This window comes from Vipera ursinii (assembly GCF_947247035.1).
Source record: "Vipera ursinii genome assembly, chromosome: 1".
NCBI lineage: Eukaryota > Metazoa > Chordata > Lepidosauria > Squamata > Viperidae > Vipera > Vipera ursinii.
In genome coordinates, this window is record NC_139512.1 from 55,574,557 (window position 1) to 55,718,735 (window position 144,179).

A 144,179-nucleotide genomic window follows, 5' to 3' on the forward strand; every position below is an offset into this window, starting at 1 on the left:
CTCCTTTTAGTCTTAGAAAGGACAGTCAAGGACAATAGAGATTCACTTGTGATTAATTTTAGTCCAGAGCATGAAATTGGAATAGTAAAATTTATTTGTGCATAATTGGATATGCAACTGAAAATAATGAGAAATCAGTACCGTACTTTGATTGACAACAGTGAATGCATAATATCAGTTTTATCATTTAAAAAAAACAAACAAGATTGTATGCCATAATTTAAAAATAAATAACACTCTTTTTTAACATTACATTTTGTTCTTTGGGCTGTTGAAGGGGATGGATTAAGAAAACAGATATGAAGGGTTAGTTCATAAAATTATTTAAACTATTTTATTTCATCATTTCAATTAACAATACTATATGTGAATTAAATTCTTTTTTTTTGAAAATAACTGGGTTTGAGACTATGGACAATATGAAATGTCTTTGTTACTAGATCACATTTATACGTCATCATCATCGTTAGCCATTAGGTCATGTCCGACTCTCGGTCACTCTATGGATCAGCCCTCTCCATGCCCCTCTGTCTCACACGTCTCCTTCAGATCTGCCAAAGTCATCTCAATGTCATCTTTTATAGTTTCCAGCCAATGGGTACTAGATGGCCCCATCTCCTTTTTCTGCTGATCGGTCCCAGCAGAGTGCATTTGTATGTACAAGTTATCAGTGTTAATTAACTGATAAATAGGAATACATACCCGATTCCCCGAAAATAAGACCTACCCTGAAAATAAGCCCTAGCTTGATTTTTGAGGGTGGGCCTAATATAACCCTTACCCCCAAAAATAAGCCCTAGTTTTGGGTTGAGGTGCGCACCTAAAATTCATGCTAGGATGGGGGTGGGAGAGTGGAGCTACCCCACATGCCCTGCACACTCTTACCATTGCAGCCCGGCCTTCTATGCCCCAACATCTGACTTGCCGGCCCACTTCTTCTGCGGCCACCTGCTGCTGCTTGCATGCACACATCACCCCGGCCTCCATTTTGCCATCAGAGGCCTTCAGGAAATGCCTCTGCAGCTGAGAATGAAGCTCCGGATTGACGTGTGCATCACCCCTGGGCTCCATTTTGCCATCAGAGGCCTTCAGGAAAGGCCTCTGCAGCCAAGAACCAAATTCTGGATTGACACACACGGCACCCCATGTATTGTTGTTTTCATATGGATATTAATATCGATTTTATTTCCCTATCTGATAAAATATTCAAATTATTCTGGTACAGAATAATTTATATATGAACTCTTCTTTCAGATCAAAGAAACTGTATTGTGCTGTCAAGTAGCAGACAAATTTGCAGGAGTTAAGAATAGAAAGGAATTCAAGATGGGCTGGACTTAGATCTCTTGTGGGCACGTAGGGACTCATGACTGATGATGAGTTTGATCCCTCCCTTGGGCTCAGCCTGGTCATCTCCTACATGTACCTCTGTAAACAATTCTGTTATGCTGCAGCAAGATAAGCTCCAAGGTGACTAACACTTGAAACTCTGAATAATACAGTGTGTATGTGTGTGTGTGTCTATCTATCTGTCTGTCTGTCTGTCTGTCTGTCTGTCTGTCTGTCTGTCTGTCTGTCTGTCTATCTATCTATCTATCTATCTATCTATCTATCTATCTATCTATCTATCTTCTCTTCTACCTGTTTAGTTTGTATTTCATATATAGCCTTTCTCTTCTACTTTAAAATAGTTTGTGGATTGTTCCATTCAATATTAATATTTGGCTAAAATAAATTTTGAGGTCTATAGTAGTTATAGTCACCCCTGTCCTAGAATATATCTCTGGTTATTGTATGATTTTTGCTGTGCTTTTTCAGTCCTCAAAACCATATAAAACCACTTTGACTTAATTTTTCATAGTTTGTAACATTAGTAAGAAATATTTTAGCACTAATGGTTGATCAATCAAACGAATGAACGAATGAATGCATGAATGTCATGTATAAGTGTACTGGATGTACAGATTAAAATAATGTTTCCATAAAACAAATTATTTCCACAGTGGAAACTGAAAAAGAAACATCGGAGCCAAAAATGACTACGCAGACTTCTACTTTTTATTTGGTCTATTCCACAGGACTAACGTAATGTGTGAGTCAAGTATATATGCATTTTACAACCTGCATCATCCAGTCTGAAAGAGTCTGAGATTGCAGAAATTCCTTCTCTTGAGAGCTCAGCATCCTGTGGTAAACACAATTAGGCAACTCCTTGAGACTGAATAATCTTCCAAAAATAACATGTGAAATGGGTTATTGAAAACAATGTATGTACAGCCTCCTTTGATACTAAGCTTAAAGCAAACTATCATCCTGGTAAGAATTTAAATTTATTTAAACTTTTTCACAATATTGATGGAGCAGATCAGATTTCCAGAAATTGCAAACATTTTGTGCGAACTGCTCCTAAGAAAATGAAATGATAGTGCTATATTATTAAACGGATATATGATAAAAGCACTGTGCCTATCCCTTTAACTTCTGGAATGATGTTCTGAGAAGAAAGATAAAAGCTTCCTTTTGAAATACAACGCTTTACCTTACTCAGAAATCAGTTTGCCTGTGAGTGAACATTTACGTTTGTGTTTATCATAGTGATCAAAATCTGAAGTGCTGGCTTGCACGTATGATGCTGTCAACCACTGAGACAAAGATTTCATTTTGCCTGATAGCATCTCAAACACATATTTTTTTATTAGTAGTGCATACACAATGGAGTATTTTGAAGAAACAGTATGTGTATCTGAACATTGATCTGAAAAACAGAGTGTGGAGAATACTTTCTTGCATTTATTGTAAACAGCAACTTAAGCATAAGAGTTGCCGTATTAGTGACACTGAGAAGGAATCAGGTCTATTACCAGTTAATGGACACTTCTCAATCCATATCCTCAAATGGCCTCCTCCATGGGTTTCAAATAGATGTTTAAAAAAAGAAAGCTGCAACTGTTAGGTTCAGACAGACGAATGACTCAGTGAGGTTTAACAATAAGAACGTTTATTAATACACATATGTCAACTGTCAACTGTCAGATAAACTCCGGCTTATATACTCCGGCCGTTTGAACTGTATCCAATCCGCAGCCCGGAATTTCCCGCCGTTAAAACATTAACCAATAAATGCACCCAAACTTCCCACTTCACAGAAACCTTTTGCAATTAAGCTACTGACACAACACCCCTTCCCCCCCAGATGATGTTATTTGTTGACGTAATCTCTCAAGTATTTTGGGGGCTTATGGACCCTTGATGGGTATCTATTGGACTTGCAACTTACATCATTGTTAACAGACTGGCTGATTGTTATGGGCCTAGAATTTTGGGTCACTGACTCTGATGATTCTCTAATAACTGATTGTTGTTGCTGTTGTTGTTGTTGTTGATGTTGTACAGGCACTGCTGGCCTATCCATAGAAAACAACTCCCAATCAATTTGACTATGCTGTGGGGTTGCTACAGCTAACCTGGGTTGAGTTTCCCCTTCTCCCCCACTAGCTGTCGAGTCATATTGGTTATGCCATGATGCAGAATCACCCCTGTGTTCGATTTGACCCCCATTGACTGACACACTTTCGGGAACCCTTTTCCTTAGTTGATCTATATGTCTTTTGCTTACTCTATTCCCTTCCCCCTCAATGGTGTATGACAACGGCCCCATTATGTCAGTGACTACCCCTGGAACCCATTTGTCCCCCGGTCCATAGTTTCTGGCCCAAACTAAGTCTCCAATGTTGAGGGACCGGTTTGGGATGTCAGGTTCAGCATTTGAAGGTAGTCTATCAGGGTGTAACCTGTCCAATTTAGTGGTTAGCCGTCTACCCCACCTCATTTCCGCAGAGCTTTTCCCCGTAGCCGTGCAAGGGGTTGTGTGTTGAATCAGCAAGAAGTCTGCAAGTCTTTGGTGCCAATCGCCGCGGATGATTCGCTTCAGGGCGTCTTTAGTGGTTCTCACGTTGCGTTCAGCCAAGCCATTGGTGGACGGGTGGAAGGGTGCCGATGTTGCGTGTCTAATCGAGTTGGCCTTGAGGAAATCCTGAAATTCAGCAGAGGTGAATTGGGGCCCATTATCAGATACAATCACATCAGGTAACCCGTGAGTGGCAAAGAGGCCCCTCAAAACCTGAATTGTTCTGGCAGATGACATAGAGGTAACAGGCACAACCTCCAACCACCGGGAGAAACTGTCCACCACCACTAGGAAGGTTAGGCCTTGAAATGGCCCCACATAATCAATGTGAATCCGAGACCACGGATTCCTGGCCAATTCCCACTTATGAGTGTGTGCATGTGGCTGTTCAGGCCTAGAGCGCTGACACTGATAACACCCAGAAGCACACTCTTCTATTGCCTTGTCCAACCCAGGCCACCACAAATGACTTCTGGCTAATGCCTTCATGCGGACAATCCCTGGGTGACCCTCATGTAATTCTGTTATTACAGTATTCCTGTGAAGTTCAGGAATGACAACCCGGTTACCCCACAAGATACAACCCAAGTGAGATGATAATTCATCTTTCCTTCTAAAATATGGAGTGAAGTTAGGGTCCGGGTTTTTACTTGGCCAACCCCCTTGTACCCAGGTCATAATCCTATTGAGAATACGGTCTTTTTTAGTAGCCTCAACTATTTCTCTAGCTGTTAAGGGGCATTCAGGTATCTCGTGTAGTGACAGAATTTGTCCTACCGGCGCAGGGTCACTCTCAGTGTTAGTTAAAGGTAGTCTGCTAAGGGCATCCGCATGACCCATTTCCTTACCAGGTCTATGTTGCAAAGAAAATGAATATGCTGAGAGGAAAATTGACCACCTCAGCATCCTGGGAGACATTATTTGGGGTGTCTGTTTATCAGTGGTAAACAGTCCCAGTAACGGTTTGTGGTCAGTGAATATGGTAAAGTTCCTACCGTAAAGGTAATCATGGAACTTTTTTACTCCTGCCACAATAGCTAATGCTTCTCTATCAATTTGTGCATAATTCCGTTCAGCTTTGGTAAGCGTCCTGGAATAGTATGCAATTGGCTTTTGATTGCCCTGACTATCCATGTGGCTGATGACAGCCCCTACACCGTAAGATGAAGCATCACAAGCTAAATAGATCGGTTTGTTCTCTATAAAATGTGTAACCGTGGATTGGCTAGAAAGAATATCTTTTAAAGTTTGAAAGCTGATTCTATGTTTTTCTTGCCACTGCCATGGGGTTTTCCTGTCTAACAGTCTGTGTAATGGTTCAGCGATGGCAGCTTTATGTGGCAAGAATGTGTGACAGAAATTGACTAATCCTAAAAAGGCTTGTAATTCAGCCTTGTTTTTAGGTTCAGGGGCTAATTTAATTGCTTTAATTTTTTCAGCTGTAGGGTGTATTCCCATTTCATCTATTCTAAACCCTAAGAATTCAGTGGATTTAACTCCAATACAGCATTTTTCCTTTTTTAATTTGAGTCCAGCCTCTCTAAATTTCCCCAGTACCTGTTCCAGACGCTCAGCTAAAATTTCTTCAGTTCTTCCAGCTATCAGGACATCATCAAAGTAAGGGCATACACCAGGTATGCCCTTTAAGGTCCTCTCCATCACCTCCTGGAAGATGCCTGGAGCTGCTGCAATGCCAAATTGCAATCTGTGGACTCGGAACGCCCCCTTGTGGGTAACAATAGTTTGAGCTTCAGCAGCTTCCCTGGAAACAGTAAGTTGCAAATACGCCTGCGCCAAGTCGAGCTTGGCAAAGATGGCGCCGTCCTGGATCGTCGTGAGGACCTGTTTCACCGTCGGGACCGGGTAAGCATGCTTTTTCATTCCTAAGTTCAGGGTGGCCTTGTAATCAGCACAAATCCTCACATCCCCATTAGGTTTTAGGGGTGTGACGATTGGTGTCTCCCACAAGCCACCCTCGACCGGTTCTAAAACGCCTTGGCCTACAAGCTTATCGAGCTCGGCCTCGATTTTTTGCTTTAGTGCAAAAGGCACCTGTCGGGCCTTAAGCCTAATGGGTTTTACTGCCGGGTCTAAATTGAAATTAATTGGGGGCCCTTTGTATTTACCTAAAGACCCATCAAATACGTCTGCGAATTCATCGCAGACAGATTTGAGGGTCTTATTATTAATAGTATTTATTCCCCCGACCCAAATTCCCAGGGCTGGAAACCAATTAAGACCAATTAAACTGGTTCTATGGCCTTCGGTGACTAATAAGTCTAAGAAGCCATTAAACCCCTTATAATTAACTTTAAGGGTGACCTTCCCTTTAATATTTATTGGGGTTTTTTGAAAATCCGCTAATTGAATTTTAGTTGAACTAAGTGGAATTTTACGGCCACTTTTTTGTTCAATGTGATTAAGGGTCTCACTGGAAATTATTGAAACTGAAGCCCCCGAATCGACTTCCATTTTGCAAGGAATTCCTTGCAAATGGACTACAATTTTTAATTTAGGCCTCAAAATATGGTTTATTTTAGATTTCCCTATGTGGTTGATTCGCGCCTCCTCCCCGCAGTTGGGGTAACGTGCCACAGGTCTGGGGCTCTCATTGCCACTATAGTAAGGGGTTACCTTACCTTCGGCCCAAACGTCAATTTCGTGAAGACGATTGTCTCGGGGACGACCACGGCAAATGGCCTGAATGTGGCCAGTCTTTCCGCACATTCTGCATTTAGCAGAGCGGAATCTGCATGTTGCTCTGGGGTGGTTGCCCCCGCAGCTTCCACATCTGGGGTCATTGTCGCGCGGTCTGTTCGGGTTGTCTCTTGGTTGTCGTTGCGGAGCTGTTGTTTGAAATCGGCGTCCCGGTTCTGGTCCTTCATTGCGAAAGGGTCTTGCCGCCATTTTTCCAAACTTTCGGGTGACTTCGGCTATGTCGGCTTCCCATTGTTGATCCACCTCCCCACTGTCCACATGACTTTCTAGATTTATTTCGGCTGAAGCAGCCATGCTATTGCGGGGGGGGGGGTCGCGACTACTCGTAGATTCATAGGTTAACAGTTCGTCGAGGACTTCTTGTAGATCGCCGGTGGGCTTAGCGATAATACGATTTTGTAACTGTTCATCTCGCAAGCCCAACACCACTCTATCTCGAATCCTGATTTCAAGATTATCATATTTACAACGCAAAGCTGCTTCTCTGACCGCAGCAACGAATTTCGTGATTGACTCGCCCGGTCTCTGATTGCGTTTTTCGAAAATACGCCTCCAATAGAGTTCTGATCTTTTCGGCGTAAAGTGTACTTTTAATTTGGCCAGTAAGTCAGCATATGAGACGCTAGATACCGGCATAGGTTGACAGAGTCCAACGGCAACCCGGTACATGGGTGTGCCACTGATGGTCAATAAGGCAGCAGCCTTCTTCCGGTCATCGGTTATGCTGTTAACGAGCAAGAACCCTTCGACCTATCCAACATATTCTTCCCAATCCTTTGGGTAGTTTGGATCGAACTCTTTCAAAGAGCCAAGTTGCGCCATTCGGAGGTTTGTTAAATTCCGCCGTGGCCACCAACGGTTGACTGTGTATTTTTAAATTTACCGCCTTACGCTCAGCTGATTGTCGCCGATCCTTCACTAGTCCGCCGTCATCCCACCTTCGTCGCCACTTGTTAGGTTCAGACAGACGAATGACTCTGTGAGGTTTAACAATAAGAACGTCTATTAATACACATATGTCAACTGTCAACTGTCAGATAAACTCCGGCTTATATACTCCGGCCGTTTGAACTGTATCCAATCCGCAGCCCGGAATTTCCCGCCGTTAAAACATTAACCAATAAATGCACCCAAACTTCCCGCTTCACAGAAACCTTTTGCAATTAAGCTACTGACACAACAGCAACCTTACCCTACCAAAAAGCCATTGGTGTCTACTACTCTACCCTTCCTGGCCAAATAGGCATCTCAGTGTTGTAAATAACAATGACTCAAGCAAATTCCCTTGGAGATTTCAGTTCTAAATGACCTGGAAAAACAAGAAATTATAATCTCACTTCTTACATGCACCAAAGGGAAATTATTATCTCATGGTAATGACACTCAATGCTACCCTTCTTCGTATGCTTCCAGAATATAACACTTTTTAATGATCCCCTGATGATGTGCACATCTCATAACCTCACTGCTTACTTACCAGTTTCAGGGTGATTAACAAGACAAAGTTTGACAAGTTTTTATTAGCTGTTCAGAATAGAGGGTGAGAAAATAGGCTGAACATAGAACTGTATACATATAGCACTAAAAAATCTTCAGAAGATTTATTCACAAAGTTGTTTTCAGAACATCTCTAGATATCTTCAGTCTCCATTATACCCTGGCAGTGAAAAGCAATCACAAAAAAAACAACCCTAAACTAAAAGCCTACCCATTAGATATCTCCGGGCCAATCTATAAATATAATATTAATATGGCTAACAAAGCCCCAATATTTTGAAAAATAAAATATAGTCATAGGAGGTTAGGGTTTTCAGCTGAAAAATCATTTTCTTCTTCTATAAACACCTATCAGAAATAAAGCAGCTTTGGAGAATGAAGTGTTGAGTCGGAAAAGATTAGATAAGAGAAAGATTAAGCAGCCTTCATCCTCCTCATTTGTAAACAAATTTGGTTTTCTACGGTTGCTTTTCATTTTTTAAAGAGTTAGAAACTTTGCTGTATTCATCTCTTTAAAGTATCTAGTTTAAGTTTTTACTGTATTGGCTGATGAGATAAAACTCCATAAAAACTGTTGTCAGAAATAAGAGCAGGAAAGAAGATCAAATACTGTCATTTATGCAGGGCTTTTTTTGTCATAGGACGCCCAGAATGGAGTTCCGGCACCTTTTTTGGATGGAACCTTGTAGGGTAGGCAAGGCGGGTTGTATGACATGTGTGAGTTCTGGCACCTTTTTCTTTTACAAAAAAAGCACTGCATTTATGCATGTCTGTTCCTGAATGTATGGATATCAGTGTATTGTCATAGGAAGCTCAGAATATTTCCTCAGGATTTATGTAAATATAATGATATAAAGGATTGGAATAGTATTTACAATTCCTGTTGGAAAATACATAAATACAGTTTAAAATCTAAAATGTAACATAGGTACACAACTTGGGAACTAAAAAGTGTCTGTACCCTTTGTTATTTACAATCAAGCTGAACTATGTTTTGGCTATAAAATGCATTACAACAGTTGTTGGACCATCATCATGTCATGTTTTAAAACCAATTAGTGAAATGATAAAATGCTATTTTCAAAAGAAAATATAATACTAAATAGTTGGATCTGTTTATTTATTTGTAAATAATAAATAAGTTAGGCAAAAAGTTTTGTATATTTTAATACCAGTGATGGAAAATGGGATAAAATTTCAAAAAGACAAATAGGTGGGAGGTATTCTGGATGTAGGATTCTGAAAGAATTTTTATTAATTTATCAAAGCTGCAAAGCTGCCTGACTCCACAAGAACTGTGGGCAGCTTAAAATATTAAAACAGATTGTAACAATTTAAAAATGAGCTTCTAGAATGAGCACAACAAAACCTAGCCATGTTATCTCACCTGGGGAAAAGTCAAAAAATATATACATGTCTGAATGGGCATATGTATCTGTGTCCGTGTGTGCACATTCACACATACACTATATATATACACAGTATATATATATACACACAGTATATATATATACACAGTATATATGTTTTCGTAGATTTTCACGGGTACAGGTACACACACACACACACACAGTCATACACATATATGAACAGATGCACACATGTATAAATACACAGATACATTTCTACATATATGTATTTATAACAACCAATGCTCTTTTGGGTCACCATTTCAATGACAATTTCTTATCTAAACAGAATGACTACAGCCAGACAAAAAGCAGTGGACTCAAGAACAATTTTTTGTTTCCTGATGGCTTCCCCATTGCATTTCCTTGAGGCAATCTGGCAGGGAGCATCACAAATCTTCCTTCCTTCCTTCTTTCCTTCTTTCCTTCCTTCCTTCCTTCCTTCCTTCCTTCCTTCCTTCCTTCCTTCCTTCCTTCCTCCCTCCCTCCCTCCCTCCCTCCCTCCCTCCCTCCCATCGATCCATCGATCCATCCATCCTCCACACCACTCCACTCCATTTGAGTTCACTTTCTAGCAGGCAGGTAAGTGTCTGCTATTGTGTAGGTATCACACAACAATGAAAATGAAGGTAATGTGACCACAGCAGCAGCCCAACAACATGGCAGCAGCCAATAGTATTGAAGCAGCCACAGCTTTTCCAAATTTTATGGACTCAGGAATTATGGGTCCTTGATTTTGGACACATTCTGTAAGTCAGTCTATTGGAGGTATCTTGGTTCAAAAGCCCATAGCTTCATAATTCTGCCTTGCCCAAGTGGTAGAACATTAGCCTATTCTATCAGGCCACTAAGAACATAGTTGTTATGTATTCACATGTTTAATAACGTTAAACATTCTTAATGTATATAAACCAACAGGGCTGAGGTAAAGCCGCGGCAGCTTTTGACAGCTGTCAAAAGCTGCCGGACAGAACTACGCAGGCGCCAACCGACTGACAGCTCTCGGCTGTCAAAATCACCCAGCAACAGCGCGCGCGCTACCGATGACAGCTCCGAGCTGTCAAAACCAGCCGACTCCAATTGGCGGAAGCGAACGGCGCGGGAAACCGGCACAGCCCTGATTGGCCAAACGTTTGACAGCTGCTAGTATAAATAAGAGCAATGTTCTTCTGTTGTTTGCCTGGTTCCTAATAAAGTTGAGTTGTTCAACTTCGCTGTCCTGCCTGCTCATTAAAGCAATAGTGATATTTTTTCTTAATAATATCTGAACCTTAGGAGTTTCAGTGATTAAATAAGAACCCACAGGATTCAACAAATGTTGTAATTCTCTCCTGCTTTCATCTCACATTTTAAGGATCAATTGAGCTTAACACAAAAAGGTATTATGAGGCAATTCAGTAACACTTGAACTATTCAGGAGGATCTTTTGTTGAATGACCTCTGATTATTTTGGAGACAAAAGGGATACCCCAATTTTTTTTTTCTAATTTTGCATTTAATTCCTGGATATAACCTATTCCAGACACATGCTTTTTTATTGGACTTCCTAGAAGAAACACAACTTAAAATATTTGCATTGTTGATGTGGGTAAGTTTTCTGTATAAAGTTTGTTTGCTAATAACCAGCAATTATGCAATGAGCTGTGATAATGAAGTGGTTCTTACTCACTAAACAGAATTGTCTGAATTATTAGATTCTGTGGCAGATTTTCAGAAAGCCATTATTTTAGTCTTTCTTTGTAATTCATTTGGATGACTCAGTTCCACATGGCTTCCATCACAGATTTATTGTGGGTGGCTGATACCAGTTTTTAAACAACGCACTGATACTACTCATTAGGAGATAAATGACTAAATATTGATTATTTTAACTTTATCTATGATTAGAGGTATACAATTGTTGGATAATAATAACCTATGTTAATTTTTACATTAATCAAATCCCTGGCATTTGAAAAAAAGATTTTTATAAATTACCAGCAGAATAAAGACTATTGTATTTGGAAACAAGCATTTAATTCTCTGGAGTAAGTATTTTGTACTATATAGATACAAAATAGTTGGGACTGCAATTTAATATCTGGTATAGACCAGGCTTTCCCCACCTGGTGCCCTTTAAATGTTTTGGATTAAATTCTGGTAATCCTCAAACAACATGGCTATTGACTGTGCTAGCTAGAAAATCATGGGAGTTGACAAACAAAATATCTAGAGGACCCCAGGTTGCGAAAGATGGATATATGTAGTTAATAACATTGACCCTTTTGCACTGTGGTTCATCTAATCATCAGGTCCCTAATGTTTTCAGAAATAAGAATGAAAACATATATTTAAAACAGTTCTTAAACATCTATTTAAATTTGCCAAATTGATATTAATTCATCATTTAAAAATTACAATTTTGAAATTTGAAAAATCAAGAAATCATTCATTCCTGTTCAGCTACATAGGTGTATGTTTGTAATATTACATACTCAAAATGTATTTTGGGCTATTTTCCCAGTACAAATTTTGATACTTTTCTAATGGCCAGACTTTTTGGATAAATACCTTCACTTTAGAAAAGAGGAGGAAAAAAATGATGACATTGTGATGGCATTTCACTCTACAGGAAAATTTCAATTGAATAATAAATATCCCAAGTCTAAAAGTGAATACTTGTACATTTGCTTTGTGCTAATATTACTTTCATAAATCCCAAAGCAAAAGTTAACTTTCTTTTATTTAAGTAAGTTTTAATGTGAATCTACAAAATGTAGTTTGTTCAGGGTAATTAACTGTTGGGTGCTACTCAAAAAAAAATGTTTAAAACTGAATGTTGTGTTTTAACTTTGAAGGCATTAAAATTACAGATTGATTTCTTAACATATAACTGGCCTCAAAGCATGAGAAACACTCTCTTCTATGCGAAAAATAAACAAGTCTAGAAAATAAATAATTATTTTTGATTTGGAATCTTATTTTAATTATGCATGTTTTTTTTTTAAAAATATACCCACCTCACAATTCCATTTTAAGAATTCAATATTTCTTCTTTACAACATAGTAAACCTCTGCACTGGCCATTTTCCGTGTAGATAACATCACAAAAGTACACCTTTATTTGCCTTTTAATTAAACTGTGTTATCAGACATCTCAATGCTGCCTTTTATATTCTGGGAGTGAAAAGGGCTGGGACAATTTAACATAGATATCATCAGCTAATTACAGAACTTTTTTTTTTTGCTTTACTTATTGAACTCCTGTAACCAAACATATTTTGGGCCATGCGGGTTTGTTTTCAATTTCTCTGACATATTTCTAATATTCTATTTCTATAAGGGGATAAAAAATGTGAATTAAACAATTAAAAATACTTTTAATTATCATGTAGGAGAGAAACTTTGAGCCATTTGAGCACTTCCTTCCCAGCTGTGAAACATAAAAGTTCAACAAAATAAATGCAGAAGCATTAATTAAATTTTGTACCAATCAGACAAAATAGTCAACCTCAGGTCTAATGCCAGAGATTCAGATAGTTGCTTCAACAAATGTACAGGGGATACATGTTTTTTGACATGATATTTTGGAATCATGGGTTTGGAAATAATAGATAGGCAGATTCGTACTTAAAGAGGAAGAAGGAAGGAAGGAAACATAGTTCAATGTTTGAACATATGGTTTGTTTTCTGAAGTTTCAAGATTCAATCTCCTGCATCTCCATGGAATATTGGAAAAATATTTCCCTCCCTAAAATCTTGCTGCAAATCACCATCAGCAATATTGAATTTGATGAGCAAATGCTCTGGTCCAGTAAAGGAACCTTTGGATATTCGTATGCAGTAGCAGAGGCCTTTGATACAAATGCTACCCACACCTTTCTCAGGCACATGATTTATTCAAATCAAAGGCGATGTAGAAGTTTAGGTAAAGGTAAAGGTTCCCCCGCACATGCATGCTAGTCGTTTCCGACTCTAGGGGCCGGTGCTCATCTCCGTTTCAAAGCCGAAGAGCCAGCGCTTGTCCGAGGACGTCTCCGTGGTCATGTGGCCGGCATGACTAGACACCAAAGGCGCACGGAACGCTGTTACCTTCCCACCGTAGTGGTCCCTATTTTTCTACTTGCATTTTTACGTGCTTTCGAACTGCTAGGTGGGCAGAAGCTGGGACGAGTAACAGGCACTCACTCTGTTACGCGGCACTCGGGATTCGACCCGCCAAACTGCCGACCTTCTGATCGACAAGCTCAGCGTCCTAACCCACTGAGCCACCGCGTCCCTTGTAGAAGTTTAGAAGCAGCTAAAAAGACAAGACAAGTTGTTAAGGAAAAACTGCCAAAGGTCTAACCTCCCTCTTGTTGCCCCCTCCTACTAATTAATACCTGGAGTGCAATCTAATTGTGAAAGTAATCAATATGCTTCCACCAGCTCCCCGCTCCCAAAGGTTTGTTTAATTAAACAATAAATAAAGAGCAGAAATGCAGAGGAACAACACATTATTCTTTATTTACCAAAATGCTGTGGGGCAAAGAGAAGCATTATAGGCATCTTTAGTAAGACACATGATGAGCAGCTGCAACCTCCCAGCATTTGATTTGCATATAGGTACATCTGCCCCAAATCAAAAACAACGAATAAAGATAAGCTGGGGTGGTCAAGAGCACACTCTGAAACTAGATTACCTAAAACTAGATAAATCCCAGTCTCTAGAGAAGATGGTTGGTAGGTAACAACCTTTATCATTTTTCTTCTACAAAATGGTGTTTGGGGACTGGCCATGCCTATCAAGGTAGCTTTTTGGGATTAGGCAAATTTATTTTTAATTTGTTGGATTTATATCCTCTAGGAGCTCAAAGTATACATAGTGCTCCCTCCTCCTATTTTTTCCATATAATGCAACCCTGGAAGGTACAGTAGGTTGACTAGAGACTGTGACTGTCCCCAAATCATAAAGGGATTGTGTATGGCTGAGGGCAAACTAGAAGTTGAGTCTCCTTGTTCCTGGTCCAACATCTAGCAATTTATGACAGGTATGTTGTTGTTAACACTCTCAAAATTCCCAGTGTGTTCAGCAGCCCCAAACATACACCTAGTCCACTCTTCAATGTCATGTCAAAACTTAAAACAAAAAAAGAGCTTTGGTAGATAAGATCAATATTCACTTAATTCAACCTTCAGTTCTCCACCATGTCCAATCAATATAGGCCTCTGAAATAAACAGGATGGTTTCCTTACGGCCAATTGTGCTCAAAATATTTATTAAGTTATTTTTTAAAATCGCATAATATTCCCTATTTTAAAATTTCCAAGTGATTTACAATACAAATTCAACTGTTAAAGAATAGTTATTTTTACGCCATAAAATAACAAAATATTATAAAGAATTTAAAAAACCCAAAAAACAACACAGCCCATTAATTTTAAAAGCCTGGGAGAATAAAAATATCTTTGTCCAGTCCCAAAAAGATAGCAAGGAAAGTGGCATCTGAGAAGGGCACTCCAAAATCCAAAGATACTGAGATATCTTGCAAGAGTTAGTAGACATATCTGCTGAGACTTCTGACTTTACATCTTTTAGATTAGTGTAATAATGAAATCTTCCTGCAGTATAGGCTATCTCAGGATTAATATGCTTTTCAGAAATTGTCTTTTCCTCTGTGGGAACTGTAATTTACCATGTAATTATCCCTGTTTACATGACAGAACTTTTTTGCATGTCCTACTAAGCATTTGCTAACTGTTGTTTTCACTCACCCCTCCATGATAACAGTGAATATGTCAGAGTTTTGGTATAATTAGGGCTTTGTTTTAAGCCTCTGTACAGCAGAGGGCTTTTGCTTCAAGTAACATTCAGTTTAGGTTTTTTCCATTGTTTGGTAAAAGTTCACTTCTGAGAAAATGTCCAAGAATGTATTAGTCAATGCTGACCTTGAGATTCAAGACTTAGTATCTATCTTTGCCTAACTTTACACTTGCACGCAACTCAACCTTATCAGATTCTGCAATTATTTGAAACCAATTTACTCTTTCTTTCTATATACATAGCTGCAATGCAGTCCAAATACTGCTAACAGACAATCCTGGTCCTCTGAAATGTTCTTCGGTAGTTCAGATATATGTCCAGGTAAAAGATAACCACTAAGACATAAAAAAAAAGAGTGGGAAATGTCCACTGCAAATATAACGTAGCCATTCTCTGAGAGCACCCATAATATACTCCCCAAATTCTCCTAGAAATGTGAGCCACTACATTTCAGTGTCGAAAATCTGTGATTAAATGCAAATCAGCCAATATATGTTTGAAATTTGAAAACTGACATTTCCGTAATGGTTGCTTCAAATCAAGTTTAGAATCTAGTGTGATTAAAAGTACAGCCGAACAATAAAGCAGGAAAACATCAAATACTGCACTGCAGTTGCTTCATTTTGGCCAATTGAGATGGCTATAATAGAAATGATAAACTGTTTAGAAGATATTAAATTTGCCAAGTTTCCAGCAGATAGTTTCAAAGATTTCCCAGCAATACATTTTTTACATATTTCCCATTTCCTTTTTACGGAAGCTCAGAGAGCAGAGTTGAGAAACTGTTTAATAAAGAGCCTACAGACAACTTATGTTAGATTGATTTTTTAAAAGAGAAGTACCTGCTTAAAAATTAAGAGACTACTTGCTTTTCTAGGACAGCATAAGTAAAGTTTGTAGGTACAGAAGCCAACTTTGCTTATTGGATATGGTCACCTTATCTTAAAAAAAGTTCTAAAAACCTTTTTAAAACTTTGAGAAGTACTATATATGTGTCATCATGTTCATATATGTAATGCACTATGATATACAGAAATACAGGTAGTCCTTGACTTACAACAGTTCATTTAGTGACCATCCAAAGTTATGGCACTGAAAAAAGTGATTTATGGCCATTTTTCACACTTACTACTGTTGCAGCATCCCTGTGGTCAGATGATCAAAATTTGGATGCTTGGCAACTGGTTCATATTTATGACAATTACATTGTCCCAGGTGATCAGCTTTTGTGATCTTCTGATAAGCAAAGTCAATGGGAAAGCCAGATTTACTTAACAACAATGTTAACAACTTAACAATTGTAATGATTCACTTAACAACCATGGCAAGAAGAGTCATAAAATGGAGCAAAACTCATTTAACAAATGTTTCACTTAACAACATAAATTTTGGGCTTAATTGTGGTCGTAGGTCGAGGACTACCTGTAGTATACGTTACCCCCCCAAAAAAGCCCAACAGCAAATCATCTCAAACCTATTCATACTCAGTTACCTATTTATTCAGTTCAAGACAAAAGACAAAAGAAAACAGAGGAATTGTTTTCAAGGGAAATCGGGGAAAATGGAAACAGAGACTGAAAGCCTTGAAGAACTAAAGATAAACTGGAAACTGGGATTTGAAGTCAGACAAAGAAAGGATGAAAGGAGGATAAGGATAAAAGGGTATGGATTTGGGAAAAGGGAGTAGATTCATAAAGAAACAGCAAGCCAGATTTAAAAAAAACAAATAGAATATGTCTGCTTCTCTCTTTCCTTCCGAGCAAATCTTTCTAGTCACATTTTAGCAGAATAAGACACAAACAGTAGAGCACAATTCCCTAAATGCTATGAGAGGCAATTTGCAAAGTTGATAAATACTCATTAATTTTGCCAGTCTTAGACAGCCCATTGTATCACACAGTGCCACTTCTCCCCCGCCGCCCCCCCATCTCCTTTGGACATATACAGAATGAGATTTGTCACAGTGTTTGAGACCCTCCGAAGGTTCATAACTTCACAGACTCCATTGAAACTCTGAATCACTTCCACATCTCTCTGAGGGGATTCAAAGGAATCTGATTCTATTGGACATCTTAGATTGATTGGAAGATTTGATTTAAAGAGGTGAGTCATCTAATCTCCTTTGAATTGAATAATCTCTTCAGAGCGCTACACAACCCTACTTGGCATTAAGAGAAGTAGTGCTGGGGGAATCCACGTTTAAAAAAGACACAAACGGTTGATACTGAGGTCACTTTTTGATCAGCAGTAAGTGGCTTTCATTTTAATCCCGGATCAATAGTCAAATGTTTCTTCCATTTACAGATTTTTATCATTAGAATCTGTTAGAGCGCCCTTTCCTAAAGGACTCAGGGCGGTTTACAGGGTAATTAAAACAAGAAATACAAAAGTTAAAAACGATTAAAAAATTACAACAGTCCCTGAAAAAGTAAAAAAAAACCCACTTAAAATTAAAATTAAAATTCTCAGCCTGGGCCAGAGAGCTCGAAGAGCCAGGTCTTCAGGTCCCGGCGGAATGAACGGAGGTCGGGGGCAGTCCTCAGCTCCACGGGCAGCTGGTTCCAGAGGGCAGGCGCACCCACTGAGAAGGCCCTCCCCCTGGGTGTTACCCGCCGGCAATATTTTACTGGCGGCACCCTGAGAAGACCCTCCCTGTGGGAGCGCACTGGACAAAGGGAACTTGATCTGCCCTTGAGAAACAAATTATTGTTGAAAATATAAATTTAAACTGTTATTCGAATTGGGTCATGGAGGGATAAAGTCAGAATAGATATTAGATACCTTTTATACAGAAAAGGAGAGCCAATTTGGTTTAAAGGTTAAGGCAGCAGATTAGAAATTGGGAGACAGCGAGTTCTAGTACCACCTTAGGCTCCAAGCAAGTTTGAGTGACCTTGGACCACACACTCACTCTCCTTAGACAATGGCAATGGCAAACCATATCTGAAAAACTTTGCCAAGAAAATTGCAGTGACTTGTCCAGGCATTCTCCTAGAATGGAACATGGTTAAACCACAAAAATATTCCAAACAAAGCTGAAAATAATTTCAGATGGCATTATTATGTAAGTACTGCCATTAATAATAATACTAGTCTTTGTATTACAGTTTAAAGCTACAGTATCATGCATAAGTTGTGAAGATTCTCAAACATAAACATTAAAATAATCTAGTCCTCCAAAGAAAAACACTCATAAATTAAAATGGGGGGGGGGTTTGCTTCTTTTACCTGAAAAACAAGACATAGTGAATTCTCTCCCATATTAAAGTATCATACAGTTTGAATTAAAATGTCCCTTTCTTTCTTTTTTCTTTGTAGTCTAGTCTCTTCTTGTTTTGCTATTTGCTTCATGTTATCAGTTAAGAAGTGCAGGATTTTTTTTAAAAAAAAAGCACTGAGTAATGTAAAGAGAAAAGGGAAATTTAAGCGTCAGTAGATGCCTGTGTGAATATATGCACGTATGCATTTCCAATCACTTGGCTTTAGTGTTCATTTAATGATTCTTGTAATTATTTTAAATTGTACTACTAACAATTTCTTTGAAAGTATAGCACTAAAATACACTCTTTCAAGTCTTGAAAGTATTAGTTGCAATTGTTGAAATGACTAACAAATAACTAGTGTAGATACTATTTATACAGATGTCTTGGTGTTTAAAATGATTTTTTACACTTGGCCAGATTCCAGGAAAAAAAATAAGCATGATTAAATCCAATGAAGATGATTCCTACATGGTTAAGTGCTTTTTACTACCATATTGCAAAATAGTAGGTATGATTATCTCTGACAGCAAAAACAACAAAGCCTTGTGACACTTAAAAACAGAACAATTTTAATGTAGTAAATATTTTAATGGGACAGATTCTATAATGCAACTCATAGTATGGACTTTTTAATATCTACATAAAATTGTTTGCATCATCCCATGTTTCTTTCATGTTTAAGCTTCATGAATTTCAGTTAGAGAATATAGTACATGATTAAACCTGTTCTATTGGGGGGGGGAAACTAAATTCCCTTTAGGCTTTGCTCCCTCTAACACAGTGTTTTTCAACCACTGTTCCGCGGCACACTAGATGTTGCCTGGTGTGTCGTGGGAAAAATTGAAAAGTAATTATAAAATACTTTCTTTGTGTTTATTTGATTCCTATTCAAGAGAATTACTTTATATATAGTCAATATAGGCACAGAGTTCAATTTTTTAACATTTTCTAATGGTGGAGTGCCTCGTGATTTTTTTCATGAAACAAGTGTGCCTTTGCCCAAAAAAGGTTGAAAAACACTGACCTATAGTATGCTGGGAATTCTGGGAGTTGAAGTCTAGACATCTTAAAGCTGCTAACAACAGTACTATAGGCTATGTCAGTGGTCTTCAACTTGGCCCTGTTATGACTTGTGGATTTCAACTCCCAGAATTCCTCAACCAGGCACACTGGCTGAGGAATTCTGGGAGTTGAAGTCCACAAGTCATAACAGGGCCAAGTTTGAAGACCTCTGAGCTATGTATTCTGATATATTCTAAACCTACATGGATACAATTTGCAAGTTTCACATATGTCTGTGTTACCATGATACTAAATAAGACTTTTTTTGGTTTTTGTTTTGCTGATGCGAAATTTCACAGAATGTTTGGTCCCTTTAAATTTCTTTAAAAAGAAAGTTCTTGATAGGATATAAGGTTGGGCTTACTATTGCAATGAACCAAACATATCTTTAAATGTTTTCATGCTAATGGCTTATTGAAGCACCCATGTGCTTTATGTATCTCTGATTTGCACATGATCCATAAGACACAAGCTCCATACAATAATGATGATACGGGCTATCATCTTGCTTTTTCCCCATTGCCCTAAAAAAAGTATTTTATTTTCAGTGTCATCATATTCCCACAGAGTGGTATTTTCATGTATCTTGCATTAATTTTGAGTGATGTTTCCTGGATGAAGCACATGAAGGAGTTTTTCCCCATGTCCTATTCTGTCTCAGATTACTACTAGACATACCTCTGTCAACTTGCTTGTTTCCTTTATTTGTACATCCAGTGCATAATCTGTTTAAATACTTGCCCTTATTCTCACTATCCACAGAGCTGATCTACCATGCTGGTACAGCAACACCATTATTCTCTCCGTCATAACCTATCCTTTTTGAAGATCTGCTATTAAATATTGAACCAGGTTCAAAAAATTATGCAGTCCTGTCATCCAGGATCTTAGGATTTCAGAGTCCTGTGTTGTGTTTAAAGCAGATGAATTATGAGGATGAATGAGGAAGGAAACCACTGTTTTTCTTTCCGCCCAAAAGGGAGTGCTTTTATTTCCATGTTTTTTCAAAGACTTTATTTGCATATAACTCTTCTGTTGTATATTCTCACTTTGTTCTGATGCTGATGCTGATAATAATAACAACAACTCGATAGGTAGACAGAAATGTCAAATCCAGTCTGAACATCTGGCTGACTGTGATGATGATGATTAATAATGATGATGATGATGTTAGAAGGGTTCTTGGAGGTCATCTAGTCCAACCCCTGCTCAGGCAGGAAACAAATGGCTGTCCAGTCTCTTCTTAAAAACTTCCAGTGTTGGAGCATTCACAGCTTCTGGAGGCAGATTGTTCCACTGATTAATTGTTCTGTCAGGGAATTTCTTCTTAGTTCTAGGTTGCTTCTCTCTTTGGCATTTCCATCCATTGTTTCTTGTCTTGCCTTCAGGTGCTTTGGAGAATAGCTTGACTCCCTCTTCTTTGTGGCAACCCCTGAGATACTGGAACACTGCTATCATGTCATCCCTTGTCCTTCTTTTCATTAAACTAGACATACCCAATTCCAGCAACCATTCCTTATATGTTTTAGCCTCCTAATCATCTTTGTTGCTCTTCTCTGTACTCTTTCTAGAGTCTCAACATCTTCTTTACATTGTGGTGACCAAACCTGGATGCAGTATTCCATGTGTGGCCTTACCAAGGCATTGTAAAGTGGTATTAATACTTCACATGATCTTGATTCTATCCCTCTGTTAATGCAGCCTAGCACTGACTTGGCTTTTTTGGCAGCTGCAGCAGACTGCTGGCTCATATTTAAATGATTGTCCACTAGGACCCCTCTCACAGTTACTACTATTGAGAAGGGCGGTATATAAATAAAATTAATATTATTATTATACTATACCTGTGCATTTGGTTTTTCTTGCCTAAATGTAGAACCTTACTTTTTTCACCACTGAATTTCATTTTGTTAGATAGCGCTCAGTGTTCAAGTCTGTCCAGATCCTTCTGTAACTTAAGCCTATCTTCTGGAGTGTTGGCTATTCCTGCCAGCTTGGTGTTGTCTGCAAATTTGATGAGTTCCCCATCTATCCCCTCGTCCAAATCATTGATGAAGATGTTGAAGAGCACTGGGCCTAGAACAGAGCCCTGGGGCACCCCACTACATACTTCCCTCCGTGTAGATGCAGTTCCATTGAGGACCACACATAGAGTACGGCCGGTCAGCCAGCTACGAATCCATCTGGTGGTGAAGCTGTCTAACCCACATTTTTCTATCTTATCAAGTAGTAGGTTGTGATCTACTTTATCAAATGCCTTACTGAAGTCCAAGTAAATTATATCCACAGCATTCATCTGTTCCACTAATTTTGTCACTTGATCAAAGAATGCAATAAGATTTGTCTGGCATGATCTGTTTTTGACAAATCCATGTTGGCTTTTGGTAATGACTTTGTTTGCCTCTAGGTGTTCACTGATTTGTCGCTTTGTTATCTTTTCCAGAATCTTCCCAGGTATTGAGGTCAGGCTGATATGTCTGTAGTTTCCTGGATCATTTTTCCCCCTTATTTGAAGATGGGAACTACATCAGCTATTTTCCAGTCTTCTGGTAATTCCCCAGTGCTCCAGGATCTTTGAAAGTAGTTCACTGGTTCTGAGATCACATCTGCCAGTTCCTTCAGAACCTTGGAGTTTAAATAGCATGGAAGCAATCAGCAAGCAGAGCGATTGTCCAGGTTTGAATCAATCAAGATCTAAGTGTCACTGAGACTCATCAATTGGTTTGAAAGAAACCCAGTGAAAGATGGTTTCATTCAGAATGTTAAAGATAGTACAGATCAATTATCCATAAAGCTTACCTTTTACCCACAGCTTTTGGTACTTAAGTAACATTTGGAAACATTCATGCAGAAAGCACCCTTGACCTTCTACAAGGATCAAGATTTAACCCTTTTATTCTCTGAGTCACGCTTACTAAAGCAGGGGTAGGCAACCTCGGCTCTGGCAGTTGAAGTCCATGAGTCATAAAAGAGCCGAGGTTGCCTACCCCTGTACTAAAGCAATCAACCCAAGTTCTTTTTTTAAAAAAAGAGAGAAATGAACTCCTTAGTTATTGTGATTGGAGAATAACATAGGTTAAATTTTTGTGCATCCTTGAAAATTAGGCAATACAGTCATATTTTTAGATGTTTTGTTTGTGCCTTATTGCTTCCTTCTAGTACTATTTTTCAGTCTTACAACCAGGGCAAGCTTTTGAATTATTAGCTTTTTCTTACTTTTTTCCTCACAGAAGGCAAGCTATATTTTTAGTCTTTAGTTCAGACACAACCAGAATCTACTGGTGGACAATACTGTGAAATAAAATAGCAGCTGAAGGAAGCAGTAGCCTTGTTTAACATTCATGACTTTTACCCTGTCAGTGCTCTTTCAATTCCAAAGTTCAGTTGCAGTTTGAATGACAGTGGCCTTTCTACTGGAACCATAGATCCTTTAACCCATGTGAATTCATGAACTGTCTTGGGTGGAAGTTTACATTAACCCCCATGGCACACCAGTGACTTTTCCTCAGTGTCAATTTGTTCTGGCTATTCCCTGAAGACCCTGCATGTATGCACCGTTTACTCATCATCAAAAAGGACAGGATGCATTTGTGCAAAAGCTTCCGATCAACTGCTGACTTGGATTAGAAGGACCACAATTCATAATTGTCTTCATTATACATTCAGGTAGCTGCATATTGAACATTTACATATTTTGTCAGGGCAGTTATCATTACAAGATGGAATCCATGGAAATGTTTCAGACAAGTTGCTAAAAAGATGTCATCCATTATCTCTTTTTCCATTTATGGTGGTCTGCTAAATCTTTCATTAAAACTACTGATAAGTTAATAATTTCCACTATATCTAAAACAACCTATTATTTTAGTAGGTCAAAGGCAAGTTGTACTACATATACAGGTCTGGTTTACATCTGAAGAGAACCATTAGGAGACTATCATCTGCTATCTTAAACACTGGCTTCAAATTATTTAATGATATGCCAGTCTAGCTTTTGAGGTTCTGCAAAGAATGATATACTGCAAGTATAATAAGCAAAAAACAATCCTTCTCTCTTTATCCCATATGCTAATACAGACAGTTTACAAACTGTGTTCCATGGAGTCCTATGGTTCTGCCAGAGTTTGATGGAGTCCAGTGAGAAATTAAAGGCAAAAACATTCACTTAAATACATCTAATTTTCTACTACTAAAACTTTGCCTCTTGAACAAAGATTCTAAGAGAAATAGATCAATGATAGAAATAGATGATAGATAAACAGACAGATGGACATATAGACACAGACACAGACAAACAGACAGACAGACAGACATAGAGATATGACAGAACATTCTATTACATGAAAAAGTTTGATAACCTCTGGTATAGACTAATTTACTGAACCTTTTAATTGACTTTTATACACATCGACATTTTTGTAGCAATTTATCAGAAAAGCTTTGTACCAGTTTCTATTAAGGTTGAATTAAAAGATCTGTGGAGAAACCCAGCTATTGGGGAAGAAGAGGACAGAATCAAAACAAGTACATATTTTTTACAGTGCCCTATCAGCTAACCTATATTTTCTTTTTATTAAACCATTTTCCTTTTTTACTTCCCTTCATACTGATTCCAAAGGAAAAAAATGAGTTGCACCAAATCCAAGTCTGGCAAAGAAGTCTACTTATTCTAAAAGCAAGAAGTCTGAGAGCTACAGTCACTTATGGATACCCAACAAAAACCTCCATAGAGCTACCAAGGTTTGAGGCCAGGACTCTCTCCAAGGTCAAAAATTCCAAGGAAACTTTCTGAAGAGATAGGCAATTTCTTTCCTTCGCATAACTCATTTTCCTTCCCTCTCTCTCACTTACACCCACTACATTTTACAATGGAAAACTGAAATTCAGAAGTAATTTGCAATGAGTCAACTCATAGAAATGTTGCTGGCAGTGTGACACATCCGCATAGTATGAAATGTACTTTGCTACCCCAGCTTTTTGAAAAGGGCAGGACCTGCTTGTTTTTCCTGGAAGAAAATGATAACCTATAAGGTGTGGTAACAAGTTCTCATTAAATGAGCATATTTTTCATTATAACCTCAGGAGAACAACAGCATTATAAATTACAACAGGTGAGACCTGTATATCTGTATGTGACTCATGATACTATTTTGCAAGGAACTGGGGCCTGTCCTCCCCAGACTTGGTGAAAAGTAGTTTGGAGTGACTTGTCAAAAGAACATACAGATAGGAAAATTGGAACATCATCAATATATGCAGAAGTAATGTTGGATTTAATCAAATGAAGCTTGTTTCAGAAGAAGGTAGACACCCATAGAATAAACGAAGAAAAAAGCATCCAAGGGCCTGCACACACCAATATAATTTTATGATCCTTGAGCTTTATTAGAAAGGATGAAGTCAACAAAGTGACTCTTTTCATTTTTTTTAACTAGTGAATGGGGGGAGGGGTGTGTTAAGGAATACATATGGATTCTGTAAGCTTCTGTAAGCCATTTCACCCTTTAAAGCAGTTCCTGCCCTCATTCACTTTTGGAGTACAGGATGTGGTATGCCCAGGAAGTTCTAGTATAGCTTTCACACTTTGTGGAGCCATGACTCCTAAAATAATTAATAAATTTAAGCAATTTCTTCCATTTTCATACAATTATCAAATTCAGATAGGACTTCTGGACAAGTTGGCTGTTGGGTTGTTCAAGCAAAGCAGTAATTGGGCAGCAATTCACCTAGCATGGGCGAGCCAGACTTACACATTTAAATCAATATGAGAAACTGTTCTTGAGGAGGGGACTTTTCAACTGTCTTTGTACTTTGTATTGCAGCAGACCAATCTTTCTTCAAGTCAACTTGGGCAAGGTTGAGGTGCCAATGCTTAGTCTCACTTTACATCTCTTTCACTGGTGATTCTTCCTGGAGTAGGAGCATGCTGGCCTCTTGTCTTATAATACAGTATGGTAGTGTTATGGTAATGGTAATACAGTGTTCAGGTTGAGCCTACAAGCTCAATGTCAGGACCATGAATGATGCCATCCAGGAGGATAGCCAGGGAGAGCCAGTCTTGGAAGAGGGGAAAGATGAGACTAGACAAAAAAATCTTGATCATGAATTGTCTTGAACAATGCTTAGGAGAGTTGGAACTGTTGCAGGAGCTGTTCTTGCCAAGGACCAAAGGCTGCTGAAGGAGAAACCCAACACCTGGGTCTTAGGCAAAGTATGACCTTGTGCCAGCAAGCTGGCAAAAGCTGCTATATTGTATAGCCCCCTCAAACCTGGTTATGATCCATAATTAAGAATACTTGTCAAACAAGAAGGGTTAACAGCATGAATGGTGGTTTTGACACATAGCCAGGGTAGCAGAACTAGAAACAAATTATGGGGCTTAGCATACAGGAGATCATATCAAATCAATTCTCATAGTGAATGCTGACAAATCATACTTCTTTTGCAGTAAACATTCAGCTTCCCTTGCATTCCTCTTTTACATATATCATGAAATCCCCCAACAATGGCATATAGAACAATGTAATGGACTTAAATTCTTTCTGCCTATTAGAGTGGTGCACCCTTTAAAAATGATTTGGCAAAAGTGCCTTGGACATCTTGTGAGCACATCTCTCTCTTTCTACTATTCATATAAGCAATTTTTTAGGATGATCCTAGAAAAAAAATGCCATTGCTTTAAAAGTTGCATTAGATACACTCCTGTAATGATTCGATTAATCCACTGCAGTAGTGCATTAGATTAGGTACAAATTAGTAAAACACATTTTTTCCTAATTTCCATTCTAAGAAAGAAGTAAAATTGACCTAATTGTCCAAAATGAGAGGCATTTATAGTGGTAGCAAATTATCACAAAAGCTTAAAATATACTTCAAGAGAAGTTTTCAAAGGATGTTAATGTTTATTCAATGCTATCAGCTTGCTCTCCTGAGTATGAGCAAATCAAACTTTACTAAATTGTGGGAAAATAAGGAAGTGACAAGATGAAGGATTCATCATGTAACATTGGAAACCAATATTATTTTGCTTCCCCTGTGGTTTTTGCACTTATCTAGAAATGATGATCATTTTCCTGGTTTATAAGGATTAAAAAGCAAGAGAGAAAGAGCAAAAGGGTAGACAAGACTGAAATAATGAGAGAGGTGTCATGCTATTCCCATCACAAGCTCCACTTTTTTTCGTAAGTTGATGTGACATGATACAAGGACAAAAGGGAAGGGTTTGCATTGCGAATGTGAGTTGTTACTCTTGGCATTTTGCCCATTTGCCCTATCCTCAGAAGCAGTTAAGGACACATTTAAAAGCAAGCGAAAAGTAGCTCTTCCTAAGAATTGTTCTCATCTGCTAATTAGTATACAGTACGTGCAATGGGAAGGCCACTGAAAATGGGACTTTTACGATAAGCACTCCCCAAAATGGGGGGGGGGGGAATATTCAACCTATGACATGTTATTATACTGTAAATGCCTTCTGGTTCAAAATATTATCAAAGTGCATTTTAGGATAGAGGTAAGAACATTTCAGGCTTGAAGAATCTACGTTTTATTGATAATCCAAGATCCACATCTGGCAAAAAAAAAAAAACATGCACTTTTAAATTACATTAATTTTCAGCCTAGAAATTGGGACTGAGATTTTTTCCATAAGAAAAAAATGCCCACAGTTACTGCAAGAGAAACTTTCAGAAATTCTGGTATAATCTCAAATTACTGAAATTTACTAATAGACGCAGTTCTACCTCCTGCAGATTACAGCCAGGCTTTATTATTTCCAGTGATGTTACCGTTAGGTTTCATTATATTTTTTATTACAAAAATTTTATACTGTATAGTTTTGCACCAATTCCAAGAGTTTGGATAACATACAATAATATAAAACAATGTATAAGAAGTATTGCCTCAATTAACATAATTAAATATCATTAAAAGCATACCTTACAGTAAAAGTACATGATGGCTCTTTAATCTCTTCTGAAAAGGAAGGTTTTTTTTTTTTATTGAAAAGTTTTACAATACAATTTTCCATTAAAAACCCCCATCCCCCTCCACCCTCCCCTCCCTACCTCCCCCCTCCCTCTTCCCTCCCCCCTTACCTCCCCCCTTCCCCCCTCCCTCTTCCCTCCCCTACCTCCCCCCCACCCCCCTCCCCCCCCGGACTTCCCAGAGCTAAATACAAGGTATATATATATAAAAGCAACCATAAGCAACCATATACTAACAACCATAAATTCTAAAATCCATCACTCTCTAACTTATATAAGAACAAACAAAACTTAACATTATTAAATATATATATAAAAAAGAAAATAGGAAAAGAAAAGAAAAAACACGAAAGAAGACTTATTCGAATGCTAGATAAAACTTCTTAACCCTATACTTATTCTGGATAAACTCAATCCACTTTCTCCATTCCATAATATAACGTTCTTGCGAGTGATCTTTCAAATAAGCCGATATCTTCGCCATCTCTGCCAGGTCGGAAACCTTTAAAGTCCATTCTTCTATGGTCGGCAGCTCCTCTTTCTTCCAATATTGTCCTATCAAAAGTCTTGCTGCCGTAACTAAATTCAGCATCAACTTAGAGTCCACCACTGTAGCATCAACAATTATTCCCAACAAAAAAAATTGCGGACAAAACTTTATCCTCCTTTTAAAAATCTTCTGTATATTCCACCAGATTTTAATCCAAAAGGCCTTAACCTTTTTACATGTCCACCATATGTGAAAATATGTTGCATCTTCAACCCCGCACCTCCAACACTTAGGCTGATAATTCGGGTACATACTTGCAAGCTTTTTAGGATCTAAATGCCATCTATAAAACATCTTATAAAAATTCTCTCTTAAATTTTGAGCTTGAGTAAATTTCACATTCCTCACCCAAATCTTCTCCCACATGTCCATTGTAATAACTTCCTGGATATTTTGGGCCCATTTTATCATACAGTCCTTAACAAGCTCTGTTTCTGAATCAATCTCTATCAATGCAAGATATATCCGTTTAATGTGTGCAGGTCCCTGATTTCTAATTTGCTTTATCAAATTTTCATCAATCGTTGCAAATCCAATTTTCTGGTCTTCTTTCCACCTGGCCCGTAACTGAGTATATTGAAACCATGTTTGGACAACCTTCTCTTCTCGCAAGAGGCTATATGATTTCAAGCACCAAACATTCCTTTCCAGACTTAAAATTTCCTTGTAGGTAGTCTCATCGTGTTTGAAACCAGCATGTATATTTTCTATTGCGTGTTTTGGAATTGCCCACAATGGTATCTTACAACTTAGCTTATGTCTATACTTCTTCCAAACTCTCAGCAATGCCTGTCTTAAAATATGCGTCCTAAACACAGTACCTACCTTCTTATCATACAACAAATATGCATGCCAGCCAAACAACAAATCATGGCCCTCAAGATTTAATAACCTCGATTGCGTCAAATTGATCCAATCACTTATTCCTACTAATGCAGCAGCTTCATAATATAATTTAAAATTAGGCAATTTAAGGCCACCTCTCTCACGAATATCCTGCATAATCTTAAGTTTAACTCGTGGCTTTTTCCCTGCCCACACAAATTTATTGATACCACGCTGCCATTCCTCCAAATTAGAATCTTTCTTAAGAATCGGTATCATTTGAAATAAAAATAAAAATTTGGGCAGGACATTCATTTTCACTGCTGCAATCCGTCCCAACAAAGTCAATTGCAATTTTTGCCAACTCTCCAATTCTTTTTGAATTTTCCCCCACAATTTTTCATAATTATTTTTATATAGCTTTGTATTCGAGGGCGACAAAATTACCCCCAAATATTTAACCCTTTTAACAATCTCAAATCCAGTTAATCCTTCCAAGAAGGCCTTCTGTGAAACTGTCATGTTTTTAGCCAAAATTTTAGTTTTCTGTATATTTACTTTAAATCCAGAAACCTTCCCATATTGTGTTATTATCTCTATCAGGTCCACAACAGAATTCTCTGGCTGGGTCACTGTAACAACCAGATCATCTGCAAATGCTCTCAATCTATAGTCCTGATCTCCAACTTGTATCCCCTTAATTTTTTCCGAATTCCGAATCTTGTTCAATAATATCTCTAAAGTTAATACAAATAACAAGGGCGATAACGGACATCCTTGCCTTGTACCCTTCTCAATATTACATACTGCCGTCAGACTATTGTTAACTATGATTCGGGCAGTTTGCTTTTGATATAATGCCCTAATCGGCTGTAAGAAATTTTCCCCAAAATCCATTTTATCTAACATTCTCAACAGAAATTGCCAATTCAATTGATCAAAAGCCTTTTCAGCATCTAAAAAGATTAGCGCTGCAGAGATCTGGTTGTGCCTTTCCAAAAACTCTAACACATCAACTATATGTCTAACATTATTTTTCATTTGCCTACCACTAATAAACCCCGTTTGATCCCCATGAATCACCTGTTGCAGAACCCTCATCAGTCTGTTAGCCAAAACCTTAGCAAATATCTTATAATCTGTATTTAAAAGCGAAATCGGTCTGTAATTTTTAACTTGAGTAGCATCCTGATCTTCCTTCGGAATCAATGAGATAAAAGCTGTTCTCCAAGACGGTGGCACCTTTCCCCCCCTCTGGATTGTCTGGAACAGTTCCTTTAACGGTTTTATCATCTCAAATTGTAAATTTTTATAAAAGGCCGCAGACAAGCCATCCGTACCGGGCGCCTTATCAACCTTCAAATCCTTAATTGCTGTAAGGATTTCTTCTTCTGTGATCAGTTGGTTAATCCCCTCTCTTTGTGCTTGCGTAAGGACCGGAATATTAGCATTCTCCAAATATTTATCAATGTCTTTTACCTCAATTTCCTCTTTGGTATATAATTTCGAATAAAAATCCACAAAAGCATCCTTAATAAGATTCTGTTGAAACACAACCCTTCCTTTATATTCAATCTTGTCTATATTAGAGGCCCTTTGTTTCTTCCTCAGTCTATAGGCTAACCATCTGCCTGGTTTATTAGCGTTGCAGAAAGTATTATGCCTAGCAAACCGCAGATTGGTTGCCACTTGGTCTGCCATTAATTTATCAAATTGTCCTCTTAACAGCCTAATAGCCTCTTTAATCTTCACGTCCCCTGGATTCAAAATCAAAGCCCTTTCTTTTTCCTTTATTTCATTCTCCAGTTCTTTCCTTCTAGTTTCCACTACACGTCTACGTCTATTATTCATATATATCAACACACCTCTCATATAGGCCTTACTAGCATCCCAAACCATATCCATAGAGGTACCCTTATTCATATTAATCTCAAAAAAATCCTTCATCCGCTGTTTACATTCTTCCACATTTCTCTGATCTCTAAACAAATTCTCATTTACGCGCCACGAGCGCCTGTCTCTTTTCTCCTTATCAATCTCCAACCAAACTGGACTGTGGTCTGAAATAGTTCTTGCACATATCTTCACTTTTTTAGTTCTCAAAAAGAAATCATTAGTCAACAAAATAAAATCAATCCTTGAGAAAGATTGGTGTCTGTCAGAGTAAAAAGTATAATCCTTCTCCTGCAGGTGCCTCTCACGCCAGATATCTCGCAATTCCAGATCATCCTTCAATTCAAAAAAAGTTTTAGGCAGTCTGGCGTGGCTTGGAATACGCTTAAAAGCTCCAGCTTTATCCAAGTGTACATCCAGAACACCATTCCAATCTCCCATAAAAATAAAAGATTTATAATCCAACTGGGTAAGCTTTGTATGAAGTAAGCTAAAAAAATCAGCTTGTTGTTGGTTAGGTGCATATAGTCCAACTAGAAGCATCTTTTTACCTTCTAACAGCAGCTCAATCATAACATATCTTCCATGCTTATCTGCTTCAATTAAATCTGCTGTTAAGGCACTTTTAACATAAACAACTACTCCATTTTTCTTATTCTCTGCAGAGGCAACAAAATGCGTACCCAGTCTCGAGTTCAGTAAATACTTTTGATCCAAAACTCTAATATGCGTTTCTTGCAAACATATAACGTCTATCTTAAATTGCTTTAAATATTGAAAAACTTTCTTCCTCTTCTGCGGTGAATTCAATCCATTAACATTCCAAGTTAAAAATTTAGTTGCCATGCATATCCTCCAGAAGCTCTTGGACCACAGCTTTGATGGGACTAACTTCTTTAGGCCGTGCTCCTCCCACAGCTTGACTGTATGTACGTTGCGAAGAAACTGAAGACTTTTGCTGATCTTGTTCTATTATTTTCTTTGCTCGTTTTAAAGCAGCACGCGTCACTCTTTGCTCTCTAGGATCATCCAAAGAAGTTGTAACTTGATCTCCTCCCGCACCACTTTCCTCTGTTTCCTCCTCTTGTTGTTCTTCTTCTCCAGATCCTTTTCCAGCTTCCAGGAGCGTTAATGGGGTTGCTTTTAGGACATTATTGTAGAAATCACGCGCTTGCTTCACAGTAATCAACCGGTACCTTTTACCTTCATGCATCACCATCAGCCCCTGAGGAATCTCCCATCTGAACCTTATATCTCTTTGCTTGAGCTCATGCACGAGGAATGTATAATCCTTCCTTCCCCTTAAAATCCTTGGAGGAATTTCTTTTAAAACCAAAACTTCTTGTTCAGCAATCACCACTTTAACATCATAGGCAGCTTGTATAATTTGATCTCTGATCTCTCTTTTTGCAAAATAAACCACCACATCTCTAGGCAACTTCCTCTGTCTGGCAATCCATGAATTCACCCGAAACACTTTATCCATAGCTGCTCTTATTTCAGATGCTGGCAGGTTTAATACTTCTTCAAAAGCCTCAGAGATCAGCTGCTTCAAATCTTCTTTAGTATCCTCTTTTAAACCTCTGATTCTGACAGCAAACTGCATCTGGTAAAATTGGGCTAAGCTTAAGTCCTTCTCCAGTTTGTCTCTTACATTTTCATTCTCTCTTACTTTAACTTCTAATATAGCATTCCTTTGAGCCAAATCATCCATCTTTTCATCTAATTCTTCCACACATTCCGCCACTTTATGCACTGAAGACAAAATGTCTACCTTCATCACGCTGAGCTTCTGTTCCATCCTCTCTTCCATTCTCTCCTCCAGTTTCTCCAATTTCTCCTCCATCTGCGCAAATTTATCAGCCATTGATTGATTAATTGAGTCCAAAAGTTTATCCACAGCATCTCGAAACTCCTTCGCTGTCAGCGCTTCAGAAGGGTGCAACGCCTGTAAAGATGATTGTTGCACTGGCGAGGATCCACCACTCCGAAGAGTTTTAGGGGGAGGTTTCGCCGCCATCTTTTAATCCTCAAATATGACGCACTTTCACTTAGAGTTTAAAAAGTTCAAGTAGTTAGAGAGTATAATAAAATAAGCCTCTTCACCTTTATCTCTTGTACCGCTCTGCCTGCTCCTTTAAATCATAGTCCTTTCTTCAGGCAGGGATGGTTCGCAGACGCCTGGCTCTGCTCCAAAAAGTTCAGAGCAGACACGCCGGCCAGCTGGGAGCAACCCAGGCTTCGGGGGAGTTCAATCCTTCAGCCGCCCAAGCTCCAAGCTCAGGCGGCCTCGGAGAACTCTACCCCTACCTGGGGCCTCACCCCCTCCTCTTCTCCCGAGGAGGGGGCTTCAATTTCGCCCGAACAGCTGTTCGGCGCTGTTACGGGCGAAAAAACAAACAGCTGAGCCGCGGGCAGCCCGGGAAGGCTGTCTTCGGCGCCGCGACGCCACCGGAAGTCCTGAAAAGGAAGGTTTTTAACAAGTATTTGAATAGCAGAAGCATCTCTGGGGCACCTTATTCCATAATATGGGGGCAGCCACTGAGAAGATCTGTCTTCTGCCCAGGTGCTTCTAAACCTCATATCAGGTAGGACATTCCGCAGGGCCTCTGCAGAGATCCCCACAGGACTGGGTGATCCCTTAGGTAGCCTAATTCTGCTCTGTACAGGGCACACAGAAAATTATGTTGAACACTGCATTTTATTTTGAGCATGATCAAATAACTGTAGAACCAGGCAGTTAAAAAATAGAATCAGAAAACCAAGAAAGTTGACAAGTTCTCAGAGAACCATTAATATGTTATGAGAAAATATCTACTGTATAGAAAAGCTCTGATTTAGCTTTTACCATTAGGTTGGTAATGCTCACTCCTATAGAAAGGCAACTTCCGGGCAGATTATTGGCTCGTGTAATTTAAGGATAGGCAACCTGTTTATGGTTGGTCCTGTTCTCTGGAACAGTCTCCAGTACAATATACAACAAATCTTTAACATTGCTCACATTTAGAAAAACCAGTAAGACCTGGCTTTTCCTCTAGGCATTTGGGGCCAGTTGAGTGGAGTTCCCTTTAGGTTGCTTTCATTATGGTGCTAATTGCCATTTTATATTCTGTATTGTATATTCATATTTATATATTGCATGTTTTAATGTTATGTGGTCCTTTTTCAGTTTCTGGCTTATTTTTTGTGGTTGTACATCATCCAGAATCATATTGTTGCATTTTGTGGCTGAATGAATCCAAAAATAAAATCCAATCCAATCCAATCCAGTCCATCCATCCATCCATCCATCCATCCATCCATCCATCAATGGCACTCCAGATGTCCTAAGTACAGATGTCAACATTCCTCACCTTTCGACTGTCGACCAAAGCTGCTATGAGTACCGGTAATAGTTTCTGAGATCTAGCTTAATTCTTTTGCTATTCAGCTTGTTCACAATCACTGGCACTTACTCTTTATAGATCTGGTCCAGAGATGTCTTTTACATCTAAAGTGTATGTTCTACCACTGAGTTAGGAACAGTGGCGTAGCGTGGGTTGTCAGCACCCGGGGCAAGGCAAGTGACGTCACGGCACCACCGAAAAGACACGTCCCGTAACGGCATAGACTTTCCAAGAAGAGTTGCGCGCATGCGGGATGCTTCCGGGTCCCTCTTGAGGGTGGCTGGGCGGGGCTCCGACCTGCAAGAGCCGCTGCATTCAAGCTCGCACGTGAGCCCCACTAAATAAAGCCACGCATGTGCACGAAGCTAGGCCGGCCGGCCGGCGGGTCCGTCTTTGCTCAGCCAAGCCTGCCGGGGTGCCTGCGGGGCGCTTGCGGTTGGCTTGCGGTTGGCCTGAGCCTGGGCGGAGAGTTGGGCGCTTCTATTTATTTTATTCAGTTTATGTGGCCGCCCATCTCACCTGCCGGACTCATTTCGCTTTGCAAGAAAGAGCAGCTCGAGAGCGGAGCCAAGCCGACTCTGTGCAGCCCTTGGGGCTCCCTGAGCAGCTCAGTGCAAGCGCGCCCCCCCAGATGTTGCGCCCAGTGCGGCCGGCCCCCCCTGCACCCCCCACGCTACGCCACTGGTTAGGAATGCTCCAAATTTCATATTTCTGAACTGTTTGCATGATAGTTGCATTCACAAACCACCGTGATTAAAATAATCAAAAGAAATGATGACTAGGAATTTCACAAATCTGGGAGATGGAGGTAAAGGCAAGCATCCCAGATCACAGTTTTGCTCTTTGCCTTCAAACTGCTCAAATTGCCCATGGGGTTTAGACCAGCTGTTCTCAAGATTGTGATTTTTTTTTAAAAAAATCAACAATTTTTAAAAGTTGGCCTACTATGCAATGCTAATGTTCACAGTAGTAGAAATTTTTATGCACCATAACTCAGCTGGAAGTCTATTGCTTTGCTGTTATTATAAACTTTCTGTAAAACATAAACTTTGTAGGTTAGAAGTGAATTGTATTAAGAAGCTTTCAATATTTTTGTGTGATTTTTATGCAGGAGTTCCTTCGAATTTGATAATTATTTCAAGGATTTCTGCCAGGATAAAATGGTTGAGAAAGGCTTGTCTAAACCAGGGCTTTTCAACCTTTTCACAGATTGCACCACTTTTAGGACAGGACAATATTTGAGTACCACCAGTGCTTAGCAAGGTGTCAAAAACTTGATGACTAAAAAAAATGCGTGGGTGGGATTTTGGGTTTTACTGATTAAATTCATTTGTTGTTATAGAAATGGCTAGTTTATAATATTATGGAAAAGTAAAAAGTTGAGGTTCAATGTTAATGCTTCTTTCTACTGCAGCAGAGGAAGTCTGTTCTTTTTCCCTTCTTCTTGAAAAGCCCTGTCATAGAGCAGGGGCCACTGCATAAAAAGCCCATCTTCTAGTCCTCTCTATTAGGCTAATAGGATCTGCAACATGCCCATTCTGCTAGATCAGGTTGGACAGGTAGAGGCTTTTGGAAAAAGCAATCCCTCAGATACCCTAGTTCCAAGCCATGTAGGACTTTAAAGGCAACCATCAGTACCTTGAATTGCACCTAGAAACACACCAGTAACCAAGGCAGTTCATGTAAAACTGGTGCTACAAGTGCCATGTATCTGGCACCATTCACTACCCATGAAGCTGCATTTGCACCGGTTGAAGTTTCTATATGATCTTGAGGGTCAGCCCCATATGGAGGGTGTTATAATAGTCTAAACAACAGGTTGTCTATGCACTCTTTAAAAAAAAGTGTTAATACGTCACATAATTCATCACTGCAACATAAATAAAATATGCCTCTTCATGCAGGTAGAAATGGATTCTGAGCATACAATTTCTGTACGTTTGGCATCTGACATTTTGTACTACGTACTTTTTCTAAAAACTGCAGTTCTAAACCCAAATTACTGGGTTATTTTTGGTTTTTTGTTTTTGTTTTCCCCCCCAGTACATGCCATTCTTCATAATCACTCCAGATACAAATGAATAAGTGTAGGGTTGGGATATGTGGATTCAGTTTGATCCACTCAATGCCTATTGATTTAGAAATACGCCTGAGATTCAGATTTGCTATTTCTATAAAAATATAAACAAAACTACTGTATAACCCACGCTTTTATCTCAGAGAAGACAAATTAGGGCTTGGGCATTCAGTCAACTAATTAGTTAGATGAATTAATATATGTTATCAAATATTACCCTGACTCCAATCCATTGGGTAGCAATTTTAATTTCAATTATTCATAATACATCCTTATGAAACCTTAAAAGAAGTCTCATGCCTTTAAGTTTGGAATATGCAACTAAGGGTGATTCATATTTCCTAAAAGCCTGGGAAGATCACTGGGTGACAATCGTTCCTCAGTCCAGCCCATCTCACAGGTTTTTTGGGAGAGGATTGGAGAAATGTTATGAACTCTGTCAATAGATCTTAGGGCAATAATAATAATAATAAACCTTTATTGTCAAAGTACAACATGTGTACATTGAGATTAGCTGAGCCTCCCCCTGTGTTCTCTCCCCCCAACACACAGTGACAACAAACCCTCCATCCCACCACACTATGTGAACCAGCTACACCACACACCGGCCTCCCAAGTCAACTCTGCATAAGATTACATCCCATTCAAAAGCCTAACAGCCCCCGGATAAAAGCTATTCTTCAGCCTGTTGGTACGGCTGGCTATATTCCTATATCTCCTACCGGATGGTAGGAGAGTAAAGAGATACCATCCAGGGTGTGAGTCATCCCTGAGAATCTTCCTCACTCTTCCAAGGCAACGAGCCCTGGCGATGTCATCCAGTGGTGTCAGGGAACAGCCCACAATGTCTTGTGCTGTGCTCACTACCCTCTGTAATACTTTCCTATCCGCGGCTGTCAGACCGGCATACCAAACCACAATACCATATGAGAGGACGCTCTCTATGGTAGACCGGTAAAAGAGGGTCATTAGCTGTTGTTCTACCCTGTTCTTCCGCAAGATCCTAAGAAAGTGAAGCCTCTGTTGGGCAATGTCAATCAGAAATAATAATAAATGTAGATCATTTCAGTATAAATTTTGTGCCTTGCTGTTAACCCCAAATAATGGCTAAGGCCATCTGGCATAGTTTAGATCAGGGCTTTTCAACTGGTGGTACACATACCACTTGTGGTACTTTGCCACATGGCAGGTGGTATGCGATTGCTAGCCAAGTGTAGCAGGGAATGAGCCTAAGCCAGCCAAGCCTGAGGGAGAGGAAGCTGCAGGACTGTCTGGGCTTGGCAGAAGCCCCAGGAGCTGGCAGGGCTCCAGCTGATTGGCACTTCCAGAAGCAGTTCAGAGCTGGAGGTGAACTGAAGAAAAAGTGGGGGGGGGGTAAGAGAGGAGAGGGTATAAAAGAACGTAGTTTGGGTGGGGGAAGGGGAAAAAAGACAACAGGAAAGTTTTAACCCCCTTAAACAAATATAGTTAGTTTTACCCCCTTTAATTGAGTCTTTCTGTGGCTTTTAGAAAGTTTTCTTTGAATGTAAACTGGCTTAATTTAAAGCTAAAGCTTTTTACAATTGCCGGAGACTTTCAGTCTTTAATTGCAACATTGTGACATGTGACACCCCTGAAGCAGCTTAAAGAGAAAAAATAAAGGAGTTTGTGTTCCTTTATTTTCTTGCTCTGCACTTGAATCCAGGGAAGGGATTGGTGTGTGTGTGTGTGTGTTCTTACTACACTGTGGAAGAGCTCAGAAGGGCCAACCAGCTAGATCAGGCGTCTACAAACTTAGCAACTTTAAGACCTGTGGACTTCAACTCCCAGAATTCCTCAACCAGCCATAAGGGCTGAGGAATTCTGGGAGTTGAAGTCCACAAGTCTTAAAAGTACCAAGTTTGAAGACTCCTGAACTAGCTGGTAGTGGTACATATTAATAAACATGGATAAATTCATCATACATTTGTCCGTGCAAAGGGAAAGTGATTCAGCAAAGAAACAGCCACCAAAGAAATTAAAACTGGTACTTTTTTCCTTTTTTTCAACAGTTTGTAATATTTTATTAGATTATAGAATAAAATACAAAAATACAAAAGCAAATAGTAGGACACAGTGGGGAGGAAAAAGGGGGAAAAAGTGATGGGGAGAAGGGGAAAAGAACAGACTTCCTCTGTTGCAGTAGAAGGAAGCATTAACATTGAACCTCAACTTTTTACTTTTCCATAATATTATAAACTAGCCATTTCTATAACAACAAATGAATCTAATCTGTAAAACCCAAAATCCCACACCCACCATTTTTTTTAGTCATCAAGTTTTTGACACCTTGCTAAGCACTGGTGGTATTCAAATATTGTCCTGTCCTAAAAGTGGTACAATCTGTGAAAAGGTTGAAAAGCCCTGATCTATGGAACATCCTCTCTTTGGAGATCAGAATGGCCCCAACCCTGTTAGACTTTCATAAGGCCCTAATAACCTGGCTATGTTTCTGTGACTGGGATGCTGAATGTGAATGTGGCCCAGTTTCCTGGCTGTATTGCTAATTGGCCAACTATCTTGCTCCTATGCATAGTTAATCTGGATGTTTTTACTGTTTTTGTTATTTGTATTGCTTTAAAATGTTTTTAGTATTTTGACTGTAATATATTTTTGAATTGTAAACCACTCAGAGACATTGACTAAGATGGGCAGCTGTAAAAACTGAACAAGCAAGCAAGCAAGCAAACCAATAAATGGATTTACAGTCTAAAACAGCTATGTTTTACCATCAAAACCAATGGAATCAAAAAGTAAATTTGTCTGGGTTGTGCTTGAAATTAAAATGTGTTTCAGTGATAATGATACTAATCCGAAAGTATTATTTACTGATAAAATTAAAGGTAAAGGTTCCCCCGCACATGCGTGCTAGTCGTTTCCAACTCTAGGGGCCGTTGCTCATCTCCGTTTCAAAGCCGAAGAGCCAGCGCTTGTCCGAGGATGTCTCCGTGGTCATGTGGCCAGCATGACTAGACACCAAAGGCGCACAGAACGCTGTTACCTTCCCACCGTAGTGGTCCCTATTTTTCTACTTGCATTTTTACGTGCTTTCAAACTGCTAGGTTGGCAGAAGCTGGGACAAGTAACAGGCGCTCACTCTGTTATGCGGCACTCGGGATTCGACCCGCCAAACTGCCGACCTTCTGATCGACAAGCTCAGCGTCCTAACCCGCTGAGCCACCGAGTCCCTTCCTGATAAAATTAGAAATGTACAAAAAATGTTGAATGATATAATTGCAAAAATGCAAACATTTTCTTGTTAGTTGTGGATGCCAAATTAAGATGTAACTGAACAAACATCTTGGTTTCAGGAAAAGTAATCCTCTGGATCAGATGAATCATAACCCAGTACCCTTTCCCGTCCTCGATTTATGTTGTTGTACATGAGAAACAGGATAGCATTTTGATAGATCAGATATTTTTGGCCTTTCAGTTAACTCGTGTGAATATTGGGAGGGGAAGAAAGAGTGGAAATGGGATCAGAAATGAGGAATGCCAACAACAGAGTTCAGAAAGCAGATTTACTATTGAGCACTTCATTGTTACTTCATTTCTACATTATGAGAAGGAAAAACCCTCAATGCTACATGTGCCAGAATGGTTGGTCTGAAGAAAATGTTCTCTAATCCCTCTTTAGCATACTCAGTCTTGGATGGGCATGTGCTAAGTGTAAACGTGTGTATTCTAATCCCCAAAATGCCTCCCTGGATCCTCACATGTTTTGCTTCTTCATACAATAGGGCCTAAGAGAAAATGAAGCACATGCGTGTGTGTGTTCTATATAAGCAAGGTGGCGGCCTTCCCTCACCACAAGCCCCAAGGCAGAGCTCTATTTGCATTTTCACTCCGTTCTGAAAGTACATAGGTGGTACTTTGATGTTTTATGCAAGTTAGAACAGTGGAGGAAAGATGCAAACTTTTCTCGGGGTTTCCCCAGTCTTTATCTATCATCAAAGAAACTGGAAATGCAAAGGTGAATGTCAAAAGTAGCACTGCCAAATCTGTCCCAGGAGCATTAAGAATCATTAAGAGTTGGATATATTCAGCTGGTGAAATTATCAGAAATGGTACAATTTTTTTCTCTAAACTCTACTGATTCATGCTAAATTAATCTATGCAGAGTGAATTAATAGAATATTTTATTGGGCCCTTTAAATATATGTTTATTTTTTATTTTTCCTTCTTCTCAGTTTAATCATAAAAACTGCCCAGAGTCATTTGGGACTTAGAAACTGAGTGACTTGGTTCAGATTTCTTTCTTTTTTTTAAAAAAAGGTAATTACGTTTTAAATCATAGATTTTTCACTCTGACCTTCTTTCTGACAAGTTGTATCCTCAGAATTCAATATTTAGAGGAGTAAAGATTTGGCTAAAGAAATTGACATGTGTATTTACCAAGGTTCTCTATTAGAGAAACCACACAAAATATAGATTTTTTACCTTAAATTTGAGGTGCCAGGCTCATTTGTTTTTAGACAAATTCCTATTTTACTTAGTGCTTAATGTACACTGTATCTTATCTTCTAATTTTAGGATCACACAAAACACTTTCTATATCTTATATAAATAGTATCCTATACTGTAATTCCAATCAGCTTTTTAACATTCTTGTTGTGTCTTTTCTTTATTCCAATACAACTTCTCCTCTCCCCAGCCAACCCTGGTCAAAGTTCAGCGCAGGAGAACCAGAGCATCAAGGGGGAATTGCAACTGTTCCCTTTCTCCTACCACATGCCCCTTGTGCTGCTCATGCTTCAGGTCTTCAGAATTGAACCAATGTTCAATGCTTTATTGAAGCTCACCCTGGCAGGTCAGCAAGTTTGGCTTCTCCATCAGTTCCAGGCTGCTCCACTGTCAGTGCTCTGGGCTTTTATGATCACCACCTCATCATAACAGTCTGATAGACTGTTATCACTGCCCTGGGCTGATGGCGGCTAGTATCGAGACTCCTCTTCTCTGCCAGAGCTTAGGTTGCAGGCTGGTCCTCAAGGTTGTTCTCAGTTGACAGTGTTTTTTGCTATTCAGTGGGGGATGAATGGTGTCCTGCTGCTGCCAGCGTTTCCTCCAGCTCAGGCTGCCCCATTCTAACTCCCACAGTTCTGTCATTGCTTCTTTCTTCAGTTTTCCTCCCCCTCCTTTTTTCTCCCTTCTTTCTACTCTGCCATAGTTGATCCTTCTTTTAAAAAACAGCTCATCCAATCTTCAATGACAGGTCCCTTAAAAGATAACAATAAGTCCTGATAGCACAGTGGTTAGAATGCAGTATTGCAGGCAAACTCTGCCCACAGCCTAAAAGTTGATCCTGATGGGGCTCAACGTTGACTTAGCCTTCCATCCTTTTGAGGCTGGTAAAATAAGGACCCAGATTGCTAGGGGAAATATGTAAACACACTGTAAATCTGCTACGTTTGTAAGCCGCCCTGAGTCTTCAGAGAAGGGCGGGATATAAATGGAATTAAAATAAATAAAATAAAATAAAAATAAATCACCCAGGTAATGCTGTAAAGCACTATGTGGTGGCATGTAAACCTAAATGCTATTGCTATAAAAAGGAAAAAGGAGGGAATAGACATAACTGCCATGGCACTTAGGTTTTTCCACAGTATATACACATATCTTTGGTTAATATGTTCAGCACAATGAATTTTTTTTAAATGAAAAGAAATGCTACTAATTGATGCTGTAAATAAATCTTCATGTTTAATAAGGCAGAGCAGTGCCAGTTCAGAGCAAACATCTATGAAGTCCAAGCGCCATTTTTTTCAAGTGGCTCTGCAGGTGTCTATTGGAATCCCATGAGCAGGAAATATGGACAAAACCATTCTCCACGCCGTTGTTTAGTAACAGGCATGTTGCTTATGCTCCTGGAAGTGGACATTTAACTATTAATAGCTATATACTGTCCGAATTAACCTTTTATTGTTTTTAGAATTATTATCACCTATAGCAAATTCTATAGATAATTTCTAATCCATCTTTAGGCATGAAAGCCAGCTGGGTGACTTTAGGCCAGTCATTCTCTCTGAGTCCAGTTTATCTCACAGGGTTGTTGTTGTTGTGGGGAAAACAGGAGGAGGAAGGTGTGTTGCATGTATTCACTGACTTATTTATAAAAATAATAAAGGCAGCATATAAATAAATGAAATAAAATAATTTCACAGTGGGCAAATAAGTATTTCTTTTATCTATCTTTAAATTGCACTACTTGTCCACACTGAGGGAACAAGTATTATTTATTTATTAATCAAATTTACATGGCCATCCATCTCACAGAAAGTGATTTAAGTTTTATGGAATAAGAAAAGCCTTCTGCTGTCTTTATGCCATTTATACTTCTATCAATCTTTGTTATGTCTCTCCCCAACTGCCTATTTCTCAAAACTAAAAAGTTCTAATTATTCATTTACTCTTCACAAATGAGTAAAGTGGGGAGTGTCCAGATCAATTGTACAAATTACGCTATTTTCCTATTCGCCAATGTTGAAACTCCAGGAGACAATAATATTTAGTATTATGGAATATCCATTTAAGCCTACTTCTTCACATGTACTACAATTCCATTTTATTCACATGCTCAGACAAATGTACTGTATTAAATGGATGGATTTTCTTTTTGCATTCAATTATGAAAGTACCATTTTAAATACCTCCAAAGCATATTATTTCTCAAAGTAATCGTAGCCTGAATGCTGAAAGGTGACATCATCTGGAAAATCAACAGCCTGTGAACCAAATATTATACCCTCTAATGCTGTTTCCAAACTGTTTAAACATTAGGATAAGAACTTAAGAGGGCTTTTTTGTTGCTTTGTTTTTTTAGAAGTAATATTTGCCCAGCAGGAGTTGAAAGCTGCATATGCGTGATACTCATCATGAGTTCATGCTGCTTTTTACTTATGGTAATTACCTAATAACCAATTGATTTTAGTTGCTAATAGGGCAATTTGTTAAGGCTCTTGAGACAAGAAAAGATTAAAGAAAAGGGAATGAGCCCCATGGCTATCCAGAGATCACATTTATGAACAGTAGGGTGGCCAACAGCAGAATTTTCTGAAGTGCAGAAATGATGTCTTTCTTCCAAGCTAGGAATTTTGGTCATACCACAGAGTACTAACTACTATGTGAGGGCATCAGACTTTTCATTAAGTGGAATCAATGCTGCTTAATTTCAAAACCAACACTTTTGCCATTTGAACCCAGTGAATTCCTTTTATGTGATTAGTAAGGATAGCTGCTCATATTAACAACCATTAGTATCCATATTGATACCCATTTGTAATAGATGGGGGGAAAATGTAACAGCCTAATGTGCAGACAACTGTCTGAAATCTGCTCTCTATGTATCAGAATAAAGGGATTGCATGCTGAGGTAGGAAAATAGACTGCATTGCTTCAAACAGTAGGTATGCCCATGCATTTGATTGGTAATGTTCTCTTGGGTTTAAAAATGCATGAATAAAATTGGCCAATAAATCAGGCAATAAAAAATGAGCAAGCAAAAGGCTACTTTTGAACTTTTACTTTGGATTTGGCAGTTTTCTGTTTGGAGAGAGCTTTTTATATATGCGTATGTAGCTGCCTTTTTATTTTCCTGTCACCCTGTGTTGCGTTTATATTTATTTCCACTGCTGTTTTTAATTTTAATTTTAAATTCTGCAGCCCACCCACAGCTGTTTGGGCAAGACAAACAGCCATGCAAATTGAAATAAAGAAATGGAGGTATTCAGGATTAAATATTATTCCCCTTTCTCTCTCTTTTTACCTCCTCTTTAATATCTTAAGTGGCAATCCTATATATGTGTCTGAGAATATATAAGTAGTTTCTAGGATTGTTTTGTTAATTGGTTTCACAAATATAGATTCATTTTGAAGACAATTTATCTCTTTGCCCCAAAGGATTCATGATTCAATGTCAGCCATGATAGTATGCCAACTTCGTATGCTTTGAATTTCTCCTGCCATCAGCTCCAGTAATTATGGGGTAGAATGATGGGAGATACAGTTAATATATCTAGAGGACACCTAATTGGCTTACAATGTTAATTTAGGACTGGGAGATCTCAGTTCAGATCAGCGTTCAGCATCAAACCCCATGACTTTGGGTTACTAATCAGTATCTTTAATCTTACTTACATACAGTACTTGTTTGGGGAGTAAAATGGGGAGGGAAGAATCAGGAATACAAAGATAAAGGTAGGATTTTAATGTAAATGATAAACCATAACTTTATGGATGCTTAGATCTATCCGCAAAAATATTTACATCACTTAAAAGATAACAAAATATTCTGTCCAATATCACAACAATCCTGTAATAATAAATTTCACCCTGTCTGAAAAAATATTTTATGAGCTGCAATTGTCCCAATAGAAAATGAGCTCTTAACTTTTTATGACCTTTTTGCTAGCAGTTCTGACTCCATTCATTCTTGAAAAAAAGTGAAGAAACCACAGAATTTTTTAACCAACCCTGGAGGAAGTATTTACAACACATTTTTCCCTTCCTCAGAACCTTATGTGTGCAGAGAAGCACGTATTCAAATGGTCACATCATGCCTTTAATTATTACAATTAAGCATGTAGCAGATCAATTGGGCACACTGGGATTACAAGGCCAACCACAGGGCAACGCAGAATCTGTCATAGAGGGGCTTCACCAAACTTCTGTCAGTATAAAATAAACCTTTATTGTCAAAGTACACATGTGTACATTGAGATTAGCTGAGCCTCCCCCCCCCCGTGCTCTCTCCCCCCAACACACAGTGACAACAAACCCTCCATCCTACCACACCATGTGAACCAACTACACCACACACCGGCCTCCCAAGTCAATTCTGCATAAGTTCACAGAGATTATATCTCATTTAAAAGCCTAACAGCCAACGGATAAAAACTATTTTTCAGCCTGTTGGTATGGCTGGCTATACTCCTATATCTCCTACCGGATGGTAGGAGAGTAAAGAGATACCTAGAGTAAAGAGATGGCTAGCATTGTCAAACTTTTGCTGTTTGGGATAGTTCTTATAAAAGTATTTATTTATGGATTTGGGATACCTCTGGGTTTTTTCTGCTGAAATATGTAAAGCTGAGATATGTAATATGTAATTTTTTGAAAAAGACAATGAAGGGAGACACTGCCATTTGGCCAGACTCAAACTCTTTGTTTCATGGCGGGTTTGTTTCTGCACTTAGCATGCCCTAACCAGTGCTGGAAAGCACTGACCAACATCTCCAAGATCTGTGATTTATATTCTATATTTTGGGGTTACACAAATGGTTGTTAACTTCAGGGCTATCTGTGTATCAATTGGGGCTTTCCGAGCTCTATTGTTACATGTTCTTAAGAAAGTCTAAAGGGTAATTCACTTTCTATGATATTCCATGTTAAATAAAATAGATTTTAGGATATTGACAACTGTTTATGAAAAGGGAAATAAAGAATGTTTAAAATTTCTCTATACCATTTTCCTGATTTTAATCATCTCCATGGCTGTTATTTATTTGGGGAAGTGGGATTCAGGTATGATGTAGGCACTTGGTTTAAGGAGGAAACAACAGTGATAAAGGCAATCAAGTTGTGAGATCAGCAGAGGATTTACTTAATCAATAAAAACTCTATTTAGTTAACAAAGAAAAAGTAGGAATTTAGTTCTGAATTTCCCAGTCTTTCTTGATATTTATATACAATGTGGCACCTAACTAATGTTTATAATGCTACATCTCTTATTATTATTTTGCCTTATTATCTCTTGTTTGGGAAATTTCAAGTGCATTTCTGGACTCTGTGTGTGTGAAGAATAAACAGAGTCACACAATTCTTAAAAACGTCAGGGAAGCTAGGACTGCAGAAGTTGCAAAATTGATGGCTAACAATGCAAATTTATTTATTTTTCATTATACTCCTTTTTCCAGTGGAGAAAGGAATGGTTTATTCATATTTATATTATTTATTTCTCATATAGACACTACCCATCTCCCTCATAGAACAACTCTGGACAGTATCTTTACCCATGTTCTACATTCTTCTTGAAATGGGGGATGTGAGTTGGCAATTCTAGATTTAGTCTTCTTCTTCTTCTTCTTCTTCTTCTTCTTCTTCTTCTTCTTCTTCTTCTTCTTCTTCTTCTTCTTCTTCTTCTTCTTCTTCTTCTTCTTCTTCTCTCTCCCCCCCCTCCTCCTCCTCCCTCTTCCTTCCCTCCTCCAAGTAAATATAATACTTGCCCAACATTGGATTGGATTAAATTTGCAGCCTTCCCATACAGTCATTCCAAGAGCAATGTTCTATGTATAGAGGAAGTGGTTTCAACACACATTCTTTTCAGTGAGTGAAAAATGGTACTGGAATGCAGGGAACGTGTGTTAAAACAACATCTTATATAACTTATATGATTGCACCCCGAGCACCCCAAAACAGTCCATTCAACAGTATCTGAACCAAAAGATATTTCAGAGGAAAAACATTTGTACCATATTTGCTAATTTTGGAATGTTGCTTTAATTGTCAAGAGTTGACAATTGAGTTAGTAGTATTAAAGTATATTAATACAGTCAGGAGGCCCATATAAATTTAGCTCTTCTAAAATGTCTCTCTTAATACATAAGTTACCTGATTTAGACATGGAATTTTAAAGAACATTTTTTTAAAAGAAACCTAAGGTACCCAATAATGATATGAAACAACTTTTATTTTCAGTATGTTTGGGCTTCAATATGCCATCTCATTGGTGAGGTAGGAATATCTCATAGCAAAGGGTTTATATGCCATGCCATATATCTAATAGTATTCAGTTTAATTCTAAAAAATGTGCATTAGGAGAGGGGATAGGACTGAACAATAACATATTTAAAAAGAAACCTCAATCTTAACAGAATCAAATATGATTTATAGCAAATATCTATGTCTCTTTTCTCAAATTTAAGCACCAGTGCTGGGAGCTGTTCTTCAAGTTGTTACTATAAATTCAAAAGGACAGCAAGCCCCTTTAAAGACAAGGAAATATACTTACTGTGCTACAGTTGTTCAGATTCCAAATTGATGCAATTTACATAAAAGACATGAGTTATTAATTGTAGAGCTTTCTTATTTAAATGCTGATACTTTTCATGTTTGGAATATACTACTGTTATTATAAATAAGAATAGCTGTTTAACCAAAGTGTTTTGAGATATGCCTGTCACATGCTATACATTAGTTTAAGCAACATTTAGAATTATAGGATCCTGTAATGTAAGCAGGATAGATAATCTAGAAAGTATTTGAAAAGTAACACTGTTAAATAAATAGTCTTTCTAAATATTTGAGCCTTGTGGTTCCATGTACAATAAAAACAGAGATTTGCCTTTAACAGATATTAGACTAAAAATCATGGAACTAGCAGTTTCACTGAAATGCTACAGCAAAATCTATAAAGAAGGTGGAAGAACAACTTTAGAACTATACTCCCAAGTGTACTGTAAGTTGTGCAGTTAAGAAAATGAGTGTACAATTTGTTCCACATTACTGTAGGTTCTAATTTGAATAAAGGTTTGCACTCCATCTATTCATTATTCCTTTGGCAACGACAGGTAGGTTATTGTTATTTATATTGTTTTGATGCTCTTCAATCGGTGTTGATTCCTAGTGACTACCTAGACAAGTCCCTGTAATTTTCATGGCAAGATTTCAGAAGTGCTTTGCTATTGCCTCCTTCCCAGGATGAGAGAGAGTGACTGGGTCCAAAGCTGGCTTTGTGATTAAGGTGGGTCTCCTGGGTTCTAGCCTGGTGCTTGTACCAAAGTACTCCATGGCATGGGGCCGGAGTACCTCAGGGAACATCTGCTGCCGGCATCAAGCTCCCTGCGCCCTGTGCGTTCCCACAGAGAGGGCCTCCTCAGGGTGCCACCGGTCAGAGAATGCCGTCTGGTGGCCCCCAGGGGGAGATCCTTCTCTGTGGGCGCCCCGGAGCTATGGAACCAGTTACCGGTTGAGCTCCGGACGGCGCCCGATCTGCGCTCCTTTCGCCGCGATCTGAAAACATACTTGTTCGAGCAAGCCGGCCTGGCCTGAGGGGGGATTGGTGGGGGTTTTTATTATTTTTATTGGGGTTTTTACTATGTATCAATTGTATTTTAATCGGGCATGCATTTAATTATCTTTTAATTTTTGTAAATTTCTGTGTTTTATTCTTGCCCTGTACACCGCCCTGAGTCCTTCGGGAGAAGGGCGGTATAGAAATGATAATAAATTAAATTAAATTAAATTAAAGTAGCTCTCAAATATAATGGTGCTCTTTTAATTTCATAACTTCTGAAGATGGGCAGGAATGTGCAAACAAGAGGAAGCAACTGTAGTTCCTCCTTTTTGTTTTTGGTTCACAAACCATGGATATCAGAGAAGACGAGATTGGGCCCCTAGTGGTGATATCCAGAAAGTACAACCTATACTCATTTACTTCCTGGGCAATGAAGAAAGTTTGGAAATGAAAAATAATAGTGCCTTGTGTTATCTACTTTTTGCCCTCCAACTGAATGGTGTGTTGGTGGAGACTGTAATTCTCCACCCTCCAAGAGCTCATGTGAGCAACCATAGACAGCAGTTTCTTTCTAAGGAATGGCCAGTTTCATCTCACTAGCTTCCTCTACATGATTAAGAAAGAGATGATACAAGTAGGTAGAACAATCCAGACAGGAAACAAGTGATCAGTTGATGTAATCAAGGGTGATGTGATCAGGGGTCTTAAGCCTGCCCTTGAACCTCAAGGCTAAGCTTTTCACTGCAGGAATTATACCAGCCAGCCTTCCTTTGTTTGGGCTATTCCACATCTTCTATTCCCCATCTTTTATCCTTTTACTCAGACTAATTAAAGTAACATCTTAAAAGTATGATTATTTTCATAGAAAATTATGACAACAGACAGGAATATTAAAGTCCTGTCTCTTGCAGGCATGTATCCAACACTAGAGTCCAAACTAAACCTTCCCCAGAACTTAGCCATCCAGTCTCTGCTTAAAGATATCCAGTTGATTTAAGTTCTATGAAAGCAGATTCATCTGGCTTCCTGCAAGCTAATTTAATTACTCTGTCTCCTGACCTCTGGGATGGCAGAAAGCAGTTCTTCGCCTTCTTTGGCCTGGTGTATTTTCTACAATGCTATCAATGAGGAAGACTCTTATGGAAGTACTTTTGTACCTCTCTTGTACGCACCCTAGCCATTTATGCCATTCGTCCACTGCAGAAATTAAGATTAAGGTATCCCAATAAATTGTTGTTTTGCCTCTGCCTTCTGAACATCCAAAAGGTAATATATTTATTAAAAAACAACAACAACCAAAATGGCATAAAAGAGTGGGGTCTGCTGTTGAGGCTAAATTCAAAATGGCATTTGTAAGTTTCATCAACTATTATTAGACCAAGAAAATGACTTCTTTCTTGAAGTTTAAGTATCAGCCCCTTCTTTGCTCTTGAACACTAGATGAATGCTAAAGATACTTACAGGTAATAGCCAGTAAATAAATATGGGCTCACCTGGAAACCAGCAACAACCCATGAGCACCCAGAATGTCCCAAAGCTTCCTATTCACAAAACCACCACTATATATTTTCATGGTCAAGCAGATAGCTGAACCAGCACTTAAGAATTGTATACCATGGAGTTTCATTAGGGCTTAAAACATCCTAATTGAGCCGCCTTAGCATAAAGTGTTGAAAGTGGCAGTAACCTTGGGACCAAAATAATAATAATAATAATAATAAAAATCATGCTAGAAGGACTAGCCAAGATAACTTGGATGAAAAAGAATAGATTGCTGAGTCTGAAATAATTCTGAGCTTGAACTTGACAATTAATTCAGAGTAGTGTACAGTCAGAAGGGGTTTCTGAAAATGAGTTTAAAGAATATGACACAAGATTAGGCTCAGAAGGAACTGCTGACACACTATCAGATCCAGAAGAGCTCAAAGATCTAATAAAGGAATCCCACCTGCCTTTAATCCCGTATTCCCAGTTAAGTTTTTAATGTTTGCTGATATTTCAAAAATAAACTCCAAGCTGTATCTTTTTTTGCTAGTTGAACTGAATGGCATGCATAGTTGCTCTGATCTGGATACAGGGATTGACTGGGAGTGTACTGGATGCAAACTAAACTGGGTGGTTTTGTATGTGTGTATGTCTGCCTTCAAGTTAGTGTTGACTCCTGGTGACTGCCTGGACAAGTCTCTGCAGTTTTTCAAGTTTTTCCAAACTGGTTTGCCATTGTCTGCTTCCTAGGGCTGAGAGGGAATGACTGGCCCAAGGTCAGCCAGCCAGTTTCAGCCTAAGCCAGGACTGCAACTCAGTCTTTATTTCTAGCTTGCTGCCTTAACTACTACACCAAACCTGATCTCTCAAACTCGGCGCTATTTATCTATCCTTGTAAACTGGACTGTAACGGAACCCAGTTGTTTGAAATATGCATGCTCCTATTATCTCCTAAGGCCTTCCTGGGACTGCACATTCTCGCCCTTGGTTTCATCACATTTCTTCAAGAGGGGATTATGAAAAATATTTACTGCCTGAAATTTTGTGCTGCAATAGTCCCGGCATTATTGCTCCATCCAAACAAGCAGACTGGACAGTTCGCGGACAGCCACCATTTTCACGACCTCCGTCTTGGGACAAGATGAAAGGAGTGAGGGTCTGCGGGAATATATTTTGCCGGGGAATGACCGGGTCCATCCAGGTGAACGGAAAAAGATAGCTCCAGTGCTTTCCAGTTTTTTTGGGTAACTCACGTCGGTCGTTCCCAAAAAGAGAGGGCACGTACCAATCTCAGACTCCCTCCTCACTCCTGCACGTCCTGCACTGCCCGGGAGTTTTTCGTGCGCTTCGTTGGATCTCGCGTGTTCCCAGCCCGTGTCCCGGAGGGATGGCGAGGGAGGCGGCGGCACGAGAAGGAGGCGGGATCGAGGGAGGCGGGGGGGAGGGCAAAGTGCCGCTCGCTCCCATTGGTACGTGTGCACGCTCCCGAGCGGCTTGTCCTCTGGTATCCGGTAGTGTGCGGCGAACATGGCATTTCCCACACGGGGCTCGCTCGGGCAGGGCCACACGCAACAGGAGCGGCATGCCGTCGCCCCGGTAAGGCGATGCCGGCCGGCCGGCGTCTCTGACTTGCCTGCAAATGGCCTCGGGCAGGGAAGCAACCGTGCAGCCTCCGACCGAGCTCAGTGGCGACTCAGTAGAAAGCATGAGGAAGATTTTCATCGGTCATCCCGAGAGCAGCGAGGATGGTGACCGAGCCGGGCGAAAGGAGCAGCCGGACGGGCCGGCGAGGGGCTCCCTGGGAGCTCTCCTCTCCCCCGGCAACTCAGGCGAAGTGCGAGTGGTCGAGGGCGCCTTGCCCTCCGGCCCTTCGCCTCCTAAGCGGGCGCCCGTCCGAGAGCACCGCCGGGATGCTCAGAGGCTAGTCTTACACTATATAGTGCCTTGCATGAACGCCTATGGCTTGTGCGTTGTAGACCACTTCCTGGGATCCCGGATAGCGGAGAAAATCTTCCAAGAAGTCCTGGCTTTGCACCTGAGTGACAAATTCCAGGACGGAGCCCTGGCGAGTCAGAAACTGGGCAGCAACAAAGCCATCCGCGGGGACAAGATCTTATGGGTAGAGGGCAGTGAACCAGGATGTGAGAACATAGGCTACCTCCTGAAAAAAATGGATAAGCTCATCATGTACGCAGATGGGAAGCTGGGGAGTTACAAAATTAGAGGAAGACACAAGGTTAGTAGTTCCAGTATCGAGGACTTTGTTCTTCACTTACTACCAGCAACTTTCCCAAAGTTTCTAATCTCGCTGTCACTCGGAGTCTTGAACTCTTAGCTGTGCCCTTCTGGTCACTCTTGTATGCTTGTTTGTCTTGGGAGTTATTTTTCTTCTAAATACCCTAATTCGATCGCTTAGTAAAAATACAACTTTAAGGGTCGAATTCACACAATAGAATACTAGTTAGACGTGATTGATTTCCGAACCGGACAAGAAGGGGTATTATCGCAACATTAAGGGCAATTTTGTCTTCCTTTCTCTCTTTCTTTCCTCTCACTTTTTCGGAAACATACAGATACACTTCATCAGAAGCACATCCCGAAGATTTTTAATCCAAAGTTTCATCGTGTTGATTTTTATATTGTTACGCAGCAAGAATCGGGGCTGTTTTGCTTTTTTTTTTTTAAAAAAAAGATGGCATATATGAGATGCAGAATCCTTTCGATTAAAATCGTGGGAGCTTTTTGAATGCAGCATCCGCAGCGAGGGCACTTAAACGTGAAAATACGACTCACGTTGTTTATAAAAACAATTGTTGCGCGTACAAAAAGGCTTTGTCTGCAGAAAGGCAGGTGTGGAAAAAGGGGGAAGCCGCCTTCCGGGGGGGAAAAATGCTGAGCACTTGTAAACTCAACCCCTCTCGGGTATATTCAGTTGCCAAAAGAAACTCCCCTGTCACTTGCGCGCTTACACCCTTCCCCTCCCGTTTGTTTACATTGGCCTGTAGTATGCGGCCGTATTCGACGCGTACATGCTGGGGTAGAATTCCTCAATGGCGGAGACCACGCCCCCTCGAAGTGTGGTCTTCAGGCCTGGCAAGCCCCAAACCACGCCTCCTGCAGCCACGCGGCTCTTCGACTCCCCTTCCCCCCCCCACGCGGCAATTCCAGCCGTGAATTGGGGACGGGGGGGGGGAAAGGGGCTGGAAACGCCGTCCGAAGCCACACCTCGTCTCTTCCTTGATTGGCTGCATCCACGTTCCCTTTGGTTGATGTGCGGGCGCGCGGAGTGATTGTTTCTGGGCCGGGGCTCCACCCACGTGCCGCTGGCTGTAGAAGTTGGGAACACATCCTGCACGTAGCAGACGTATTAAATCCGAGAGGGGCCATCTGCTGCCTTGGTAAATAAATTGGAAAGGAGTTTGCCGGACGTGGCTCCCCAAAAGGGTGGGGTAGGGTAGGGTGGGGTGGGGGAAAGTGATCGTCTCAGCCAAAGGAGGTGTTCACTTCTCACACTGATCGCCTGGTCTCAGAACAGATAGCAAAGATCTTCAGCCAAGGTGTTAGTTACTCTTACCGTAGGTGCGCAAGGCAGCCCCGGGGGTGGGGTGGGGGAGTTGTGCAGTCGCCCTTCGTTCCATTCTCAAGCTTTGGGTCGCCAGGAGTGGCGGGGAACTGAGGTGGTGACCGCTGGCTGCACGGAAGACCGAGTGTGATTACTTCAGCCAAACTTTTGTAGCGCTCCGCTTCAGTTGCTTCCCTGACACAGAGCAACTCTGCCCGGTTGCGCTTCTCCGTCGACGTCTGAGAAGTTAAGACATGCTGAAGCGAGCCGCCGGGTCGTTTTGTTTAGAATAACCGCTACTCAAGCAGCCCACGCTCTGGGACAGATCCAATGCTTGATTGCTCTTTTTTGACATTATTTTAAGAGTGAGGGTGAAATGCCATTGGGCGATATTATGAGATTAGATTTAGAGAAAATTGCCCTGGACTACATCGTACCTTGTTTGCGCGATATTGGCTTTTGCTACTTGGACAATTTCTTGGGCGAGATCATAGGGGATTGCGTCTTGGAATGTGTAAAACAGATGCATTATAGTGGGGAGCTGCAGGATGGTCAACTGGCCGGCCAGCGCCATGGCATCTCCAAGAGGCACTTGCGAGGAGACAAGATAAAGTGGATCGCAGGCACTGAGGAAGGATGTGAGGCCATCAACTTTCTCCTGTCGCTGGTAGATAGGCTGGTGATGTTTTGTGGCAGTAGATTGGGTAAATACTATGTCAAGGAAAGGTCCAAGGTAAGAGCTTTAAAAATAAGACGTTGAATGTTTGACTTAAGGGGTTTATTTCATTCGTTTCACTATTGCTCCTGGAATTAATTGGGGGGCTTGAAGTGCCACATAGAGAGCAATTACAATCTTTTCCCCATTTTTTAAAACCTTGAACCTAAACTTTACCATGTAAATAAGAACCATTGTGACGTCCAAGTCTGTTTAACAACTTTGTATATTTAAGTATTGCATACGCTAATGAATGAATGTACAATTTGTAAAGTTAAATTTAGTAAGAGATTAGTGTGAATGACAAATCTGCCTATATGCAGAGTATTTCTTTTGTTTGGGGTTTCTAAAAGTAGTTCTTGAACAACAGTTGTAATACCAGCCATGTAATAAATCTCTAAACCTTTGCTGGTGCTGCTGTAGATAGCAACCTTATTTTGTTAAAAGTTTGCAAAAGTCTGATTCAACTTAACTTGACTTTGTTGTGCTCAAATAATCAAGTGCTTATCAAACTACTTTAGCTTGTCTTGAGGGATTAATTTTATTACCTTTCTAATTAATGCATTTTTATTCCAACAGAGTCCACTGCACAACTGAATCTGTAAAATCCATATTAATTAATAAATCCAATAAATTAATAGATGCTGCAGAATGTTTGTGTACAAGAGTTAATGCCACTTCAAATTTTTATTAACCTGAAACAATGGGTGTTTACTCAGAATAAGTATTGCTTAGTAAGTGTGTTTAGGATTACTGACATAGATCGTTCAGAGGTGCTTAGAAATGTTAATAATTTATTAAATTTATTACAGTGATTACACTGGTGTAAGAGAAAGGCCTGCCATAATAGCCATACTAGTATTTTTCCCTCTGTATCAAACTTTATTCCTAAAGAATTTTTCAAAGCAATTTGAATTTTTTGGTCATTGAAGTAAAGAGTGAATTGTGTCACTTAAATGTTGGAACAAAACCAAAATCATACTCAAAAGCCTGTCTCTGCTAGTGACTGAATGAACTAGAATTTATAAAGCTCTTCTTCTGTTAGTGATTTACAGAATATAACATTAAACTGTTTTTAAAGCTTCATTATTTTGGGTCACAGGTGGAACTCTTGATCAGAATTTTATCTAGACATTTTTCTTTTTTCATTTTTTCTTCTTGACAATTAACGTTCCAAAGTGACAGGTGTAATCACACTTATTATGAACTAGATCCCTTTGAATTCAGTATGAAAGGTGCTTAGAAGTATTGTGGACAATATGTCCTGGTTACCCATCCTATTATTAAGAGTGTGAAGGTTTCCTAATCAACCAACCAACCACAAAAAAAGTCAACCTGCATATACTTGATTCCTACAGAGAACTTTGAGAAAATTACTTACCTTGAAAAACATGGTTGACTTTTCTGGAAAGCCAAGTTCTTGCCATTTGGTTTTCAGTTTAATTGATTTGGTTATTTGCAACAATTCATCCATCTATCATAATACATATTGCTCGTGAGATGTTACGGTAAATCTCCATTATCTTTAAAAAGTGCTGTGTCATGCACACATACATCCTCCTCAGATCACAGTGTTTACATTGGTGAAACATGGATAAATATAATAATTCCAAATCCATTCTAAACATCTGGCTGGCTGTACGACAAACCAGTAATAATAATATATTAAACTTGAAGGCTGCCCAAATGAAAAAATGCAAATAATTAAAAATGTAAAAAGCTTATCCACTTGCCATAATATAATACCTAATACAGATAAGACCCTCAATTTCACATTCTTCCAATCACTTTCAAAATTAAATATAGCTGTCATCGTATATAGTTGAACTTTACCTTGTAGGAGCTAAACATTAATGTTCCATGATAGTAAATTCAAACTTCATCTATTCAATTGATCTAATTATAGCCTAAGGACAGTGCAGAGTCTGCCATGCTGGCTAGCCCTAAAAATGAAAGAAGATGTCATCCATAATGTAAATAATGCACATTACCACAGGGTGTTTCCTGATTTCCTTAGCATGCTGAAGAAATGGCATAGCCATATCCTCTGGTCACAGTAGTGCAGTTTCTATCATCTGGTGCCTTCTTGTTGTTGGGATGACCACTAGAAGTCTCAGGCATGGTGGAAAAATATTAAATAGAATCTTCACTATAAAATGTTAGGGGTATTGCTTTATTTTAATCCAAGAATTTTTTAACGAACATTTGAAAGACATATCTACGTTTTGCTTAACTCTATTCCCAGGGGTTGAAATTTTAAGGAGAATGAAATGTACATTGCAACCAAAGGTTGTTTTAGATTTGTTAGAAATTTATTACATTTGTACTAGAAGTATTTAATTACAAAATTTTGCAAATTTAATATTATTTTAAATGGGCTATGACCATGGTGGCGAACCTATGGCACGCGTGCCACAGGTGGCAAGCAGAGCCCTTTCTGTGGGCACGTGCACCATCACTCCAGTCCTAGGCCTTCAACTGGGTTTTATAAAACCTTTTCGCTTTAGACCTCTGTGTGCAAAAAAAAATGTTCAATCAATCAATCAATTTCAACTTCTCACGGGGAAAAAAAGATCTTGCAAAGTTGGAATTGATTGATAGGACTTTTTAGTCCCACCCAGTCTGCTGTTACCACTGCAGCCGTGCCCACCCAATGGGCCACACCAACCCGGCACCCGATGATATATAAGTGGGTTTTGGGTTGCAGTTTGGGCACTTGGTCTCTAAAAGGTTCGCCATCACTGGGCTATGAACTTGGGAACAAGTGTCTTTGTACTTGGCAAGATTTAGTTCTGACTATATACGCCTGATATTGCATAGTTATAAACCAGCCTGGAGTGTTTATATAAAATCAGTACTAGCAAGTAGTAATTATGGTAATGCTTCCCATTTCAAAAAAATCAACTCTAAGCAAGTATATCTGTTACTAAGAAGCATAGTTGGAAGCATAAGCCTCACATTGTTCTTAGTCATAAACAGACTAAGATAACATATTATACAGGCACAGAAGTCAACATTTCCTATTAAAGTAGCTATTAAAAACATAATAATTGTGCCCTATCAGTTAATCTTAAATTTATAGTTCATTTTTACATACTGCTATATACTAGCTTAAAAAAAATACTGGGCAGGTATATTTATTTCTTTATTGCACTTATATCCTATCACAGTCAAAAGTCAAATTTGGTGGATCAAATGCTTTTGATTAGTTTTCCTTTGGCATTAACTGAAATAATGTTGGCATGTTAACAAATCCTAGGAAAAGATTAAGGCCTGCTTCTAAAGAAATCTAACTGTATCTTAGAAATAAAGTTAGCATTTTTAAAAAAGATGCTTGGGAGTGCACAATGGTGCAAACGCGGCACCTTTTTTGTTTCTCATCTAAAAGAACTGCCAAATTCTAATAATTCACATAATAGTTAATATTTTATCTTGCATTGATATAATACCACTGCTGTTGCCAGGTACAGGTAATCCTTCATTTATGACAACAATGGAGCCCACATTTCTGTTGCTAAGTGGGATAGTCGTTAAGTGAGTTTTGCCCATTTTACAACCTTTCTTGCCACAGTTGTTAAGTGAATCTGGCTTCCCCATGGACTTTGCTTGTCAGAAAGTTTCAAAAGGTGATTACATGACTCTGGGACTGTCATAAGTATGAGCCATTTATCAAACATCCAGATTTTGATCATGTGACCATGGGATGCTGCAATAGTTGTAAGTATGAAAAATGGTCATAAGTCACTTTTTCCAGTGCCATTGTAACTGGTCACTAAACAAATGGTTGTAAATTGAGGACCACCTACAGTAAGTACGGATAAGGTTTGATGTGAGCAAGATTTTAAGACAACTAACTCTCACTGAATCAAATGAATGTAAGATTGTCATAATTCTCATCTCAACTTCAGTATATTAATTTGTGGAAACCTTATTTTGGATCCAACTCATAATGACTGTTTCTCCCCATTGGTGGCTATGCATATCTTAAAAAAAGATAACTGTTACTGTTACATCTCATAGATCTGTAAGCTTCAGAAGTGTGAATGTGTTTCTCTTCTCTTAAATTTTAGCGGCAATGTGAATAAGATTCATTATAGCACTGCCGAAGATTTCACACCTTTGAAAATTACTGTTGTTTATTATAAGTCACAAAAGAGTTTCATATTTGGAAGGCAGCATAGCAAGTAGTTTACAGTAGATGATCCTGGAGAAATATGCAGTTTGTCTTTCTTTTTCTAACCAAGTACACATGTTATTGCCCGGTCTTCATCAGACTGCACCAAAATCACTAGAATTGTAAATAGAACACAAAAATCATTTTATAATATCAGATGGAGGAATTCAGCTTTGGCAGAGATCCCGGAGCAGTTGCTGTGGCTTTGTATCAAAATTACTGTTTATATTGTACTTGTCAAGCAAGATTAGTTGATATTATGTTCAGGTATAGGTTTTTGAGTGGTTTTATTTCTTGCTTCTTGTTTTGCCTTTTTTTTTTTTACAAAAACAAGGTGTTACAAATTTCCAGTTTGATGGACTTTTGTTTCCATGCTATGTTTTCTCTTTTCTTTATGGAAAACATGCTTTTCACATTATCTTTCTAACAGCGTTTTTAAAAAGTGAAATAGAGCATAGGTGATTTATTTAATTCATTGTGTCTGTGTATTATGTATTGTCCATGTATTGCCAATGTTATAATTTAAAGATCACAGTGCTATTATATTTATAAGACATCAGTTTATCACTGAGAGTTTTCAAAAGAAATAGATTATGAAAGGTTGATAATCAACAAAATATTCTCTCTCATCTTAACTAGTTATCTAATTTAACTTGGTTTAAGCAGTGTGAACAAGGAGACCTAGCTCTAGAATCCTGTGAAAAAATAAGAACACTGTTTTGAAAATGCTTGCATCCAGTTCAGTCTGAAAAAACAACATCCCAATCGGTTAAAAACTTCATGCAAAAGTTAGAATATTTAATTTGAATTCAGGAAGTTCTATATAGTGGTATAATTTTTCAACTGCGTTTTGTTATATTTTAGGCCTAATGTTATTGTGAAAGGTAGAGTTTAAAATGTAAGGATCTGTAGAGTGACATTTACTATAGAAATTATTGATCAATATAGATTGGTGGTGCCAGAAGTCTTGGCCTGAACCACGATAGAGTACACATTTCTGAGAGGGTGAATCTTCTGGCTGGGGAATATAAAATTCTCTTATGAAGACTGATAATCCAGTTTTGTGGATATCATTTGAAGAGAACTAATTGTCTAACAGACCCCACATTCTACATGTTTCTCATCTCTGCTTCGTAAATGATGTCATGCCACTTAAATGCCCTATGGTTTTAATCTGGATTCTTGGTATACCATGCCTTTTATTTTGTTTTCATGGAATCAAAATATAGCAGCAGGTTAATTTTAATCAAATTGTAAATCAGTATTGCCTCTGGTTATTATTGTGCTCTTATTCCTATACAATGGAACCAAATTTTTTGACTCTGTAAGCAACCTTTCCTGTGAATTCAGTAGAAGCAAATTAGTCTACTGTGGAGACTAAAACAGTGACATCCATCATCAAATACTAAAAGAACTTTGAAACATGTTTTTGAAATTTTGACGAACCATTCTTAATTTCATATATTTTATTTTTATTTTACTGTATTCTTCTGAGCCTTAAATTCTCCAACCCAAAGAAACTATGTTATGGTTTAGTATTGTACAAACCATGGTGTATAGGACATTCCTTTCTTGCCTTCCAGTGTCTGATACTCCATTGCCTAGAATTCCTCATTAATGTGCTGTACTCTTGCCACCAGGGAATTCTGGGAAATATAATCGCAAAACGTCTGGAGGACATGGATTTCTAACATGGTCTTGATTGTTAACAAAATATATAGAAATGACTTAATGGTTTTGTTCAGGAAATTACTAATGTAACCAACAGTTTAAAATGTATTATCAAAAGTTAACCAATTAGTTTGGAAATAATCCTACGTATGTGCAATTAGTGTATTTGGAATAATATTTGGTATCACAGTGTGGAGTATAACTCTAGCATTCTCCTCCATAAGACGCCATTCCACTCCAGATTTTCCCTGGGTAGATTTGGCATTTTCCTACTCCCATTCCCTGTTTTCCAGTAACTTTTTTGCACTTTGATGGAAATGGGTTCATCTCATATGAGATCTTCATACTGTGTTTATCTCTTATCTTAGGTCTTTGCAATGCTTATAGATGTTTGCTTCCCAGATAGTGAGTGGCTTGTCTCTGATTAGTCTGTCTGCCACTTTCAGCCCACAGAATTTGTATCCTGTACCTTCTGGTTCATGAGGATGTCTGCATTCAGATGAATTTTTTTTTAAAAAAAGACTATTTGGGAAAAGTCCTATTGTGTTCAGTAGAACTTACATACGACTAAATACGCATAGGACTGCAGTCATTTTTGACATAATGGATTCATGAAAAGGATCCATATAATCGGGTTTACAGTATTTATATTAAACCTGGAATGAAATGGATGAAATTCTGCCTGGGTGTCATTTCCTTCTGAAGTGATTTTTCTCCATTCCACAAAGGGAACTATGTAGGATATATGTATACCATAGATGTAGTCATATTGAGCATAGTGAACATTTCATAATAAGCCATATTTTGCTTAACTATGTTTATTGGATAAATTGCTGGGCATGCACAATATGTGAAATGAAGGAAGTGATGTTTACAGCTTAGTGCAGTTTCTAAACCAAGGCAGACATAACCAAGCCATGGTTTCTAAAAGTCTGCATTCATATAATGAATTCCTCTGAGCCTTAAATTCTCCAAACTCAGAAAAATCATTTTACAGTTTAGGTTTATGTGAACCCACACAATTGATAGAAGAGCCTTTTCTTGCCCGATGCCTTCTGGTGTCTGTTACTCTGGTGCCTAGAATTTCTCATCAATATGCTGCACTCTTACTGCCTGGGAATTCTGGGAGTTATAGTCTCAATACATCTGGAGGATATCAGAGTAGATGGACATCGGTTGTCTAAGAATTAGACAATTTCTTCTGCTTACATGTTTTATTAAAATTCCTTTTACCCCCCAGAAATGCTTTCAAAATGAATAATGCATGAAACGTATCCCTAATGAATGGAAAGACATGGATGTTCATTATGCTGATTGATGTGAACAAGTGTGTCTGCTGAAAGGCAAACCTGTTTGGTTGGAAAAGGAATTCCAGGTGTCTAATTGAGTTTACAAATTTCGTTGGTATCTTTATTTCCTTCTTGAGTCAGCTGCTTCAGTAAATGTCATTCTTCTTTCATAAGCTTATGGGCAAAAGTAAATGAAAAAATCTGGAATGTGCTAAGGGGAAACAGTTTATGCAGAGATCTTTCATCTTAGGTCAGACGGCAGTTAATTGTGTCTTAGTAGCAAGTGAAAATTAATAGTTCTGTTGTTTTACATTCTGGTTGTTTTAGGTATACTGAATAAAAGACTGGAATAACTTTCCATCTCTCTACATACATGTCCCTGTGTTTTTCCCCACCACATGTCTTTGTCGGGCATCTTAATTAAATATGAACTGTTCTGTGTGTAATATTTGGGTGGTAAAAATAGTTAGCTGACTGTCATTTGGTTACAATCTAGCAAGTAATAACACCTGGTTTTCATGTTTGAGTGACCCATGAATTTGAGACTTCCACTTAAGATTTAAAATACCATACAGTTGAGTAGTATATGAAAAAATGGTCTTGGCATGTGTTTCGTATGAGATGTTCATCTTGAAGTCACCGAGCAGCATATGTGGCAGATACAATAGCAATTGAACAATTTTCTATCATCTCATTTTATGGGGGTTTGTACAAAATGCAAGATTTTCTGAAGATGGTAAAAATAAAACAACTAAAAAGCTATTTTATTGCATGCTGTCTATGCTGCCTGAATATAATAAAATAAAAATCCATTCTTTTATATTTTTTGCATAAAATGATGCATTTTAATATAAAGTTTCTGACAATGAGGAAAGTTACTGTTTTTTCATAATAGTAATAGCATTTAGACTTATATACCACTCGATAGTGCTTTATAGCAGTCTCTGGGAAGTTACGACATCAGCATATTGCCCCCAACAATCTGGGTCCTCATTTTCTTTTTACAAATTTTATTGATTTTCTAATATTACATTTACATATTTGAAAAGCACCGTGGTGGCTGGGTAGTAGTAATTCAATTACATATAAATATCATTAGTACAGATTTCAGATTGCTACCATGAACATTTCCTCTCTTTTTCCCTACATATGTACTGTCTATTTGTTAATTTAAAGGCAAGTTTTATCCTATCAATCACATAAAAAATAACTTTCTTACATATATCCATAGTTTTCAGTTTAGACATATTCTAGTTGTTTTAACATTCAATCTTTTAGACAATCAATGACCTAATAAATTTTTCAATTTTAATTTCCACTAACATTTAGATTTAACGTTTGATATTTATCATTCCCAAAATTTTTAATATACTCCCAATTCATCTATCACCATTCCTCACAAAATCTTAATATTCAAAATACACATCCCATTTACTTAACTTCTCACTCTTTATGTCAACAAATTGAGGATACAATATGATATTCTTCCTTTTAGCTAATTTTCGGATTGTTTTTTTTAAGTAGTAATCAAAATTTCTTTTTTATTTTAGTATTTAGTACTTCCTCTCTTCCTCTTTGTATCTGCTATCTCTTGCTTAAACTGATAATTTTCATTTTTAACGGTCCATAAAGACCTATTTATTACTTTCAAAAATAAGTTTTTAGCTTATCTACATTATTCACCTTTACATGACCTTTATGCACAAATCAATATTCAAATTAACTATTGGTATTTATACTGCTAAATTTTAATGACCAAATTTTTTTCTTTATCTCAGTTCATAACAATGTCTTGTGTTCAACATGCACATCTTATCTATTTAAGTACATTCTGTTTTATATTTTAATAAGCTGGTCAAAACTCCATTCTTCTTCTGGCTTTTTTCCTTTGCCAAATCATCTTCCATGTCCTTGTTTTTGGGTCACCGAACCAATCTCCTTGTAATATCATGTATATTAATTGATGTTGGCAAAACCATCGGGTTGCCATGTTTTTGAGAGGACTTGTAGGTCTAGTGGGTCGTCTCTTTATTCTTCCATATCGACGTGGTTGTTCTGCATTGTTTGTCTTCTTATCCAACTGTTCTTTTTCTAGATCCTCTAGTTCCTTCTGTGTTGTATAAGTAACCTTTTCTTTTTTCCAAGTTGTCAATATCTTTCCTGGATTTTCAAATATCAATATTTGCTGGGTCCTTATTTTATTGATTTCAGAAGGGTGGAAGTCAACCTTGAGCCTGTCAAGGTCGAACTCCTGGCAGTGAGCAGAGTTAGCCTGCAATACTGCATTCTAACCTTTGTGCCACCATGGCTCTTCTACGATAATTGTAATATCATAGCCATTTTTAAGTTATTGCTGAAAATTAAAGAGAAAAATTTCAGTTGGATAGTGCAAAGCAACAGCTACAAAAGCAGGTTTGTAGTGCAAATTATTTAAAAACATGATGTTTTCTTTGACTATTGACCTGGGATTGTATATAAAAACAAACAAATGAATATTTTCTTTTAACCTATCCCTTTCATTGTCATAAAAATCCATAGCAGGGGTTATCAGAAAAATATGTGATAAAATCAGTAAAACCTCATTTTACTAGATTTAATGCTACATGAATTTATTAGACTTAATACTACTTTTTAAAAAAACTGTTTTCAAGAAGTAAATATCTTAGGATTTGTAAAAATATTCTGAATTGTAAATCTTGGTTTATAATATCTTATATACGTACAGCAAAATAGGGGCATCCTAAGGCCTCCAAATACTTTGGAACTGCAGTGTTCTTAATTAGCTGCACAGATGTGTTTTTGATCCCTCAGGAAAATACCTTCCAGGTGGACCAGATCAGGAAACAGATTCTTCAAGAATGGTTGAAAGTATACTTTATTGAGATCAGCTATAGTAATGGGCTCTTGAAAGCTGTCTGTATTTTTCTTTCTCTCCCTCTTATATCCTAGGGCAAGGGTGTCAAACTCAATTTCATTGAGGGCCGCATCAGCATTGCAGTTGCCCTCAGGGGGCTGGGTGGGTGTGGCCTGGGTGGGCGTGACCTACTGGGTGGGTGTGGCTAAAGTGCGTATGGCCTACTGGGTGAGCATGGTCAGCTGTACATCGTTCGCATCAAGGGTGCCTATTGGGGCCTGGGCAGGAGTGGGGCAGATCTGAGGGTCTCTGGCAGAAGGAGGGTCTCTGGGCCAGGGCCAAGGCAGTGGGGGCCGTTCCCTCACTGTTTCCAGGATGGCTTCGCGGGCCACATGAAACCACTTCGTGGGCCGGATCCAGTCCCCGGGCCTTGTGTTTGACATGTCTGTCCTAGGGAGTTAAGTCAAAGCCAGTTTGAGTGTCTTTCTAATATATTCATTTCCAGGGCTGAAAACCTGCTTTTGTAGCTGTTGCTGTGCAATTTCTCTTAAGGTCATCTCTGAGAAACTCCACGCTACCAGATTAAGGAGGCTATCGTAGGAAAACTGAAGCAATCACCCCAGTCAGCTGTCTTAAGGAAAATGGCTACTTTGTCATTAATTAGTGTTAGTGATTGACCATTATGGGACTTCTGCTTCAAGTGCCAAATCTTAGATACTTTGTACCTTAGTTTATGGGGAGTTTGCTATTTGCTTTTCACCTTTAGAGAATGAAATGTCTTGGGTCAACCCTGTGATAACACTACAAATATACTAGGTTGACTTTTCACATGAAAAGGCAAAGGGAAATTCGCACTGACACCCTTCACTATGATTGATAGCCTGTGGTATTGAGTTACATTAGTCATCATACAGTCAGGCCATTTTGCTTGCAGGTATATCTCAGCTCATTTTTGTTTTTCATTTTTGAAGAATATACGTAGAATATCCCAAGGAACATAATTATGGGTCTGTTTCCCCCTCTCCAGAGTTGGAGCTTAGGGCTGTGACCTTGGAGAGGGAGATTGTAAGAGCCAGCTCTTTCTAACATCTGGAAGAAATCCTAACCTCAGAAAGTCCACAAAGGGAAGGTCAGGGTTGACTCGAGTCCCAAAGAATTCTAAGCCTCCATTCCAGCCTTTTTTGTATCTTGTGTTTGTTTGTGTAGGACACTTATCCCATATCCTGCAGTCTGTGAGACAGACTCCCTTCTGAGGGGCAGAGCAATGCTTTCTTCTATTTTATATCTCCTTTACCAACAACAGACCAAAAAGGGGTTCTTCTTTATTTTTAATCAGTCATTTACTGTACTTTTGACATCAACACACACTGACTCAGTTTTATGATTTTTTTTCTAGGCTAACCTTCCTCAGTATAGTAACTTACAAATAAGGGCCAGCTTTTGCCCCTGCCGTCTTCCATGTCCCTGTCTCCCTTAGGGGTTATTTCTTCTCTAGTTTAAAGTAATTTAAGGTTTAACATGGACCTCTATGTTTCCCTTTAATTTTCACTTGACCAGCATGTTAACTCAGATACACTTCTATCTTGCATAGCATATTTTTTCCTAACATTCTTACCGTATCTTTATGATATTATATTAAGTATAGGCAACAGATGCCGAATTCTTGAATTTTGGCAATCTAAATTAGAAACTCTGCCAAAGGTCTTATTCATTGCCCAGGACAGCTGTCTGTCGACTTTGCACAAATTTCTGCCCCATCTACTTTAATAATTGGATGCAGCAATGATCTTAACTTGTTGACTGATCCAGAAAATCGTGACATTTGAATTCCACATTACTTTTACCTTTTGTTTTCTCAAAAGCATCAGCATGCAGAATTTAATGGGCAATGAGAGCAAAGTTGCTGTAGTTTAGAGATCCAAGTCAATACATCCTCTTTGTAGTTGGCCATCCTTCCTTTTACTGTAGCTGTCACAGGCATTGTTCCATAATAGGCTTCGCTGAAAAAACTACCACTTGCTTCTATACAAATTCCTGCAAAACTACAGAATCAGAGTAATAATGTGTTGCAACAAAAGTAATTTTTGACAATAAAAATCAGTTGCATTTACAGCAGTTAGTATGGTCATTGAAATACTGTGGTTGTTTCACTAACTACAATGTTTAGCTACAACAGGGTGTTTGGCAGCATTACGTTTAGATTAGGGACAATTTTATAGCCCGAAACAGGCTTGGTTTTGTTTGCAGGAATACCGTATCTAGGAGGTAGCATAGATTGGGGCCTGTATTATACAAAACATAGCACAAAGAGACATAGAAATTCTTGCGTTTGCTGACTGATTCTGGAAGCATATCAACTATCGTCAGATTCCTATATTACAGAGCAAGGCCTTGAAGTGGTAAGCACTTCTGCCCTTGGGAAAACTTCTGCCTGTCAAAAATTGGAGCTTTTTGAAAACTCCCCTTTAGGCTTTAAAGAAGCTACTCTGTGAAGTGAGGGCTTAAGTGACTCAGGGAAACAAGGAGAACATCTTAAGTATGTGTTTTGTCCTTCTCTAAATGGTGACAGGCTGTGGATAGCTTGGGGATGCTTTTGTGCTTTTAGTGCAATTGTGAAAATCTGGTTGAGAAACAAAGTTTTTCCTTTAAAACAAAGAAGCAGTCAATACACTACAAATAAAAAAGGCTGAGCCTTTCCAACACCCAATTGTTTATATCTGTAAAGTTTGGCCCCCATATGTAGTCACCAGCCAAGAGGAGTCATTTGTGTTGTATTACTATGTATTCACAGATATATTTTCAACTTTGAGGGTTGAATCTGTGTTGTTTTTCGCCCCTTTTCTTTTGCTATAGTGTCAACTTGATATTTAAACAGGATGTAAGAAAGTCTTCATTGACAGTTTAATATAAAAATGCTGTGGTTGACTGCTTCTTCTAATGCATCCTGTTCTTAACCTAAACTGAGAGTAACTGTAGCTTAAACATCTAAAACACAATTCTTATTGTCAGATGGTGGCAGCATCTCTCTAGGTTCCATATCCAAAGGACAAATCGTATATATTTATATATCTCCATTTGAGGAAAAAAGCTGTATCTGTTGGGGAGAAAAAGGTGTGTGTGTGTGTGTGGGGGGGGTCATTGCTAGGAGATTAATACTCTTGCTTTCTTCGTGCAGCAGTTTCCAGCATGATCGATGAACTAGGAAATAATCAGGGCTCCTCCATGGTAGGTTATACATCTTAAGACATTTATTTCTCATTGATTACTTGGGTAACACCAATGAGCCATTGATATAAATCTCATTGCATTAGCAACAGACCTGACCCCCTATCTGGTCTGCCTGCTGGTCTAGAGTCTGCTTTTATAGCACAGGTTTAGTACAGTTTGTAATTGAAGTAGAAGTTGACTATTAACTATCAATGTGCCATTGTTATGATGTTTATGTGTGTGTAGTGGAATGTCATATAGCTCTGAGAGAGCTAAGTCTCCTAATATCAGGGTGAAGATCTGAAGTGCAACTTTAATTTTTATCCTAGGAAAGGATGACAATAATTCATGTACATAGAGAGAAATAAAAGGTTGTCACTACAAGAATTGAAAAGTGTAGACATTCTTCCTAATCTGCCTACCTTTATTCTGGAATTTTTTTTTCTTGGCCACATTCGATTAAGAAGGTGCCTTATGACTAAATTTGACAAAGTAGACCACACTGTACTTCTTGGCAAGATAGAAAAATATAGAGAAGTAGACAGCATCACCACCAGATGGATTTGTAACTGGCTGACCAACTGGACTCAATGTGTAGTCCTCAATAGAATTACATTGGCATGGAAGGAAGCAAGCAGTGGAGTACCTCATGGTTCTATTTTAGGTCCAGTACTCTTCAACAGCTTCGTAAGTGTTTTAATGCAGGGGTGTCAAACTCAATTTCATTGAGGGCCACATCAGCATTGCGGTTGCCCTCAGGGGGCCAGGTGGGTATGGCCAGGGTGGGCATGGCCTACTGGTTGGACATGGCTAGAGTGCATATGGCCTACTGGGTGGGCATGGCCAGCTCTACATCGTTTGCATCAAGGGTGCCTATGGGGGCCTGGGCTGGAATGGGACAGATCTGAGGATCTCTGGGCCAGGACCAAGGCAATGGGGGCCATTCCCTCACTGTTTCCAGGATGGCTTCGCGGGCCACATGAAACCACTTCACGGGCCGCATCCGGCCCCCAGGCCTTGTGTTTGACATGTCTGATTTAGAGGAAGGGATAGAAGGGGAACAACACCAAGCTGGGGGAAAAATAGCCAACACTTTTTAAGCTCAGGAACCAGAAAGGTCTTGCCAGACCTGAACACTGGGTCCAATCCAACAAAATGTAATTTAGTGGTGAAAAAATTAAGGTTTTCAACTTAGGCAAAAAAAGCCCCAAATGCACAGTTATAGAATAGGTGGTACCTGGCTCAACAGCAGTTACTGTACAGAAGTCCTAGTGGACAATCACTTAGGTATATGAGTCAGTAGTGTGCCACAGCTGCTAAAAAGACCAATACAGTCCTAGGCTGCATTAACAGAGAATCAATATCACATGAAGTATTAGTACTCCTTTATACTGCACTGGGGAGACCAGACTTGGAATACTGAATCCAATTTTTGTCACCACGATACAAAATGTTATTCAGATTCTAGAAAGAGTGCAGAGAAGAACAACAAAGATGATTGGGAGCTGGAGGCTAAACCATAGGGGCTGCTGCTTGAGCTGAGAGTTGGACTAGGAGACCTTACAACAGACATGTCAAACACAAGGCCCGGGGGCCAGATCCGGCCCGTGAAGTGGTTTCATGCGGCCCGCAAAGCCATCCTGGAAACAGTGAGGGAACAGCCCCCACTGCCTTGGCCCTGGCCCAGAGACCCTCCTCCTGCCAGAGACCCTCAGATCTGTCCCACTCCTGCCCAGGCCCCCATAGGCACCCTTGATGTGAACGATGTAGAGCTGGCCACGCCCACCCAGTAGGCTGTACGCACTCTAGCCACGCCCACCCAGTAGGCCACGCCCACCCAGTAGGCCACGCCCACCCTGGCCATACCCACCCAGCCCCCTGAGGGCAACCGCAATGCTGATGTGGCCCTCAATGAAATTGAGTTTGACACCCCTGCCTTACAAGGTCCCTTCCAACTCTTATTCTGCATTGTTTTTCTCCTGTGATATTTAATCTCACGTGTATAATACAGGTCAGATGAAATTAGTCCCTTTCTACGTAGTCTTAAAACTGCTGAAACAAATCTATTTGAAATTTATTTTTTGTTGGGCTGTTGATCTTAGAAACCTGAACGGAATAAAGATAAGAAATTTGAAAAAAACCAACATGAGCAAAATAATCAACAGAAAGTGTAAGATAGCTATTCTGAGTTTCAAAATCAAAGATGAGTTTTAGAGAAAAATGAGATGTAAAAAACAGTAAGGGCTCCATAAACGTAGGAGCTTTTACCATTAATATAAAAAAGATGTAAATAGTGAGGGGTTTTTGGGTTAAGCCAAAAGGGCAATCCACAGTTCCTTCCTGATTGTTTCATGTGTGTTACAGTTTCAGCTTTCGATTTGTACACATACAGAATCTCATTTAGGTGCTTGCATCCAATTTTCAAAATAAAATGCTAATGAATTAGGGCTTGTATGCGCTCTACATTTCTTTGGACAGAGTCTGTTTGCAGAATATTTGTGTACATTACAAATATAAAACTTTTACAATTTCTTACAGGTGGATTACAGTGTCTAATTCAACATCAGGCTTTGTTTGATACATTCAGTAATTTTGGCAATGGCTCAAGTATTCTTTCCAGAATCAGTCTCCACTTTGCTTTTCGGCTTTTGTTACCTGCTTATTGAAAAATCACTTGGTTCTCGTGTTTGAAGTGATTATATTGAGGAAACTTGTGAATCACATTTTGTATTGATATTATATTCTTAACTTGAAGATCTCCGGGTGGAGCTGCTAGGATTGTTATTTTATTACACTTTCATATTTCAGTTCTCTGTTTTTTCTGTGCATCTGTATTATGAAATCTGTGAGCATGATCCTTCAGCATATCTGTATGATGAGAATCACTTCAGTGTAGCAGTCAATGAAATCCTTTCTTCCATTCCTGCATCTTGACTGGCTGTTTACTGCTCAGGTTGAGACTACCGTTGATTCCCTCTTGCGTGAACCACTGCATCCACCAAACTGCTCATGTTACTTTTTAAAGTAATGTTGACATGTCAATAAGTAAAAAATTATTTTGATTGGCTAGATGCATTCATGCCAGCTATTATTGCCCCCATGTATAAGTGTAATTTGTACTTAAGAGTTTGGTACTAATTTCATATGAGGAACTACCAAGTTGAAAGTGTTTCAGAGATGTTCTCTGTTAGCAGTTTGTAAACTTCACATAGGTTGGGAATCATTGTTTCCATGAGACTTCTATTCATTAACCTCTAATATTACTCAGAAGAACAAAGGTTCAGATTGCAGTATCAAACTATGATGGCTGCAGGATTTGCATGTCAGCATTGACCAGATGATGCATGAAGGGTCGCTATACAAGCCCCAGCACCTTTGAATCTTTGTGTGACACTTATGCATGTACAAAATGGGCAGGGTTTGTGTTTAACACTCCATCCACCATCTTGCTGAGTTTAATGATCTCCATAGGTACCATTGATCAGAGTAGAAATGAAAATGTGCCTGTAACAGCAAGGTTACCTTTTTCTACTGACTAGAAATTGTACTAGGAAGACACAATGTCCATCACATAATGTATTTCTACTTCTGAGTAGACCTGCTGAGAAAATTGGGCCCAACTACAGACTGCCAGAGCAAGCAGAGTTCTCACCCGGTAGCAGATTGAGTTAGAAAGAAGGACTTGATCTGGAATTCTTCTGAAATGTTAACATTTCTCTGCTGATTTTTTTGAGAGCAGAGGGGGGGGGGAAGGGGTAATGACAAAACGTTACCTTTATTCAGAAAGAAAGAGTGGTCCAAGCATATCCTTACTTTCTAACACACACACACACACACACACACACACACACACACACACAGAGAGAGAGAGAGAGAGAGAGAGAGAGAGAGAGAGAGAGAGAGAGAGAGAGAGAGAGAGAGACGGTGGGGGAAAGAGATGTATTACATATGTGAAAGATCCATGTAACAAGTAGCCCTGACTAGAATAGGTCCAGGGCCACCCATTTGTATAATATAAATTATTTCCATGGATTTCAACTAAGCAGAGAAATGGAGAAAGAGAGGGGGAATTTTAAAAAGCTTTTGTTTTTAGCTTTTTTTATACAAATGCAAAGGAAGCAATTACATTTTTCTATCTTCCAATGTTCTGCATTCAGTTGGTGGGCTGCAAGAAAGTTGGCCATGTTCTTTTATGGGACACGTGAATGAACTAGCCATTCTCCACCGTCATGCAGATGCATTTATTTGATGCATTTATATTGCACTTTTTAGCTTGAAGGGCTCTTGGATTGAGTTAAAGAAGATTAAAACAAAGGCAGCCCTGCTTTAGGCCTTTCATTTAAAAAGACAAGAGAAAAAAAAGGATCAGGAGGGAAAAGGACAAGAAGAAAATTCAAGTATTGGTTTCAAATATGTCATAGTTTTTATCTAGATTAACTTGAAATGAAGCTCCTTGGGTTATTTTATGTTAATCATGTCTCAGTTTCAGCCTGTAGCTGAAAAAAGAGGAAGATGTTTCATATGCCTATAATGAGAATGTATTTTTAGATTCCTGGAAGGCCAAGTATCCCATGTGTCTCATGACAGAATATTTTCTCTGCTCATGCTGAGTATTAACATTGACAACATTGGGCGCTGTTTGATGAATCTTGTCTGAGTTTAGACCTGGTCATGGTTTCCACCTGCTAATGCAGCAGGAGCTACAAGTCCAGAAAACCTTCAGGTCACAATATATGCAAATACAGCTGTTCCAAACTATTTTTATTTTTATTTTAATCCCATTTATATCCCGCCCTTCTCCGAAGACTCAGGGCGGCTTACAATTTAAGCACAAACCAATGTGCTTAGCAATAGCCTTCATTCTATGTATATGCCTGCTTATTAGGGCTTCCCCCCGCAAGCGGCATTATTACAAAGTCAGCTTATTGCCCCCAACAGTCTAGGTCCTCATTTTACTTACCTCGGAAGGATGGAAGGCTGAGTCAACCTTGAGCCTGGTGGGATGCGAACCTGCACTAATTGCAGGCAGCTGGTGTTACTTAAGGAGGCATTAGCCCACTGCTCCACCAAGGCTCAAACTACACGTTTGAAGCTTGCTCTTGGTAGCTGCTTATAAACTGCAGCATTACTTGTCAGTTTACAATGATGTCCTCGGATAAATGTTGCTTTTTTTGTCAAGACAGTACTGGTCCCCCCATATTCCTGTTGCTATATCCTGCTAGTGTTGCCACTAATTGTTCCTTACTGCTGATATCACAGCTTGTAACACAGCTAATTATATATCTAAAGCAGAGGTTCCCAACCTTTTGGGTACCAGGGGCCAGTTCCATGGAGAGAGGTTTTTCCGCAGACCGGAGAGTGTGGGGTTTTGTGTGCTGCCTGCATCTCGCAAATGGGGCTTTGCTTGTTTGTGCGGGCCGGTTGCTGGCATGCTGTAGACCAGTACTGGGCCACAGACCAGGGGTTGGGGACCCCTGATCTAATGGACATTCTGACATTTGTAATTCTGTGGATATTCTGTAACCTTATGAGTATTCTTGTTAGCCTAAAGTTTGGCTCCAGAATGAGAACTAGTTTGGAAGGCTAGGATGTCCCATTACTCATAATGTATATTGCTTTAAAGCAGCAATGCATCCAGCATCCAATCCAAGTCAATCACCGGGACCAGAGTTTTATTCTTCCAAGCTTTCGGACTTGTACTGGAGCCCATGCTCTGGGCAGACATCCATACATATAACCTGGTTAAATAGCTGGCACAACGCTTAAGCTTCCTGACCCAACCCTCAAACAGCACAGTCACATCATCCACACACCCTGAGGTGACAAACCCATACTGGATCCCATAACATTATCCTGGGACACGTACATTCATCTTGCATGCATTTAAATCAAAAGTAGTCCTGTACACAATGCACCCCACCCTATTGTCTTAAGTTTTTTTCAATTATCTTTAAGTATTTATTCATTTTGTGTTGAGCCCTTCTGTTATTCATTGTCCTTCATAGTTTTTTTCATCAGTGTTTTGGGTAATCTTGCTGATTACTGAAGTATCTTGACAGTTTATTTTGCCAAGAAGGACCTCACCAAATTAGAGTAGGAGGGCAGACAGGATGTGGAGATGTCTGGAAACCACATCTTAGAAGGAATGATCGAAAGAGCTGGATATGTTTAGCCTTAGGAGAAAAGATTAAGAAGAAACATAACAGCCTTTCAGATATCTGAGGCTGTCTAGTGGAAGATGAACAGATTTATTTGTTGATCCAGAGAAAAAGGTAGAAATGGAAATAGCTGAGGAATAGATTTCTGCTAAACATTAGAGAAACTGACCATGGAACAGATTGCCTTAGAAGATAGTGGGCTCTCTTATGCTGGGAATATTTAAACAGCATAGGGCAGTCTGTCAGGAATTCTAGAATCTTATCCTATATAGCAGATCCTGAATTGTCCCTGCAGGAAGAATTATATTAGATGATCTTTAAATTTCCTTTACATCTGCTCCTTAATTCTAGGATGCATAGGAATAAGTTCTGCCATAAATCCTGCTCTGTTTGTTATCCACCAGGAGTGCAGGACCTTATCTGCAGTGGCCACCGTGTCTGTATAAAATTAGGGGTATGCATTCCCTTGTGAAACAGATGAAATCATTTTTTTTAAAATCCCACTCACTTTTTAAATGCAATTTTAAATTATACGCGTGTTGTTTTAATTCTCTTGACTTACTTTTAAAAAGATGGAACGATCCTAAGGACAGTAACATTAAAAGGACATTGAAAAAACGAAACAACTCCTCTTCAACTCAGTTGCTTTCACCCTGATGGGAGAAGTAGCATTTTATGTGCAACTAAATAGTTTCCACCTACTGCCTTTCAAAATTTCTTTTAGTTGCTTCTCAAGGAAGGCTTTCAGGAGGAGCTGGTGTTCTCCCCCCCCCCGACCTCCTCTTGCTGGGAACCCCAACAATAATGAACGTGGTCTCTCTCTTATAAAATTTATCTCGCAGCCTTTAAAGCACAGGAGAAATGAAACTGGCAGCAATTTTTTGAAGGCGTAAAAGAACATTAAAGCTTTGAAATTGTCAAAACAGGGCTTTAGAATTTTTTTTCCCCCCCCAAAGAAAAAAAGAAAAACAATAGCAAATTGCTATGCTTTTCCCTCTTGGCTCACTCTCCTGAGCTGAGATTTCAAAGAAAATATGAGAGACAAACAACCGTAACAAAAACAACAAGTAGAAAAGTTCTGAATATATGTGTTTGTCATGAAAAGGAGAGGGAAGACGAACAGCTCCCATCCTCCGTCCCCCCTGATTTCTGAAAGTATTCAGCAAGAATCAGTTCTGTATGTTTTGTATATGCTTTTCCTTTTTTCATCCGTTTCTCTGTGAAGTGTACTCAGGAGAGATGTTAGTGTTTGGTCGCTGATAGCCTCACGCACTGCACGTAGCACTGTCATTAAGCCATCATATGGCTGGCCAGGAGCCAGATCACACAAGGGTTCTGAGGAAATGCTCATAAACCGAAAGAGTGGATATATATATGTGTGTGTGTACATCAGTGCAGGAAGAATGTTTATTTCTGCTAATTGGAAGCGAACTTGGGTTGTCCTGACTAAAAAGAAAATAAAAAAAAACACCCAGCCTTTTGCATTTCAAGTAGCACTTGCACGGCTGCTCTCAGCAGGCAGTGCTTTGGTCTAGAGATGATTCTTGAAATTACATGTGCTTCTGTAGACATAAAAGAGAACATCCGCTGGCAGCAATTTTAACTTTGTAAAAGGAAAAAAAAAGTGTAAGAGTCAGGACTGCATGAAAGCTAAAATAAAAGCATACGAGCAATACGATGCTTACAGATAAATATTCATCACAGTATATACTGAAGTATGTGAGGCTAAAGAGCAAGGCAACACCCTCCTTATAAAAGGAAGATTAATTGTTTTGATAATGGGAAGAGACGAAGGTGTTCATTGCAAGCAGAATTATGATTCTCTATCTAGTGAATTCCCTTCAGCCTCAGTGTTGTTGTCATAGCCTTTAGCGCTTTGCTTTGTCCTAAAAATGCAATGTGACAAAATGCAGCCTGCTTTGACAGACTGTTTTACAATGGGAATCACAGGCTTTTATTTACGTATTTCATTAATTTATACCTTCAAAATTAACCCTCAGCCATGCCAAGTGGATAGAATTGTTGATAGGCAAATTTTGCATGACTTCCTCCCTCCTCTATCATAAGGTAAAATTTAATTTGATTTTGATCTGGCCCTTGCTTCCAAACCAGTGTGACCAATGTCCTCCCCATTCATTACCCCCACCCCAAGTCATGAGTTAATCTGGTACACATTGTTGGGTATGAGCAAATTCCTGTAGAGATTTATATACTCTGATCAGCGTTAATAATTCACCAGTTGTAAATGTGTCTTTCTCAAGACCTCTTGTATTTCCTGGAGGTCACCTGGAACAACCATTAAAATATCTGATCCCATGACTGGTGAACCAAATAAAATATTGTGCCAGTTCATTCTGAATCAGATTGCTAGTCCTACCTAGTATACTATATATGGTAAGAATCAGAATGAAAAATACGCAGTGATAATATTTTTATTTAGGCCAATTTAAATTTTAGAATAGTTGCCTGCTTTAGAGTTTATTAAAATTCCTGTTTGAACAATAAGGTTGAAGACAGAAAAAGCGTGAACGGCTACAGCCATTTGTAATAATGTTAAGTAATATAGAATTACAAGTAGATTTTTTTTCTTAGGGGTGCTAAGCCTTTTATTTCAAAGGCTCCTGTTTTTTAAAATATACATTTCATCAGCTGAAATCCACTGTTTTCATTTTAATGAATTTTCCACACTGCAACCTTAAATTGCTGGACTCCTTCGAGTAAATCAGGTGGAAATGAAGCTGGCTTTCAAAAATCCTGTCTGTATTTCAGTAGTTTCCTACACTTTGGCCAGATAATGACCCATAGTTTTCTTTGAACTAGGTTTAACATGGTCCCTGACTGGTGAATTTCCATTGTTTCTTACCCTTCCTGGATCAGTAGCAAAAGGAAAAAAAAGGCAGCACCATTTTGCTATATATTTCATGGTAGAAGGGGCAGATGGCAGAACTCTATCAATTTCATTGTTTAAAAGCCAAGTAATGTGGCGGTGTAGGCCTATAATGAAATGCAAGGGTAAACTGGACCCACTACTTGAACTAACACAAGACAGAAAACATTATTTTTGATAGGTAGCAGAAGAAGACAGGCAGAAGTTGCCCTTCGGTGAGCTGGGGTGGGTAGAAATTGATGGTGGCCATTCCTTCGCTTGAGACTCTCTGTAGCCTACATTCAAACTGGGGCAAATTGATAATCGGGATCAGCTCTGAGTGTGATGTCCAGATTGATGGGAAATGAAACAGAAATTGACTGATTGGGTCTGTTCATTCATAACACTGGTGGTTATTTTTTTTAAAAAAAAACTATTAGGTATTAAAGAATGTATATAAATAATTATTTAAAAAACCCCAAGGGATTAAAAAGGCAAAATACAGATGAATAAACAAGTGGTTTTAAAATGTCATGGAGATTGTCATTTTCCCGTACAGGTGGTCTTTGACTTACAACTACAAGTGGGACCAGAATTTTTATTGCTAAGCAAGGTGGTTGTTAAATGAGTCACACCTAACTTTCTGACCCTTTTTTGTTACTATTTGCTAAGCAAATCACTGTGGTCATTAAATGAATCATGCAGCCATTAAGCAAATCGGACTTCCCCTGTGAACATTGCTTGTCCAAAGCTAGCTGGGAAGGTTGTAAATGGCAATCACATGATCCTGCGATGCCGCAAACGCAACACTCATAAGAGTGAGTACTGGTTGTAAGTCACTTTTTTCAGTGCTGTTGTAACTTTGAATGGTAACTAAATTAATGGTTGTAAGTTGAGGAGTACCCGTATATCATTAGTTAGTTCTGGATAATGAAATATTTTAAATTCTTTGAAAAGACAAAAAATCAGTATTGAATTTTAAGCCAAGAATAAACACCAAAAATTAGAGGTCAACTATAAATAGCTGTTAAATAGACTCCAGAAGATGGTAGAGGACAGGAAAGCATGGAGGAACGTTGTCCATGGGGCCGTGATGGGTCGGACACGACTTCGCAACTAACAACAACAACAACAAAATAAATAGCTGTTGCTAATTTAAAATATTAGGTAGGTGGCAGTCAGGAAGTCTTTTAAGTCATCTTGCTTGGAGATGCTAAACCAGGAGAGGATTTCTGGGCAACTTCATAAGTGAGAATAAGAAGCGATAACATAAACTGTTGGCCAGTATTAAGTGCATATCTGTGACATTACATTACAATTGCCTGATACTATTACATGGAAAAATTACATTTGTCAGACACATTGAACTGGAATTATTCCTTTGCATATCTGCAGGAGGCAAGGCTCACAAGGTGAAGCTAAAACTGTCGGTGCTTTGGAGGTGGAAGTTTTCAATAGGGTGTTGCTAGCCTGCAGCATTGAAACACTGCAGTTGTAAACACCTAAGTCTGCTGATCTGAATCCAAAATGAGATGGATTGGCTACCCCTGCATGAGAGCTCTCTTCCCAACCCCCACTTGATCTGGAAATAACCAGTTTCTCTTGTTGAAGCTGGCAAATTAAAAAAAAATGTTTCTCAAGCCCAGAATCTTGAGACTTGAGGCTCAGGAAATAAATGTCTCCTACTTCGTCATCCACTCTAGGCTCATAAAAAAAGCCATGTTTGAGAAAAGTGCTATGAAAAGAAATCCCTCACTATGCCACTTAAGATCATACGTAGCATGCGCTTGGCATGAAGAATTCTGCTACTTGTTTTGGAGACTGCCTTGACTTTGTGTTCGGCTGTTAAGATCCCAGGATTCCATTTCCAAGCCTGGTTCAAACAGACTTCCAACATGCTTCTAGTTTACAGAAGCCTATTGTAAGAAAACACAGTTCAAGTGCACCACCACCCCCTTTTTAAAAAAAAATAAACAACATTGTTTGGAATAGCTTACCTTCTTTGTCTTATATGCTTGTTTACAATGTATTTGTATATTTGTCTCCACTGAAAGTGGATTCCAAGGTTCGTTTAAGTAATAGAGTTAAGCAATTTTTAAAAATCAGCATGAAACACAGAAACAAGGACTTCAAATAAACTTGGTGTTTATGTATCAATATCATAGCTATGAAAATGCAAAGTGCATAATATTATTTGGGACATTGACAGAGGAAGATGTGATCCATATTGATTCGGCCACTTTCATTTATTTTAAGTTACATTCTACAATTATTGATATGACACTTGGCTCCTCCTTCTGGTCCTTTTCCTCTTCTGTCTCCAATATTTGCTTTTTAGATTTCTCAAAAAGAAGCAGTCAACAGCCAGTTTTCTACATGGAGGCCAGCCTCATCTGTGCTGGAATTATTCCAGCTGGAACTTTGATAATCTTCTTTCAAAAGGTCCTAGAAAATCCAGAAAGATCTGCTAATTGAAACAAACCTCTGTCCAAATTGTTTGCTGGTTTAAGGAAATTTATAATATTTCAGTATTCCTTTTTGCTCTCATTTTTAAACTGAACTACCTGCTCTTTTGGTGAAAGTATATCTTTCTTGTGCAGAACATTTTTCTGTTCAGATGTGAAGTTTTTCTCAAAGATGAGGAAACAGAACACGAGTCAAGTCCTTAAGTAGTTCTTCAGGCTTTCATATGCTTCAAATTTTCCCACTTCACAATGCCTAGGACTAAATTTGAGACTTCCAAGTGGAGGCCTTGTTCAGTCTAGATGCTGTTGGACTAGCATTTGACTGCAGCTAGCAAGAAGGAGATTCTAATCATCAGTGGAGGATTTTAGATTTCTTATTCCTGCTTTAATAAGTATACTACACCAGCTCCTTTCGGTCTTCTAACTTCAGATGGATTGCATGCATCATTTTCAGAAAGAACAAAAATTTACATATTCTAGCAGGACCAATCCGTGCCTTAAAACAAGTAGCTCTTATTTAAAAAGGTAAAGGTTCCCCCGCACATGCGTGCTAGTCGTTTCCAACTCTAGGGGCCAGTGCTCATCTCCGTTTCAAAGCCGAAGAGCCAGCGCTTGTCCGAGGACGTCTCCATGGTCATGTGGCTGGCATGACTAGACACCAAAGGTGCATGGAACACTGTTACCTTCCCACCGTAGTGGTCCCTATTTTTCTACTTGCATTTTTATGTGCTTTCAAACTGCTAGGTTGGCAGAAGCTGGGATGAGTAACAGGCACTCACTCTGATACGTGGCAGTTGGGATTTGACCCGCCAAACTCCTGATCTTCTGATTGACAAGCTCAGCGTCCTAACCCACTGAGCCACCGCGTCCCTTAGCTCTTATTTATAGGTTACCTTTCTGATTTAACCTTTGCCCAAGTTACATATTGCATCCAAATTTAACTCACATACATGTTTACAGTTGGTTGTGAGGTTAGAAGACAAGTGACTTGAAGCCTGGTTGCTCCTTCAATAAATATTTGGATCAGTAAAAATTTACAGAACCAAGTATTTATTAATTTGAGAAAATGCACCAGAAGATGTAGTAAATGGTGGATTGAAGTACTTGTGAGAAAAAAGATGTGAACCAGATGATGAAAAATTGGATTTGCAATCTTTCTTTCCATTTTTAATTTCCAAGAGCTGGTAATTCTGTCTTGTTTTCCATGAAAAAGGGCAAGAATGTAGAAAACTTCCATTAAGTCTAGGTTTCTCAAATGAAAATGACAGATGATTTGTTGAAGTAAATTTTTGTTTTGTCTTTCTTTGCAGTGTAAAATGGACTTTGGTGGTAACTAAGGAAATATTTAAAAAATGCCTAACTAGTACTCTATTGGGATTTTCTTTGAAAGAGGGAAGAAAGAAGGAGATATAATCTTCCCTAGTTTGTTGCCCTGCAGAAATGTAGCAGTTCATTTCTAATTATCCCAAGCCATTCTGAGTGATGATTGCTTTGCTGTCCCACCAGCTATTAACTTTTTTTCACAGTCTTGTCATCACATTGTGGTTTTATGCTATGATGCCCTTTGTCTTTGAGAGAAAAATGAGTTGAGGAATATGCTGCTGTGACTACTAAAATCTGCCTCCTCAGGCCATAGAGCTTTGGGTTTCATGAAATGGTAATGGTGATTACTATAATCAGAAATGGCAGCCTTAGGCCTCTGCCATGGTTCTAGTTGCGTTAAAAAAACCCCCAGAATGAGTATGTACTGTGAAGAGCCCATTTCCTCCATAACCAGTACTAAATGTGGTTTTGCTCATATCCTCTGTGGCATTCTCTTATGATTCTTAAAGAGGGTAGCTTCATATTTAGTCCTCTGATTAATTCCACAAAAGGAAGATGGTTATATTAGCAGGCATGAAAATATTAAAACAAGAAATTACTTGGCTAATTCTGTGGTTTAAGCTTACAGTCCCATATAAACAAGAAATGAACAACTGTGCACAGTATCTAAGTTTTACTTTCATCAAGGCATTAGATATAAACATCCTGAGGGGTGGAAAATGGATTGTTTTATTGTGTTTATTTAGTGGGAATATAGAGGGAATAGCCTGAGTTGCAATACCTGAAAAAAGTGGTATTCACACTTTTCTACAAGTTAAGGATACTTCTTAACCCATTCAAATAATTTCCAAAAGTGTAGGGCCTGACAGTTCTGGCAATTACAAGATTTGTAATACCAACACATTTCAAAGGTACCCAATTGAGGCAGGGTGCTTTGGTGAGATACAGTCTTTTCTGCAAAATAATTTAAATCTGAAATAAATATATAAATGCCCAGGAAAGATAATTAGTATACGGAAGGCTATTCCACTCAAATTCAAAAGTATATCTCTAAAGGTCCTCATGCTTGTGGTACAGGGAAGACATTTGTAGATATATTACATGTATTGCTTGGTAATGTCCAGTAGGAATGGAATGGACCTTAAGATCATATTCCAACCATTTGCCCTTATGGTGTATCTTAACTGTTTCATTTCAGAGTTGTGGTGGACAATTATTCTTAAATAGAGTTGCTATGCTGCAAGATGAGCAGCCATATAAATTGATCAAATAACTCAATAAAATAAAGTGAAATCCTGCTGCATTTTAAAAAATTATTCATAGCCTCCATGATTTCTTTACTGACTGTTAATATTGGCCTACATTTGCTAGTCAGTCAGGTCAATGAAGATTTAATATCACCATCTTCACTAGGAACATTTCTCCTTAAAAGCACTGCTCTGTAGGAGCAGAATTACTTTGAAGAATATAATATGTCTGACTAAACTTAACAGCATCTACAGAAACTATTCAGTTGTAAGACAGATAGCTTAAAGTTATATTTTGATTTGCATCTGAAAAGCAAATAGAAACTTTTTAAAAAACTGCCAAATTAGGAAAAAATACTAAGCCTCATTCTTTCTTGTCTTATATCACTTTCTAGGCTATGGTAGCTTGCTATCCTGGGAATGGAACTGGCTATGTGCGTCATGTGGACAATCCCAATGGAGATGGGCGATGTATCACCTGCATTTATTACCTGAACAAGAACTGGGATTCAAAGGTATGTAGCTCCTCACATGTAGTTGAGCTGCAGACTCAAAAGGAACCTACTCCAGAAACAATTCTTCTCCACATAGTTGTTTTCTTGCTCTTCCATATTTTATGAAGTACCGTGAAATTTCTGAATACAACAACACCATTGCTTCTGGGTAGCTGAGATGTGAAGATAAATCCATTTCATGTTTGCATTATTTTTTAATTTCAATTGGATGGACAGCTTATTGAATATGGGGATAACTTAGAATTTCTGAGCTATTGGCATGACTGTCACTATTTAAAGGTACAGGTAACAAAGGATTTAGTTTGATGAAAAAAAATGGGTGCCTATAAAGGAATAAATGGATTCTGACAACTGAGGTAGTTTAACTGAAGATTGGCAGATTCAGCTGTGGTTATCTTTTCTTTTTGTCCCATATAAAACAGCCTTTGAAAAAAGAATATTTGTTTGATTTTGCCCTTTGTACAGTATAAGATCTCCCTATGTTTACCATGCCTTGGCCTCAAAAAACACATTGCTAACATGTGTGGGAGAGCTTAGAGGCTGTTTGCTGTGATATATTTAAAGAAAAGCAAGTTGACATTCTGCCTTTAGGTTTGCTAACTGTCAAAAGCATCGGTTTTCAGCTACTCAAAGCCCTGAATCTAGAAGTGTGCCCACTTCAAACCATGTCCAACTCTTGTGGATACCCAGGAAAACTTGAGCATTATTTTTAATATGACACTGAGATCCCTCAGACTTTTCTCAGAGTGGAAAATAAAAACAATCCTTTCCTTTTCTTTAAAAAATACACCAACATGAATAGATGACATAGGGACATTTCTTATAATTTAGATGCATCCAAGCAATAAAGGAAATTATTTACATGTTTTAAAACTCTGTACGTTAATGCCAATGTAATAAGTATACTGGAAGAACTCTTAACTGCAGCCCTCTGATGAATATATATTTGATGGTATAAAAGACCACAGATGTTATCTGGATAAGAAAGATGTAAATTTGATTATAATAACAATCTGGCTGCAAAACCTCACTGTCAACATGGCATGCAGAGAGTGGTGTTATAGTAGTGTTCTATTAAATCTGGGCAGATCCACTTTCTGGATGAATACTATGGCAAACTAGGACATCTTTGAGGGAGCGAAGACTGTGTTATAGTGCTACCTGTGGCCAGTCAACTAGTCCAGGCCAAGGGAGCCTCTCCAGATAAGGAGTGACCTAAAGATTCCCCACCTGCACTCCTCTGGAGAAGTCCACAGGATTTGAAGATCCTTGTGGTCAACTCACGAGTTGAGTGGCTGGGAAGTGAGAGAGAGAAATCTAGCTCATAGCCACAGTGGAGTCTTTAAGGACACTGAGTTTGACCGAAACCTCACTTTCTTAAGTACATTTGGATACAACAGTGTCAAAGTTAAAGAAATGTTTTTGGAACAGCAGGAAAGAAAAAGAAACGAACAGTGAGGTATTCTTCATTCTGGATTAAGAAACAGAAAGGAGCAAAATAATAGTCCAGAAGTTTGAACATAGCAGCAAACATAAATAGCACAAAACTTAACAAAATTTTGATCTGAGAAAGTTTTAAATAGAAAAAGGGGACAATGTTAATTGGTGAACCTGCTTTTGGCATAATCTGACATAAACCTGGTAACCATGCCAGGTTCACGTTTCCCCTCAGCCACCGAAACTACGACTTGGAATGTGATATTCTCTCTCAGTCAACTTTATAGACAGGATGGTGATGGGGTATAAATCTAATAGATAATAATAATGATTACCTGTTGATGGTGCAGCATCTCTGGACACTGCTTTCCACCAACACTTAGAAGGTATCAAGAATCCTCCAGCTTTTTGTTAAAAAAATAAATGGCTAAATAAAGTGTTCTCTGAAGAATTGTCAAGGGATTCTGCACATTTTAATTGCTATAACAAATGTTTACATTTAAATAAATTACAACGCATGTAGTTTTATATGAAATCATACTATGGTGCCTGCTTCTGAAAAGACAGAGCAAACTGAATCAGAATTTCCAGCAGAAAATAAAACTTTTTTTAAAAAAAAATTATTTTGCTCCTTATATATAACACTTAAGTATGGGAATGGAAGTGGTTCAAATTTTCCGTCTGGATATGATAGCGAGAAGTTTATCTTAACAAAAAAGAGTATAACAGATCTGCTAAGGAAAACCAGACAAAACTAGGGTCAGAAAGTCTTGAGAAAAAGAGCATTGTTTTCCCCATCCACTGTATTCATCGGGGAGTTGGAAACGCCGCGCGAAGTTTACTCGCCAGAACAGTTCCGATTTGGTTGGCATGAAATGCTTACTCAGTCCTTCCGTGAGTTCTGCATACGGAATGGTGGCGATGGGCTCTGGGCTGAAAAGTCCTACGGCCACATCGTACACGGCTGGTCCGCTGAGGCAAAGGAGTGCTGCTGCCTTGGCCCGGTCGTCCGTGATCTTATTGACCAGTAGGAACCCTTCTACCTGGCCCCAATGCGACTCCCAGCACTCAGGGTGGCGAATATTGAACTCGCGGATGTGGCCGAGGTTGGCCATACTGTCCCGGTTGTGGGTACTGCTTCGCGGGCGTTGGGAAGTTGTACTTCCCGCTGGTGACTTCAGCCGTGACTAGCTCTGAGCCGAGGAAAAAAAAATCTCTTCTTTCCCTTGGCTAGTGACTTCAGCAGCGCAAAGCAGTAAATCCCATCCTCATCGCCAGTGCTCTGTCAGCTGAAGAAGTACGCGAGACAGCTGGCTAACGGAAAACCTTTTATTGTCAGAACCGGGCAAGGAACAGTCTCACAATGCCATCTATTTATATTCCCAGGTGGCCGGTAGGCGACCAATCAGGGCTGTGCCGGTTTCCCGCTTGTCCGTGCGGACCAATCGGTGATGGTGAGCTTTGACAGCCCGGAGCTGTCAAGCTAACTTGCGCCTGCGCAGTAACCGGCGGTTCTTGACAGCCGAGAGCTGTCAAGCGGTTACGCTTACGCAGTTGCTTCCGGCAGCTTTTGACAGCTGTCAAAAGCTGCCGAAGGTTTTACCTCATAACTTAGAACACATTAACACAACATATCACATAACGTGTGAATACACAACAAATACTTGATTCATTTTAAGATTTGTTCATGAAACACAAAGAGCAAAATAATTTGGCTAAGTAAAAAAAGCCGTTTTAAAGAATTGTATTATCTGTACATTACTATTTACTTGCTTTATATTTAACAATGATCATGCTCTTAGACATGATTACCTTTTTAAAAATGCATTCATTTACTTATATTTATCGGGATTCCTAGTTTTATTCATGGTACCAGGGAAAAGAAGTAACCAGTGCTTCAAGCTGACCCATGTATTACCCACTAATTATTCCCATTAATACCTCACAAATGATGCAACTGCCCTCTTGTGCTTCTCAGCTGGCAGAGATACACCTAAATTGGTGCTAGATGTCTCCAGGCACATCAGTCAAAATGTCTACCATTACAGTAGAGCAGAGCAGAGAGAATGTGATTTGGCAGGAGCGTAGACTATATTATATCCAAAGACCCTTCAGGAACAGCAACACAAATGGTACATACATAGGTCAGCCGTGGGATTATGGGTTAATGATTTTCTTCCATTGAAGGAAGATGAGAGGAAGGGGCCCCAACGATTGTGGCAAATTTTTCATCAGCAGATGAGTTCTTCATTCTCCCCCTTCATGTCCAGTTGGGTCCTCAGTAAATCTCCCCATCTGACTTATTTTTTTTATGCACATATATACATTTTAAGCCGTCTGCTTATCCTGTGTAATCAAAAAATGATCTTGTTCTTTTCTTTCTGTTTAAGCTGCATGGGGGAATTCTACGAATATTCCCAGAGGGCAAGTCCTATGTAGCAGATGTCGAACCCATCTTTGACAGATTACTATTTTTCTGGTCAGACCGAAGGAACCCACATGAAGTGCAACCTTCCTATGCAACAAGGTAAAGACTGCAGGTGTGGGTTTTAATTAGGGACAGACTTCATGTATAGTTAGATGTACTATTCCAGCCTTGACAGTAAAATGATTTCAGGTAGCAGGTTCAGGAAAGACCCCTGAATCCAATAGACTTCTGAAATATGAATTCTGAAACTTGCTTGATGAAAGGAACAATACTCTGGGTAAGTCATATAATTTGGGAATTATACTGGAAATATAGAAGTATCTGTTATGTAGAAACACTTTTGATATGGAAGTGTGCTCTTTTATCCGCACATTTTACTAATCCCTTTATTGAAAAGGAAATCATTGCATTTTGCCATGTTTAATTCTGTATTGAATATCTACTGATTGGTATTTACTATGTGTATATACATAGTGTGCAGTTAAGAGCCAGTTTGATGTAGTGATTAAGGCATCAACCTGGGAACTGAGAGTCATTCACAGTTCTAGTCTGTCTAGTAACAGAGCCAGCCGTGTGAATTTGAGCCAGGCACTTTCTTTCAGCCCTAGGCAGAAGGCAATGTCAAACCACTTCCAAAAAAAAACCTTGCCAGGAAAGCTCCAGGACTTGCCCAGGCAATGTCGAAGAATCAGATATGACTGAACAGAAAGGGGGGGGGGGGAAGTATGCAGTTATGCAAATTAATTTTAACTTCCTGGCTCTATTGAGTGTTTCTGTCCTTTAGTTCTGTGTGCCAGATATTCAGCCTTGGTTAAAGAACCCACTTATATACCTGTGCATGCACACACAAACCCTTTGAGAGTTTTTTTTTTTTTAAAAAAACCAATTTAGTTAAAATTGGTAAAATTTTGATAGGTGTGTTTGGATCCATATAGCAAATTGTGAGTAATGGCTTTCTTGGAATCTAGACATTTTTTTTCTTTGTCACAAGCACCCATGGCAATTATTTGTGGTGCCAAATTAAATAGTGAAGTCCTCTTTCAGCATTACTGCATCTGTGATACTGATGCTTTCTCAATAATTGCTTTTGCCCTGGCTAGAGAATGTGCCCATCTGCTTCTTTCCAATGATGTCCCTTTTCATAGCAATATGTAAGCAAGACATGGCACTTTAGGAGGACTTACAGACTTCACAATAGTTTTCCCCAAGCTGGTGCCCTCCAGTTTGGTTGGGTTTGCCTATAGGAGTAATGGGAGTTGCAATTCCAGCACAGCTGAAGATGCCAAAATGAAGAAGATAGTTTACTGTGTTCATATTTGAAACTATTGCCATCTAAAGTCACTAAGCAACATAATAAGTTGTATGCTCTATGAACTTCCAAACATATAATAAAGCCTCAATGTAATGGATCATGGATTTTCCCCCCTTTGTAGATATGCAATGACGGTGTGGTATTTCGATGCTGAGGAAAGAGCAGAAGCGAAAAAGAAATTCAGGAATTTAGTTGGTATGAGAATTTATTTTTTACCCATGTATTCCAGGAACACATTCTACTATGTTCTGATGGCACAGAATTAATTACATAAAGAACACCTTGCCTAGTCCAGAAATGTAAGCCCTACACATTGAAACAAGTTTCTGTTCATTTTTATGTTTCATGTCTAAATGACTGGGACCCAAATATGAATTTATTTTATTTAAGAAAAGTTATATGGCTATTCAGCTCTCATTGATTCCTGGTGGCTTAGAAAGATAAAAACCTAGTATAAAAATAATCAATAGCAATAATCCCCCCCAGTGACAACAATCAGTTTGACATCTCAAAGAATTCCTTTCATACCATCCTGTCTTTACCAAGACTTTCATAGGAAATTCTTCTCTACATATCTTTGTTCAGAGAAATGCTATGTGTGTAGGAAAATGGATTTTTTTCTGTGATGGCACTGAACTTAAGGGTATCTTCCAAAAGATGATAGGATTGGCTCTTTTCAGTCTTAAATTAAAATTCTCTTTGCTTAAGCATTCTGAAGAAAATTTGGAAGTGAATTAAATGTACATTCTATGTTTAACTTACAGTTCCTGATAGGGGATTTTTTTGTGTTAAAGTTTCATGCTCCTATTATATTGTTTTTATAATTTTATGTGTCCTATTCTACAACACAAATAGAAAAGTCATCAAAGTGCATATGAAATGTTCATGCTTATTAACCTGGTGCAGGGCTTGAGTATGAATTTGTTTATTTCTCTGTTGCGTGGTTATTTAACCATCTCTTCAATTATTCATTGCAGATGCAGGAAAGACAGAAGCAGTTCTCAGTAAAGACTGAATAACAAATGATTTGATACAATTTTTGTATAATGATAATTTTCGGACTGTTTGCAAGCAATAAGATCCAAAGATTACATGGTCTGTTTTTTATGATTATTGGATATTCTTCAATGCACTATTTTTGACATTAACTAATGTTTGCATATTACCATGATGGTACTCATGACAGCTTCCAATCTCTTCTATTTGGCGTAAGCATCCCTCTTCTGTTCTTGCCTTTTAATTGAAGAATGCCACCAGAATGAAGAATATCACCAAATCTCATATGATATCAAGGTGAAGATGGCAATACTAGTAATAAAAATACTAAATATTTGAACAATTGGAGGAACCTGAGTCTATTTGCACTTTAGTTACATTTTCTGGTTCAGTAGGAAGGAACTTTACGAAGGATCCTCACTGGCAAACTTCAGATGAGCAACACAAGCAAGCCAAGATGCAAACCAGAACTGCATACTTGTCAGGAGCCAGATTCATTATGTCACTGCAGAGCTTTTGATGGTGTGCCTCATCGTTTTACTTACAGACTATTAGAGACTTCTTTGGCTTGTCTCGTTGCCAAATCAAAGCCTCTCACTTGCCATAAAATTGCCTGGATTTTATCCACATTGTTCAAGCCAAGCAACAGCAGTTCTATCACTTTGCCTTTTTTAGAGCCCCCAAATAGAAGTGGTAGCCATTGTGCACCTACCTATAGTGTTTTTAAAAAGTACTTCCTTTGTGGGTTAGCTCTGAGAATTATTTTTTATAATCTTTTTAAACTGTTTGGCAAAATAGCTAGCCACCCTCTCCAGCTCCTACCCATTACAAACTTTGGGAAATGTTGATGGCAAGCTAAGAGCAAGTATGCCAAGAAATCATCTAATCAAATTTCATTTTACTATTTTTCAACTGATCTTCCACTAGTCACATATTGTATGTGACAAAAAATGAACTCCAGCAATCAAGCTTATTGTTAAGATGGGCTTGATGACTAACTAGCTGTTGAAGAGACATAGAAAGCCATGTCCAGCTGGCTCTCAACCGTTATACTTGGGAAACATTTGCAGTGGCCACTGAAAATGGCATGTAAACTGGCATTCGGTTGTGGTGTAAATGTTGGATCTGTTATAAATGGGGCTAGGATTGTACAACTGAATTTCAGACCTAATCACTGTTGTTTTGGAACCCATAAGAAAGTGTGCTTTGAACTGTAGACTTACAACTCAGTCTTAAGACTTGAGATGCCAGCAAAATAAATAAATAAATAATGCATTAGATGGGAATGTTCCACTTGCTGTACCTATGCAGTGTCATACAGCATGAATCTTGGAGAGCAGATGCACTATGAAAATATTTAAGATAAGATTCATAGATCTGTGTTACCAGTATGAGGTCAGGATAGACGTTGCTATCATGATGTATCGTATTGAGATTACAAATACAAATATAAAATGTGGTCCCAAATGTCACTTTGCTACAGATTAAATTACTGCATTGAAGCCATGGGTTTTACAGAGAGAGCTTATGAAGCACATCCTTTCTTCTAATGTCACTTTTTCAAAGAAAAGAATTTCTAATGAATAAGCTTAGCAGTAAATGCACTTAGACAAAAAGCAAATTGTTTTCGTCAAAATATGCAATGAATGAATGCAATTCAATCCTTTGAAGATAATTGTTCATTTCTCTGTAGTGTCTAGTAGTGTTTTGAATATAGTGATGGAGACTGTATTTGTTCTTCCAAGTGTCCATACTTTTCTCCAGGTTTCATTTTTATTCTTCCTTTTCATTCCAATTAAACTTTTCAGTTCAGTTTTGACTATTATGGCTTTAAATAGGATGGCTGATATGATATCTCCTAGTAATTTCTGAAGACATGGAAGTCACTTCCAGAAAACATGAGCCACAGAACAAGGCTAATATATTTAAGAATTGTGCAGATTAAGCCCAAATCCAACTGAAAATATGTTTTCAGCAACACAGTATATATAAAGCAACATAATTTCTAACAAAATTGCCATTGTTTACTTCAGGAAACAAGGCTCTCCTTCCTGCGTTTGATGTCTGATTTTTAAGATGCTCTGTGATGATTCCCTTTCTTCTTAAATATTTCCTTGAATGTTCCTCTTTGATCACATAGTTTTATACATGGAGAGTTTATGATGTGTTTTTCTTGTATAAAATATTTTATTTCAGGAAAGAACAGTCAGTTAAATTTGACTTATGCAAAATAGACTTAAAAACTAATTGCTTTCATTTGTGCTAGTGAATGATTCCCCCTCCCCTTTCTTGTGTAAAGAGCTCATAATTGTAAGGAAAGTGTGGCTATACAGCATATATTTGCTGCAGGAGAATTTTGTAGGCATCAAACAGATTTTACAAATCAAAAGATGATAGTATTTATTTAAAAAAATGAAAAGCATCTGGTAGCATCTTAAAGATTGACATGGATTATAGCTTAACTCTCCTAAACTACAGCTGACTATAATAGATTTTTTTTGTTTCTTTTTGGCTGCCACAGACTATAATAGCCAACCTTCTAGCACTCACATGAAAGTGAAGATGGGCATCAGCCTAAGTATATTTATTTCTATTCTGTTTCAGAATGTCCAAGTCTCAGGTCTCTAGTCTCAAGAACAGAAAAAGATGTTTGCTCCAAGGCTGATCAGTATTGGGAGAGAACAGTTGGATCATGAAGTGGAAGGCAGTCTGAGCAAATTGTAGAACAAGAGTCTTCAAACCTGGCAACTTTAAGACTTGTGGACTTCAACTCCACAGGGCTGGCTGAGGAATTCTGGGAGTTGAAGTCCACAAATCTTAAAGTTGCCAAGTTTGAAGACCCCTGTTGTAGAAGGTCAAGAAATGGATGAGGTCTACCTTGCCAACTGCCAAGTCTATCCAACCATAACCTTAAAGGAATCCATTATCATCTCAACGATGCATCCTTGAAGAGATATACTAAAATATATAGGAATTACTAGGAGTTTAGTACTTCATTACTAGGAATAAAAAGGAATCCAGATCAATATGTCTGAAAAACAAAGATCTGTTTGCATAGCATCAGGAAACTTGCATAGCATCCTTCAGTCTCCTTTCATTTGGAGACAACTCTTTCATCCACAGAAGCTTCTTCAAAGGGAAAAAAACTGCACACCTCATAACCCCACATTCTCTTTCAAGAAATAGGTTTTTACCCTATTCACGTGACAAAATAAACCCATTTATGATTTCCGTGCAAGATTGTGCAATCAGACCTATTTTCTCATTCACCTAAGATAAAAAATGTTTTTATTATTGTTCCCACCTGCTGTAGATGCATATCATGAGGACTGCTTATGTCTTGAAAGAGAAAAAATAGGGTAACAATTTCTGTGTAATATCCTTTGTAAAAGGTGTCAGCTTTTTTATAGTTGGGGAAAGAATCTACTGTTATCAATCATAGCTGAACCATTCAACTGCCTAAGCAATTTAGAACTTGAAAAGTTAATGAGATCATCAATTGGCTGTGATTATAGTGTGGTAGTGAAATGTTATTTACCTATTTTATCACAATGTTTCATTGTGTTTTATTTATGCAAAATGATTAACTTCCAGATTATTACAAAAACATTTCTTTTAATGGTTCTGAGTGCATTTTCAATAAGCAGTTTGTTAAAAAAAATTGTCACAATGGAGCTTCAATGAAGTTATTGGATCAACAGGAAAAAATGTTGATTTGGCTATAGTTGAAGAGGCAAAGGTACTTTTATTGCCTTTTTCTTGCCATGACTGAAGGCCCCCCTTGCCCATTGGGCTTGAAAAGTGTGCTGGGGGAAAGGTGAAGTGTGAAATAATTTCATTGCATTTATAAATAAATATGATTTCTAAACAGTTTAAAGTCACATCTAGGGCTAACTGTTCAATTCTACATTTCATGGAGTGGTGAGATAATTTTTTCGATCTATAAAAAGTTGCCATATTGTATCCATTGTTAAATTGTCAGGATTACAGCTTTCTAGGATTATTTTAATAGTCAATTTAAATGCAATCCAATAATTATCACACCAGACCTAATCCCTCTGAGTACTGTACAAAGTCATTTAAAATAAACTGTATTTACAACAGAAAAAAAGTTGGGCAAAACAGTCAATTTTACCTTCTTAATATGAAGACTCCATTTGTATTTTTAAACCTAATAACACATTTTGGAAACAACACAATGAAATATATTTTATCTCTTATGTGTTTCCAATAAGGTTGGAACTTGTGGAAAAACAATTCAGAAATGTCGTTTTTGAAAAAAAGAGTAATACTGTGTTCTATTTCTGCATGATTGCTTTTCAATGTAACTATTTCTACTACTGCTTGCTTTGGAAAGTGCATTAATTTGCTGGCCATTCTTAATCATATTTTGTGACTGGCTCCCTACGTCTCTCAGGAGGGCAAACCTTTTGCCAGGCTACATGCTGGTCATTGTTGCTGGCAGGTGGGCTGGATAGTGGTCTATACTGTGGAATGTTGCCATCCTATCCACATTTGTGTTTGTGTTATTTAAAACGATGTAGAATGAAATAAAATCTTGCAGGAGTCAATAAACTAAGCTGTGGATTTTATTGTAGTCCATTTTTCTTCTATATGGGACTTCTAAAATTTCAGGAAAGGTGGCCTTGAACCACTGTTGATTTCACTGATAGGCAATTTATTATTTATTTCTAAATATCTAAACCAGCCAATCCCTTAAATGTTCTAGGCAATGTACAAGTGACAATAAAAATACAATAGACTTATTGTTACCATTCAGCAATTGTTGGAAGTTACGACAGTCCTGAAAAAATAATTTTACAACCAAAGTACATGTTTACAATCTTCACAGTATTTCCTCAGTCATGTAAATTCCCTTTATCGTCAGTACATATTGTTCTGTGGCTGGCCCATTTCGCACCAACTTGAAGAGTAGAGGAAGGGATTACAGTGAGTAAGCAGGCACATAATGGGGAACAATCAGTTGTTTGCCTAGTGTGCTTGGGACTGCCGGTACCAGTGCATCACTTTCAATATGTTTTTCCCACTGTATACCTGCTTACTCTTTTGTAATCCTTTCCTTTCTGATGAATGAAGAAACATTTAATAAGAGGTGCAGAAGAGTACAGTGATGAGAATCCAGAGGTGCAGGATATTTGGGGAGAAAATGAAAAGATTTACAGGGAAGGGAAACCAGGAAAGCTAGAAAAAAAGTATTCTGATCACTCAAAGGGAAAAGAATTAGTTGAATAAGTTAAAATACAAAGAACAGAACAACTTTTCCATTTGACTAGCCACCTTATTGGAATTAGCTAATAGGGGTTCTGATAGTTTATTTTATTTATAATATTTATATGCCATACTTTCATTGTTTTCATCCCAAAATAAAGAGCTGTCAGTCTACCTGGGGAGCATCTGGTTGATTAAATAAGATACAAACAGCATTTTGATAGATGTGGTTATAGTGTCCCCTGACTGACGAGTTACACACTCCTGGAGAATGTCTTCTATTTTTCACTGTTTTAAAAACACTCTGTGAAAGGAGACGGAATAATGCTTCTCTTAAAGCAGAGCAGAAGCTGCAGACTATAAGAAATATTACACCAACTAAACTAAAAGATCTCTGTACAGCAATTCTCTCACGCTGACAACTCTAGTTAATGCCACTATCTTATTTGGTTCCTCTGTTGGGTTCCCACAGAGGTAACTCTCCTCAATACAGCTAGGAGATAAGAGATTTTGGTCCTTGATCCTAGCCAAGGGGCTTTTATACAGCAGATTCAGATTTCTCTGGAGAAAAATGAGATGAGAATGACTAGTTTATCTGGGAGCTGTTGCATCCAGAGAAATTTATGTGCAGATTGGGATTAAGAAAGGGGGGCATCATCCCATGAAGGGGATTAACTCAAATTGAAGAAGCAGCACAATGATCATTGCTATATTGCTCTTTCTGATGCAATTCTTGATACTGTCAGCTCTGGAAGTTTTGCACTGGAATACAGTTAACAAAATTGGCATATTAATGATCAGAAACAACAAAAATAGATGAAATAAATACATTGAGAAATTTTATATAACTGAAGGGATTTGTAAAACATCTAAAGGAGGAGGCATTACAAGATTATAATTATCTGATGAAGAGAATGCCAGAGAAGACATTTAATAACTTTAGTTTCTTTTTTTCTTTTCTGCATTACTTTTTTCCTTTCCTTTTGTTTTCTTTAGATTTGTCTTTCATGTTATATAAAATCCTCACTAAACACAAATAAGAAAGATAGGAAACGATAAGAGGCAGAGTTGCATTCTTGACAGTTTCCAGGAATCTTAGTACAAATCTGAATAAAATTTGGTGACAAAAATATTAACAATCTAAGATAAGCAGATGGCACCATGTCACTAACAGAAAATGAAGAGGATGTAAAACAGATAAAGTAATATCCTAAAAGTGAAAAACTGAACTACATTTAAGCATCAAGAATATTAAAGTAAAGATAATAGTCAGCCATAGTGACATCAAGATAAAAATTGAGCGTCAAAACAAAATAATCAGGACTTTATTTTCTTTGGTTCCAAAACTGGCCAAACAGAAAACACTATGCACTTAAATTAAATGCAGAATATCACTAGGGGACATTGCAATTATTAGCTAAAGATCCTGAAAACCAGGACATCAGTTTAATACCAAATGCAGAATAGTAAATGCTATTGTTTTTCCTCTAACCATCTGTAATTGTGAAACTTGGATAATAAAAAAACAAAAAAACTGGATTCTTTCAAATTTTGGGTTTGAATGTGGCTATTACATATTCCCCGGCAGCAAAAATAAGCAAATTTTAGACATTGAGCCAAAAATATCATTGGAAGTTAAGTTTACCAAATTAAGATGATTTTGTTTTGATCATATCATGCAATAAAATTCCTTAGAAAAATTAGTTATGCTAGCAAATGAGGCTAGCAAAGAATGCACTGGATAGATTCCATCAAGCTAATACAGGATTAATCCTGGAAACCAGGGCTTTTTTCTCATAGAACGCTCAGAATGGAGTTCCGGCACCTTTTTTGGATGGAACCTTGTAGGGTAGGCAAGGCGGGTTGTATGATATGTGTGAGTTCCGGCACCTTTTTCTTTTACAAAAAAAGCACTGCTGGAAACAGTAACTAAAGTTATAAAATACTGAAAGAATGAAAGGGCTTTTTTTTGTCATAGAACGCCCAGAACGGAGTTCCGGCAGCTTTTTTGGATGGAACCTTGTAGGGTAGGCAAGGCGGGTTGTATGACATGTGTGAGTTCCGGCACCTTGTTCCTTTACAAAAAAAGCACTGGCTGTAATGTATAAAATCTTTGAAAGTCAGAGACAATTGGGGGAGGAGAGAGAGAGAGAGAGAGAGAGAGAGAGAGAGAGAGAGAGAGAGAGAGAGAGAGAGAGAGAGAGAGAGAGAGAGAGAGAGAGAGAGAGAGAGAGAGATCTTCACCTAGTTTTCCCTTGTCATCAAATGATGATTTACCAAACAGAATTAAGTAAATAAGCAGTTCTGTACTGGGTGTTTTCCTGAATCATATTAACCATTCAAAGGCACTGGATTTGCAACCTGCACACAACTGAAAAGCAGGAAGTTGGAGAGAAGTTGGAGAGGTCTATCTAGTATTTCCTGGAGGATCAACAAGTATCAGATAATTACAAGGTATCATGAGCAAACTTGCCAGTAGCACATTTTGAATAAATGCTCAATCTTCCCTGCTCCTTGTTATTCAATCACAAAAGTCTGTGAACTACACAATCGTAACAGAACTTAACTATGGTCTTAAGTCTAGACTTGATCTCTCTGGAGACAGTGACTGGGAAGAGCTTCATGTTGCTACTTTTGATTTCTAATTTATAGCTTGAAATGATCAGATCTATTAAAATAATAGGTATTTAGTAATATCCACTTCAAAATGCTTCCTAAGGGCAATTCATTTTATTTTATCCTTTTATTAAATCACCAAGCAATAGTCTGATGAGAAAAGAACATACATATAATGCTTTTAAGGTGAAAGTTTAGTCCTAGTAACAAGAATATACTGTACCATGAAAACCATTTGGATGACTTTGGACCAGTCACTCTCTCAAGCCAATTCACCTCACAGGGTTGATGTTGTGAGGAAAATAGGAGGAGGAAGGTTTGTTGGATCTGTTTGCCACTTTAAGTTATTTGTAAAAATAATGTTATACACACACACACACACACACACACACACACACACACTAAAATGGGGTGTAGTGCTTACCCTATGAAGTCTATGCCTACATGCAGGACCCAGGGGAAGAAGGTACTCACCAAAACTTTGTTTCTTGATCCAACCTTCTTCATTTTGGCCTCAGGCCTTCAGCAAAACTGAGGCCTCAAAAGAAAAGAAAAAAGTGATTCTCCTGTGGGCTATACTAGTACATTGGTAAAATTGCTTTCCATTTTTGCTGAACACATGAACAAAAGTGGTTGTAACCAGCATTTGGAGAAGAAAGTGAACCATCCCTTCCAACTTGGAATTGGCTCTGAATACAACAGTTGCACAAAATATATCCATATCATGTGTCTATGCCATCTATTTCTATGTCATCAATATCTATATCATCTGTATCTCTATATATTCACCCTAGAAGCAGGAAAAGCCCCTTTGTCATTATGGATTCATAGTGTACAAGTATAGAAGCTTAATGCAGACTTATCCTCTTGACATTCCAGTCATGTTCTGAAATGTTCCATCCTCACCTATATTTCTCATTTCAGCACTAACACTTGTTGAATCTATGCTGGAGTCCTTAAATAGTGCTTTCAGGTATTTATACCTAGTTAAATTATCTCAATATATCCTGATTTTTGTCTTGAGAAACAAGAATAAACAGAAGACTTTTTTATTACCTTTCTTCCCATACAACAAAAGGCAAGATGATGAGGCCAAAAAGCTACAGCAATACTGTTCACTCAGAGCTAGCAAGCAGCCATTCTATATCCTAATTAGATACAGCAATAGCAACTATTCACATAAAAGCATGATGCAAACAGTGGCAGCTAGTAATTTATGAGATCACTTTTCATTGTTAATAGAAAGGGAGTTCTTTTAATGTTTTGTTCTTTGTGAATTCTAATTAAAATACTCACCCATGTTTTTATTCCATCCTCATTGCTATCTATACTAAAATTAATTCCTTAGGATTATTCATCAGCATACTTTTCCCCTCCTGACACTGAGGAAGTTGTTCCCATTTAGTTTCCCTGCTTCAACATTTTTATATGTCTAACTTTGAAAATACTGTAATTTTGTCTGAAATGGGACATTTAGGCACGGACCCTTGGCTGTGCCTCCTTTGCCCCCTGCCACCCACCTCACCCCATTTACAGCCAGCTTTCCTCCTCTGCTGGCCCTTCTCCAGCCTAAACCCATTTTGTCCCATCAAATCTAATAATACTTCTTTAAGTCTCAGAATAGAATTAAATGTTTACTGCTATTCTTAATCTTAATTTTATAAACAGAAAATATTTTTTCTCCACACATGTCCCCAGCTGTTTCAGTGGAATGATGACCAGAAAAATAACTGAAGAGAATATCCAAGGACTGGAAGTGGGGGCCTGCTTACATTGATTAGAAGTTGGAAACAAAGGCTGGTGTTTTGACCCAGGTCGGGTAGGCAGACCTATAAAGTCTTTTATTGCACTGCTAAACCATGACAGACAGCCCTCCTGGGGTGTTGGTAAAGTTCCACTCCACTTGACCACCCACAGTCAATAGAACCCAGTCCCACCAGCCAGGTCCACTAGTCATGAGACCCAAAACCCCAAATAGAACGTCTAAGCCCACAAACCAGGTGCAGAGTTTGCAAAACAAGGTCCATAAGCCACAATCCAGAGTCAGAGTCTGCAAAGCTAGGTATGAACATACAAAGGCAAAATACGCAGTTGAAGTCCATGAATCAATGTTTCCAAAAGTCAGGGGAGAGTGTGCCGAGACAAATGGTTATTCCCTACGAACTCATCCTCCCCTGGCCTCTAATTAAATTACCCTGAGTCAGGTGTTCCTTGTGAGTGGGGCAGGGCTGGCTCCTCGCAAGCAGCCTTGCAGACCACCTCTGAGCTTCCCTCCACTCCACTCTCTATCCCCACAGTTCAGGAGGGGGAGGCAGCTGTTCCTTATCAGAGGGGATCTGTTGTCTCTCATCATTGCTGCCCATCTGCAGCCAATCCTCTGCATCTGGATTACCACTTCCCCAATGCTGGAGGGGCCTGGGACAGCATTGTCCTCAGCCCCTGGACTCTCCTGACATTCCAGAGAAGACGTACCATCCCCATCAGATGATCCCAGTTCCGACTCCGATTCCTCCAAACCAGGATCCAACAGCGCTATGACACTGGCTTTTCTCACCTCCCATAATTCACTGGGCTGCACTTCTATCTCTAGATGTGGATGCTAGCTAGCTACCACCTTGGCTGGCTTCAAAAAAGTTTGAACCAATTAAGAGAAGTCATGGGAAACAATGTGTTGATGGTAAGGTGGCTTGCCTCTGAAGGCCATCTGCTTGGAGACTAGTGGGCTTCCTATGCGATTGGTTGGCTGTTGCAAGAACAAATCCTGGACCAAATGGGGCAGGATTCCATCAGGGCGGTGTTTATGTTTTTATGATTTGAATCTCCTTGAAACTGCTGCTTGTTGCTGTTGCATAAGGGAAAACACAAAGACTATAGAACTGAGGTCAATTTAAGATGACACAAGTGCTGAGAATGAAATGAAGGCAATGTCATGGAGGCATAGTAAAATAACAATATTGCCAGGAGTTGCATGTGACATAGTAAGATAGTAAAGAAGGGCTCTTCGTGCACAATCACACTGTGAGAAAACTGAGCTTCTGATCTTGGAGACCTCTCTGGGTCCCATAACCTGCAGTATAGCTGGCCCCAGCTTGTTGCAAATAATCAAATACTGTGGCTTATCATTGCAGGAGGAATATAATGCCTAAGCTTGTCTCCCACCCTTTGTTTTCTTATTGGGGGAGGAAATCCTCCCTATTCAGAGGCTGACTCCCAGGCTGACACCAAAGCCCAGGGATTTAGAAAGGCCAAAGTGGAAGGACATCCCAGATCAGGAGGCTTGTTTTACTCTCATTTGCAGGGGAAAAAGGGGGCCCATCCATAGCCCTGCCTGACCTACCTAATATTAGTTTCAACCCTAATAGCATTATGCTATGGTTTGTCACCACCTGGAGATGAAGAAATAAATTGGTCACATTTCAGAAGCTTTGACAGCTTCTATCATACTTTCTCAAAAAAAAAAAGAAGTTCAAAAGCTGTTTAATTGGCAAAGGAAAAAGCTTAACTGTCTTAAGCCCATCCTTTAGAGAGTTTTCAAAAGCTCACTGCAAACACTTCTGCTTCAAAGCTTCTGTTTCTTTATCTATGAGAAGCTAAACATTGGATAATTCTTTAATTAGTTCCCAACAAGATGCTTTCGCTGCAGCAGAGGATCACAACAGGGTAATTATGTCCTTAGTTTTAAAACAAGTGTCAATACAAATGGTTTTCTGGCTTCTTCATTTTCCTCCCTCTACACTTCCCCCTTCCCTTGGCCTGCATTTCCTTTAATTACCAAGCTGCCAGCCACAAAGAGGAACTCACCAACTTACTCTGGGTTATGAACAAGCGTGTGCAGGAAGACAATTACAGGAGACTTCTTTGAGGGAAAATATCTGAAGAGGCTGATTTAGGGTGCAGAGAAGTGGAAAGGGGGGTGTTATTCAGCATTTCCTTTCTCCCTTCACCCCATATCTCCTTTTTCTACAAATCTTTTCAGCCTCCCCATTTTTGTGAATGGGCATATTACCCCCCCTTTCCCTCCCCCAAAAAACTCCTTTAGGGATTGTAGAGGGGAAAAAACTGCTTTAGGTCTACGGAGATTCTCAGTTATCCCAAAGGTGCTTTTTCATGAGGCAACTGGTCTTTCTTGTTTTTTGTTTTTTTCTTTGAAGACATTTCACTTCTCAATCAAAAAGCTTCTTCAGCTCTGATTAGATGGTTGCGAATGGAAGGATTTATACTCCTTGAAGACAGCTGGTCATTTCCATTCTTTTTAGAGAGTCATTGAGGCCACCTCGAGGTTTATCTGGGTTTTCAGAGTCACCTGAGTAGTGCAAATTGATGTAGAGCACAGGTGTCAAACTCGTCCGTGTCATGTGATATGTTGTGATGTATTGTGACTTCTTTTGCATTGCCAGAGCTGGGGTGGGCACGGCCTCCATATGATGCAACCGGCCAGTGGGTCGGCAGTTTGACACCCGATGTAGAGCCATCTTGGAATTGCTGAAAGGATTGTGTTGTAGACTGGAGAGAGATGATGTCATATCCCCATCTATGTCAAAATTGAACAGCCCTCTCTCAACAGAGGGGGAGGGATATGATGTTATCTATCTTTCAAAGTGATCCCCTGGGAAAACAAAACTTTTACAGTATCTTTAAATGAAAGATTGCTGAACTCACATACATCACAAGATTTCAGGCAATCTCAAAAGTTCTCAATAAACACAATGGGTTTTTAATATATTGTGGTTGTTAAGAGTACATCAGTTGTAACTGTCTCTCATATAACCAGCATCTGTATTTATTTATTGTTTATTTGTAACATTTATTGGCTGCCCATCTTATTATACGGTAACCCTTGGTGGCTTACAGTCATAAAATGTATCTACATTAAAACATAAATAAATTAAAATCAAAGATTAAAATCTAAGGACAGGTGGGGAGGGCAGGGTCAGAATGGGGGGAAGGAGGGATCTATTGTTAATCAATCACCTCCACTCCACTGAATGGCAGAGCCAGGCCTTTATGCCCTTACAAAAGGATAGGAGGGATGGGGTCAACTTCACATTGGGGGGGCCAGATGTTCCAGAGGCCAGGTGCAACAGCAGAGAAGGCCCTCCATGTGGACCCTGCCAGCCAGAATAATCAGGCTGACAGCACCTGCAGAAGGCCTCCTCTCCTGCCACAAGTGCAGCATGCCTCCTGCGCAAAGCCCTCTTGTCTTCCTCTTTCCCCCCCATGCCAATTCAAATCTTGCATCACTTTAGCCACTCCATACATCTGATGAAATAAACTGTAGGTCATGAGAATGTTTGCCTTGTAATAACGTTTGTCAGTCTGCAAAGGTGCTGCCAGTCTCCTCCTGATTTTTGACTATCGACTAACATGTCTTTCTTCTTACAAGTCCTGGAAGTGAGATTTTATACAGTGAAAATGCCATGAAAATGTTAGATGGCAGTCCTTCCTCCATTGCTGTGCAAAGAATTCTGTATGATGTTTGCGGTATTAAAACAAAAGCAAAAACTAGTCTCACCAAATGTATTAATCATTTTGCGTTGGCCGCAGCATAAAAAGAAGGAATTAAGTACATTGAAAATATTTGAAGTCCCTATTTCTGATGTGTTGATGACCCAACAATGATGCTTCTGTGGTAAGCAAAACACCTTATTAAAATATTCCAGGCAGCATAACTTACAACACATTATTTATTGCTCTTGGTGAACAGAAAGGTGGGGGAAAGACTTATGGTTAAGTGGAAGAGTAATCTTCATGATGGAATTGACATCTTTGATATCTGCTGTAATTAGTGGTAGAGTATTTCATTCTTGGGCCCACACTTCTTTTTTTTCCAATTATCAGAACAGCAGCAATACTGACAAGATTCAATAAATCAAATATGGAAGTGTTGCCACCAAGTGGTGCGAGATGGGTTAGTCACCTTAATTTAGTGTTAAAAAACACTCTTTAGAAAAGCTTAACGTCTTTGGCTTGCTAGCCATCTTTTCATGTATCGATACCGATAATTCCATCCGCATACTGAAATGTTTATTTTAGGGTATCATTTCATCAGCAAGCAGAAAACGACTGAAGCAGCTCAACACATCCCAGATGGCTAGGATTGTCAAAATGGGTAAAAGAGAAGGAACAAGATGAATATTTCTGTTGAAAAATATAGATGCTGCAGTAGCACATAATATGAATGGAGTTGCTTGTTGCGTGCTCCATCTTGATTGTTCATCTTGCCCTGAAAATAGTATATGCATTAGGGTGAACAGGTCTGCAAAAATCCATGCAGCTATAGGTTGCAATAAAAATATACTTTACCCTCTAACTCTTGCTTGGTAATATCTGGATTTTTATAGCTCAGATGTAGTGGCACAGTCTACTGCTTGATGGGAAGCGAAACAGACAGCTGCCCTTTACGTTTGGCATTACTATACTATCTGGCAGGGTTCTCTCAAGGTTTCAGGCAGATATTTCAGGCAGATTTGTTTTCTCCCAGGCTTACTTGGAGGGACTGAAGTCTGCATGTTATTTATCATACTATAGGTATGTAGGTAAACTCAGTGTCAGAGATCACCACATTTCTTTACACTAATGAGCAGTTTTGACCACAAGGGCAAATGGCAAGAGATTGATAAGGGACAGGAGATTTGGTTCTCTCTTATATATTACTTAATAAATTGAACTTTTGCTTCAAAAATAGCGAGTGTCTGCTGATATCCATTGATTGCTGGACTAAGCCATGTGCTTCCAAGACAACTATATTTGGACCTAATGCTACTTCATTACTCAATATTCTTTTAGCACTATGCATATGTTTACAAGCACATCTTTTACCAGTGACTTTTGTTGAATTCAGAATTGTAGCACAATTTTATGAAAAGTATAAGCTTGGGGAGGGGGAGTTTTGATGGTTGGAGGCCATACTTCCCTCCCCCTACAAATTAAGGGTTACAGTAACATAATGAAAAATATTTCATATTTTGGGGAGTGCGATCGAGACAAGAAATTATCAAGCCTTTTCCGAAGGTTGTACATTTCTTCTGATTTTTCAGCCACAAATGACTAAGGGCATGTTTTTCTGTGGTTTAGCACTAAATTTCAGAATTTGATTTTTTAGGGGACTCTGGTATTATGAAATGAGTAGTCCAGAGGTAGAAGGGTCCCACCTCAGCTGTAAAGGAAGTAAGGAAATGCTCTATTTAGCATTTATATAGAATCTCTCTTCCTTTTCCATGTAAGAGGATTCTCCTTGTACAGCACACAATCCCACTGCCTTGAAACATCTTTGGAAAAGCTGGTGAAATGAACTGTCAGCTGTAATCCCAGGGAACAAGAAAAAGGCAATCACTATCAGGGATAATGTTTATATAATAATTATAACGAGTCAGCTATTAATCTGAGATTACTGTACATCGAAGGTTCCAGATGAGGTTTTCTGTTCTGTATATTTGGTTAGAACTAGTCTGATTAGTCTAGGACAGGGGTAGGCAACCTTGGCCATGAGTCATAAAAAAGCCAAGGTTGCCTACCCCTGGTCTAGGATGAGGGGAGTCCACTTATAGTATGCTGGGAATACAATACATGGTCCCAGACCTTCAAAGCCACCATGTCCTTTTCAGGGCCTGTTAAGTGCATAGTTTTGCCTGAGTTGTTTGCCACCTTGATTTAACTCCTTTTCCTCCCTCCAAATCAGTGATTACAAATTGCAATACAGTCCTATTAAATCAGGATTTCACCTTGTCTTCCCTCTTTTGTAATATCATTGGAAATAAAACCATGAAGGTAGTTTTACCTTCTCTAATTGGCACCTTTTAAAACGGTATTTCTCCTAACATTCCTAACAAATCCTTTAATCTTAAAAATAAATTAATAGTGTACTTGTTGGCTCTGGAAAAATCTGATTTTTGGAGTTTTACCATGTTTAACACTTAGCAGAAGAAACAAAGGGAGGGAGAGATGCTTACCAGATTATAATAGGGAAGAAGCTATATATATCAACTATGTCATTTGTCGTCAGAAATAAATATAATCTGTCAGATATAACTCAGTAGCAATATTTACAGCTACAACATTTGTTGGCAGCATTGTTTGAACCAGCAGCATTTTCCATAACATATTATATTCCATTGTTGTTTTTTTTCTGATGCATTTCCCACTTATTTTTTAAAATACTTGTTATGTATTTTTTTGATAATGTATATATCTTTGTGTTTGTTCCTTTTGTTTTTTTTTCCTTTCTCTGTTCTTATTTTAAAAGCAACAAAAACAATTTAAGAAACAAGCAAATTGAAGGAATAGTGAAATGTTGATTTTTCTAGATATGTTCATTGATGAAACAAAGCAATGATAAACCTCACTTGGTTGTTGTTGTTGTTTTTAAACCAGATGAAATTGACCAGAATTCTGCCTCTTTCATTTCTAGCCCTTCTATGGGGGCAAGTGATGAAACACGGACTTTTCTTCTTTACGTTTTACTAGTCCAGGAGGAGTAAAGAAGCAGGAGAGTCTCTGGTAAATGAACACTAGACCAGGGGTGTCAAACTCAATTTCATTGAGGGCTGCATCAGCATTGCAGTTGCCCTCAAGGGGCCGGGTGGGTATGGCCTAGGTGGGCGTGGCCTACTGGGTGGGTGTGGCCAGAGTGCGTATGGCCTACTGGGTGGGCATGGCCAGCTCTACATGGTTCGCATCAAGGGTGCCTATGGGGGCCTGGGCAGGAGTGGGACAGATCTGAGGGTCTCTGGCAGGAGGAGGGTCTCTGGGCCAGGTCCAAGGCAGTGGGGGCCGTTCCCTCACTGTTTCCAGGATGGCTTCGCAGGCCACATGAAACCACTTTGCGGGCTGGATCCGGCCCCTGGGCCTTGTGTCTGACATGTCTGCTCTAGACCATCAAAAATGACCAAAGCAAAGGAAGGCCCTGAAAGCAGGAAAGGCATTTCTAAAGTCAGTTTCATTTGCAGCACAGGAGCCAGTGAGCTGAAGGAGGCCATGTGGAAAAGCCCTCAGAGAAGAGGGATTAATTAGTCCAGCAGAAGGAATAGAACATCCACAAAGTGTTTTGTCTTTTCAGATGATTCAGTGTCCTGAAAAATATCCATCCTTTCCAAGGAAATGGCCAGAGATTTTCAGAAATGTTATCAAAACATTTTTTTAAAAAAAATGTACAGAGATTGACCCACTCCTTTAAAAAGAACAATAAAAAATATTAAAGTAAAAACATTATTTCAAGCTTTGTTAAACTTTTAGAAACGTTTTCTGGGTGAGGAAAAATAAATCCACAGATCCAATTTGCTTGGAATTTTGCTTTAAACAAAATGTAAATTTTAATCATTCTAGATTTATTTCCATTCAAGTGTTTTATGACTGCCTTACCCAACTTGGCCAGTTTCTTTTCTATCTTTTTTGTCCCAACATAACAAGACTTTTGTTCCTGTGTTGTAGCTTCATCAACTCATTCATTGATTGTAAGTACTAGATTGGGAATTATATACCCTGACTTTATGTTTTGTGATGATTCTTACATAAAAGTTGGATGCAATAAAGAATATGTTTACGAAATGTTGCTAATGCTGAAAAAAATTCTGGGGCTTGGCTGTTTTATGTTTACGTAACTTAGATAAAAATTATATTAGCCTACATCCTTGTACAACATCTGTATAAGATATTCAAGGGGATAAAAACCTGCAGCCTTTGCCTTTGAGAGATATTATCCATATATTTATATGTGCAAATCCCTGCTGTTCATTAGGTCTAAACAATTTTTCATTCTTTTTTCACCCAGAAATGTTTTTAATATGCTTTAGATTTAAACAAGTGAGGGTGGGGGAGAATCTCTACATGATTAGCTGAGACTTGGGTCTAATACTAGAAAGTCTTATTTTCTATTCTGCAAATAATATAGTACAATATTTGAAATGAGTGAGGTTTACTAGTAATCAGCTTTGCAGATGATCTAGTTAATTCCATCACAAGAGTGTTGCTTGTAAGATGAATTGCCCCAAGTGCTACCTGACCTTGGCTGGAAATTTTCGAGATTCTGCATTTTCTAGTGTTATGCAGGGTGTGGTAATAGAGTGAAGATATCTAGCCAGTGATCCCTCAGTATAGATTTGGAATGGGATCTAAAGCTTACACAACCTTCAAAATACAATAGTTCTCTAACATTTGCAATCAAATAATCTATCCTAGAACAAAAGTCTCCAACCTTTCTCAGTTGGTGGACCGAAGGGAAAGGGAGGGGGAAGCATTTTACACATGTGTGCGCACGCACACAGAAACGGGGCTGAAAGCAGGCATGATGCAAAAGGGGCGGTGCTAGCACTTGCATGACACTCACTAGCATCATCCCATTTTTGCCACGTGGTGGCCTTTTTTTGCTGTGGCAGTGCTGCTGTTGTGAGTGGGGGCGAGCACAGACACACACATGTGCCATCTAGCCAGCCTGTTCTGCAGCCCATTGGCCAGCAGGCCACGGCCCGGTAGTGGGCCGTGGTCCACAGGTTGGGGAATCTTGTCCTAGGTGGCCATTGAATTTCTTAGCCAAAGACATACCAAATAGAGACTGTAGAAATCTTCATTTGCAAGCTTCCCATTCCCACAAGCTTCATTGTAGAGTTGAAGATCAGATGCATGACAGTGAGATTGGGGAAGGCTGGTATAGAGCTGGTAAGAGCCTTGGTGGAGCAGTGGGCTAATGCCTCCTTAAGTAACACCAGCTGCCTGCAATTAGTGCAGGTTCGCATCCCACCAGGCTCAAGGTTGACTCAGCCTTCCATCCTTCCAAGGTAGGTAAAATGAGGACCCAGATTGTTGGGGGCAATTAAGCTGACTTTGTAATAATGCCGCTTGGGTGTGTGTGTGAAAGCCCTAATAAGCAGGCATATACATAGAATGAAGGCTACTGCTAAGCTTATAAGCCGCCCTGAGTCTTTGGAGAAGGGCGGGATATAAATGGAATTAAAATAAATAAAAAAAATAAAAATAAATATATATTTTAGAGCAGGGGTCCCCAACCTCCGGGCTGTGGCCCATTACCTAGCTGTGGCATATTTGGAATTGGGCTGCATGAATGGCTAGCCAGAGCGCATGCACGCACAGCTCAACTTCCATAAGCAATGAGCCGGCAGGCACTTATGTGCATGCATGCCAACCCGCTGCTTATTCAAGTAAAGCTGCATGCATAATTGCCAGCCCATCACTCACATTGCTCAGTTTTCCCCCCGCGTGGCCACCAAGCTGCATAGGTTGGGGGGGCGATGTTTTAAAGGATGATTTGTGCTATAAGAATCAGTCAAATAGCCTTTCAGAGAGGTTTTTTTTGTTGTTATTCCATGTCTTATTGAAAGGACCCTAGTAAGATTTGAGAACTAGAAAATTCCTCAACACACTTTGAGGACAGTTACTGTTACGTATATTAGAAGAAAATTACAAAGCTCCTATAAACAGATAAGAAATATATCTTGGGTCTATTCAAGATATCAATATCTGGGAAGGATCCAAGACCAAGAAAGCTCTTTTATCTCTGTTATGCAAAAATATATATTTTCACTCAGTTTAATGGAAAATAAATTTTGGATGAAGGTTTCATTGATGAGACATGAACCTCTGATCCTTAGGTTAGATTTAAAGAGGACAAAAATATTTTTAATCTCTGCTATGCCATCAACCTTCCATTAGTCTGCAATTTTTCTACTAGAGCAGATACCATGACTAAACATCATGAATACATAAGGGAAGCCATGTGTCATGGCTCATCATAGCCTGGTTAGGAGGAGGAAGAGGAGGAGTTGGACCTGGGATTACCCAACATGCATAGCAAATCTCCCTTGACATGTCTAGAGAGGCCAGGGGCTGAGGATGATACTGTCCTGGACCCCTCAGGCATTGGGGGAGATGGTCAACTGGACAGAGATCTGCTTGCCTGTACAGATACAGGATAGGATTGGCTGCTGACAGCAGTAATGCTGATAGACAGGAGATCTCCTCTAATGAGGAACAGCTGTCTCCTCCACTTGATCCAAGGGCATAGAGACCAGAGCATAGGAAAGGCCAGACAGGGGCTACAAGGCTATTGGGAGGAAGTTGCTCCTCCCCTTCTCACAAGGAACACCTGAACTGAAGTAACTTAAGAAGCTATAGGGAGTTAGTCTTTGCCTGGAACAATGGTTTGCTTTGGCTTACATGTCCCTGGCTTCGATTCGTGCCTGTTGCTGTTTGCCTTGCCTCACTTGGAAGATTGCTCTTTGCATTTTGTTTTGGACTTAGCCTTTCTCTTATGGACTGCTTTTTGGCGTTGGCTTCACTTCTTGCCTTGGACCTTTTCTTTGCCCTGACTACTGCAAAGAGGGTCCAACCAGCAAGGACCTAGCTACTGTGCCCCTCCACCCACTTCTTAACTCAGTTTTGTAGCTTTTCCCAGCAGCCTCTGGCAGTTTAAAATCAAAGAGGGTCCAACCAGCAAGGACCTAGCTACTGTGCCTCTCCACCCACTTCTTCTTAACTCAGTTTTGTAGCTTTTCCCAGCAGCCTCTGGCAGTTTAAAAGCAAAGAGGGTCCAACCAGCAAGGACTTAGCCACTGTGCCCCTCCAGCCACTTCTCCTTAACTCAGTTTTGTAGCTTTTCCCAGCAGCCTCTGGCAGTTTAAAAGCAAAGAGGGTCCAACCAGCAAAGACTTAGCCACTGTGCCCCTCCAGCCACTTCTCCTTAACTCAGTTTTGTAACTTTTCCCAGCAGCCTCTGGCAGTTTAAAAGCAAAGAGGGTCCAACCAGCAAGGACTTAGCCACTGTGCCCCTCCAGCCACTTCTCCTTAACTCAGTTTTGTAGCTTTTCCCAGCAGCCTCTGCCAGTTTAAAAGCAAAGAGGGTCCAACCAGCAAGGACCTAGCCACTGTGCCCCTCCACCCACTTCTCCTTAACTCAGTTTTGTAACTTTTCCCAGCAGCCTCTGGCAGTTTAAAAGCAAAGAGGGTCCAACCAGCAAGGACTTAGCCACTGTGCCCCTCCAGCCACTTCTCCTTAACTCAGTTTTGTAACTTTTCCCAGCAGCCTCTGGCAGTTTAAAAGCAAAGAGGGTCCAACCAGCAAAGACTTAGCCACTGTGCCCCTCCAGCCACTTCTCCTTAACTCAGTTTTGTAGCTTTTCCCAGCAGCCTCTGGCAGTTTAAAAGCAAAGAGGGTCCAACCAGCAAGGACCTAGCCACTGTGCCCCTCCACCCACTTCTCCTTAACTCAGTTTTGTAGCTTTTCCCAGCAGCCTCTGGCAGTTTAAAAGCAAAGAGGGTCCAATCAGCAAGGACTTAGCCACTGTGCCCCTCCAGCCACTTCTCCTTAACTCAGTTTTGTAACTTTTCCCAGCAGCCTCTGGCAGTTTAAAAGCAAAGAGGGTCCAACCAGCAAGGACCTAGCCACTGTGCCCCTCCAGCCACTTCTCCTTAACTCAGTTTTGTAGCTTTTCCCAGCAGCCTCTGGCAGTTTAAAAGCAAAGAGGGTCCAACCAGCAAGGACTTAGCCACTGTGCCCCTCCAGCCACTTCTCCTTAACTCAGTTTTGTAGCTTTTCCCAGCAGCCTCTGGCAGTTTAAAAGCAAAGAGGGTCCAACCAGCAAGGACCTAGCCACTGTGCCCCTCCACCCACTTCTCCTTAACTCAGTTTTGTAGCTTTTCCCAGCAGCCTCTGGCAGTTTAAAAGCAAAGAGGGTCCAACCAGCAAGGACCTAGGTACTGTGCCCCTCCACCCACTTTTCCTTAACTCAGTTTTGTAGCTTTTCCCAGCAGCCTCTGGCAGTTTAAAAGCAAAGAGGGTCCAACCAGCAAGGACTTAGCCACTGTGCCCCTCCAGCCACTTCTCCTTAACTCAGTTTTGTAGCTTTTCCCAGCAGCCTCTGGCAGTTTAAAAGCAAAGAGGGTCCAACCAGCAAGGACCTAGCCACTGTGCCCCTCCACCCACTTCTTAACTCAGTTTTGTAGCTTTTCCCAGCAGCCTCTGGCAGTTTAAAAGCAAAGAGGGTCCAACCAGCAAGGACTTAGCCACTATGCCCCTCCAGCCACTTCTCCTTAACTCAGTTTTGTAGCTTTTCCCAGCAGCCTCTGGCAGTTTAAAAGCAAAGAGGGTCCAACCAGCAAAGACTTAGCCACTGTGCCCCTCCAGCCACTTCTCCTTAACTCAGTTTTGTAACTTTTCCCAGCAGCCTCTGGCAGTTTAAAAGCAAAGAGGGTCCAACCAGCAAGGACTTAGCCACTGTGCCCCTCCAGCCACTTCTCCTTAACTCAGTTTTGTAGCTTTTCCCAGCAGCCTCTGGCAGTTTAAAAGCAAAGAGGGTCCAACCAGCAAGGACCTAGCCACTGTGCCCCTCCACCCACTTCTCCTTAACTCAGTTTTGTAGCTTTTCCCAGCAGCCTCTGGCAGTTTAAAAGCAAAGAGGGTCCAACCAGCAAGGACTTAGCCACTGTGCCCCTCCAGCCACTTCTCCTTTACTCAGTTTTGTAGCTTTTCCCAGCAGCCTCTGGCAGTTTAAAAGCAAAGAGGGTCCAACCAGCAAGGACCTAGCCACTGTGCCCCTCCACCCACTTCTCCTTAACTCAGTTTTGTAGCTTTTCCCAGCAGCCTCTGGCAGTTTAAAAGCAAAGAGGGTCCAACCAGCAAGGACCTAGGTACTGTGCCCCTCCACCCACTTTTCCTTAACTCAGTTTTGTAGCTTTTCCCAGCAGCCTCTGGCAGTTTAAAAGCAAAGAGGGTCCAACCAGCAAGGACTTAGCCACTGTGCCCCTCCAGCCACTTCTCCTTAACTCAGTTTTGTAGCTTTTCCCAGCAGCCTCTGGCAGTTTAAAAGCAAAGAGGGTCCAACCAGCAAGGACCTAGCCACTGTGCCCCTCCACCCACTTCTTAACTCAGTTTTGTAGCTTTTCCCAGCAGCCTCTGGCAGTTTAAAAGCAAAGAGGGTCCAACCAGCAAGGACTTAGCCACTATGCCCCTCCAGCCACTTCTCCTTAACTCAGTTTTGTAGCTTTTCCCAGCAGCCTCTGGCAGTTTAAAAGCAAAGAGGGTCCAACCAGCAAAGACTTAGCCACTGTGCCCCTCCAGCCACTTCTCCTTAACTCAGTTTTGTAACTTTTCCCAGCAGCCTCTGGCAGTTTAAAAGCAAAGAGGGTCCAACCAGCAAGGACTTAGCCACTGTGCCCCTCCAGCCACTTCTCCTTAACTCAGTTTTGTAGCTTTTCCCAGCAGCCTCTGGCAGTTTAAAAGCAAAGAGGGTCCAATCAGCAAGGACTTAGCCACTGTGCCCCTCCAGCCACTTCTCCTTAACTCAGTTTTGTAACTTTTCCCAGCAGCCTCTGGCAGTTTAAAAGCAAAGAGGGTCCAACCAGCAAGGACTTAGCCACTGTGCCCCTCCAGCCACTTCTCCTTAACTCAGTTTTGTAGCTTTTCCCAGCAGCCTCTGGCAGTTTAAAAGCAAAGAGGGTCCAACCAGCAAGGACCTAGCCACTGTGCCCCTCCACCCACTTCTCCTTAACTCAGTTTTGTAGCTTTTCCCAGCAGCCTCTGGCAGTTTAAAAGCAAAGAGGGTCCAACCAGCAAGGACCTAGCCACTGTGCCCCTCCAGCCACTTCTCCTTAACTCAGTTTTGTAGCTTTTCCCAGCAGCCTCTGGCAGTTTAAAAGCAAAGAGGGTCCAACCAGCAAGGACCTAGCTACTGTGCCCCTCAACCCACTTCTCCTTAACTCAGTTTTGTAGCTTTTCCCAGCAGCCTCTGGCAGTTTAAAAGCAAAGAGGGTCCAACCAGCAAGGACCTAGCCACTGTGCCCCTCAACCCACTTCTCCTTAACTCAGTTTTGTAGCTTTTCCCAGCAGCCTCTGGCAGTTTAAAAGCAAAGAGGGTCCAACCAGCAAGGACTTAGCCACTGTGCCCCTCAACCCACTTCTCCTTAACTCAGTTTTGTAGCTTTTCCCAGCAGCCTCTGGCAGTTTTTTTTTAATCCCATTTATATCCCTCCCTTCTCCGAAGACTCAGGGCGGCTTACAATTTTAAGCACAAACCAATGTGCTTAGCAATAGCAATGTGCTTAGCAGTTTAAAAGCAAAGAGGGTCCAACCAGCAAGGACCTAGCCACTATTCCCCTCCACCCACTTCTCCTTAAGTCAGTTTTGTAGCTTTTCCCAGCAGCCTCTGGCAGTTCACCATAGAAAAGCCCACCAAGGAAGGCGATAAAAGGAAAATAGGGTTTCAATGCTGATGGAGGGCATGCCAGCCTTGAAAAGTTACGAATAAGTTGACGATTCCCAGAGCTGTCCTGAGAGTGGGGGTGAAATCAAAAGCGATGGTGTGGTTAGTTTAGCTGTTCCTATATTGGGTGGGAGAGGCGGGCACCTCAAAAGCAAACACTGAAGAAAGTTTAATATTGGGACCATCTACGGAAATATTTTTTTTAAAAAAGAAAATCTCTGAAAGTGCCCAGGGAAGGAGATTGGGGATGGGTAGGGAAAAATCAAGAGAAGCAAGACGAGTAACAGGAAGGGGGTCAAGGCACTTGTAGATTCCAATTTTAGAACTTTATATTTCAAGATATTGTCTGGACAATAATTGTACCAGCAATAACCTAAATTTTATTTGCATTTCCCCTACCTCACTGCATTCCAAAACCCTAACCACAACTCTATTGTATAAATAATCTTGTAAAGCTACACTGCGGACAGTGTTCCTGGGAGGTTCCTGTTGGAAGGCTCACAATGGTAAATAAAAGCGAATTAATACAGCATTTCCCTTTTGTCAGCAAAGTATGCAAATAGCAGCTTGACAGAGCCTTAGCTGTATTAAAGGCTTTCCTGTTGTATCCTCAAAGGCTTTGCTTCTGGAAGCAGAGGACTTTAGGCAACCTTTAGCTTCATTTAGGTGTAACACACACATTCCCTGGCTAATGTCCTCTTGGCTCAATTCCCTACAGCCCTGGTTCTGGCTTCACACTTCACGGATTTTATTTGCAATCAATAAATAAGCCCATTAACATCAGGGCTTTGTATTTTCATCATATATCATAATTTCTCATAAACCATTTCATTATACAGGTCAGGTTCACCAAGCATGACTCGCTCATCTTTATTTCTCAGTAGATATCTGAGGAATACAGAGAAAGTATGCATGCAATGAATTGTCTGGAAAGAGATGCAGGATTAGAGTACGGTAATTGCTCAATCATTAAATTGTCATCTTTGTCATTTTTCTTTTGGGTATCCTTACAACTGCATAATTCCAGTGCCCAACATGCTGGTTTACATAAACTTTTATTCTCCAAAGCAGTTTAGAAAAGGTTATTGTTTCCAAAGGAGGCAAGGAAATGAAGATGAGACATAGCATCTCCCAAATTAATCATCCCACGAGAAGCATAATTTAAGCACAAAAGGGGGATGGATTGCCAGTTTGTTCTCAATCTTGAATTATCCAAATGTTTTTATTATGAGCAGAAGATATAATTTGCTACCAGTTGATCATCTTTGTTTTCTTAATTAGTACTTTAAAATGGCTGGTTTTAACATTTTAGCTGAGTTAAGAGTTCAATCCAAGACAAAGAGTTTTGTAACTCTGATGCAGTATTGGCTATGGTGCACAGCTGCACCATGCTGCTCTACCTTTCCAGCCCGGGCAAGAATTATACTAGGCAAAAATTGGAAGGTATCCACCCTTCAAGACTAGAATTACTTTATCGAGTAGTTAACAACAGAATTTCATAAGCTTAGCTGTGTCTTTCCTTTCTGCCCTCTTATGCCACAGAGAGTCAGAGGAGCTGAGGGTGGCTGAAATGAACAATGTTTCTTCTGCTTCCACTGTTTTCCTTCTGGTTTCTTTTCCCAGGTCATTTGGCTCTCTACAAAAGGGGAAGTGCTCTGCTCTTGTATAGGTTTTTTGAAGCAATTGGAACCTCTGCTAGTATTGTCTCCTCAATTAGATGGAGGAGGAATTACCTCAAGTATAACCCACGACCTTGATTCTTTCTTCCATTAACGTGTCAAATGAAGTCTAGATTCTGGCACATATGAGACATCCCAGATAATTCATTTGAAGGATATGTTTTATCTATGCAGCCCTCTGGTCATGTGAATAGGGACATTGCAGAAATGAAAGGTGTTTGAGAAGTTATTTGCATACAAAAGCTGCTACATAACAGTCTATTTAGAAAATGGTAGCTAGAATTAACATTCCAAGCACTAGGCTCCAGTTCTTCCAATTGATATCTTGGGTGAGGTTATAATTATATAGCAGAAACTAGTACATGAGATGGATATACTGTATGTTTATTCCTGGTTACACACATGACTGCTGTGGTTTTCATGGTTCCCAACATATTGCTACAATTATATGCTACTGAATACACGCAGCTTCTGTACAGTCCCAGTGTTCTTAACCAAATCTTAGACATTATAACATTAGCAACCATTACCTATTATCTAAACATGTTTCTTAACACTGTCACTATGAATATTTAAGAAGAGACAATATAAAGCAAGCTTGTTCATATCCTCATTCAATGATTCATTTCTGAATTAGACTTTTTGTTATATATTTATCAATTTTCCAGGCACATATCAAAAAGGTTCAAGGTGGTGTTTCAGGTCAAATTGATTTAGGACCTATTTAACTTATTGCCATGAATTTTTTCCTGTTTTCCAGTCACTGTGATGCCAGATACATTAAAACGACCAATTGGTCAAATTTCGTTATTCTTCAAAGCAAAGCACATCAGGAATATGTTCACTTATTATTTCTGTATATGAAACAGGAGGAAAATTGAAACTTTTAATCTTGCAATTGGACTGAGCTGCAAGGCCATTAGCAGACTGTGAACCACTATCACTGTGAACTGAATGTTAAGTTTTAAGTTCAAGATTAGCTTTCTCAAAGCCTTTTTGAACCATTCTATGTCATAGATACTTCTTTTTCTGTTTCAAAATATTTAAAGTACAAAATGTTCGGAACAGGATCCCACCTTCGTCACCAATTGTTGTGTCGGGTTCGAGGATCAAAGAGACTCAGACTTCAAGCATGCAATGACTTTATTAGGAGGAAAATGTGGTCCAGAATGGAGGAACAAAGGGTACCAGTCCACCTTTATACCTGGCCAGGTAAATACCTGGCCAATAGAGTTAAACCCCTGCTTCCTGCCGGTGGGTCAACCAATCCCTTTAAATCCGGCTCTCCCGCCAAACGCTGTCCTTTTAAATCCTGCTTTCCCGCCGAACACTGTTCCTGCCCGGAGCTGTCCAGCTCTGCGCCTCCTTCAGTAGCTGCCACACGTGTATGCTATGCTGCATACACTACACAAAATTTCCCAGGTAACTTAGAGATTGTGTGATTATATTTCTTCAGAAAAGGAAACGATATCAGCTTGGGAACAAATATCAGTTGTTGGGACAGTACTACAAGGAACCCTTGAGAAAACATACTAGTAGAGACATTACTTCCAAAGAGTGCTTCTCTTATGCTGTTGTTTGTGTATCACCTGGTTTCTCATAGGAATGATGCTCAAATGACCCATGAGACTATATTAGTGCTTGACTCTGATAATGGTTCCTATTTCTAACTCAGTTGCATAGTTATTGTTTAGGTCTCCTATGTGACCTCTTTGTAGATTATTTAGCAGTGTGGGAGTTGCTTTTATAAAGTTTCTCCTAGATTGCTTGAAAGACTAGAATGATTTTTGGTGCTGCTACTTTTGCAGGCACTTTTACTAATCTCACAAAACTAGAAAAGGAGCATAACAGTAAAATTATCACTAGGTGATAAGCTCCTTGTAATCCCAATCATTTAAACACTGGCATTACAGGGGTAAAAAATTACTGTGCATTGTACCAATTTCAAATTCCAGCTGATCCTAGGAATGACAAGTTGAGCTGGTAAGCAAAAGAAAGTAAAACATAAAAAATATAACTAAATTATTGTAAGAAGATTCTAAAAGAACAGATGGCCTTTCTTAATCAAACTTATATTCCATTTCTTCAAGCTACATACTTATTAAACTTGCTTTTACATAACATCAGAGATTGGTAAAACATAGACTCAGAAATTCTGAAAATCATCACATTGTATAAGTTATCTGAACTTTATGACCAACAAGGTCATAAAGGTCCACATTCCTGCTATCCTATGTAGCTAGTAAAAATGATCACAGATTCGTGAACATTTATATTGAAAATGAACAGCCTGCAAGCATGTTCTCCTTTTTTACATGTCAAAGCTTTTCCATTAGCTGGTATAAAATCCATGACATTGCTCTTGTTATGAACTCTGATATCTTAATGTAAATGGCTAAGTCATCTTTGTAAAACTGTCAGGAAGTCTACCAGCATAAGGCCAAAGTATATTTATCTGCACTTACGCAAAATTATTGGTTTGTTTTGGGCTGAAGACTATAGTACAGCTCCTTTGAGTGTCTTTCCAAAATAATATTTGCTATAGGAAAGTGGCAATGTAGGATTTAGATGTAAGCACTAAAAAAATCATTCTGAAAATGGATTAAGAAATAAACACTAAGAATTCATTGTGAAGCAATAGGATGCAATTCTAGTTCTTAAAATAATTTTAAATAGCTTTTTTCCCTTCCCAATACATGTAAATAGTGAGTGAAAGGAAATCTATGTTTTCAAATTCTGTCTAAACTGCATTATGTTGAACAAGAAAAATGAGATATTATTGCCTTTATTGGTCTACTATGGCTAGGCACCAAGATGGCAGTTTGTTTTGTTTTAATTAAAACAAGCACAACACAAAATAAGAAACCAAATAATTACTACACAGTTAAATAAAGGAGTCCACACCACCCATCTTTTAGGGAAACGCACCTCATGAGCCTTTTCAGCTTTCCAGACTTCCGAAGTTAATCGTTCTTTTCTCTCTCCTATTCCTCTAATTATTTCAGCTCCAGCTGAGCGTCCAAGGATTCCACAAGCTTTGGAGAAAACATGTCTCCTCATGATTCACTCAAGCCAGCCATTAAAGCTTCTTATACTTGTATTTCACAGTATTGGAAAGCCTCACCAATCAAAATCTAATGTTTCAATTGCTGCTACTAACACTTTCCAATTCAAACAGAAGACTAGCTTCCCTTATTCGCCAGCAAAAAGGGGGAAAAAAGATCTAACAGAACACTGTAAAAACAAAAAGAGCCAACTCTGCTTAAATATTATAAAAAGGGTTAAACTTCCACAGATAAGAAAGTCCTCACAAGTCCTAGTGGTTCTTCAAAAAGATGCATGCCTTTCAGAAAAGCGTCTGCATTTACATCCATTTGTTGCCCCTTCATTTCATTTCATTTTTTTAGTGAATATAATTCCCCCCCTCTGGATAATTATTGGAAAAAAACCTGCCTCTTTTTCCTATCATATAAACACAGTAGCCTATAGTTTTCTCTAGTCTTAATTTTTTATAGTTGTGTTCAAGTAAATACTTGAGATTCTTTTCATTTCAAGAAGCAATGGATGGGGTGGTAAAAGATGTGATGATTGCCTGGGGGAAGAATTTAGGTTATGCACTTCCACTTGAGAAATGGGAAGAGATTTGGTGGATTAATAATTAATTAATATGAGGTTGGTGGTTTCCACGTCATATAAGGAGAACATATACAAAATGCTTTATAGATGGCATCTCCCTCCGGCTAGGCTTTCCAAAATGTTCCCTGGATTGTCAGCCGATTGTTGGAAGTGTGGTAAAGGGATTGGCACGTATTACCACTTATGGTGGACATGTCCGGAAGTGGTTAGATATTGGATGAGGATCCAAAAATGGATAGAGGAAATTACAGGGTGTTTAGTTGATCTTAAACCAGAGACATATCTGCTTGGCTTCAGGCCTGGAAATATTAAGAGGGGAATATGGTATTTGGTTTTACATATTTTAACGGCGGCGAGGATGGGGTATGCTCAATTTTGGAAGGCAAATCATACCCCGCCGGATGAAGCTATAATTAGGAGAATACTTGATTGTGCAGAAGCAGACAAGAAGTTGAAGGGTAAAGAAGAGACACCAGCATTTCTATCATGGAATAAATGGTATATTTTGATGGATAAAAGATTAAAGAAATGAGGGTGGCTTGGAGGTTGGTCAAAAGTGAAGTGATATAGTTTTTGTTAATGAATAAGCTTTGGAGTTGGATAGTTATAAGAGATTTAGTGAGTGGAATATAATTGTCAGTTTAGAAGTAGATATAATTTGATTTTTTTGAAATGGTTTCCAATTTTCTGATTTCTTCATTTTCTGTATATTGTAAATGTTTTTTTTTTGTCTTTGTTGGTATATGGTGTGTTTTTAACACGAAATGTAAATAAAACTTATTTTTTTTAAAAGAAGAAGAAGCAATGGATGGGAAGTAAAATTTAGAGTATTTGGAGCCAAAAAACTTTAAAGAAAAATAATTGCATTAACTGCAGCTGATCTATCAAGCATGTACAGGTAGCGCCCGATTTACGACCGTAATTAAGCCCTGCATTCCTGTTGCTAAGCAAGACACACGTTAAGTGAATTTTTGCCTCATTTTATAACCTTTCTTGCCACAGTTAAGTGAATCACTGCAGCTGTTTAAGTTAGTGACAAGCAAAGTCAATGGGTAAGACTATATAACCATCTATGTTCGTGGTGGCGAACCTATGGCATGTGTGCCACAGGTGGCACACAGAGCTCTCTCTGTGGGCACATGCACCATCGCTCCAGTCCTAGGCCTTCAGCTGGGCTTTATGAAAACTTTTTGCTTTAGGCCTCCACCACCATGTGCAAAAAAAAGGTTCAATCAATCAATTAATTTTGACTTATCATGGGGAAAAAAGATCTCGCAAAGTTAGAATTGATTGAACTTTTTAGTTCCACCCAGCTGCCATTACCACTGCAGCCACGCCTACACAATTGGCCATGCCCACCCAATTGGCCACACCCACCCAATGGGCCACACTCATCTGATGGGCCACGCCCACCAGGCACCCAACGATAAATAAGTGGGTTTTGGGTTGCAGTTTGGGCACTCGGTCTCTAAAAGGTTTACCATCACTGGTCTATATTGACAGGTAATGAAAAATAAAGGAAACAAACCTCAAATGGTTTGAATCTCAGAAGCCGCATACGTTTTACAGCAGATGAAGTCACTGAAGAGTTAGACATTAGGTTAAAGATTATGTCAAAATATAAAAGGACACATAGCTAACATAAGACATTTTTGAAAATCCCAGAGACTATTTCACTCATCTTAGTACTAAGAAAGACAAAGACACCAGAAACATGAAAGAGAGAGGCTTATAGAAACATGAAGGAGCATCCAGTAATACACAGTTAGTTTTAGGATTCATTAGTGCCAATGTGAAATGTTTTAACTGAAGTCCTCCTAGGCCTCTGGAACAAATGCCATATTATGATCATATAATCCATTGTCTGAATTATAAATGATTTGTAAGTAGAGTAACTTTCAGTTTACATACCTTGTACTGAAACAACTTCCTTGTTTAATGGACTCAGCATAAATCTGAATGTGCATGAACAGCTTTACAATATGAATCCAGCTTTGCCAAAAGCTGCTTTACTTCTATTATTATTAGAGTTGATTTTGCATGTTTACATTTTTAAGTAAAATGTTAATACTTAGGACAAAATTGAAGACTGCATCAGCACTTAGAATACTATTGATTGATTTTAATATGTCTAGTGATAATGTAGAACAGATAAACACCCAAATCAATAATCCAACAAGGAAATGTTAATTCTCCTCAGGAAATGCAACTTATTGTGTCCTGCTGCTGTCATTTCCTCCATATTTAGAAGGCAGATAAAAGCCAAACCGTATTCCTGTACTTTCAGGAAACTAAAGCTATCTTACAATGGTATGTTGCTGATCAAATAGGTTGAGAAAATTGGATGAAATGGATATAATTATCTTGGGCAAACCTAGATTAAACATCAGAAGTGAACTATCCTCCTTGGAAGTGGAAAGCCTACTTTGTTCTTTGAGGATTCTTTGAGAAGAGCCAGGACTTGGAAACAAGCCTTTCCTGAGAATATTTAGGGACAATCTCAGTATGTAGCTATAAACATATCACATTTAAAAACAAAGCCTTAATAGAAAGGAATGACTTAAAAGGCAATATACTATTCAATTTCAATTGCCATATGTATAGGTTGAGACCTGTATTCTTTGTACTCAATATGTGCATTTCTGTTTCCCAGTTTTCGTTGTGTTCCTATTTTTGAAATGTTGAGGTTCCCTTGTTATCCCATTTCTTTGCCAAAAATCAGGCTCCTATGGACAATGTATTAGCCTTATTTTGGTAACTTTTAAATGATTTATGCTGACTTTCAGCCAGCCTCATTTTCCTCCCGTAAAAAAGAAACAAGAGCATTAATGAAAACTCTACATAGATTGCCTGTTAACCCACAAATAGGAGACACAGTCTTAATGCTATTGTTTTATAATCACTACACTACATAATCATTATATCCCACAATCACTTTGTAGTGACGGCAGCACAAAAGCTGGTTTTTAATCTTCCAATTTTTTTCTCCAGTTTGATTTTTCAAAGATGTTGAGACAGGCCTGTCTTGTTTTTCTTGTACTACTTCAGCCTGCATTTAGAAAATAATATATTAGCAGCATCACCCAGCAACGATTCAAAATCAAGACTCAGATAGTAGGAGATCTGAGCTTTCAGCCAAACTGAAGTGTAGCTCAAATACCAGAAATTATTTCTCCAGTGTTTTTGGGTGGTAATAGGTGGAATGGCCTTTGTTACATCTATATTCAGGTGTCTGTCTGTCGACCTGTCATTCCAGTCCTATAACTTGCTTATGTGAAAGCACATCTATTAATAGAGTTCCCAAATAGGCAAGTGTTTTTCAGTTTCTAATACTGTCAATTCAGTAAATATATAGAATTATCACTTGTGTAGAAGGAAAAGTATAAGTCTCTGAGTGGGCGTGGCTAGAGTGCGTATGGCCAGCTGGGAATGGCCAGCTCTATATCGTTCGCATCAAGGGTGCCTATGGGGGCCTGGGCAGGAGTGGGACAGATCTGAGGGCCTCTGGCAGAAGGAGGGTCTCTGGGCCAGGGCCAAGGCAGTGGGGGCCGTTCCCTTACTGTTTCCAGGATGGCTTCGTGGGCCACATGAAACCACTTTGCGGGCCGGATCCGGCCCCCGGGCCTTGTGTTTGACATGTCTGTATTAAGGTAATTATAGTGACAGAATCTGGCAAGTCTACGTATGCTTTTTCTCCCCTCCCTTTTATGTTCCAGTGAGTCAGGGAAGAGCCAGCCCAACTCTCTTCTTAATACTATCTTTCTTCCCAGGAGTTAAGGAATGCTTCTGTTCTTTTTCATGATGTTACAAATTCTGAATAGTTGCTCCATGGGTCTCTATTGCAGAGAGTGGTTTCTCTGTATCCAAGACGCAAAGTTTTAGAGATTGGGAATGGGTGAAAATATTGAGATTCTAGAAAGAATAGCAAAAGAATGTTTTTGATAAATAAATAGAAACAGAACAGATTTGAAAGAAGAAATTTGCAAGGAACTGCAAGCTTTGTAGAAAGCAAGTTGCCACCCTTGATTCTAGTATTTTATTACCATCAGTTGGGTACGAAGTAGACCCGCACATGTGCAGATGGTTTGTGGGCAGTCAAAGACATCAGATTTACTGTGATGAAGGCTCTACCTGCTTTATGTGTGCTATGTGTCCTACACAAGTAAAAGTAGCAGGGCATCAGTGCACATAGTTAAGGCTGCCTTCTTGGCTTTTTGATCTCCTTTCCTAATGGCTCCTCATACTTCCAAACTCAGATCACCAACAAGGCTGTTGGCTATAACTTTTTTTGTTTTTTATACTGCTATATTATGAAGTATAAAAAGCAGTAATACTTTCTATAATTACATTATTGTTTGGAAATCTGGTTATGACTACTGTACATCCTTTGAAGGTCTTTGAAATTTAATATAAATTTCAGCACAATTTCATCTCAAATGTAGTTAATCTCTACATTTGGAATCAGGTGCTGCATTGAGAAACAAATGAACTTAACCAGGAAATATAAATTAGAGTATTACATTGATAAGTCAAAAATGGACATACTGGCAGGCCTGGGATTTGTGGCTTCACAATATTTCTCTTGCAGTCTGAAGACTAATTGCAACTTTTTTGCCCAGGAAATTATCCAATGACTTGGAAGAATCAGTACAGGTTCTGCTAGCAAATATAAGAATTGTTCCACTACTCAGTGCCCAGCATAAACAATCTGTGAGAGAAGAAGGCATACATACTTTTGCTGGTTCAGACCTTGCCCTGTTTTTTCTGGAATTCTGGTGGTCAGCTGGTGCTAGACCACACGATCCATTTCTGATCATACAGTTTGCTTTTGACAAACGTGACAGTTTCAGATGTTTATATTTACATATTTTAAAATGTAAATTAAATATGTAATGTTTGATAAAGCTCTTGGAGGAGACCTCACATTATTTGTAAATGTTAAATATCATACAGAATAGATAAACTAATCCATGTATAATATTCACACTAAAATTTAGATAAAAATTAGGAATTCATGATTTAAAATTGAAGTAATTACTTGCTAGTTTTTGACTTAATTGAACCTCTGTTGCAGAAATATTTCTGTTAAAACTGGAACCTGAGCATTAAAAAGCCTGATCCTAGCCTAAATACTCAAAAGTATTTTCTGCTTTATAGGATGGGACTTACTACCAAATAATAGTAAATGAATTTATGGTATTAAGTTTCTTTAGTACATTATAACTCTGATGACAGCTGGTTTCAACTGAAGATGATTAAAAACTTCTGTCCATTAATGTAAATACAAGATTCATTATTAGGAGAGCATAAACCTAAGTTATTTCATTTTTGATTATATACATACACATGTTGGCACATGTGTATTTATCCTCCAAAATGTATCAGTTATAGTTATGTGCATGCAGTTATTAAAAATTAAATATATGGAAACAGCCTAAATCCTAGGTGTAACTAAAAAGCTCATAAAAAAATTCCTCTGCACCCTAGAAAGCACATAAGATAAACAACCTTCTGATTTCCTTTTCCTGGTTCATAATAGTTTCATGAGTGGCATAGAGGCCAGCCAGTCTCCTATTTCAATATGCCTAAGAAAACCAGCATGTTGAGAATTCAGCACTTTTCCTCTGAGCTTGTTTTTGAAAAGAAGCTTTCTTTTGTATTCAAAATTAAACTTCCATTGCAAACTGACTGCTCAAATTAAGCCTATTTTCAGATTAAAATTTTGGTCCAATTCCCAAAGTTGTAAGGCTAATGGGAAAGGTGCAGTCTGTAAGTAAAATTCAAAAAGAATATCTGCTACTTTTGTCACGCAGACAGTGTGTGTAAGTAAACCAGTGCACCAGGAACATCGCCCAAATCAGTGGAATTCATGTGGACTGAAATATTACATTCCATTTAAACATCAACACATCGGTAGCAGTTCTTGATGTTACCATTTTACTCTGTTCCACTATCATTCAAAAACTACGATACAATTGTTCATTTTAAATGATTATACATGTGTATGATTTTGAGCCCTGTTTTGTGTACTTTTAACCTGAAGTCAATTCCCGGTTTTGTGTTCTGGCAAACTCTTCTGTCCACCGTTTGCCAGATGCCTGGCTAATAAGAACGTATGAAAACATGAGTTATTTATCTTCCAATTTACAGGGTGAGCGATAAAATCAAATGCCTAAATAGAATATGAGTGACAAAGAATTTGAGTGTATTGATATCATATATGAAAGGATAAATCTGCATTTTGATGATCAGCATAGACAAGCTGCTCTCTGAACTCACCCATTTTGCCATAGTTAACATTTCAGCTCTATTATTCAGCTTTGATAATGTGCATAAAATGTTCAGTATGATAATGAGTTGGGGTAGCTGAGAATTTAGGATGGTGGCAGGTTTAGTGTAGTATTTGGATTAGCATTGTTAGCCTGCTTCTATGTATGTCACTTTGAAAAACTTATAAACTTTAAAAATAATCTAGGTACATCCTCTTTTTTTAGCTTTTAAAAGCTTTCAAACAAGGTACCCTGCTTAAACAAATACTACCAGCATTAATTAATCAGGATGATCGTATGTAAAAGAAATGATGCCAGATAGTAACAAATCCAAGAGAAGTTTATTATGAAAATGGCACCTGCAGGATGAAAAAAATTAAGTTACATAAAGACAACCATGTATGACATGTATGAGAATCTACAAAAGTATAAAAAGAACCCTGCTGTAAATGAAGTATGTACATTTCTGATTTGCAGCATTATCAATGATCAATGAAAAAAAATGTTTCGAATAAGCCAGGCACTCAAGAAGTTAGATTCGGTTAGGTTAACACAAAATAAATGTACCATAGCTGTCATTTTTAAACATTTTAATTATTTTTTTTATATATTGTAGAGTTGGTAACACTGCTAAGATTTATACGAACAGAATCCCTTTCCCCTTTATTCAGCTACTTGGCACCAGTCTCCTCATAAAAGATTTCATATATTTGTACAAGAAATAGTTAAAAACACAGACACAGTCTTCACAGGTAATGAAGTTTTTTTTCCATTTTGTAATTTTAAACACTATGGATTTCGACAGCAGCTGTGATTATCTTTTAGGTTAAATCACCAGAAATCATTTTGACACAACACAGAAACATTTATAAAAAATAAAATAAAATAAAGCAACAACAGCTGTTTAGCTGTCTTTGTAGCCGATAGGTGCACTCCTTTGATTGTTCAACAGCTAGAACTTCCAAAGTGAAACCCAAACCAGTGTCTCTTGGTCTTGGAATCTACCTAAAATCTTTCAAATTACCTCTTTACGAGCTCAGTATCAAAATTTGTGACATTCAGTGCCCTTTGTGGGCATCACTCTATCCCACTCTTTCTCATCTCTACTTCTCCAATTCAAACCCACTGTACTCGGCTTCATTTCAATACAAAGGGTCGTCCACCATGTAGAAGACTGCTGAGCTAAAATACATTAGTATTGCACAGTTATGCAAAAATATATATTTGACAATCCAAAGCTCAGCTTTGCTTTTGAACCACATTGTTTGAGCACTCCAAGAATTTTCTGTCTCATTTCAGATTGCTTCTTCTGTATTATTCCATTAACCAACTTGGGAGAACACCAAAGAAATGCACCCTCTACTTACAATTAGAGCAGAAGGGACTCTGGAAATGTTAACAACTGAGGCGATATGGCATCACTTCATTTAATATGTCTGATTATCACCTTTTAGTGCATTGTGTGATGCACACTGTACGAGCAAGACATACCCAGAAACTCCTCTGTGGGGAAAAATGGCTCCATTACCTTGAGCTAGTTAAGAGTCTTTTATCTCTGAGAATGGAAAAAGAGAAAGAGTTAGAAGAAGAAATTGGGAAGAAAGGTGAAGGTTGGAAGTAAACAGAGGGAGAGAAAGGTCTGAAAATACACACCAGCAAAGCAACAGCAGAAATGAAAAGGTATACAGACAGTGGAAGGCCACCACACAAAAAACACTAACCCCCAAGTATCACTGGTTCACTAGGACTGTAGGAATGGGACTTTGCCACTCCAGACTAGAGATAAAGCACAGAGAAGACAAAGGACAAAACAACTACATTAGCTTAGTATATACTGCATATAGTAACACACATTGAAACTGCAATGAGACTGACAGCCAAGGACACTTACACATTGTACACATTACAGTTCTCACATCTGTTATTAGATGCCTTAACAAACAGCTGCCAAAGATGGAGTGGAAGAAGAATTTATACTTGACAGTCATTTGGAGTGTTTGACACTACACTGATTTCTGGCAACGAAGACAAAATAGATTTCTTTTCTTTTGTTTTTACTTAATGTGCAGTTTTTTTTAGTTGCAGTTATCTAGTTCAAGCTTATTAACCCATTTGTTAAAACATATTGGCTTCAACACTAGAAGGAGGAGGAGGGGGATTACAAAAGAGAAAACAATGAGCAAAACATAAAAATAAAGATACAACCTTCCCTCTATAACATTAAGCATACATGTATATGTGTATGTATACACACACACACACGTGCACACACGTGCACACACACACACACACACATGCACACAAACACATTCACCCACTCACTCACTTATTTGGAAGTTGTAAAATTAGCCTCAGTTCTACTGAGAATAAAAAAATAGAAAGAGAAACAATATACACCTTTTAAAAAAATCTGGTCTTTGAGTCAATTTCACTGCATTTTCTTGTTCTTTTTAGCACATTCACTCAACTCACCAAAAGAAAAGTCTTCCAGATCCATTTAAATTTAATATGAGGCTTGTTAGTTTGGAGGTAAACAAATTAAGTCCTGCAGCAAATGTTAATGAGGGCTTTTGTCTTAACTAACCAAGGAAACTGCAGCACCTGACTATGGACTAGCACAGAAGACATTCCTTTCAAAAAAACCCAGCCCACAAGCTGCATATTGTGTGAAGACATTACAGATTAATAAATGATAGCACCATGGTTTTAGAAATTAAGTTAATGTTTCTGTAGTTAACATTTAGTCCATCTTCTTATTATTCTAATCACAGGCCAGAAATTAATTTTTTAAGAACTCAAATTATTGTATGTGCAAGTAAGAAAATCTTAACCATAAAAAGTGAATTAAACTCTGCATAAAATTCTAAAATACTATCCCCTATTTTTTTTTAAAGGAATTAGGAACAAATACCCCCTTTTCATTTGACTTAGTCAAACAGGGCACATTGTTTTATGCTTGTTTCTTTTAATCTTGATCATATCAAGATCAATTCAAAGTAAACCCCATGGTTGTTATTCTTACAATCTCTTTACCACAACACTGAGTATTCTATGGCAGAGGCATACGCATATTAAAGGCATCTTAATAAAGATGCAAAAGGAAAAAAAATACACATCTTGGAAGAAGACAAAATGGCAGGCAACTGATGCTTCAGTTCTCTGAAGGCCCAAATTAAAAGTATCTTTCCCATTAAAGAATAAGTCAAGTTAAAGAGAAAGGGGATGAAATGGGGAGCATCGTACGGAGACAATAAGCTGACCTGCTCAAATTCAAAGTGCTAGGATTAAAGGTCTAAATTAAAACATAGTCTATGCCTCGGAGTTTAACACTGAACACAGTATGTGGTCATATCTCAATCCTCCTTCCGTTCCAGTGTCTGTGCAGCATGGATGCCGTTGCTGTACACAGGAAACGGAAGAGTTGAGAACAGTCCTTCGGCAGTTGTGAACACATTCCCTGCAGGCATTTGGGTCAGGCTGGCCGCGCTCACAGCACTTCCAAACGGTCCTGACATATTGAGTCGGTGGACATGGTGGTAGAGCATTTCCATTGGTGTTTTAGGATCTAAGCCAAAACCGGGGCTGTTAACGTCCACAAAGTTAACAGCATGAGTGTTGGGGAGGAGATTGCCCTGCATGGCTAAAGTAACTTCAGCTGGGGCATACCGGATCGTGCCAGTGGTATAGACCCTTTGAGCAGCCGTGCTGGTGGCAGCAAGGGTTCCAGTTACCCTGTGAACCAAAGGGAGGACCACATTGCCTGCTTGCAATCTCTGTAGGGCTTCCAGATCCCCTGTATACAGTAATGAATTGGAAGTGCTGGGGCCTCCCGGATGCTTGTCCCGTGGAGATGCTGACAGAGGTGGGGACAAAGGGTCAGAGGATACAGGAGCCAAGGCGGAGTTGGATGAGGTGTTGAACTGAGACTTGCGATTGGCAGGATTTTCTGTCCCTGGTGGAGTTAGAACAGAGTCTGGAATGGAGACATGTAAACTACTGCTGGTTTGGGGGGAAGGGAAGTGCTCTGAGTTGGGGGGCTTGGTCATACTGTAAGGTGATTCATTCCTTGAGATTTCCCTGTTGGGTGGGTAATTCCAAATACTGCTATCGTTATCAAAATTGATAGGTTCTGAGATCTCTGTTTTGATTTTGAGCACTGAGGCACTGTTTGGCGGTGAGAGCAGCTGGGGCTGATCCACCAATGTTGAGTCAAGCCCATTTGGACTTGAGGTGCTTGAGAGCCTTCTCCGGGCCACGCTGCCTCCTTTCTGCTTTTTCCTTCTCTTTTTCCTTTTTTGATGCTTGCTGGAAGACTGGACATTTACTTCTCCTGCGCTGTCTGAGTCCTTGGCACTGTCCGAGGTCAATGATTCACAGTTCTGTAACCGCAAGTCTGACTCACTCTCCACGTAGCGCTCCACCTTAATCTGCATAGAACCAAGAGTGCCAAAGCTATCTTCAGGGGCCTTTTGATTCTCAAAGTCAGAATTCTCAAAGCTGTCATCACTGTCTCTGCTGTCCTGGTTGCTGGAGCTGTTCCCATCATCATTACAGTTCATTTCATTATCTGACTGATTGCCAGACTTCTTCCTATCTGATTCGGGATCTTCGCTGTTTTCTGAATGGTTTCCTTTTTCATCCGACTTTGAATTCTCATTGTCCTCTGAGTAGAAAGAAAAGTGAAAAACATCATTAAGAATGTAAGATTTAGAGCCCACGTAGACTCCTGGAGACTGGTGAAATATTATTACTAGCAATATTGCTGGCAAAGGCATTTTCGTTTAGGTTTAAAATGACAGTTTTACCAAGTATGAGCTGAGCGGCATTTGTCTGTCATTTAACTCCCTCCAGTTCAAGATTCTGCTGCTCAAGCTGAACATAACAGTTGTGTGGTTATTATTTCTCCAGTAATGACAGTTCTGTGGACAGGTTGCTAAATGTGTGTACAATCAGAAAAACTATACATAAAGAGTAAAATACCATGCATGAATAGCACCGGAAAGATGTTATCATCCATATAAAAGCCATTATTCCAGTATAGGGCAGACAGTTAAAATTAAAAGGGCCTAGAGAAGAGAAAGATCTTGCTCTGGAAGCAATAATATTGCTAAGTGGATGCAAGATGTGCCTCTATAGAAAGAGCATTTTATAAGCAAAGCATTACAGGTAAAAAGGCTCCTTCTTTGTAAACACCTGCCTAATTTCAATATTGGAGGAAGTAGGATGTTCCTTGCGATACTCTGTACCCAAGCCATCCAAGGCTTTAACAAACAGTGCTAACATTTCAAATAAGACTTGGAATAGCTTCTGCAGCTGATAAAACATTAGCATCATATTACTTGCCAGTCTTAGCTGCAGCTTGACTTTAGACTAACTAAATATTCTGAACCATCTTCAAAGACATCCTCCCATAAAATGTTTGCAATATTCCAGCCAAGAGATTAACAGAGCACATATGCTGGGTTCTTGCTATGCAAATAAGGTCAGAGCTGCTGTATGAATCTGAGATGACAGTAGCTGCTCTGAAGCGATGGGGTCACCTGGACATCCAGCAAGAGTGATAGATGTAAGAATACTCCTAACAATATGCTTGATTTTTCCAGAGTGCAACAGCCCCAAACCAGCCCAGTGTTTCTTACCAATTTGTATGAGAATTTGTAAGCTCCACTTATAAGTTATAATTACAGTTTCTAACTTGGATGTAATGGTATGAATAAATTAAAAAAATAAACTAAGACAACTCATCCTTCTATGATGCAAAAAAAAAAAAAAACACGTACAAAACGAGCATTTACATACCTGAGTTATCCTTTGAATCTGATTCAGAATCAGAGGTCTCAGAGGATTCAGAGGTTTTCTCCGGCAAGTGTGGAAGTTGTGCAATATCCATTGGAGTGTCCTTATATTCTGGATTGCTAAAAGAGAAGAAACAGCCAATGTACACATACAGTACATGATAACTTGGAATAGGATAGTTCCCTCTTTTTTCAAAATTCTTTTGAATGCCTCAAACAATAGAAAGCACAGACAGGCCTTCCTTCCTTCCTTCCTTCCTTCCTTCCTTCCTTCCTTCCTTCCTTCCTTCCTTCCTTCCTTCCTTCCTTCCTTTACACCTTTCTGGGCAACTAGGTAATTAAAAACAACATAATACAATAAATTGCTAAAATTAATCGAATATAGCCATGTAATGAAAAGTAACATCGTTTTTGAGGTTTTAGTTTGTGGGTTTTACTTAGAGAATTTCTATCTTGGTTTTTCACTATTAAAAATAATCCTTATGTGGCACTTAAGCACAACAATAGTAATTACATATCTTGGTTCCTCAAGCTTTGGGAAATTTTCATGAAAAATACCTTTAAAATATATGTCTTTTTGTTCTGGTATTACCTATCAAAATAATAACTCTTGGTTGAGTAATCAACAAATATGTTTTCTGCTATTTGTAACTTATGAGTGAATTGTTTATTATCATCTTCATTATATGATGATCTCATCATTTATTTTGCGTAATTGACAGAAGAATTGTTATTTACAGTTTCTGGACTGTTATAAGCAAACTGTGTCATGTTATGTAGCTCCCTTCCAACTCAGTTATTCTGTATTTCTATTAATGCCAGCCCAGTAATAGTTCTCTACAAGCAAGCATAGAAACATGAATCAAGAACATGTAATATGATAAAAAAAACATTTCCAGAGAATTAACCCATTGAGTATGGTCTGAGTAGACAAGTAGGCTACTTTTATAAGCCCCTCTTGTTTTTATTGGAAAATCACTGTATAAGTTGCGTATCAGAGGTTAATCCACAGAATAGAGGAGACAGGATGCTCCTATGTTATTTGCAAATACTATGGAGATGTGTAGCATGTACATGGATTCCTCAAGCTGATGGCCTATGTATTTGCTAGTCTTTAATTACTGGGAAATGATTTCAACTCCTATTTCCATTTATCATAATGGCAGGAAGGAATTGGGCTCAAAAGCAGAATGCCTCTTGCTATGTTCAATTCTCTTCCAACAAGTGCTCGGGGCACTAAGTAATATCTGATTCCCCCTTTATCTTCAATTAAATCACAGTGAGAGAAAAGAGGGGTTACAATCCTTTCTCTGGGAATAAAGGAAATGTGAATTCTTTCTGAGCTCATTCCTGACATAAGGACCCAGCCTTTGCAAGAAAAAAGAGGAGAAAAAAAAGGGAATCACATGGCTCATTTTCCCCCAATAATTGCTTGTAAGTTCCCTCATGTCTTAACCCCATTTAACAAAAATAAGACTTATTTAAATCAACAAGAATTCTGAGGACATAAGTTTAGGATTGATATGTGCACAATATTTTCCATTTTCATTACATAAATATATTTATTAAATTTAAATATATTTTATTTCAAATAAGAAAATAATACGCTCTTTTGGTTCCATTATTCAGATAACAGAAATGAGATTCAGGTATTTCCCATAAAGCACCCAGATAAAATGGGAATCATCCCTCTCCACTGGTCACAATGTGCGTTCACCAAGATCTAAGTTCAGAAAGGTCTTAATGCTGTATTTTTCAAGGAACAGCACACCTAATATTTTCCTGTATACAATTCAGAGAGCTTAAACATCTGGCATTTAATCAACATGTCTAACATGGAAAGCAAAGGGGAGTGCAAATACAAGTTTTAAAATAAATTCCATACTGACAATTGCAACAGAGCTTCAGAAACAATAAGGGCTTGGCTTCCTAGCACATAGGAACATTACCTTTTTAAAGAAGCCCCTGTTCACAGTATCAAGCTAACAAAGGTTGGCTATGAATCAATTCTAAGCTAAAGCTTTACCTGGATTTAAGAGAATCCAGATTGACAATCTATCCCATGACCATGCTTTTGTTATTCATTAGTACACATTAATTCTAAGTAGACTCACATTGAGTTCCTTGCATTTGTTCTTACATGCTATCCTTCCAATATGTTTCCTTTAGTCACAACAAAAATGCCAATAATTGAAGTGGCAAAAAGATATACCTCAGAAGGTAATTAACCCAGATGATGTTCTTCTCATTTGCATTCTTGGCATTAATAGCGATAGTGGCACTAGACTGTATCCAAATATAGCCCCCACTTTTCTGCATCCAACGGTAGTATTTTGTAACACACTGACCCTTGTTCAGCACTGAATGGAAGAAACAAAAGGCAAATCATTGGCATTGCACTTATACACAATTTCTCTGTATTAAGGCACACCATACCAGTAGAAAGAGATGGAAAGATTTTGTCCCCTATGTTTCAGAGAAAGCACAATTATAAGAACAATTAAATCATTTCTGGGAGCAGTGAAGGCAGTGCCCTGATTTGTAGTTTGATTTTAATCTGCTGTTGGCAGCTCAACTAAGCAAGGGAAAAGCAATCAGAAGCAGAATTTGCTGTGGCTCATGAAGCATCAAATCTGTGGACAATTCTCTATGTTTCGTGTGTGTATGTGTGTGTGTGTCTCTCTCTGTGTGTATCATACACATGTTAAATTTCTATGTGATTTATTCATAGCTGCTAGGTAGTAAACCTCCCCGAGACTCTGGCTATTTGAAAGGTTTGGGAAGATACGGTACCCAAGTTCTTTGATCATTTCTCTTCATTGCAGGTGATATCAACTACTGAACTTACACATCTGTTTCTTTTGATCTTGTCAAACAGAATTTACAGTCTTCAGATGAACCAAACCTCCAGTGGTCATAGGAGGAATGTCTGTAGAGACTTGGCTTAATATTAGAGCAAAATAAATCAACCAATGAACTGCAGAAGGAACTGTGGCCTAAGGGAGTTGTAGAATCAAGCATGTTAAAGCAAGAGTTCTTTGCAATGCTGAAATAGAACCAGAAATGGAAGAACAAGCAAAATGTATAAGTTCTGTGAAATATTGCTTAAAGATGCTTCGTAAAAGGATGTTAAAATTTGTTTCAAGCCAGTATTTCCAAGCCAAATATTGTAATATAGTTTTAGCTAATTTAAAACTCTCATACAGTAGCATATATGCTGAAATAAGGAAGCAATGTGTCTTTGGCAGAAATATAGACAATGTGTTCAGTATTCTTATTATTTCAGCTTGCATTTCTTCTGGGATGTATTTGTTCTCCATCCTGTAAATCTTGTGCACTAGAGGGCAGTGTGCATTCATATACGGTACATCTCTGCTTTTTGGCATGTCCTTGTCTCCTTCTGCTAAAATGAAAAACCTCTAACTGCTGTAATAAATTTGGCTAAATTAGCTGCTAAATGGTTATCTCAAGTAATATGTATTTGCATTAATCATCTTGCTCTAAACCAGAACAAGCCAGAGTCCTAAAGACGTAGTAAATTCATATTGTCCATTTAATTATGGCTAATAACTGCTTCATATACAATAGTTTCATGAAGTACATTTTGATTTTTTGGGAAGGGGTGGGGGAAATAGAAGAAAAGAAGTCACTTTGAAGACAGGAAAAACTGTGGTTAATACTGTTAAACTTTCAACCTAAAAGTGAGACTTTACCTTTAAAATTTGGCTGTACCTCCAAATTCAGAGAATGATATGCAAGTATATGTAATACCATCTAAAGTTTAAAGCCTACTGCACCTGAGAAAACACAAGCCTAAATCTGTATTAGCATCCCAACCTTTTCTTCTCTTTGTAAAAGGAACACAGATTCAAATGCAAAAGTGCAGGCTAGTGTTTTCTTTTCTTTTTTCTTTTTCTTTTTACATGCTTTCCCTGTTGTCTCTGCGAAGGTTTGCTACAGCTAGCGTTGCTGTTCAAGATTCCCATCTCAAGCAGAAAGACTGCAAAAGTTCTTAGGCTTAGCTCAAAAAGAGTTTGCTCAGGGGACAGGTAAAGCCTTAGGTGCTCTTCTGTTTATCCAGAGAGTCTGTGACGCACTGTGTAACTCCAATGACAGTTAATCAACCCTTCCAGCCTACGATTCCAGGCTGCAAAGCCACCCTGAGGATTTATGTTGGACTCAAACATGTATAAAGCCAGATGCATTCAGCTCCTGAGCTCAAGGCATATGGTACAAGTGGCTCTGGGGCTGAAGATAAGTGTAAATGAGCTCTATTTTTTTTTATTTAAAAATTAGATACACCTAAATTCAAGATGAACTTAGGACTCTTGGTGGAGGTGAATTGCAGGATAATTGGGCTCAGAGGATACACTACTTGATAATATTTCTTCACTGAGACTAATAGCTTCACCCATTTTGAGGCTGAAGAAAAATAAGGTGGAGACCACTGGCTTCTCTTTAACTTTTAACTAATAGTTTTGTCAAGGGAAGTCTGTGCCTGCAGCTATTCTATGTCATCTAAATAGTATGGCAGAATTTAGTGTTCACTGGAGGTCTAAAATATTTTGTTTGAAGCCTTATCTCCTTCTCATCTGCCAATTCTTGTCAAGGGCCAACGTTTGAAAAGTTCTTCTCATAACATCCACTTTTGGCCTTCACTTATTCCCCTGACCACTTTACACATTGGTGCCTAAAGCAGATTCCCTTAACCTGATTGTGGAAGGGCTGTTCTTTGGACTCATTTGCGGTTGTTGAGGGTAGTGATTTTGTCATGTTTAAAAACAGGTTTATCTCAGAAATTTCAGGTGTTATTCCCTTATTTCTCTCCTGCCCTGTCCTTCCCTTCTTTGGCAATCAGCATTTATGACATACTGTTTTTATTTATAAGGGTTACTTATTTTCCATATGAATATATATAGAAAAGAAAGACAGGTATACATTTTATTTTGACTACAATGTTCTGACTTTGCAATAAATTGGCTGAAAGCCTGAAAGCTTTGAAAATTCAGTCAGATCTTTTCTTTTCTTTTTTTTGTAGAAGTGGCAGACATTTGCAATTTGGGTTATAGTGTTTTGTAAACAAGGTAAAGTTGATCAGATTGATGCATTAATCAAAATGGATCTTTGCTTTTGTGTATTCATGTCTCAGATATAATTCAGTGGTAAACTGCAAAGATAAGCAAGAAGGTGGAAAAAAGTGAACTTTCCATCAAACAATTATGGTGTTGAGACTTCAGTTTTATACAAATAGTTCTGAATTCATAATTAGCTTAAGACTGACAATAAGGAATATGGAAATCTTTTTTTAAAGCTTTACTCTATTAGAATACCTCAGTTTATAAAGGTATTAAAAAGTTTAACATTATTATTATTATTATTATTATCCATTAACAGGTTAGCGGACTGCCTGCATTTCTGAGGGGAAAAATGGAAGATGGGGGTATTGAGAAATGTGTTTCTTTCAATAAACTTAATATTTTTACTGTTTACATTTACAGTTGTCATCTTCTTGGGTTAAGGCACACTTAGGATTATACTATAAATCACTGATTCCATACTTTAAAAAAAATTACAGTTGTAAGAAAAAGGAACAGAGGCAATATTATGATAAGCATCCTGTCAGGATTAACCAATTCTAAGAAGCACTGGTAAGAGATCTAAAGAAGGCAGAAGGTTCATGCAATAATAGCAAAACTGTATGAATTAAATGTTCTTTTTTAGGACTCTTAAAGGCCTAATAATTTCTTTTTCCACTAATGTATTTCTGAAAATAAAGCAAATAAATGAATACAATTTGCTGGTTGTAAATTATTTTGTTTCACCTGGGCTAGTATAATAACAAAGGAACATTTTAGCTTTTTACTCTACCTTAACACTTACAGAAAATAAGTTTTAAGAAAGGAAGTCTCTCTCTAATGGCAATTTTTCAGTGTGGTATGATGCATCGTGAACACAATCCAAAGAACTTAACACAGGAAGTCATAATCGTGGTGTAATTAAAGATAAAAAAGCTGGCTGGGAATTATGAGAGTTTAGTGCAACACTTCTGGAAGTGAATAGATTGGGGAAGAATCCTTTAGAGAATGGGTAACCAATCTGATTCTACCCCCAACCCATTCTGCCAAAATAAAATACATAGAATTTACAACAACACTTATTCTTTGCAAGTAATCTTTTACATTATCTATACATTTGAGTTCCTAAAAGCAAACCACTAGATTTTTTAGATGAATCTTTTTTTTATAATACTACTATTATTTGACCCATGGTTAGAGCACACAGTAGTAGGATACGATTATCGGACATTTAGTTCAATAGTTTGTTGTATATTATATACTATTTTCAAAAAGGAAATCTAATTCTATTTCTGAATTTTGTTTAGAGAAGGAATAGAAAAAGAAATATATGAAATTCTTTGAGTAAAATAAAATAGATCAGTACACGTTTCAAGATTTGTGTTTTTAAAAAATATTTCCCCCCCTGGTAAAGCTATTCTTAAAAATAGAAGAAAACTTCTAAACAGCAAGTTGTGTGTTATAGGAAGGAAGTAATTTAATTCAGTTTGAAGAGGAGATGAAAAAATCTTGTAAGGTATTATGTCTTTTTTTTTTAAAAAAAGCATTCCATACAATATAATGTTTCTCTATGTTACAAATGACTTTGAAACTTTGAGCATATTGTGCATTTTGGTTCAGCAGATATTAAACATGAAAAAAATGAGATCAGTTTATTTAAAGTATCACATAAACACTAGTTTACAAAAGCCCTCATTACACCAGGAAAAAAAGAGGGGTATGAGTTTTATTTACTTCTTTCACAAGAATAATCTTACAAATGGATGAACCACAGTGATCCCAAGGTTGTCCTAATATTAAAATACTGTTAATTTAAAAGGAGAGAGAGAGAGAAAGAGAAAGAAATAGCTCTGCATTTAGTACCACAGTTGAACACTTAGCTGTTAGTATCGTTTCTCTTTTTACATTCACAAAACTGGCAGAGGAAACATGAAAAGGAATACTGACTCTTTAATCTCTTCTTCTCCACCTAAAGCCCAAGGCAAGCTGACAGAGTAACTTCATTCTGGAAACAGTAGTGTTTTTTTTAAAAAAGAAAATTTCTGGATTACTTTTTCTTCTGCTTTTGAAAACTGTGGACTATAGGGGAATAAACCTGGCATTGACTTAAAACAAGAACAAGTATTTTTTATCTGAAAAGTTACAGTCCTTGATGCTTACAAGAAGGTCATTTTCAAAACCCATGGGGAAAATAGCATCACAGATAGAGTACACTAAGTGCCTCACTTGCTTGAAACAGAAATAGCATTTTTAAAATATCAGCTTTCAGAATTATCTGTTTCTTTGATGGCATTTTTACTAAAAATTTTGCAATTAAGTTAAATAACAAACATTTACAAACTGCTGAAAATTATTTAGTATACATAATATTTAAATAGATGGAAAAAAGGAATTACAGTTCTTCCTCTGACCCATTCTCACAAAATCTTTGGTTTAAAGATTTTGGTTTATCCACCTAAATATATAAACCTGACTTCACTGAAGAAAATCATACATTCCATCCAGAAGAATATGTATCTCTTTTTTTGCACCAGTTTTAATTCGCATGTTCCCCAAGAAACCTTTGACCACATGATACATATCTGGTACCATGGCTAAAATTTCCATTTTCAAAAAGAAATCTTACTAAATAATTATATAAAAATAAAAGTTCATTATTTTCTAATTTATATTCTAATGTAACTATGTGCAAAATACTTTTATGTATTTATTTATATTTAATGTGATTTATGCTTACAAATTATCCCTTTCTTAATTGCTTAATAATTAACACAGCATCAATCAGGATATATATATATATATATATATATATATATATATATATATATATATATATATATATATATATATATATATATATATATCACTTTAATACCATAATAAATATTTTAAAAACACACGTTTATAGTTTTTTATTTCATATGCTGCATTCATTATTATTACCACTAGTGATTTTACTCTAGTTATTGTCTTGTTTTTATTATTGTTATTCTATTTTATTTTGAGGATATGTACACATGTGTAGCAAAATATAAATGCCAGGTATTTGAGAGCATGCTGTCAAATAGAATAATTAAATATTGGAATATCTAAGAAAAAAAGAAGCTACATGTTTCCATTCAGCAATACTATGTGCATTAAATAATTCAGAATAGAACAGGCAGAATTGTAGATGAAGCTATATAATTTTAGATCATGATCCTATACTGAAATTAATGGAGTTCAGAATGAATCTTAAATGAACTTGGCACCAGGATTTTATATATACATGTTTATTTGACAGATATTCTGATATATTATATATAAAGATAATTCTACACACACACACACACACACACACACACACACACACACACACACACTATAAAGCTAGGTGAGAATTTGAAATAAGGACATGTCTCTCTATAAAATGCATTTTAAATATTCTAGAATATTTTTATTCCTCATGTTCAATGAGTCTCATATCTTTCACAGTGACACACCAGTTAATTATGAATACATTTCATTGATTTTTATGGGACCTATCCAAGAAAGATTAAATCTAGATTCAACCTCAAGTCCCTGATTTTAATGAATCAGCTAAGCATGATTAAACTGAATCCAATCCTTACAACATCTCATTTGACATGCTACCAGACACAAATATTGAAAATTAAGAAATTATATAATATAATAGAAATTAAATAATTTTCATTTAAGTAGAGAAGAATGAAAATTATATGGTACAGATTAAAACATCTATTACTATCTAAATAAACATATCCAAATTGGCTGACATTAGAAATTTACATTTGTCTCATAAATGAGACATAAATATTTTTTTATTTTAACTGAGTTAGTTAAGTCTTTCACTGGTAAAGTTTAGACTTCATTTATGTTTATTGAGTATTCTGTCTGTGAATTCTGGAAACATTGTAGAATAGTGAATTGGGACATGGTAGTATCAAATTCAATTCCTCATTTTGCTACGGAGGTCAGAGGGCAACTTTGGTTGAGTCCCTATTTAGAGTTATATTCAAAGACTGTATGACTGCAGGTTAGTTTTCACAGACAAGCTTTGACTTCTCAGTCTCGCAGTAGCCCATATCTTGGGAAATACATGGACATTGGTTCGGATGGCAAAATGTCTGGAGCTGAAAATGGTTTCAGGAACATCTCATGATACTTTTTGATTTTAGACTGCAGTAACACAACACCTGACATTACAGACCTAAGCTAGAGCTGAAGATATGCAGGTTACCCCTTCATGGATTACTGCCTTTTCATGGTGAAGGGGCTTGTGTAATTCAATGACGCTATGAGCTATGGTGTGCAGGGTCACCCAAGACGGACAGGTCATAGCAGAGAGTTCTGACAAAACGTGATCCACTGGAGAAGGAAATGGCAACCCACTCCAGTATCTTTGCCATGAAAACCCCATGGACAGTACCAAAAGGAAAAAAGATATGATGCTTGAAGATGAGCCCTTTAGGTCGGAAGGCATCCAATATGCTACTGGGGAAGAGCAAAGGGCTAGTACTAGTAGCACCAGAAACAATGAAATGACTGGGCCAAAGCCGAAAGGATGCTCAGCTGTGGATGTATCTGGTGGTGAAAGGAAAGTCCAATGCTGTAAAGATTTTTTCTCCATAGGAACCTGGAATGTAAGATCCATGAATCAAGGAAAGCTGGTCAAACAAGAGATGACAAGACTGAACATCGACATCTGCTGACTGCTCTTTAGAAGGCCAGATGCTGAAGTTGAAACTCAAATACTTTGGCCACTTAATGAGAAGGAAGGACTCACTGGAGAAGAGCCTAATGCTGGGAAAGATTGAGGGAAAGAGAAGAAGGGGACGGCAGAGAATGAGGTGGCTGGATGGAGTCACTGAAGCAGTAGGCGTGAGCTTAAATGGACTCCAGAAGATGGTAGAGGACAGGAAGGCCTGGAGGAACATTGTCCATGGGGTCGCGATGGGTTGGACACGACTTTGCAACTAGCAACAAAATGCAGGTTAATTGAACAGAGCAACTAACTTTTTTGCCAATGGTCCTCCTGTAATGTACATTTGTTCTTCAATTGCTGGACTGGCTTTAAAGTTAGCATGTTCAAACATCATCTAAACAGAAGACACACTTTCAAATAATATCAAAACAATCTTTTTTGCTTTGCTGATTATCATCAACTTGTACAACAGTTGACATTCATTTGTATATTTTAGCATTTCACAGAATCCACAGAATACTATACCTTGACTAGAATAAGTTTGGTTTCTTTTATGATTGACAATATTAAGTACTACAAAAGCACTGAAATTTCAGACTGATTAGGATTAGAATTCCTCTGTATCAAAAGGCTGTTTTTATTCCTACAGTTTTACTAATTGTGTGCTACTTGACTTCGTGTAATTTTTCCCTATTATGATAGCAAAACTTCTGAAGTGAGATTTTACTGTCAAGAGTGATCAGCTATTCCATCTATTTTAAATAATAAATTTAGGGTTATTAAAAGATATACATTTATTTAAATACAGTATATGTATCTGTGACTGTCCATGTCTGTATCTATACATAACACAGAGGTATAACTTAAAAAGACTGGTTTCTTATCTTGCAAATTGAACCAGTAAAGTAATCACAGAATAGAAATTTTCAAATGAATGTACACAAAAGCCATTGTGTATCTGTAACTGACTGCAGAGGAAAAAAAGTCTCAATATTGAAGGGCAAAATTCTTTTGAAAATGGGAAGGAGCATGAATAAAGTGATAATAAAGCTGCCTTTTAAAAAAATCTGGATTGTTTCAGCTATTGGAAACTAAATTAGAACATATAAGAGAATGCTCCCAAATGCAGCCATCGGGGGACCTTTGCTTTATGGAAAACAAACTGCTCAGGCTGCTGTTCTTAAGGAATTGTATTTCTTATGGCTGTAAATCAAGTGCAGAAGAAATGGGATGACGTTTTTTGAGCAATAGCTGAGGGTGACAAGCATCTTTTTGTCAGTGTCAGGTTTATGAATTTAGACCTCAATTAAGATTCCAAAATGAAAAACCACATACTATATCTGTAGCTACACAGTCGAGTGACAGTTCCCAAAAGCAATATATATCCATTTTGAAATTTCTGGTATATCATCCTATATTTGTCCAGAAGTATATTCATGACATTCTCTAGAGGTCTTAACTCCTCTATGTCCTGCCTGGATTTCCAGTCAGAAAATGTTTGATATTATTCTTCAGTGAATGTTACTATTTTTTTTTCAATTAATTGAGGAGATATATGCTTCTATATTATGTGACAATCTTTTATTTTTTGAGTAGTAAATGGACTTGCTAAATCAAAACAAGGCAACAATGTCATCTAATACCAACATAGGGTTAGAATAGAGTTTTCAAATATTAGTGGAAAGAAATATGTTTATTACTTTTTTCTCTTTTACTGACATTGGTGTGCAGAATTAAAAGGAAGTTGAAGTGGAATCTTTACATGCCGTGGATGATAAGACCCCAGTCTTCAAGCAGCTTACTCTAGAGTAGTTTCCCAGAGTTAATCCCAATTTATTTATTTATGATTATCCAGTGGGAGCTCTTATTATTGAAATGAAACAACAGTGAAATGCACAACTTCTTTTATATGAGGAAGAAGAATTGAATGTAAATCAGTTCTACCATTTGCACAGGTAAATGTGATACTAGAATATACAAATTTTATTAGTGAAATGTCTCAAATACTTAGCAAAATATTTAAGTTCCATCATCGGTAGCTATGTATATAGCATAGGCATACAATATGTACTCTATCTAGAAAAATCTTACATCAAGCGGTAATTAATACTGCAATTGTTAAAGCTATGCTATCACTTCTTTGAAAAAATAAGTGTGTTTATTTACACTCAAGATTTAAGATTCAGCTTTGTTGGTAGATTGTATGCTGCTAGGGCTGTGCCAGTTATGTTACACAGAATAGCATGAATGATGAAATTATATGACCATCAGCAAAACAGAAGCCTTTAAAACACAGATTTAGAAAAAAAATATTTAAAACATTATGTGTAAATATATAGGAAATGAGACAATTTACCATCCAATAAACAAAGATAGCAAAATTGTAAATACCATCAAGAAAACTGGAATATTCGGAACATATGACAAGCAATGAGAAATACAAATTGCTTCAATTAATTATAAGATTTAAGATAAATGCAGAGAAATGTAGAGCTGGAAGATAATGCATATACTGGCTGAAAAATCTAAATATGCAGTTCTGCAAATATAGAATGTCCTTTTTTCATGCAATAACAGGACAAGAACATAATAACAGTGATTATTGACAACCTCTAGTAAAAGATGCTACCAAAAGATTAGATAAATAGACAGACTAACAGTCAGACAGATACTATCCAGCTAACTATTTTATAGGCTTTCTGAACTAATTGGTATCTTTCTTCCTCAAACTGTTTACCTTATGATGTATTGCATTACAAATTTCAGAATTTCTGGATAATATGACTACTGATTACTTTTTTCTGTAAATACAAAGCCTTATTTTGAAGCACAGCCAATGTCAGCCTGAGAGAATAATAAGGAGCAAGCAGATGAATCCTTCCATTGCTTGCAAGAGGAAGGATTAATTTAGATGATGTTAAAGGCTGATTTACATTTCCTTTGAGCTGAATTGGGGGGGGGTCGCAGAGGAGCCTCCAAATCCACAGAGCCTTCCGGGACCTTCGGCCTTGGCACCTAATTTCCTTCTCAACTACTGCTCTTTCTAGCTGCAGAGGCTAGTAGATAGACTGTTTGGAAAAGTGATGTCAGATTTCTACCCCTGAAGTTGAACTCTACTCTTTAATTTCAAGGGAAGAAACCCATAAACATAAAGTCCTATGGTTTTTTTTTATTTTAATACATGGAAGGAAAGGAAGGAAAACATATAGCATTTCATGTAAGGATACTGAAAAGTGATGTGGACCCATCTTTTGAACGCTTTGCCAAGGAGTTTGATTCTTCTTCTGCTAGTGCTTAAAACCCCATTAAATAAGAACATTTTGTAGGAAACAAAAGATGTCTTATTGCTGGATTCCTTCTAGCTTTATAATAACTTTTCTGCTTTTTGTTTTTTGTTGTAATCAACAATTATAAAGAACTATGATGTATTCACAGTTATAACATTATAATTATGAAATAATTCAGTGTGGAATGTACAAAATAAATAAAAGCAAGAAAAAGCTTAATTGAACAAGGTTAATAGGTCTCAAAGCATTAATAGGTCTCAAAGCATTAAAATTATATGAAATTCTAATGCTAAAAGCCAATGGTCATTTATTTATTTATTAAAGGTGGTTTCTGATGAAAAGTGAATAAGGTATTTCAAGTATTAACTAAGATAATTAGCAGTTAATTAGGCTGGTCAGAAGCTGGGGTTATCAGTTCCAATAATAAATCTCAATTCTATTAAAATCCTTTAAGCACATACACACATGATTGATTCAGACTCTAATTTGGCAATTCTGAAAATCTTTTATTTTGCTGAATTCAGAAGCTCTATTGAAGTCTTTCTATTTCCCACAGTCAGCAATGATTTCTTTTTACTTCGACAGAATTGGATGAACTTTTCACCAACAAGCTTCTGAGTGCATGATTAAACTGAACTGAAACAGATTTAACAAAGTTCGTGACTGGGAGTTGTTTTTTTTAAAATAGGAAATTGAATTGTTTTTAAAAGGAAGACATTTTTACATTGATAGGCAAAGTTGCCTTTCCTAATGGAATTATGATTTCATATTTCTTAAAGTATTTCTTGTTTTTAACAGATCCTAATATTTGTTAGGAAATTGGCTTTCATGGCAGAGTTAGCCTTATCTAACAAACTTTCAAGATTTCAAGTAGAAAGATGTGGACTTAGTGGAAGAAGACTTTTTAATCAGGAAAGGAATAATTTGTTTCTTTCCCTATCTTGATGGGCTTCTTTCTGAGAATCTGCATGAAAATGGATAGGCAAGAAATGTTTGACTCCAGAAGGATCAATGAAAGAGTTAGAGTTATGATAACTAGAACAGAGTATAATTTTTGTGTGCACTAATGAATTAGCACCAAGGCCATAAGAAGCATACCAGAATAGAAGTAGGTAATACAACTAAGGCATACTTGAGGGCAGCGGCAGAATGCTTTAAACATTCACCATTTCCAGTCCATGTTAGATATGTTGATCTCCCTTGAGCCCCAAGAGGCTGGCAATAAATAAATTCAGCCCCCACCCATGTTACCCATATTATGTTTCCCATGCTTAAAAACAACAGTAGCTCTTGCAGAGGGTATCAAGGCAAAAGTATTTGCTGCTTAATGATAGCTGGATCTCTTATAATTGGCAAACAAGGTCAGCCATACACTGTGACATCACAGTGTAAACCCTGCCCCTTTGGTTTCTGCATCACAATGCTATATGCAAGTATATAAAAGGCAGGGCCTGCATCATGATTCACTTGCCTGCTTTGACCACAAAACTGTGGGCAGCTTTGCTGTAGCCTCTCCATTCTCAGGTAGGACAGTATTAAATATTGTTTTATTCTGCTGACCTGCTCTAACCACAGTGAGTTTTGGGTCTATTCCACATTA

At 38.5% G+C, this 144,179-nt stretch overlaps 2 protein-coding genes across 6 annotated transcripts in view; one reads left to right on the forward strand and one right to left on the reverse strand.

The window, feature by feature from the left end:
- Nucleotides 1–53,802: 53,802 nt before the first annotated feature.
- Nucleotides 53,803–88,297, forward strand: EGLN3 (egl-9 family hypoxia inducible factor 3; the record flags this gene model as incomplete). The annotated part of the gene is made up of 5 exons (XM_083350314.1): nucleotides 53,803–54,159; nucleotides 81,791–81,910; nucleotides 85,738–85,874; nucleotides 87,209–87,282; nucleotides 88,065–88,297. The coding sequence occupies 5 exons, from the start codon at nucleotides 53,803–53,805 to the stop codon at nucleotides 88,100–88,102; spliced, it is 726 nt and encodes a 241-aa protein (XP_083206440.1). The 3' UTR covers nucleotides 88,103–88,297.
- Nucleotides 88,298–127,070: 38,773 nt separating this feature from the next.
- NPAS3 (neuronal PAS domain protein 3) overlaps nucleotides 127,071–144,179 on the reverse strand; it is a gene marked incomplete at both ends in the record, with an annotated part of 777,262 nt that continues 760,153 nt past the window's right edge. For all 5 annotated transcript variants that reach the window (XM_083352401.1, XM_083352400.1, XM_083352399.1 and 2 more), the window contains 3 exons: nucleotides 127,071–128,380; nucleotides 129,517–129,632; nucleotides 131,725–131,872. In XM_083352401.1, the coding sequence (XP_083208527.1) occupies nucleotides 127,071–128,380; nucleotides 129,517–129,632; nucleotides 131,725–131,872 (1,574 nt within the window). The remainder of the gene's footprint in view (nucleotides 128,381–129,516; nucleotides 129,633–131,724; nucleotides 131,873–144,179) is intronic.